At 26.8% G+C, this 117,842-nt stretch overlaps 5 protein-coding genes across 6 annotated transcripts; all 5 read left to right on the forward strand.

The window, feature by feature from the left end:
* The first annotated feature begins 7,985 nt into the window (after nucleotides 1–7,985).
* On the forward strand, nucleotides 7,986–9,926 carry LOC136075264 (uncharacterized). The gene is made up of 4 exons (XM_065787845.1): nucleotides 7,986–8,204; nucleotides 8,314–8,457; nucleotides 8,681–8,851; nucleotides 9,046–9,926. Exons 1-4 carry the CDS (start codon nucleotides 7,986–7,988, stop codon nucleotides 9,421–9,423), a joined length of 912 nt encoding a protein of 303 aa, XP_065643917.1. The 3' UTR covers nucleotides 9,424–9,926.
* A 6,020-nt stretch (nucleotides 9,927–15,946) lies between these two features.
* Nucleotides 15,947–16,961, forward strand: LOC136074311 (uncharacterized). The gene is made up of 2 exons (XM_065786617.1): nucleotides 15,947–16,084; nucleotides 16,140–16,961. Exons 1-2 carry the CDS (start codon nucleotides 15,947–15,949, stop codon nucleotides 16,959–16,961), a joined length of 960 nt encoding a protein of 319 aa, XP_065642689.1.
* Nucleotides 16,962–33,849: 16,888 nt separating this feature from the next.
* On the forward strand, nucleotides 33,850–35,692 carry LOC136075265 (uncharacterized). Its single transcript, XM_065787846.1, has 3 exons — nucleotides 33,850–33,924; nucleotides 34,538–34,653; nucleotides 34,933–35,692. Exons 2-3 carry the CDS (start codon nucleotides 34,645–34,647, stop codon nucleotides 35,626–35,628), a joined length of 705 nt encoding a protein of 234 aa, XP_065643918.1. The 5' UTR covers nucleotides 33,850–33,924; nucleotides 34,538–34,644; the 3' UTR covers nucleotides 35,629–35,692.
* Nucleotides 35,693–40,020: 4,328 nt separating this feature from the next.
* On the forward strand, nucleotides 40,021–86,352 carry LOC101238517 (UDP-glucuronic acid decarboxylase 1). The gene is made up of 19 exons (XM_065787847.1): nucleotides 40,021–40,229; nucleotides 49,628–49,720; nucleotides 50,137–50,191; nucleotides 50,438–50,495; nucleotides 51,220–51,263; nucleotides 56,074–56,134; nucleotides 56,317–56,435; nucleotides 58,556–58,617; nucleotides 58,736–58,800; nucleotides 64,516–64,555; nucleotides 64,948–65,007; nucleotides 65,089–65,210; nucleotides 70,240–70,306; nucleotides 73,883–73,935; nucleotides 76,718–76,761; nucleotides 76,851–76,911; nucleotides 78,735–78,792; nucleotides 85,889–85,992; nucleotides 86,153–86,352. Exons 2-19 carry the CDS (start codon nucleotides 49,633–49,635, stop codon nucleotides 86,234–86,236), a joined length of 1,245 nt encoding a protein of 414 aa, XP_065643919.1. The 5' UTR covers nucleotides 40,021–40,229; nucleotides 49,628–49,632; the 3' UTR covers nucleotides 86,237–86,352.
* A 9,276-nt stretch (nucleotides 86,353–95,628) lies between these two features.
* On the forward strand, nucleotides 95,629–109,246 carry LOC105843828 (formyl peptide receptor-related sequence 6). 2 transcript variants are annotated; one of them, XM_065787848.1, is made up of 2 exons: nucleotides 95,629–95,869; nucleotides 107,625–109,246. In XM_065787848.1, exon 2 carries the CDS (start codon nucleotides 107,663–107,665, stop codon nucleotides 108,818–108,820), a length of 1,158 nt encoding a protein of 385 aa, XP_065643920.1. In that variant the 5' UTR covers nucleotides 95,629–95,869; nucleotides 107,625–107,662; the 3' UTR covers nucleotides 108,821–109,246. The 2 variants fall into 2 exon arrangements, with proteins under 2 accessions (XP_065643920.1, XP_065643921.1); XM_065787849.1 differs by lacking the exon at nucleotides 95,629–95,869 and adding an exon at nucleotides 101,052–101,120.
* The last annotated feature ends 8,596 nt before the right edge of the window (nucleotides 109,247–117,842 follow it).

Genomic DNA, 117,842 nt, shown 5'->3' on the forward strand with positions numbered 1-117,842 from the left:
GCTACATATCGCAGTTTTTAAGAAAGCGATTTTATTACGAAAAGACGCTAGCTACATATCGTATTGGTGTAGCTGGTTACTAGATAGCGATAAATCAGTAGTTATTCGATTGTTACGTATCGCAGCTTTTAAGCTATCGATTTAATAACGGTTTATCGCTAGTTACATATCGTAGCTTTGTAGCTAGCTACATGATAGCCGCAAATCGATAGCTAGTTGATAGCTTCATATCGCAGTTTTTAAGAAAGCGATTGTATTAAGATATGACGCTAGCTACATATCGCATTTGTCTAGCTGGCTACTAGATAGCCAGAAATAGATTGCTAGTTGATAACTAAATATCGTAGCTTTTGTTCAGCGACTTTATTACGATATCGAGATATATCTCAAAAACTACATATCGCTCCTATATTAACCTATAGTTAATATAGACACGATATCTATATATTACCTATAGTTAATATAGACACGATATCTAGTATTTGAGATATCGTAATAAAGTCCCTGGAAATAAGCTGTGACACATACGCAACACCATGGTGTTCCGTAATGCAGAATACTAAAGTATGTTGATTAACAATTTTAGACTCGTTTTTTTACCCACGCACTTTTTTGATACGTAATTTAATCAAACATATGAATAAATTACGTATCATTAAAGTAAGTGGGTAAAAAAACGAGTATAAAAGTATCATTTCTATTATAATTATGATTCATTTTCTGATTCAGAACATTCTATCCTCAGACTGTGAATCTGACTATGCATAGTCAGATTCACAGTCTGAGGATAGAATGTTAAGAAAATCAGGATTGATTAGATTTTTTAAATGATAAACTTACCTTCAACTTTTTTGAAGTAATCCCAAACTGGAGAGGGCATTTTAAAAATAAATTTTCACGCACATTCACTGAGAATTGAAAAACAACTGAACTGAGTAATTAATGAACTTCAATTGAGCACAAAATAGTCCATTTTGAGGTTTTTAAATAGACATTAACTTTTTAATCAACAGCACACGCTGGACAAAAAATTAAAAAATGAACTTCTGTTAGAAAAATTGTATTTTTAATTTTGTGCTCGTTTTCAGTTTTTGAAACGATGCTGCAGTGAAAATTTAATTACTCGTTATAAGTCCAAATTATATATCAAATAGATCTTCTATACCTCATTAAAAAATCGAGATTGTTCATTTAGTGTCCGTTTTTAAAATGATTGTCTAGAAAGACAAACGTTTTTTATAGACTCATTTTTGATAGTTGTAATTAAAATTGTTGCAATTAGTGCTTTGTCGAAGTCTATTTTTGTACTTTTATAATAAGGCCATTAGAGATTGTCTGGTTGCTACTGTAAATAGGACTCTAATAATCGATTTGATTGCGACATATCGCAGCTTTTTAGCTACTGATTTTAGGCCGGGTGAATAAAGATGAGCAATTATAATACAATCTCTTTATTAAAAACTGCGATATGTAGCTATCAACTAGCTATTGATTTGTGGCTATCTTGTAGCCAGCTACACAAATTGCTTTTAATCAGTAAATGGTCAGTTTTACGTGAATAAAAACTTTAGGAGCTTTCGTTATATTTTTGTTTACGTAAAGGTAAGCAGTATACTTAGTAATTGGTTAATTTTACTTTAATAAAAGCTTGATAAAAATTGCTCATTTTTATTCACCCGGCCTTTAAGTCGAAATGTTTTAATACAGTTGTAGTTTCGGCGCACTGTTCCAGACTTGTGGAAAAAGATGTTGGTAAGATAGCACGGCCTACTTAATAACAGGCCTGAAAGACGCGCAAAAAAAAAAAAAAACTGTAGGCGGATGTTTGTCAAAACAAAAATGGAGAAAGTTTTGTGGTTTTTTTAGTTATATTTTTAGTGTTTATATATATATATATATATATATATATATATATATATATATATATATATATATATATATATATATATATATATATTCAGTCATGTATATAGATATAATGCAGTAATGTATTTACATAATATGATATACTACACAATATATATTTAAAATCAATTGCTTATAATTATTTGATAGTCAATATTATTTTATTTGTATTTTATGTATTTAGTAATCTTTCAAAACAAAAATTACTATATCATGCCTTTTAAATGTTGTGTGACTGGTTGTAGAGGAAACTATGATAAAGAACATAAAGTTAAACTTTTTCGATTACCAAACAAAAACCGTAATCCTCAAGAAAGAGAAAGATGGATTAGATCTATTCCAAGAGAAAACATTCCAAATAGTCCAAATACATTCATTTGTGAAAATCATTGGCCAGTTAATTATGAAACTTGTCAAATTCATGGTAAAATTCGTCCCTTAAATCCACCAACTATTTTCATCTGTGTATTTCAAAGTCAAATTCCTACACCTCCACCAACAAAAAGAACAACAACAAAATCACTACCATCTACGCGTAACATGAAACCTGATGAAATTTCAGCTCACTTGGATTTGTATGAAATTAGTTGTTTTGATGATCTTTGCCTAAAAGTAAGCAAAGAAGTTATTCCATTTCCAGTAACATCTTTTACAGTGGATGATGGTTTAATAATCCAAAGTAAGGATTATATTGATACCTCTGCTATTCCACAGTTTCTTTTAAAAGTTAAAATTGATATGCGATTTGAAGGTTTTCATTTTGGATCTAGATGCTCTATTATACCACTGTGCAGTAATCGAATACATAAAATTACATCTTTCTTACAAATTTTAGAAGCTATTAGATATTTACATTCCGTTGAAATGGATCATAAAAAAAACATTATCCTACAACAAGTTGTTAGCATGCATGCATTAACATTTGTTGGTAATAAAAAATATTCTCCAGAAATTCTAAGTAGGGCTTTTGAGTATTTTTCAATTTCAAGATCTCTTTACAGTCGTATTAGAGATGACTATGAAATGCCAAGTATTGTAACACTTGGTAAACTTATATCTAAGGTTAGTAAGCTAGAGGATTTTGATTTCCTCAACAAATATTTTATGCAACTAGAAGATCCTCGTCAAAAAAATGTAATTATTATAATCGATGAAGTTTATGTAAAACCACAACTAACGTATCAAGGAGGTAACTTATTTGGAAAAGCAGTAAATAATCCAGAACATTTTGCAACCACTGTTTTGAGTTTTATGATTTGCTCATTATTAGGAGGAAAGAGGTTTTTGTACAAAGCACTGCCAGTGTATCGTTTAAGTGCTGATTTTCAATATGAACAAGTTGTAAATATGTTAAATTTGATTCGTTCATGTAATGGCATTACTGTTGCAATTTTATGTGATAATAATAAAGTAAATCAATCATTCTTTAAAAAATTCAATTTGATTTCTCCATGGCGCACAACTGAAAACATTTTTTTGCTCTATGATTATGTACATCTAATCAAATCTATCAGAAACAATTGGTTAACTGAAAAAATGCAAGAGTTAAAGTATTCTGACTGCGGCCTTGAAAAAACTGCAAAGTGGGTTGACTTGAAGAAGCTGGTTGAGTTAGAAAATAATTCTATTGTGAAACTATCAAAGCTTAATGAAATTTCTATCTGTCCAAAACCTATAGAACGACAGAATGTTGCTTTATGTCTTAAGATTTTTTGTGTTGAAACGTTAACTGCATTAAAAATTCATCCAGAAATTCAGGATTCAGGTGGAACTGTTGATTTTATAGAAAAAATTGTAGACTTTTTCAAAATCCTAAATGTAAAAAGTCAGTTCGAAGACGTTATAACTAAAGACTTAAAAAGGGCTGTCTTTGATAACCCTAACGATCAACGATTAGATTTTTTACTTGATATAGCAAGTATGTTTGAAAAAATGGTTCCTAAAAAACAAGGACAAAGAGTAAAACAACTTACCAAAGATACTGCTCTTGCTCTTGCATACACGAGTAGAGGACTGGTTGAGTTAACTAAGCATCTCCTCAGCACTTCACACGAATATGTATGTCTAGGAAATTTTTCTAGTGATCCCATTGAAAAAATGTTCAGTAAGCTACGTCAAGGTTCTGGTGGAACATATTTTATTAATGTTCAACAAGTTTTACAAAAAGTAAACATTAAGAAAACAAAGCTTCTCCTTGATTTAAACACAGATTTTGATGGAATTCAAACATGTTGTGAACATGCTTGTTTGAAATGTGGATTTTTGCTAAATGATGACAATACCTTCAATGTGTTTCATAATCTTTCAAATATGGAGTTAGCCTTGTCTAAGTCTGTAAAAATGGCTTTAGTTTATATTGCAGGATACATCAGTAGAAATGATGTAGATGAATATGATACGCAGTTCTATTACAACGAATTTGGAGAATTTACTAAAGAAATCAACAGAGGAGGCTTGAAGATACCTGGAGACAATATGTGTCAATGGGTGATTTATTGCTATGTATTTTTTCATCACATCATGTCATCAGTTTGTAGGACAAGTTTTATAAATATAACAATGATGGTAGCAGAATTTTATGGATTTGAAAACATAGATAAGTTTCATGGAAAAATACTATCTAACATATTATTTAACAACTATAGCAAGCTTTACTCACCTCGATCGACAAAAGAACCAGCTTTAAAAGTACTTAAATTGTCACAAAAATGATCATTGCGGAGCAGAAATGTAAATGTATGTAAAATATGTTTTGTGAAGTTGTAGGGTTTGTGAAATTTGAAAAGATATTATTAAAGAAAAGTGTTGTTTTTTTTAGTAATCGATTAAAAAATGTTATCTTATTGTAAAAGGTTTTTAAAATAAACAGCTCTCAAAATTTGAAAACAAGCAATTTAGCAGCTAGTGTAGCGAATTTTAAATTTTAACTCAACTTATTTGTTTACAAAATTGTTTAAATCGACATATTTGTTTACAAAATATCCGCCTACAGTTTTTTTTTTTTTTTGCGCGTCTTTCAGGCCTGTTATTAAGTAGGCCGTGTAAGATAGATAAGCGCAGTCAGTTTACTATTGACAATTGATTTTTGTTTATTTTATGTCATTAGAAACAGCACAAAATTCTTTATAATAAAGAACTAAAATAATTTTTAAATATTTTTGTTTAAAACCTAATGTAATCAAAGTTAAAAGATTTTCATAAGTGTGGCGCTACTGCAGTTTTTCCCACCCCCCCCCCCCTTTTTTTTTATGATTGATTATGATAAAGAATTTTATGCTGATTCAGAAAAATATAAAAACGTAGACCTGAAAATCAACGGAGAGTGCTCTAATTCGAAGTCAAAGTTGTAAAAAATCCCATTAAAAACCCTCATATTCGCCATTTTTTTTCAAAACGCTTTCATTTTTAACGAAAATTAATTACCATTCCATAAGTGTTTCCCTTGCTATTCAGTTTTAACCCATTTTACTCTATATCTCATAGGATATTTATGATGTTGTGTATATATATATATATATATATATATATATATACAATTTATGAGATATATATATATATATAAATAAGATCTTTTTTATATATATAATATCATAAATATCATATCAGTACTAAATTTATATATATATATATATATATATATATATATATATATATATATATATATATATATATATATATATATATATATATATATATAAGTTTAGTTTATTTTTTTGATAATACTTTACCTATATTATATTGCTTTATATTACTTTTAACTAACTTTTATTATTTTTATATAACATATATTATAATATATGTAATAATAATATATATAATATATATATAAAATACATGTATTATATATATATATATATATATATATATATATATATATATATATATATATATATATATATATATATATATATATATATATATGTGTGTGTGTGTGTGTGGGTGTGTGTGTAGTCTATTCTTTTGATATTGCTTTACATATATGTAAAGCATTATCAAATATAAAAATTACATTTTTAGTTCATCAGGTCGTTAAGAACAGCTCGTCGAAAAAGTTTTAAAAATGCTAGAGCATCTTTAATTGAAGATGCTAACATTGAAGCAGTTGAAAATAAAATAATTGATGATTATGAATGTGATGCAAGTTGTAATAATGATATTTCATTTGAGTCTAGCGACGTAATTAGATCAGATGAGTCATCTGATAAGGACAATGACATTAGCATGACATCAAAAATCTACGACATAAATCAAAAGCTTTTGGACTTTTATTTAAGATATAATCTGACTAGAAATGCTATGGAAGCTCTTTTAAAGTTATTAAACATCAATTATGATAAAACTTTGCCATTATCTGTTACTACACTTAAAGCTAAGTCAATAACCTACAACCAGTCTAAAAATTGGGTAAAAAGAATTGAAAAAAAAAATTTGATGTCATATATTGGCGTCAAAGACAATTTATTGTATTGCATGGACCATTGTAATTTACAATTAAGTTTAAAAAATAAAGATGGCAACAGTGGCATAGTAAAATTACGACTGTTTTTTAATTTAGATGGTTTGCCTGTTTTTAAATCTTCTAAATTATCATTTTGGCCAATTCTAATGTCATTTAGGGATTATAATCATATTGGTGCACTTCCTGTAGCATTGCACTGTGGTGTAGAAAAACCAAATTTGAATTTTTATCTTAAACAACTGGTTGATGAATTGCAAATTTTAAGTGTTCCTTTTGATTTGAAAGGACAACAAATGGTTATTTCTGATGTTGATTTTATCTGTGATACCCCTGCACGTTCATTTGCTCAAAATATTTTTAATCACAATGCATACTACGGATGTGGGTACTGTAATATCAAAGGTGAGTATTGTTACAATCGTATTATTTTTACAGATCAGAATTGTACACCACGTTCTGATGAAAGTTACAAAAGTATATCAGAAAATAATCAGCATGGCCCTTCACCTCTTTTGAATATTCCTCAATTAAGTGGACTGCAATCGTCATGTCATCCAGAATATATGCATCTGGTACTCCAAGGTGTGGTGAAAAAGTTATGCACATATTATTTCACTAAAGTACCTTTTCTGCATTTATCTTGTAGACTTTCACAACATTTACTGAGTAAATTATCCGCTGAAATCGATGATATAAGGAAGTATTTACCATCAGAATTCCACAGAAAACTTAGTTCTTTGGTTAATTTTAAAAACTGGAAAGCCTCTGAATTTCGACAGTTTGTTTTATATCTTGGACCATTTCTCTTACATGATAAATTGCCAGATCGGTATTATGACCATTTTATTATGTTGCACTTCAGCATGTATGTTTTGGCTTCTGATGAATATGTTGCTTATCATGTTATTGCATCTGAGTGTGTTAAAAAATTTGTTGAATTTATGCCTATATTATTTAGCAAAAGATCTATGGTCTATAATGTGCATGTGTTAATTCATCTAGCTTTTTTTGTAGTAAAATATGGACCTTTGGACTCATTTTCTGCATTTCAATTCGAAAATATGTTGGGTTTATTAAAAAGACGAATTAAAACAGGTAGAAACATTTTTCAACACGCAATTGTTTGCTTAAATGATCTTCGATCAGTAACTAATAATCACTTGAACACTGTAAAGATTTCTACTGATCTGCCGGATTGTGCTTTTGTTATTGATGATGGTTCCATTGTTTTATGCACTAGTACAAGTCTTGACTGTTTACATATATCTGGAATTCTTTTATCTTATGTGAAGCCACTTTATACATTTCCGTACTCATCAAAAGTCCTTAGAATTGGATATTATCAGAAAAGTCGCACACATGCTTATAATGTTAGACCCATTCGAAAATGTATCATGATTATTTGTAGGGAAAACTACTTTCTAATTATCCCATTGGTCTGCAAATTAAACTAAAGTTTTAAAGTTGTTATGGGTTATAATTTTAATTTATTTACAGAACTTGATTAGTTTTTTTTTAATTTTTTAAAAAATTTTGTGTTGATTTAAAAATATATCAATTCATTTGAAGTCTTTATACTATTTTAACTGTGTATTTTCTAAATAATAAATGTATAATTTTTATGTTACATTTTGCAAATGTTTTATTTCAGATGAATTATATTGTATATTTGTATTGTGACAGTGAAGTTCTGGAATTAAAAAACTGTGACATAATAATGTCAGAGAAACTAAAAAATTGGTCTATGGATGATTGGAGATCTCGTGGTCAATTAACGGAAGATGACCTTCAAATAAAGGCAATGCATAAGGATGGTATAAATGCGGCATGCATATTACAGATAAGTATTTTATACCCTGTTGGAATTAAAAAATAAAAAGTGTTTCAGTAGTAACATTTTTTAAAAGTAAATTAATCTTACAAAATTGTATTTTTTATTTATTTTATACGTTTCAGTTGGAATTGATACGAAATTGCTTATTCAAAAAATTCAAAAACTTGTAGTAAACAAAAATTTTACTCCTAAAAACGGACTCCTTAGACTTATTGATCGTGTGGGTCAAACCAAAAGGCAGAGCATTCCACCATTGAATGTGAGTGTTTTTAAACCAATTTAATAAATTATTTATATTGTAATCAATATACTAAGTATTGCAGAAAATGTGTTGAATATTTAATTTAGGTACTTTAATTTTTATGATCTAAATTTATTTTGATTTCTGGTGGGCTTTCTTGATAATATAGATTTTTGTATACGTTTATTGTACATATAAAACTATGATTGTACAAATACTAAAAAAGTTATTTGTTTTGTAGCATATTCTCACTGCAGAATCAGAAGTAGAAATTGAATTTAATACATCAAAAAAACAAGAGAACTCCTATAAATCTACAAAACGGAAAGAGAAAAGAAAAAGCCTTTCTGAAGAACCGTCTTTACCATCATGGCCGTTGTGGGAGCCACCAAAGCTCCCCAATTCCAATTCAGTATACATTTTTAACAATTTTTTATCCCATTTGTGAAAATAAGAATTTTTATTTGGTTTCATTTGAATGGTTTGTTTGTTGTTTTTTTAGTTACCATTTTTAAATGAAAGAATCAGTATAAAATAATTAGAATATAGTGATAGAGTTTTTATATCATTTAGGAGTATTTATAATCATTGTTAATCTTGTTTTAGAACCTTCTGTCTGTCTCTGCCTCAATGGATCAAGTAGATGACTCGCCAGTTACACAGACAGTGTCTCCATCAGAGTTGCAGTCTGTTTCACAAATTCAACCACTATTGCATTCATCTTCTTCCTTTTCTTTGCCATCTCAAAAAAATGGGATAGACCAAATAAATAACTTTATTCTGAAAGCAAACGTTGAACCCAATACTGTTGAAGGCATTCAATTTATAGTGAATGCCATGTACAGAAAAGTTTGTGGGTTGGAAACCGAAATGCGTACCATACGTTCACTTTTAGACACTAACCATGGTAATAACGAAAATATAAATATAGATTATTTACCAGCAAATTCAGTTGAAGAGTTTGATTCACTAGAAAAAAAATAATTCACTCTAATGATAAAGATATCATTTGCAGAAAGATGAAGCAAATTGGTGGGAAAAATGTAAGTGACTTTTTAAAAAATGCTTTAAAAACTTGCATAACAGACAAGCTATGTTGCAGCATCAATCGAACTGGTGCAGATAAAAAGCGTAGGTTTATAGGACCAGTCGAAAGTTTGATTTTTGATGCAGCTTACTGTTTATTTCCAACTGCCACTGAATCCAGTATGACTACCTTAATTGCGAAACACTTGAAAAAATCTAAAGATCGATATTTTGCAACAAGAAAGAGAAATTCTTCTTTAACAAATGATTTAAACAGTCCTGTTAGAAAAATTCGAAAATTAAACACTGACTCGTGTAGTGATTCCAGTTAAATTATTTTTTAAATTTGTTTTATTATTTATTCATCTTTTTTTTTTTTTAGTTATTTTATTCTTCATATATATTTTTAAATAACTTTTAATATTATTAATTTAATTTAAGCAAAATCATTTAGTTGTTAATGGCTTTTTTTATTTTTTAAAAATAATTCATACATTTTCTTTTAACATTTTATAATGACTTTAACATTTATAATTTTTTATTGAAACCAGTTTTAACATTTTGTATTTAATTTGTTATAAATGCAATTTTATTTCAATGGTTATAATTCATTCCCCTGAAAAGTATAGCATGCGATTTTTTCAGGAATATCTTCTAGCCTAACCGATATTTTCTAGCCTAGAAGTGTAGTTATTGTTACGAGTTTTCACTAGCTATTCTCTACCTTAATTAGCTAGCGGGTCGCTAGCTTATTTAGCTAGCAATTCGCTAGCTTATCAAGCTAGCGATCCTCGTGGCCAAATCGCTGTCTTTATCGTAACGACTTGTCGCTAGCTAGTCGCAATTTTTTGTAGCAAGCGATCCTCGTGGCCAAATTGCTATCTTTATCGTAACGACTTGTAGCTAGCGATCCGCTAGCTTAAAAAGGTAGCGATCCTCGTGGCTAAATCGCTGTCTTTATCGTAACGACTTGTCGCTAGCTAGTCGCAATTTTTTGTAGCAAGCGATCCTCGTGGCCAAATCGCTATCTTTATCGTAACGACTTGTAGCTAGCGATCCGCTAGCTTAAAAAGGTAGCGATCCTCGTGGCTAAATCGCTGTCTTTATCGTAACGACTTGTCGCTAGCTAGTCGCAATTTTTTGTAGCAAGCGATCCTCGTGGCCAAATCGCTATCTTTATTGTAACGACTTGTAGCTAGCGATCCGCTAGCTTAAAAAGCTATCGATCCTCGTGGCCAAATCGCTGTCTTAATCGTTACGAATATCGCTAGCCATTCGCTAGCCGATTTCTTACCGGGACATTGCCGCAGAAAAAGTATCCCAACAAAAAACAAGTTTTTTAAAACGCTGTTATCTCTGCTTCAATGGAATCCAATTAAAGTATTTACAGACGCTAATCAAGTTTATGACACTTTCTTTAAAACCTTTTATGAAATATATGACATAAACTTTCCAAAATGTTCATGTAAATAAAAAAACCAAGAGTTTAATGTCACCATGGATAACAAAAGATCTTAGAAGATCCTCTAAAATTAAGCAAAATTATATATCAAATACTTAAAAACCAAAACAAACGAAAGTAATATTCTTCATAAAAATGCTAAAAAATATGAAAGACAAAGAAAAAATTAGAGAACTTACTGGCATGCAGAAAATAAAACCGTGCTCACTGCCTAAAATTATGAAAATTATTGATGAATTTTTCTCTGATCCAACTGTAATAAGTAGTGAATTAAATAAGTTTTATTTTTGTTGGCCCTAGTCTAGCTAATAAAATTTCTCTTGTTAGTAATAAAATAGCTGAGAAACATTTTGTTAAAAAAATTTTAACAAAATGTTTCTCAGCAATAATACAAAAAGTACTTATTTTTATTACAAACAAATACCATTTAAAAATGGTATTTGTTCAAAAATGGTATTTGTTTGTAATAAAAATAAGTACTTTTTGTATTATTGCTGAGAAACATTTTGTTAAAATTTTTTTAAAAGTCTTTAGCATTTTTTCACATAATTTTTTTTGTCAATAAATTTTATAATATTTATCTTTTCTAAAATCTCTATGAAAATACGTTTCTTTTGAGACCCAGTTTGACATACTTTTGAATAACTTTTTTTCGACAATATTAGAGACTTTACCTTAAATACTAAAGATTTGAACCCAAATATCTTTACAACTTGACGTGATGGTGAAAAATGGTTTGCATATTTGAAATCAGCATATTTAATTTGTTTTAAAAAACCTAGTTAACAAGATATGCACAATAAAATTTTATTTGTTTATCAGTGCTATTAAAGCAACCGTAAACAGTTTGTTTATAGTAATTACTGGCCAATCTATTAAATATAACCTGTGGTGTTCCCCAGGGTTCAATACTTGGGCCCCTTCCTTTTCTCATTTACATCAATGATTTACAAAAAGCTTCGAACTTGATCACTGTCATGTTTGCAGATAAAAATATTACTACATTGTTTTATATATAATAGTTATAGTTATATATAATATAATAGTTTTTTTCAAATTCGCAAAAATTTCTGAATGGTTTAAAATAAACACGCATTCACTTAATGTTGAAAAAACTAATTGGATACTTTTTCATCCAGCTTTTAAAAAAAAACTTCTGTCTTGCAATTTACCATAACTTTTTATTGACAAAATTTTAATAAAAAGAGTAATTAATACAAACTTTTTGGGTATCTATATCAATGAAAACCTTAATTGGAAATATCACATAGAATTCTTGTGTAATAAAGTTGCTAAAAGTATAGGAGCATTGTATAAAGCTAGAAGTGCTTAAATAAACGTAATTTAACTCAATTATATTACTCGTTTATCCATTGTCATTTAAACTATGCAAATATTGCTTGGTGTAGTGCTAATAAATATAAACTTAGGTCTCTTTATCGTCAACTAAAGCAAGTAACTCGTCTTATTAATTTTAAAGATAGATTTACTCATGCCAAGCCTCTCTTATATGACATGAAATTTCTTGATATATATCAGCTAAATATTTTTAATATTCTTTGTTTTATGTACAAATGTAAAACTCCAACCCAGTTTTTTTCCATAATTTATATACCTTAAAAGATAAAAATAAATACAGCTTAAAAAATGATAATTTAATTCGTCAACCATTTTTTCAAACTAATTTTGGAAAATCAAGCATTTCATTTCGTGGATCTTCTCTTCGGAAAAAAATAGTTTTAAAACATTTTGATTTTTCTTTGGAATGAAGTTGTCTCTCATTCAAAAAAAAGCTTAAGAAAATCATTTTGTTTATTGATGATATATTTTTGTATTTTTGAACATTAAATAATTTATTTTCTTTATTTTTATGCAGTGATATAACTAAACAAGTATATGAATGCACTTAAACTTTGTGCTTTATACACTTGACCATATATGTATGTATGTATGTATGTATGTATGTATGTATGTATGTATGTATGTATGTATGTATGTATGTATGTATGTATGTATGTATGTATGTATGTATGTATGTATGTATGTATGTATGTATGTATGTATGTATGTATGTATGTATGTATGTATGTATGTATGTATGTATGTATGTATGTATGTATGTATGTATGTATGTATGTATGTATGTATGTATGTATGTATGTATGTATGTATGTATGTATGTATGTATGTATGTATGTATGTATGTATGTATGTATGTATGTATGTATGTATGTATGTATGTATGTATGTATGTATGTATGTATGTATGTATGTATGTATGTATGTATGTATGTATGTATGTATGTATGTATGTATGTATGTATGCGTGGTACACGTTTTTCCGAACAAAAATATAAGTTTTTCTAATTACAATATATGTAAGTTTTTTCATCAGAAAGTATGGCATATTTGGTATGTATGGAAAGATTATTTTAACCACTATTATAATCTGGTAAAAGTAATGCGACTATAACTAATCGTCAAGCGTAGTTTTATTTAGAAAAGATGTAATTTTAAACATAAAGTACCTTGGGGCTTGGCTATAGATAAGTCTATAAATTTGATTTATAGACTTATCAATAAATGTAACTTGACAATTATATTCAAACATTATTTGGGAAGATTATCCATGAAAAACCATTTTTTTAATGAAAGTTGAAGCTATTATTTTCAATACCACATCTAAATGAGTATGTTTAAAAATAATGTCACGTTAGATTTAGATAAACTACGGTAGCGTTAATTTTTCTACCAAAGCCGTTTTTGCATAAGTAATCATAAATTTTAGCCCCATTCAAAATACTGTTTGCGGTATTTAGTATTATTTTTTGAAATACTCAGGACTTATTCGGCCATATTGAAAAAATAATTTATTTCATTCAGAATGCGTAAACAATTAAAAAACAGAGGCGGTAAACTTTATAAACAAATTACTCTCATTTTCAAACTCGTTTCGTTTTTATATCAGTAGTAAACTTTAATTGGCATTTGGTTTCTTTTATTTTTATTACAATAATTTAAAGGTAACATAAGTTGCATTTAACTTGTTGTTATAAAAACAATTATACGTTTGAACACTTAGTCGATGCGAATAGCTATTATGGCTTCAGTAATGTATTAAGATAAATACTTTTTGTTGTTAGCACAGCGTAAAATGAAATATATATTACATAATTCATTCCAACTGCTTTTAAAAGTAGCATATTTTTTTTAAAATATATTAACACAAATGTATTAAATTGTAATTAGGTTTATAAATTATTAGAGATGGCATGAATATTCGGCAACACTTAATTATATTGTGGGCTCCGACCTGCGTCGTTGTAGTGCATAAGTCAACTACTCTGTGGGCATTTATAAATAGGTTGTATCACAGCATGCATTATTTGTTGACTGTTACACCAAATATTTTAACTACAGTTAGGCATAAAAGTTTCATACTATTCAAACCATTCAGAAGAGTTCAAAAACAACCAGCTTAGATATATCTTGCACTTCTGAGGTAATTTCAGAAAATGCTATAGATTGAATTAGTATAAAAAAATCTAAACTTATTAAAAATGTTATTTTCACGACAACCTGAACTTAAAGCGTGGTTTAACTTTAATGGGAAAGACGATTAAACGATTGCCTTTTTTATTAAGTCGCTGAACATTCGTTACATCACTATAAATTATGTCAAATAAACACTTCAAGATATCTTTATAATTATATTGATATAATAATTATATCTCCTGCTAAACTTTTATGACAGACGCTTGTTCATAATACTTTGCCATTATTTACGAATTATTTATTTTTTTGTTTGCGTAAATTAAATACCAATAAATAAAAAGCTGTTCGGTTTGCCACTAACAACCAATCGGATTTGTTTAAGATTATGGCTTTTTTTTTACGAGTTTGTTCTATGCCTTAGTTGAATTGAATAATTTAATTACTATTAATTAGTACGTTGAAAGTTTAAAAGCGAAAAGGAATTTATTGGAATTTCTAAATTCTAAATTCTTTTCATTTAATAACTTACCATAATTTTTATTTTTACAAATAAAACATTACAATACATTTTCTTTAAATATTTTACTTTTTATTTAGTTTTTAATTTATGACGTAGTTTAACATTTTATTATTAATTGAATATTATTATTGCTTCAATTATATTCTAAGTGACATAATAAACTGAACGTTAGGGATGGCCGAAATGTAGAAACATTCATTATGGTTTTTGGTTTGGTAACAGACTATTTTTTTTTTAATGTTTTTCAGCTTGTTTCTGACTTGTTTTCTAAAATTTTTTTAAATAATTATCTCTACAATTATCTTAGTTATTCTTATTGTTTTTTATAATTTTTAAAAAATAATTTACCTTATACAAACCTGTTAAACTAATGTAATAGTTACTTTAATAAAAATCAGTTTTTTTTTCAAATTTTATTCAGCACTTAACAGCAATTAGTTTGAGTACCGTAAAATGGGGTGAATAGAAAGAGTGGGGTGAATAGAAACAAAACTTCATTTATATATATATAGTAATTTATTTCCTACATAACTATGGTCAAATAGTGGCAACTATTTTTTTTTTAAGTTGGTACACTTTAGGCTAAAAGGGAAATAATGGTTTGTTTGGGTGGCAGCACTGGTTCCTATTTGTTTGCCTTCTTGAATGTTGCACGTGATTCATGCTGTTTTTTCATCTACTTTGAACTTTCCAGGTAAGTCAGAATGTGTACTGTTCATAGAAGTAAATAGTTGTTCAAAACATAGATTAACTATCCATATAAAAGATTAAGGCTTACTTTAAGCTTTAACTTTCACAATATTATTTCAGAAATTATTCATATTGATTACGTTAGATTTTTAGAATTCGTGGGGTGAATAGAAACACATACTTTTTAGTGTTTCTATTCACCCCACAAAAAAAATTTAATACTAAATCACACTTATACAATATAAAATACATATTATGTGTTATATACTTATATACTTAACTGACACAGCTGTTTTATTTCAAAACCCTGTAAAATGCCAAGGAAGTACAAACACGTGGTTGGAGGTGGCTACAAAAAGCACGATCCAAAAACAATCGAAAAAGCAATTTCTGATATACAGAATGAATTAAGCCTTCGAAAGTCTGCTGAAAAACATGGTTTGCATTATAGTGTTCTTTATCGACACTTGAAAAGAGGTCCAAATTTGATCAAATCATGGTGGTCAGACAGCATTATCTCTTGAAGAAGAACAGCTGTTTGTTGATAGGCTTAAGATATGTGGCGAATGGGGTTATCCCATTGACACTACAACTCTACGACTCCTTGTAAAAGACTTTTTAGACCGGAGAGGGAAAGAAGTTAAGAGGTTTAAAGATAAGCTCCCCGGCCGTGACTTTGTGGAATCATTTATAAAACGTCATAAGGAACAACTTGCCGTGAGAATGTGTCAGAATATTAAACGCTCGAGGGCTGGTGTAACACCAGAAACAATTAACAATTATTTTGATGAACTGACAAATGAATTAAAGGATGTGCCTTTATCTAATATCGTAAACTACGATGAGACGAATCTAAGTGATGACCCTGGTAAGCGAAAGGTCATTGTACGTAGAGGGACAAAATATCCAGAAAGAGTCATAAACTCATCAAAGTCATCTACGTCTGTGATGTTTGCAGCCGCTGCTGATGGCACTATTTTACCACCTTACGTTGTGTATAAGGCTATGCACTTGTACCAAAGCTGGACAGAAGGTGGGCCAAAAAACGCCAGGTACAATCGAACAAAGTCTGACTGGTTCGATTCCTTTTGCTTTGAAGATTGGGTACTGACAATTGCTCTTCCGTACCTGAAAAACAAAACGGGTCGAAAAATTCTGATTGGGGACAATTTGTCTTCCCACTTTTCAATGGAATCTGTGAAGTTGTGTAAAGACAATGATATCAGTTTTATTTTTCTCCCAGCTAACTCCACCCATCTCACACAACCTCGAGACGTAGCCTTTTTTCGCCCATTGAAATCAACATGGCGGCAGATTCTCAAAGAGTAGAAAAAGGGCCCGGGAAGAGCAGAAGCAACTGTTCCTAAGGACAAATTTCCCGCGTTATTGAAAAAGTTGTGTGATTCATTGAAGGAAGAAAATGTGATCAGCGGTTTTAAGAAGTGCGGTATAGCGCCTCTAAACAGGAACAAAGTGCTGTCTATGCTTCCAAAAATGATTGATGATGAGGAAAATCAGAATCCAGAAAATATTCAAAAGAACACTGAAGCTGTTGACAGGAGTTTCCAAGAGCTCCTTCTGCGTCATGATCAGACTCCTAAGATAAGGCAAAAAAGGACATGAAAAACACATGAAATTGAAGTACTGTTTCTATTCACCCCCATCTGCGGGGTGAATAGAAACACCAAGTTTTTATTTGTTTTCATTAAAATGAAATAAGATAAAAAAATGGAAATACCATAAAAAAATAGGTCTAACAGAGACCTGTATTTGGGGAAAAAATGGTGTACCTAAAACAACTACAAATATGGAAAATTTTAAACCAAAGTTGAAAATTGTTTCTATTCACCCCGTTTTACGGTATATTGAATGATTAAGGACAGTTTTTGATAAATATTATTGACTTAAACGACACTTTAACTAAACTGAAAAAAAAATTACTTTTAAAATCAGAAGTTTTGAAAAATTTTGTAATATTAGTTTAATCTCAGTTTACAATAAAATAAAAAAAAGAATATATACATTGTTGTCATAGTTATCATTTTTTCGAGACGCAATCAAGAGAACTAATCCTTTTCGGTTGCATAGTAGTTTAGATTCATTTTTTATAGCATCGAAGAAAGAAAATTTTGGTGAAATACCTTCAACTAGTTTTACTGCTATAATTAAGGATACTATAATAACGAATGAACTCAAAACCGCGACCATTACAGGTGTTTGCTGAACTGTTTGGCAAGGGCGGAGATCAAACAAGTCAAGAAAGAGCAACATATCACAAGGAAACTGTTGAAGTAGGAAGGTGTTTTTTAAAAAACTATAATAAACCTTCAATGGATATCGTAAACAGAGTAAACACTTAACGACTTTAACAGGTTTTAGAAAATCGTCAACGATTGTCACCTATTGTTGAAACAATTATATTTTTAGGAAGGCAAAACATTCCCTTTAGAGGCCACAGAGATGATGGCGGCTTATTAGACACAGACATAGACGATTCTGATGTGATGACAAATGAAGGTAACTTTCGAGAGTTGTTAAAATTTAGAGCAAACTATGGCGGTTTAAATTAGGAAAATCATTTGAAAACAGCTAGAGCATCTGCAGTATACATATACAAAACTACAAAAATGTTTTAGTTGAATGCTGTGGAGAAGAAATATGTGAACCATTTGTAAGTCGTGTTAGAAAATCAAACTAATATGCTATTATGTTTGACGAAAGAACTGATGCATAACATCAGTCACAAATGACAATAATATTACACTATTTGATGCCTGATAGATCAGTTCGAGAAGATTTTGTTGGATTTGTTGAATTGTGTGATCAAAATCAATAAACTAAAAGTAATGCATTTATTTACAATGTACCTATTTTTGACGGCAAAGTGTTTGGTCAATTGGTTATAAACATGTTGGAAAAAAGTTACACCTTTTTTTAAAAAAATGTGTTGGTGTGGGCACAGATGGTTGTAGTGTTATGTTGTCATTGCAAAAAGATGCAGTAGTTGAAATTCAACAAGTTACTTTAAATTTAACTTTATCAAAAAGTTCGAACGTACAAGCAATAAGAAAACGAGTTCGAACGTACAAGCAATAAGAAACTGTTTGGAGTTATTAGCGAAGTTGTTGCTTTTTTTAATGCTTCTGCAAAACTAAATGTTTTTATTGAAAAAAATCCTGAATTCACAACTGCTTTTACTCTGCGAAACACGATGGGTTGAAAGACATAATGCTTTGCTGACGTTTAGTGTTGAACTTCCACAAATAATTGATGCACTGGACACCGGAGTTGTTTTAAAACATAAAAGAGAGATGGTGAAGAAATGTTTAAGGAAATTTTTAGACCTAATTTGCAATATAAACCACCTGCAGTGCATTATATATATATATATATATATATATATATATATATATATATATATATATATATATATATATATATATATATATATATATATATATATATATATATATATATATATATATATATATATATATATATATATATATATTTATATATATATATATATATATATATATATATATATATATATATATATATATATATATATATATGCAAATAATATATCATAACTAATACAGTTCATCATATAAATCTATATAGTCAACTTATGAAAATAATAACTCTCCTGATATAGCATCAGCGACAAGTTAAAACATTTTTATGAAATGTCAACAATTTCTGAATCGCTTTATTCAGTTTTCCAGTAAGAAATAGTAAAAGTTCTGTCTTCTTTTTTTTTATTTGCTTTTTCTAATTGCGCGTCATACATGACAGACTTGCTATTATCTGTATCAAACCATTCATGGCAGAGGTCTCTACCAAGAACTCTTTTTGATATTACGTCATTTAAGTCAGCAAGCGTTTATATAAGTCCTTCTTATCATAAATTTTGCTCCAACTTCCTTTTTTTTTTTTCATCCATTTTTGCCTTTTGCAAGTCTGTGCGGCAATGATTTGGTCGATTTTTTTATTCTTTTTTTACGAGCTGCATTGATAACTTGATAATCACTTAACTACATTTTCTCTGAGCATTAGGTTAAGACTTTCTAGATAATCTATGGTCCTATTCTTTTTTGATCTTAATTTATAAAATATATAACAAATTGTTACATAAAGGGATGTTGTAAAGCCTTGAACTAGCTGTCTCCTCCTTGAGTGTCGTTGTAAAAGAAAGAGAAAAGTACCTTTCATATTGTCGAATTAAGACATTCTGCACTGTCTTGAGACAAGCAGAAATCATCTTGGTTATCTGGTCATCAATGGCACATAAAGTTGCAATTGGTTCTAAAATATTTGGTAGAAGCGGTTCCCTCAAAAAATATCTTGTTCTACAAAACAGTACAGCTGGATTTGATTCACAATCGTTTATTACTGGTAAAATATCCTTTATTACTTGAATACCAGTGACATGATCAAAGCTTGCATCCTCAGCTGAGATATAAAACTTTATCATCTAAGGTTGAGTAAGAAGTTTTCTAAAAATCCTTTTTTTCGAACCCTTGAGAACCACCTTTGACATCATTGAACCTCATTTTGTTGCTATGCTAAAAGAATTCTAACTGCCATGATTTCCAAATAATTCACAAGTTTCAGCTTCTGGAGACTTTAATGCTGAACGACATTCATTGGCAATTCAAAGCTCATTCATATTTTTCCCCCGGTTTCACAAACTTTGGTTACGGTAAGATGATTTACTGTTACTCTGTCTGACATTGTGTTTGATATATTTGAAATGAAACACTACGACATTTTTTTTAAACAAATTTATCTTAAAACTTTTAATATATATAGCATGCTCATAATTTAGCACGCACTAAAGCTGTCTTATTCTGGTATTTCCTAGAAGAAGTAGCAAAATTGAAGGCAAATCTGATAACCTTTTTTTTAATACTCTTTTGTCCAGTGTAAGTTTTTCTCTTAATGTAGATTTACTTTGTAAGTCTGAAATATTGCTTATAGACGATAAAGTTGGATAATAGGTTGAAGTTCCTGTGCCAGTGTCAACACTGATAAACGGGAAGCAAATAGATCATTACAAAAGGCAATAAATTGTTTGCAATTTATTTCATTGTTGGATTCCATTTTTTAGCTATATTCATTAGGTTCTTGATATTATATGTTATTATGTTGAAGCCAAAATACTCATTGACAACGTCAACAGTTTTGGTATATAACTCTACATTTTTTAACAAATACAAAAGTATATGACCGTTTCTATACTCGATGCTTGTTTTAAAAGCCAACGTGAAGCTATCTATTAGATGTATTTTGAAAGCTCCATGTGTGATGTCTTTTTTGTATATATATATATATATATATATATATATATATATATATATATATATATATATATATATAATAATTAAAATTCAATAAATACGGCTGCGTAAAAACTTTTTTTTTAAAAATATATTTGTTTTTATTTCAATATATATCATTCAACATTTTATAATTATTTTTGTAAAGTATAAATATATTATAAATACTTTATTACTCTAGTTATTTTATTTTGGTTGATTATTTATGAATATTGGTTGTAAAGTATAAACAACGATAACAGGACAAGATGACAAGATGAATAATATATATTGAAATAAAAACAAAGCAAATATATTTTTTCCAAAAAAGTTTATACGCAGCAGTATTTATTGAATTTTAATTATATATATATATATATATATATATATATATATATATATATATATATATATATATATATATATATATATATATATATATACAAAAAAGACATCACACATGGAGCTTATATATATATATATATATATATATATATACATATATATATATATATATATATATATATATATATATATATATATATATATATATATATATATATATATATGTATATATATATATATATATATATATATATATATATATATATATATATATATATATGTATATATATATATATATATATATATATATATATATATATGTATATATATATATATATATATATATATATATATATATATATATATGTATATATATATATATATATATATATATATATATATATATATATATATATATATATATATATATATATATATATATATATATATATATATATATATATATATATATATATATATAGGGGGAGGTATACTTGATTTATGAGTGATTAAAACGATAATCCCGTGAATCAAGTAAACCTCCGTCTTTTATTTATGACAATTGGTACCTTTTACTAATCATAATATTTATAGTACAAATTCTTAAAACGCTTTCCACGTCACGATGTTGAGATTTTTTAATTTATTGTTTTCTTTTCTTTATTGTTTATTAAAACAATCTAAATAAACATAAATCTAAAATAAAATAATACATTGACAGTTTATTTATTTTTATTAGACATTACTATTATTAGACTGCGTTAAAAAATATTAAAGAAGAAAGGTTTTATATTCAAATGGTACTGATTAAAGAATAAATATTTTTTCAAATAGTAAAATACTAAAATAAATAACTGGAAACAAGAATAACAATTGTTTTCTCTTGTGCTCTCAACAGTTAAAAAAAAAAGTTACTAAATTCATTTTATTTTGCAAATATAAATAACTGACATAAACTGTATATGTTTGTAAACTAAAATAAACATTCTTTATATTTTTATCAAATGAAGCATTTATAATAAGTAAATTAAAACTAAATTATTGAAGAGTTAAAAACTAAATAACTGATGTTATTGACATTGTGAGACAATGATGATGGTGTCAACTTGAGAACATTCTTTAGTGGATGCTAATAGAATTGTTCCTAAATCTGATTATATCATTACATTTTTTTAAAAAAATTTATAAATGTTTTACTTATGTAAAATTCTTATCTTATAATTATAAATCTAACCTAAATGTTATATTAATACTTACAATTGACCGGCGAATATTTGTTTAAATTCGGATAACGAAATTTGCTTAAAGGCGTAGTTGACTTTGGCTTTAAGTAAATTCAATTAAATTCGGTAACTGTTTCAAAATTTCATTTAATTTTCAGTTAAATTTGAAAAGTATAAATATTTTTTTAATTTATAAAGAGGAATTATAAAATATATTATATATTTTATGTTTATTAACCTGTTTCTATTGGTTACAACCATCTTTCAGAGTTGAGAGAGTGTTGTAACCAATATAAATATTCATCACTTATTAAATCTCAAAAATTCTTTTTTTGGTTTTAATAAGTGATGAATAGACTTTGTGCCTAAAAAAGAATTTTTGAGTATTGACTCTGTATGACAAATTTATTTTCAACATGTTTTTTTTTTTTTTTACCGAACTCATCTTCCAAAGGCCGAGTGGGCCACTTTAGTTGAGGAAGCTACTTCTTATATTGGTTACAACACTCTCTCAACTCTCAAAGAGGGTTGTAACCAATAGAAACAAGTTAATAAACATAAAATATATGATATATTTTCTTATGATATTTTATTTTTTATCTTCTTTATAAATTAAAAAACAGTACAAAAATGTTTGTATTTTGTCAGTTCACCTCTAGCTTCAACTAATGCGGCAACTCTTCGTGACATTCTATTAATACAATTCATTGCCATTTCCTTCAGTTTTTTATTATAATTCCGATGGAATAATTTGCCGAAGGATTGAGGATTTAATTTACCAATATGCATAACTTTGCACTTATATAAGTATGTTATTTATGTTATTATATAAATATGTTATTTATGTTATTATATAAATATGTTATTTATGTTATTATATAAATATGTTATTTATGTTATTATATAAATATGTTATTTATGTTATTATATAAATATGTTATTTATGTTATTATATAAATATGTTATTTATGTCTCCATTAAAATTAATCAACTACTTATTTGACCAGTCTTTTTTTTTTTTTTCAGTCAGACAACTTTTTTATGTTATCTTGAAGAGCATTGTTATTACATTCATTGCTGACATAATTTAGTATCATCAGCAAATAATTCTAATTTATTTAGTATATTAATTTTATATTTTTAAATTTTTATAAATCATTTATATAAATTAAAAATAATAGTGGGCCAAGAACTGAACCCTGAGGTATTTCACTTGTAGTTTCCTCCAAACTTGAAACAAACTCACCCAGAACAACTCTTTATTTTATATTACTAAGGAATGTTTTACACCATTGTAGAATATAAAAGTGAAAACCATAATCATAAAACTTGAAACATAATTCAGATAAAGAAACGAAAACAAAAGTAAATTTTATAAATATTATTACCAACTTTAATTTCTCTTGTAATAATAATAATATAAATAACAACAATAACAATAGTAATGAAAATAATAAGAATAAGAATATCTATATAATATTATAAATAATAAAATCAAAATATAAGGAATAAATATAAATATTAGGAATAAATATAAATAATTGATTGAGGAAGGAGTCACTCATGCAGAATCCTGATCAAAGGAGTGACACCAGTTAATTTTATTAATAATATTAATTTAAAAAGTAATCATAATAACAATAATAACTTTATTCATTAATAGAGCAAAAGTAACGGCAAAAATAATAGTATTTATAATAGTTGTAATAATAGTAGTAATAATAAAAACAGCAGTAATGAAAGTAATAAATATTAATGACAAAAACAATAAAGTTTTTATAAAAATAGTAAGAAAAAAAAAGAGAAAAGTAAAGGAGTTAATAATGATGAAAAAGTTAAAATAAATTTTTTTTCAGATCTTGTTTAAAATTTATTTTGTTTCAAATAAAGAAATGAAGATAAACTATTTTGAAATTTTAACTTTTCAAACTCATTCACAATGCACACAAGACTTCAATTCCCTTCACTGATGCACTGATGTGTAATTGAATACTTACCATACCTCCAAGTTTTATAGTGAGGTACGATTAGTTTTCCATTGTTGGTGTTTCTAATTAAATGTGAATGTATTAATCGAGTTTCAGTGAAGAATGTTGTAATAGAGGAAGGTAAATTTTTATTACGGGAGTCAAAAACAAGAAGAAGATTAGCAACTTTAACAAGTGCTGGCTAGGTAGGAATTTTAAGTTTATTGAAGAATTTTGAAGTTTCTGTATTATGTAGTTGAAAATTAATTTTTCGGATTGATTGGCGCTGAACTGATAAAAATTTATTAATATTACAGTTGCCAATTTTTCCCCAAACTTGACAACAGTAGATGAGATTGAAAAATTGCAAAATACAGATTCTTAAGGGTAGTTTTATCAACATGATGGCGAATTATTGAAAGCATACCATTAGCTCGATTAAGTTTTTTACGGAGTGCGTCTTCCATGAAAATTCCATGAGAGGTTCGAATTTATGAAAATACGAAGATATTTGACAACGTGTGTTGGATATAAACGTCAATTATTAACTTTAATTATAGTTATATAATTGTTGTAAAAAAACTTTTTGTCTCGGAGATGAAAAAAATATTATTTCAGTTATTTCCGAGTTCTAAGAAATTAAGTTTGCATTTAGCCAATGAACTAAACATTTTAGGTCTAAGTTTATATTCTTACACAAGGAATGATGAGACTTATTAATATGCAAAATATTAGTATCATCAGCGAACAGATGGACTGATTAGAAGTGGACAGAGTTGTTTAGATCATTAATATAAATCAAAAACAATAAAGGACCAAGAACAGAACCCTGGGGAACACCACAAACTATATGCTTGTTATTTGATTTGTAACCATTAATGCTAACAAACTGCTTTCGATTTGAAAGTCAAAATTGAAACCAGTTGCAAGCAACTCCTCGGATTCCATAATGTTCAAGTTAAGAAATTAAATTGATATGAATAATGGAATCGAACGCTTTTTGTAAGTTGATAAAAACGCCACCTACGAAATGACCAGTTTTAACATATAACATATACATAACTTATAACACCTAACAGAATATATAAATTACAGACCCAGAATTTGCAGAGCTGCACAAAAAGACAAAAAAAAAAGATTTTTCATTCCAATTTTGTTATATATCCAAATGAGTTTTACTTAGAGAGTTTTTGTTAATGCAAATTTATGTTCAAAGTAATTATCTATTGAACGTATGCTTGAAGGATTGTTTTAATGGAATTTGAAGTTGTTTAATTCGTTTGATTTTTTATATTGACAAATGTCATTTTAAATGCTTTAAAATGTAAAATTGTATATCTTTTTTTAAAAAGCTTGGGACTGTATTGGCATAGATACATGGCAACATCTTTTTTGAAAAGTATATAAAAAAGATGTCATCACTTTTATATATTTGTCAAATATATATCCCCCTTTTTCCTGTTCAGGCAAAAAGTGGTTTGAAAGAATTCGTCCGCTATAACAAAAAATATTTAAACATTTTTACGACTTATTAGATAAAGATAAAACTATACTTTTTATAAAAAAATCATTTAAATAACACAACGCACTATTAGTGAAAAGTATCTCTTTGTACTGCAATCAATATGCATATCCACAAACACTTATATCAAGTAAACTGAAAGGAACAGGAAGACAATCTGTTAATATTTGATAAAAGGATTCACCAATGATCTACCAGCTTAAGCCTTCTGGAGAAAGAAGATTTTTTAAAAGTTTGTGATATTTTTAAACACTAAACATACAAAATAAATTTTAAATATTTTGTATTTTAAAGCGCTTATGAAAGATGGTAACTCCGCAGCATTTTGATGATACTTTGAGAAGAGAAACCATCTTAGCTTAGCAAAGGTTGATATGTTATTGAGTATATTTTTTAATATATATGTGTTGACTAAAAAACGCTCCACACATTGAATAGTAAGCTGATTTGGCAAAGACTCAGTAACGTCTAACATTGATAATGCATACAGAATTTTGTTATATGCCTCAAAACAATTCTTGATACTGATGTTGCATTCTTCTGATTCTTTTCCAGTTCGTAAGTATGTTGCAAAAAGATATTCACAGGAAAATATTAGCAACATGTCTGTATTTATGGAGAAAATCTAGCATTCTGCAAACGGATTCATCTAGCAAAATCAATGGCATGGAGCACGAGAAGAGCGTCTACCACTTTGTGATCATAGCTTAGCAACTTAATATCAAAACTGAAGATATTTGTAACTGTTTTTAGATCATACGTAAATAAAAAATATATTCTTTTAGTGCATCATAAGTATATTCTGATAGGTATATCGTTTTGTCGCACTTAGATTCTATATTAGATAACAAATGCTTTAATGACAAATTGCTAATACCTTCTTAATCGGAAACTATGTACCTTGTTTCCAGATGTTTGCTTCAATCTTGTTTCGGATTTAAGAGATTGACTGATATAGCAATCAAATATAAGTCTAACTTCGTTGTGACCATTTGCAATTTTTAAAAATGATATAATAAAATGTTTGACAAAGGCCTAAAGAAAAACTAGAATGAGCAGTTTTCCTTTAATGTTTAAATCTTAAATAGTTCTTTCATGTTTAAATATTTTAGTAAGTAACTTGTCTTTTTTTAATAATGTTACTTTTAGAATTAAAAAGGTCTACCTTTTTAATTCAGCATCTTTGTGAAATCTGTTTACCAACGCCACTCCGTCAATAATGATTACTCTCTGGGTATTGCTTGTTGTATTGTAGTTAGGTACTACTGAATGCTTTTCTTTTGATAATGAAAAATCTTATGTAGTATTTTGTATTTATCTGTGGAAGTCAGGGGCTGTCCCTCATCTCTAAACATTGGTTTTGGCGCAAAAGAAAAGTCGTAGTTTTTTTTTTTTTTTTTTTTTTTAGGTTATTTAGGTGCTCCCAGAAGTCCTTACGGTCTTATCACGGAGCACCGCGGAAGAGCATTTAATTAGAAGTTCACGCCTCCTTCCTTACCAATGTCGCTTATTGAGCTAGAGCTGGCGTCGAACCTCGGACCTCTGGGTTCTGAGCCAGAACTCTAACCACTGCGCCACGGCTGCTCTAATTGTAGTTGCCTTTGGTTGTTTCCGTGTCGAAACAAGAAATCGTGAAAGCAATGTTTTTCTTTTATTTGAACAAGTTTCTTCTCAACACTAAAAGTAACCTTTTTTCTTTGAGTTTTAAAAGTTGGCGGTGAACACTTTTTAAATGGTAACCAATTTGGTTTAGATCCAATAAACGCTCTCTAATGAAACACTGGTAGAGATTATTGCCAATCTTCCATGTTAAAAAACTCTTTTGAAATCTTTATAGATAATAATTTTTCAGAAATAATTTTAATCACTGGTTCATTTCCTTGAAAACTGACCAGTATTCTTCTTATTACAGAAATCTTTAGACAATGCATTTAGTATTGGTGCAGTAAGACAAAAGCGTTGCAAACCAGAGGATTTTGAGTCAAGCCTTTTAAACTGCCAGTTACTTTCATCACTTTGTTTTCTTGCTCAATGCGTAATCAGAACAAATGCTTTTGAATGGTATTTCACTTTTACTGATTGCTAAGTTCTCTTTTAAATTATTCCAAGATTGTAAATCATTATCAATCAAGTTCAATTATTGTTGCCAAACACAATTTTTTCACAAAATGAACTAACAAAGAGTAGCAAAGCTTCACACATGATCATGTAGTTACGCAGGAATAGTGATTATTATGAGAAATAGTGTTTTTACGCAGAATTACGCAGAAATAGTGTAATAAATAAAATTACGCAGAAATAGTGATTTTTGTAATAAACTTTTATCAAATTCATCAAAAATAGTAAAAACCCTGCAATCTTTGATACCTAAAACATAATTTTCAGTAATTACTTTTAAATTTCACTCGGCATCAGTTATAGTAATAACAAGTTTATCTTTTTCGATTTGAATTTCATTTATAAGTTGTGGGTGTTGTTGTAATGAGATTTCTAAATAAAGTTTGTTTAAAGAAAGATAAATATTCATGTGCGCGTCCATGCATCTTTTCATATGTTTTCCGTAAAACAATTTGACGTAACGTTGTATATACCTGCCTCTGTAAGGATTGCGTCAAGTCCACTACTTTCTACATACTTGCCCATTGCTTTTAAAAAGGCAACACGGAGTTCACCAAGTCTAAAGATGTAATAACAACTGATTAGTTGCAAATCTGACTAACGTTGTACCATTTATGTTAGTAACGATTTTCGAGGTAAACTTAAAATAATGTATAAATTTTACAAAATAAAAAAGTTGCAGCAAGTCCTTTTTTTATTAATACCATTTCTGACAAACAATGCATCTCAAATTCATTTTGAGATCTCCTTTGTTTACATTAATAACATCCTCCATATCAGTTTTTATCTTTTGTATTACTTATGTTATTCCAAAATATCAAGATGCTTAATAACCTTGCTTCATTAAAAAACAGAAAAATAATTCGTTTTCTGATAAAAGTAGCGTATAAATTATTTGAAATGAAAAAACATGCAAATGAAACAACTTGAATTCCCATAGAACGAACTTTTATTTGTTGTATACAATAGATAATTAATTGCTTTTATTATAAAATTCATATCAACAACTCTATTAACAAAAGGCATCATTGATATGTAGCAAACCGGAATGAAAGAACCATTTTTTAAGTCTTTCTATGCGTCTGTAAACTCTGGATCTGAGTTTTATACATTCTTGAAAGTGGCATATCTTGGGAAAGAAACATTTTCAGCATATGGTTTTTACATACCTTTTGTTCCACTTCACAAGCTCTTTTGTATAAGATATATAATTTTTAAATTTAAGATTACTTATTTTTTTGTTGACTGTTATAAGTTTGACGTTATGGGTCGCGGCCCAAAATGTTAAAATTTGCAATGCAACGTTTGTAAAAATATCCAAGGGTGGTGACACAATTTCTCAGCCATACTCGACATCGAACGCATTTAAGAACTTTTCATAAATCTGACATGGAAAATCACTTAGCAAACATTTTTGTATTGGATTTGCGGACTTATATAGATATTTTGAGCGGTTCATTGTATTTTCGTTAATTGGCGTTAATTAGTTGCATCTGCTATAAGGGGCCAGGTGGTAACTTTTTAACATGCGATATACTGGGTAGTCATTGGCTAGTCACTTATAGCTGCTGTCACTATGGTCCACTAAGTAACTGATGTGCAAAACTCTAGTGGGCCGCTCAAAATTCATGTATACCTAGCAAGTATTGTTTTAGTGGACCGCTCAAAATGTAGATCTACTAAAATTCAAAAAGTAGATCTACTAAAATTTCGCTATAGAATGTTTGCTGGGTTCACAGAAATTAATCTTTAGATTGTTAGTTGGGAAAAAAATAAGGTAAAGATAGCGTTGTCAGCATTAATGTATAAGGATAGTTCTACTGCAGGCTCTTCTTCTAGGTCCAGCCATAGTTCTACTTTTAAAAGTCTTATGAATTTACCTAAGGAACCTTAGTTTACTGCATTCTCAGCCGTATTTACAAGTCCCATGTCTTGGTCTGAGAATGCAAAAACCAACACAAATAGATCTTCCTTTGCATTCAGTTCCAGAAAAACTAGACCTTGATCTTTTTCCGACAATACTTAAAATATAATAAAATTACGATTTTATCAACCAACAATACACCAATTATTTACAAAGACCAGGTCTCTCACTTCTTATCGCTGAAATAATATGCACTCATAACTAAGCTGTTAGTATAGTAGAAACCCCTAGTTTCAAAAGGTTCCTTCAGTTTTTGGAGCCAAGGTATACGAAACCAGGTAGAAAATATTTTCTGGCTATTGAAATTCTCAATATTTTTCAGATGATAATAAATAAAATTTGTCTCTTTGCAAAAAAATGTCTTGTTAGTATAACTAACGACATGTGAAACTCCACAGCTAATTTTGAGCCAAACAACCAAACTTCCTCACAAAAAATATGAAACAAATCAACATTTGTGCATTGTGTATCTTATCTATACAAGTCCCAAAATGCAAGTAATCTTGTCGCTTGAGGGTTGGGGGCTACCAATCTTGGCAGTAATGTTACTGCTATGAGAGTAGATAATTTTCTAACATTCTTTGTCTTGCTCATACACTTCAGTTGATCATCAAAGACGGTTTTCTCAACAATGAACGCATTTCTCCACTTATCGCCACCTCTATAAAAATTAATTATGGGATATTATATGTCATTCATTATATATAGCATTCAATAAATTCATAAAAACCTTTAAGGAAATCTTAGAAGATTTTAGGACTGCTAAATTATTCAATAAGGACTGCCTATATTATTTAAGATAAGCCTACTGGATTGAAAAGCACATTTTAAATGCTGAACTGTTTAATTAAAAAAAAATTTGATTCTAATAGTAACGCCACGTTTCCCAATTACTGCCCGACAGAACGCAGAATTGTCGATCAAAGAATGGTAAAGTTTGGTTCCTCTCGTTTCTGCGCTATAAGCTTTTGAAGACATCACACCTACAGCAAGTTCATCAAAAGTGACCACATCAGAAATTATCGTAATAATAAATGCAGTTAACATGTCAATTTATTGCATCAAAGACAATGGAAATTTCATTGATGCAATGTTTGAATCTTTGCATCCACGTTATGGAGACATTTGCAAAAATATTAGATCCAATATTTAAAAAAAACGTCTTTAAAAGCAAGAGAAGGGCCAGGTATGCTGTTATTTTATCAACCGGCGAGTTGAAAACCTTGGAGTTAGACAAGGATCTTGAAATTACAGTTGCTGAAAATCAAGAGTGCAACACACCTGTTCCAGGTGCTTTCTGTTCATTATATAACTGATCAACATAAGTTCTGTAGCAAGTATTTTAATGGCTTCTGTATTTTTATTGTACTTTAAATATTGTGGGCCTATGAACTAAACATATTTTATAAATTTAAATTTACACTCCGCATTACACCATGAGAGATGAAGAACGGACTACTTGAAAGAACTTCTTCTTGTGAGTCACAAAAACGTGTTTCAGTATGTACACGTTTAAGAAAATGCCGTAGGTAATTCTTTTTGTTCTACTAATTGTTTCAGATTAGTAACACTAACAAATGATGTTACGTTCTAAGTTATAATAAATATTTTATAATTAATATTTTATAATAAATATTTTGAATAGCGTAATAAAAGCAAAAAGTAATTTATTTAAATTTAAAATTTAATTTTGTATCTCTTTAGGAAACGTTACCTATTATACATAAAAAGAAAAAGCAGCAGATTTCATTGAATTACCATAAAAAATGAATTTTTAGCAGCAAAATTCTAGTTTACATTTTTATACATAAAATATTTAAATTATCTAAATAATATACTTTGTAGCTAAAAGCTCCTTTTTTTAATTTTATTTAGTTTTTATTTATTTGTTTTTTCATTTCTACCAAACCATATAGGACGTTTAAACATTTAAACATCTAAAATATGCGCTTTCCAAGTGAAAAAATACTTTTACCACATGGGTTCCATATGAATTTCATGTGGGATACATGGGAACTCACATGAAACCCATGTGGGATAAAATTATTTTTTTCACTGGGCTAAAAAAATAAAAAATAAAAATACTACAAACAATCTTAAATGTTAAGTATTTAGAAATACCATAAAAAAATGTAAGTTTATATGTATTTTTATATTGTTTTTAATGCTAAGCATTTAATTTTAGGTTTGGGGTAACATTAACAGTAATGATTCATGGAGTAATCCAAGATACCACATGGGTCACTTTTCCGCATAAGTTGAGCTTATAAGAGATATATAAAATGGTTTGTTTTACTCCTATTAATTATAAAAACATCCAAATTTCTCCCGTAATTTTGATGTTTTTAGAATTTTTTATACATTTTTGAAAACTCTCTTCCTTTTTTTTTTTGTTATAATGTATAATATCTTTATATATGTTATGTATATAAAATCTATAAAACTTTAAAAGTTTTTTTTTTTTTTTATTTCAGGAAAATCAAAAATGATTTAACAAAAAAAAATAGACGGCGGTATTAGGATTCGAAACACGGCTTTTTGCATTAAAACTTTGCGAGGTAACCACTCGGACACGCTGTCTAACGAAAATTTTTAAATTAATCAACAACCAAAAGACTTTATTAAACGGAAATAAATGCTATAGATTTAAAATTATATAGATGTTGCAGCAATACAGCTTTCTAGTGAAAGTAAATTTGTAAAACTTGATATATGCTTTAATATGTTTTAACATTACTTAATTTGAAGTTTACATAAGTTAGATGTTTGCATACACTTTCGTTCACGTTTTCTTATAACAAAAAGTTCTGAAACTCTTTCTAGCTATTATCTCGGCTGTAATGGCTGCCAAAGGTTCCGTGTCAAACACGCTCGAAAGGGTACTACTACTCAAGTTTACTTAGGCGATGAGTCAGTTTTTATCTAAAAAAAAAAAAAAAAAGCCGAATGTTTCATTTAAATTTGATTGGTTGTTGTGCTTATAACTTATGCATACCGAAAACTTTTTAATTTAAGATTATGCAAAACTTGTTTAAAGCGTTTATTTGGCGTTAGTTAAAAGTCAATATACTATTATATATTTTGACAAACTTTATCACTTTTGTTTTTGTAATAACGAAACAAAGTTTTGTTATTGTAAAACAGTAAAAGTTGGGTTTTTTTAATTTGTAAGTTGCATGCTAAGACTTTGTCAAAATGTGATTATACGTCTCAAAGTTCAACGGATATTCTAAAATTAAAGTTACGCAAAAACGAGCCCTTGTCTTTGTGCGCAGTTAAGTAATAGGTATTGGCTTTATTCTAACGCCAATTCTTTCTTGCTTGTCTCTTTTCTTGATTCTTTCTTGCCGGTTGCTTATAAAATATATATTTTAATTTCATCAAGAAGGGCATCAAATAAACTTTCCAACAATACCAAAACAGGTTTTTTTTTTGGTTTTTTTTGACTTTTAACAAAATATCAACTAAGGCATAAATACAGTTTTCGCTATAAAAACCCTGGTTTCCCGTCTTAGTACACTTGAGTACAACTAAAAATATTAAGTTGGGCAATAATATAGAGAGATGATTTTACTTATTTCCTTATTAAAAATTTTCAGCAACAAAAAAACTTCTTTTTCTTTTTAAACATTCAATAATTTAAAAAATATTGTAAATTCTTGAGTGATTAGTTTATATTGTGTTGTTTCAAAATCACTACCCCTTTACTTAAATTATTTTAGATTAAAAGCAAAATTATATTAACTAGATTATGTAGATTAAAAACGAAACTACGTTTACTGAGAGAGAATCGGCATAATTGTTACGCTGTTTTAATTTGAAGTAGATTAAAAAATCAAAACAAAGGATAGGTTGAAATTTAAGAGAACTTAGTATGTAATTAATATATGCAAAATTTCAAGCTTTTTTCTTCGTAAATTACTTAATATTGCTTTAATATGTAATATTTACATTAGTGAAAATGTAAATGTTTGTTTATGTTAAACTTCTTAAGAGAGAAAAACTTTTTTTTGATCTGGCAACATTGAGATTGTGTATTGAAAATTTAATGTTTATTTATAATTTTCTATTTAAGTTTTAAGATGTTCTATTTGAGTTGTTCTATTTGAGATGTTCTATTTAAGATTTGTTTTATTTGAGATGTTCTATTTAAGAGTTGTTCTATTTAATATGTTCTATTTGAGTTGGGAGAGTTAAAAATAGTTTCAATTATAATGTTACACGAGTAGTTACGTTTGAGTTTAAGATCTTGAAAAGTTTTTCTCCATTTTGTTTTAAGATTTGCTTTTCATTTAATTTCATTTTTTAATTTTAATTCCTACTTTTTGTTTCATTTATATTTGATTGTTTTAAACACAATACTGCATATATTCTTAAACCCTTATCTAGTAATAAAAAAGATACTTTCAAATGAAACTTTGAGAGGCATTATGCTTAGTTGAGACTAACAATAAAAAATTTCGTTTTTTTGTGATTATTTTTTAGACTTGAAACAAAACCGCTTTATACAAAGTGATCTGGATCGGCATATTTGCTTAAATCAAATCTGAAAAAATAATAATAGAGTACATTTGGCCGTCTGGAAATTTAAAATGAATAAGGTACTTTTTAGTTTTTATACACAGTTTAGCGTATTTTACAATTTACATAATAAATTTTTTATGAATAGTCATAAAATTTAGAAATAAAGAAAGATATAAAGTTTATAGAAAAACAAGAATTAATTGCACACACACGCAAAAACTATAATTACAGAATTTTTTTTTATTTCACATAAAGTTGTGAACTTTATATGAAATAAAGAGTATCATTTAAAAGTATTATTCAAAAATTTTAAATTCAATTTTGAAATATGTTAAAAAATTCGTTAATATTTTCAGATTTCTGGTTCAATTGTCAGCGTCAGCGACATAATAACATCACAAAACAACAACAAATATTTTGAAATTATTGTTTCATCAAAAGAAAATGAAAATAATCTTATTCGAGTTATGGAGGAAGATTACAACAACGCGGTTACTAAAAAAAAGGATAGAAGCAACTTGATTTATAAAAGAATTGATTTACAAAACATGTCATTTCATAAGTTTCAGGAAGGTTTATTTCATTCAAGTTTTGTAGAGTTCACTGGTCTTTCCGATGTGAGAGGTGGAATCACTCCAGCTCGTTATTTCGGAAGTAATTCTACTTGCCACTATATTATTAATGTTGGTGGTGAATGTAAAATTACTCCAGATTATTTAGGTGTGAAAGATGTCCTTAAGATGAAATCACCACCAACGATGTTCTCAATCCACGGTCGTATTGAATGGATAGACAAATATTCTCAATTTGGTTCCGGCTTCACAGCAAATAAAAGAGTTCGCAAATGCAACCTTTATGACTTATTTGATGAAGAATTTAAAATTGTAGCTGAAGTATGGTCTGAAGAAGATAACGAACGCCCAATATCAGATCTAAAGGATGGCTTTAGTTACCGATTAGAATTTATGAAAGTCAGCACAACAAGTTATTTAGAAGGAAGAGTTTTAACCAGTACATCAAGAACCAAAGTCTACGAAATCGACTGTTTGTAAAAACTATTATTTTTTCTTGTTTTTTTGTAAAAAAAAACAGTGTAAAATATAGAAGTCTGTTTAACTGTTTTTACTTTGAAATTAAAAAGTTACAAAAAATGATGCATATTTTTTTAGTTTTAAAAAATCTACTATTTATAGGTTCTAAATATTTCCGTGCAAACTCTTACACAAGTTTCTAATTTGTTTAAAGCTAGTGTCAGAATTTTATCCCTTTCTCGAAACTCTTGACGACACTAACACCATCAAAAAAATGGTAGTCTAATTATACTGAAAAATAAAACTCATATTTGATAATCATACTTTGCAATGACATCGCAAATGAAGGTAGTATTTTTTTAACGGCTAATAGCTAAAAAATAGAAAAAAAAGAAAATTAAAAAAAAAAAAAAATTTTAAGAATAGAAAATTTACAAAAATCTAATGAAGTGAAAAAATGTTAAAAAATATATATTGAAGTAAAATATTAAATAAACAGAACAACTAAAAGCAAAGTTAAAGAAAAAATGTTCTTGATATATTCGAAAATAAAAAACTTTAATAAGTTATTAAAAAAAAAAAAAAAAACAATTCTTAAATTTTATTAATTTAGGTTTTTTGCATTGTTTATATTGTAGTGTATTCTTGTGTATGGTTGATAATGTCGTTTATTTTCGTGCATTCTATTTTTGTTTATACTGTCGTGTAATTTTGTGCATCGTTTATTGACGTGTACACGCGCAATGTTTATATTCTCCTGCACTTTTTTTTTCTTTTTTTTTTCTTCTTTTGTTTTTGTGGTGTTGTAGCTAATTATTTTTATTGTTGCGTTTTACTTTTGTTGCTATTACTCAAGTGATTTCATATTCTTTGGTCTCATAATATTTAAATAAATCTTTTTGTTTACTTTTTTAGTTTCTATCGCCCTTCTGATCGTTAAACGTTGTGTTATCTCATTCATTCATTATCTCTCATCTCAGCTCATTCACTTTTTCCTTTTTTGTTATTAATCTTTTTTTAATAGTTATTGTTCTTCTTTTTATTATAATTATTTTTTGACCACTATCTATACTATTACTTTTTGTTTTTTGTTTGTTTTTTGCTTTATTTGTTTGTTTTATTAAGGTGTCACTTCAATGACTAGTTTTTAACTATACGAGTGAGACCAAACCTAATTTTGTAAAATTATAAATAAGTCTGTATTTTTTTTCAATTTTATAGTTAAATGAATGGATAAGTTATAAATAAATTTAAAATAACCAGAACAGCACAATTTAATGAGCTAAAATTTAGACTAACCCACTAGGCCAAACTTTGGGCGAACCCGTTCGTTATTGTTGACCATTAAATCACTGCTGTTGGCTGCATGTTTGAAATGAAATTTTGGTTTACAACTAGTTGGTATAAATGATGGACAAAACAACGAATATAATGAATTTAAAAAAAAGTAGTTACTCTCTATAAAAAGAATCTGAAAATCGCAGCTTTAAAAAAACGCTTTCATAAGGTTGACAGGTTATTAGGTAAAACAATGACTATTGTTTGCAAAGAGGAATTTAGGACTTTAGTAAAGAAACAGCAAGAATTTGTAAAAAAATAACGGTAAATGATGAGAAAAGTATTTAATGACGGAAAGATCGGCGCAAAGAATTATTAGAACTTTTTTTTTTTTACATTTTAAAATTTTATCTTACCTATTAAATCTTTGTTTTACAATCTGTAATTTATTACCTGTGAAAAATACGTTTCTTAAAAATTAATTTGCATTACATTACAAGGCCGACGCCACCGAATTTCTCGGAAATTGATTTCGTTAGCGATATCTCTTTGAACATTTCTTTCTAGAATTGTGTATAAAGTTTAATTTTTTTTTTAAATGATAATATTTGCATGATCCGTATATGGCTTTCGGTTCTTCATTAACTTATTTTTATAAATAAAACTGAATGAATCTAAATAGTATTAAAATAGTTACGTAATTATAACGACGTAGTTATAACAATAACGATATTAACAACAATAAAAAAATTAAATTGACTACTACTGTAAATTAGCTAGATCTGCCCTGATCAATTCAAAATGTTTACTTTAAATTTTCCTTCAATTGTATTAATAATTTTCCTTGGATATTTTTTACTATTTGTGTTATAGATAGGTATGATTTTTATCTTATATATCTATAACCCAATAGTCAAAATTAAAGTCTTAGAAAAAAGCTAAAGTTGGTGCAAGTTTTTTTATTTGAAGCCACTTCTTTTTATTTAAGTTGAAGCAACTTTTCCAGTAAAAACTTTTAGTGAGAACCACGTCATTTACTTTGTTTGTTAAAAAACCGGTATCCAATTTTTGTAAAAAATCCAAAAATATATCAGTAATCTTAAACAAAGCTTGGCAAAATCTTTTTTGTTTTAAAATAAATCTACTTTTAGATTTTACATTGATGCCAGAGTCTGTTTAAAGTGGTTAAGTAAAAAAAAAGCAAACTCTTATTGAATAGCTGGATCATATTATTGTAAAATAAGAACCAAATTAAAATTTCTAGAGCATAGAGGTTTAGGTAAAAACTGGGTCCCGTATGGGAAGACCGACGGTATCCCACCGGATCTTGGCTACGGTTTCCATAAGGGACCCATATGGGTATGCCCGCCGGGTATCTTAACCGTAATAAAAGTAAAGTAATTGCATAAAAATAGATAATTTATAGAAACATAATTAAAAAAATAGGGCTGCAAGAATTATTATCATCTTTACTTCCAACAAGGCTGCAAGCAACCACTATTAGAGTTGGAAGTAACTGGAAGAGAAAAGATAAAGTATATACAGCAAGATAACTATTAACTGACGACTTAAAAGATTGCAAATTATTTGATTCAGAAAAACAAAATAAACAAATAAGAATTTTGGAAGCACTTAAGAAAAGTTACAGTAAATTGAAAAGACTTAATTGAATGACGAGTAACACGAGAAAGAATATTAAGAAGAAATGAGCAAGCTTTTCAAAACAGTATTTAAAGAAATTCAATGAAAAAATTGTGGTAGTAGTCTTAGCTTTTTAAAGTTTTACTTTCTTTTCATAACCAAAAGTAATTTTGTATTACAGAGCTGGTTAACAAGTTTTCCTTCTGTTTTGCTTTTCTTCATTTTTCAATAGTATATTCAATTCTTTAAAATTGACGACCAATTGTTGATTAATTTACTTTAAAATTAAGACCTAATTATCTTTCACTGATTTTTTTTGGATTGTTGACAAGTCTCTTTAGTTTCCCCTTTTTGAATTTTTTCTCTAATTAAACGGCAATAGTGACTAGAGTATAAAGAGGCGAGGTAAAAATATACTAAATTAGTATGCATGGAACAAGTTATCTTTTCACAATGCTAAAACCCATAATATATCAACAGTTTAAACACATACGTAGCATTTTTTGCATTAACAATGTTTCGATTTGTTTTAAATAAACAGCAAATTAACAAAATATGTAATTTATTAAGTAAGTATCAATGTAAATTTGTTATTAAGACCATAATGTAACAACATGTGCAAAGCTTAATTTGAAATAAAATAATCAAAATGCTTCGTGATTATCAACACAATTGATAAATACGACCATAGTAAATTAATGACTACAGTTTGTTAAAACAGGTGACTTAGAACACAACATATCAAAGTCTTCTGGAATTCCATTTTGTTGTGGTTTGTGGTTTGTGGGTTTGTTTTAAACAATACAGAGAAAAAAAATTTAGTTTAATAGAAGCCCTGTTGTACTTAGTTGATTGGGGTTTTCCGCAAAATAGAGAAGATATTAAACTCATGGTTAAATTTGATGCAGCATTAACTGGAAAAAATATTCCGTTCAAAGATGACAAACCAGGAAGAGACTGGTGTAAAAAAAAGTGGAATGTAATTCTTTGAGGAAAAAAAAGCATGAACTTTATACAAAAGCTAGAGCTACTTCTGAAAAGCTATTTCTGAAAATATTGACAGCTTTTTTTTAGTTAAATTTAAAAAGTTAAGTGAAAAAAATTTACTTAATAGACTTTATTATACTTTTTGTAAGGATAAAGAAAGTACAAGACAGTAAATGTCCGAGACCAAGCTTCAGGCCCAAATCCAAGGCCGAACAGTTAAATATAAGTTTCGAGACCAATTCTTAAATCTCAAAATATACATTTCTGACCTACGTTGACACCACTTGCAAATGTAAAAAAAACCGTAGAACACATGCCCGAAAAATGGGTTAATTTTAACAACAAATCATGTTGTGGCCAGCTTATAAATTTATGAGATAAATAAATTAGTTACATTTTAATATGATAAATGGGATACATTTATCCACACTCTACCCCCCATCGTATAAATACGTATTATTTCGGTACCGGCGTAACTATTTTATAAATAAAATAAAACGAAAGTACAAATTTGTCAACATTAAATGGAAATAGAAATTATATTGAAATTATATGAAATTTAATGATTTACTATTAAACTATATTTTAAATTAAAAGTCTTTTAAAATTTATAGTTAAATAAGAATTAACTAATTTTTTTTTGCGATTTTCATTACTATTCCACGTCAACTTGTTTAACAATAACAGCAAATATATATTACAAAGTGTATTAACAGGTACCACGTTTTGTTTTAATATAGATATGTGAAATAAAATTTTTAAACGAGTTAACACTCAAATTTTATATATTATTAGAAAGGTACAATATTTTAAAGAAAAAACAATAGATTTTACTGTAACTGCCGAATGTTTTCCAGGGATATGAGCGAGCCCAAAACTTCAATTTTTACCATCTTAAATATTTATTTCTTTCGTTATGGTTGTTTTTTTTAACTAAATTTGTAATTTTTATATTAAAAAACTTTTTAATATAAAAATTATTTTATACCAACCAATAATAGTGGTGTATCAGAGAATAGGGAGTAGGCATTGCTCCTTTAAAACTTTTTCATCAATGTTTCAGTCAGAAGAAAATTACAAATCCTTTTAGATATCTTTAAATCTATCTTTGATACTCATTTTAATCAAAAACTCATTTTAATCAAAAGAATTTTAATTGTGATACAATTATGTCTAAATAGTTCACAACTTTCTGATGGAGCAACATCATGTGGCAGTTGTATCATAAGGGTGAAAATGAAAGTATCAAAGAGCAGTATCAGCAGACAGTATCAATCAGAATTTTGCAACAAGTTGCTCAAATTTTGTTTATGTTTAGATGGTTAACTAAAACATGTTTTAAAAATAGTAAACATTCCCATCTATCTGGTGGCAGGAATGACTTCATAACTTTCCATTAAATATTTGTACAAAACAAAAACTTGTTTCTAATTTAAACTAAATATGCAATTTAATTACTTTCAAGTGAATTATTTTTTATATACTGACCAAGTATATTCTTAATAATATATATATATATATATATATATATATATATATATATATATATATATATATATATATATATATATATATATATATATATATATATATATATGTATATATGTATTATTTTTTATATACTGACCAAGTATATTCTTAATAATATATATATATATATATATATATATATATATATATACATATATATATATATATATATATATATATATATATATATATATATATATATATACATCTATATATATATATATATATATATATATATATATATATATATATATATATATATATATATATATATATATATATATATATATATATGTATATATATATATATATACATATATATATATATATATATATATATATATATATATATATATATATATATATATGTATATATGTATATATATATATATATATATATATATTATATATATATATATATATATATATATATATATATATGTCTTTTAAATGGAAAACAAATGTTTTATTTAAATTCTAAACATAAAAATAAAATTGACCCAAAGCAATTTAATAAATGCTTGTATTTTTTTAGGAAACTTTTTTTTAAAGCCTTTGCTGAAAAAGTATATATATATATATATATATATATATATATATATATATATATATATATATATATATATATACATATATATATATATATATATATATATATATATATATATATATATATATATATATATATATATACATACATATATATGGGCAATTCCATTTTTAACTTGTGTTACACACGCAACAACTTTGTCAAATATTTGCCTATTTAAACTCTAAATTAAACTTTTAACTATTTTGTATGAAAGTTGTTAGTCTAAAGAATAAAATAAGCTAAAAAGTTTTGAGTCTGGCCAAATGAGGGCAAACTGAAAATGCCACTTAATTTACGTTACACCAAAAACAAGGTAAAAAAATTGCTTCAACTTTTAGGTCAGATTTCTGCGAATCAGTAAAGCAGTTTGTTTAAGAAACTTTCACAAGATGTTGAGAATTCTATACCAATTAAAAAGAATATTTAAAAATTCACCAGAGGTGACTGGCTAAGGAAAATAAACTGGTTTTTTTGATACAATATATTTAACTTATGTTACATCACTTATGTTATCGAGCGATTATTATCATGAATTTTTTATATCTATTATTAAGAGTTAGAGTTATGTAACAAAAGAATTACAGAAGTATTGAACTCATTCATTAAAAATAATTAACAAAGGAAACTTTAAAAAACAGGTGGCACACTTCCTGAGTGATTTTTCATAACTTATGATAATAATAATTATTATAATAACTTATGATAATTAATAATTTATGAAAGTTATCAATTGAAAATTTCTGCAAGACCAAGAGCAACTTTAAAAAATTATACTTTACTTTTACAACTTTATTAATACTTATTTGAGTCATTTCAATAAGAAAATCTTTTGGGTTTTTCAAAGTTTTTACTTAGGGTTTTGGGGTTTGTCAAAGTTTGTCAAATTGGGGTTTGTCAAAGTTTTTACTTAGACTTTTTATGTGTTATGCCTTATTTTTATTAGGTTGACTTTTTAAAATGCTGCAAAATACATTTACATTTAAATCTTTTAAAATATTTTTGACGTAAAAACTGCTATCACAGTTTAGAAGGGAGAGGGGTTCAGATATATGTGATCATTTATGACAGGAGGGAAGGGGTTAAGAAATGACAAATATAGGGTGACGTGCTTTATGATTGACACCACTTAATTGCATTTGCAAACTATTTGTTTTACGAAAACAAAAATAAAAAATGTTTTAACTGATTTTTTTTATATTAGGAGAATAGCAAATAAATCTTTAATTGTCTAAATAAAAATATTTGTATAACTTTTATTTTTATTTATCTGTGTATATTTATATGTCAACCAAAATAAGAATACATAAACAAATAAAAAAACAATAAATAATGTTAATTCTCCTAATTTAAAAAGTTTCAGTTAGAACCGAGTTTCAGAATAAAAAAATGTGCTTTAATTAAGCATCGCTTTTAACTTTAAATGTAAAAATGCTTTTAAGTTTTTACATTTTATATTACATCAATTTTTATATATTTACATTTTACATTTTATATATTTACATTTTATATTTTATATATTTACATTTTACATTACATTAGTTTTTACAAAAAATGCTTTTAACTTTAAATGTAAAAACTTTAAATGTAAAAATGTAACATTAAATATTCTTTCGCATATGGTATTAAAAAACTTTTAACTAAATTTTTGAAAAAAAAAAACTTTATCATGAAAATTGCAAAAGTTCATTTGTTATTTTCTTGAATTATATATATTTTATAAAGTATAAAATCTGATCAATAACAATTTGAACATGTTAGCTCTAATTTCGCGCTAAATTAATTCCAGTTATACAAATAAGTTCAAGGTTAAAATAACATTTTACAATGATACTTTTTTTATTATGCGACAATGAGAAAAACTGTAACTTTTGGAAACCTAAAAATGACTTAAATAAATTCATTTTAGTACTAAAGGTATTTTTTAAGGTATATACACAGAGGTGTAAATTCGAAGGGCATCTAAAAATAATCTTTTGATGCAATAAAGCCTCCCAAATATAATTTATTGCATCAAAGTTATTTAAATGCATTTAAATGTATTTAAAAAAATACTTTATAAAAAAAAACTAAAAAGTTTAATCATTTGAACAAAAATTTAAATTTTTTTTTACAAATTTCATTTAAGGATTTAGATATAAAGTAAAAGAACTGAATTTGTCAAAAAAAAAAATTATGTTATACAATTTTCAATTGTTTTCGACCTCCTTTCCCTCCCCTCCCCCTCATTAAAAGATTGTAACACTTTAGTAACAAGTCTTGTATGAGTTGTCACGAAACCGCTAACCCCTCCTCCTCCCCTCCTCCCTAAAGCATGATGTAATTTATGGACGACTCCTTTAGATTATTTAAATTATCTTTTAATATTGCTTATGTGACGTTTATTCTGAAAATATTATTAAATTATATTTGTTGTAAAAAAGGGCTTTTTTATATAAAACGAGCGCTCAATTTAAGTGAAAAAACTAATGTTGTATTTATCACCATGTATTTTATCTGAATGTAGAAAAGTGAATGTTTTTGTTAGTTTACAATATTGCTTTTATTTACGCAAATTATTTCTAGTCTACACTCTAGTCTTATAAGGATAAATGACTATTATATTCGAAAACTTTGATGAATGCCAAAAAAAAAGGAACGGATGACTCAAAATGTCAATGGGCAATCATAAATAATGAACTGGTTACTTTTAGTCACCCTTTTGGCAACCAACCAAAATTTTGAGTGTACACCCCTGATATATATATATATATATATATATATATATATATATATATATATATATATATATATATATCTTTATATCGTAATCAAAAGAGACTTTTATGATAAAAAAATCTCTCTTTCAACAACATTTGAGCAACATCAACAATTGAGTGACATTTTTTTTAATGTTGTCTAAAAGATTAAACAATTTAAATAATGCAGAAGTACATTAAGTTTTATCGTTTTTTAAAAAACTGCAATAATAATGACTAGAAAGTTTTTTTTATTATTAGTGTTTTTTTTTTCAATTGTTTTATAATAACTTTAAAACATGCAGGGAGTGTTGCTTCATTGATGGACATTTAGGTAAAACATGTGAGGAGTGTTACTTTTTTACTATAAAACACACCCATAGTGTTGCAACATCAACTATCTTATAGCATGCTGCTACAAGGGAGTGCTGCTACATTGACTATCATATAGCCTGCTGCTACATCAACTATCTCATAGCCTGCTACTACAAGGGAGTGCTACTACATCGACTGAGGGTTTGGTTTGGCAATCTATCATTTAAAAAAAATTTAGCTTTTTTTGTTCTGGTTTATATATATGGTTACAAACATGTCTTAGAACTTTGTACCTTTCCATTATGGTGCAAGAGTTCAACTAGTGCATATTAGCTGTCGGGACCAGTAATATGTATCATGGTAGTTCTTTATTCATTTTCAATAAGTTACATAAATTGGTAGAAAGTAATGATCTTAGCTTCATTAGCTTTATTAGATCTTACCGATGCTGTTTGCTCTTGCATTGCTTGAGTATTATATGCACATAGCATAACAAAGGTAATATTATAAGTTTTTATTGAATATTTTGGCTACTATAAAATTGAAGCTTTAATTTTCATACCAATTTTTTGCTTTTCTAAAATAAGCTTTGAAACTTCGTTTTGTTCTACTAAGCCATCTTTATTTTACTTGATGTAAATGCTGAAAAATTTAATAACAAACAAAAGCAAACTAACAAAATACTATAAATGCAGTAATATTGATCTACTTTAGAGTTATGTTAACCTCTACCAACAATTTATTTATTTAACCATTTATCTGGGGAATTTTTTTAAAAAGCAGATAGGGATGATGATTAAAAATGTATTAAAATAGTTATGTAATGGGAAAATATTAAAAAAATAAATTAAAAACATCTAAAATAAAATAGAAAACAGATTTTTTTTAAGTTACTTTGTGATAAATTTTTATTAAAAAAAAAAGTGATCATTTTTTTAAATAAAAAGTCAACTATAAAATCTTATTCCAAGAGCAAAATTACTAACAACACTAGTTAATTTGAGGTTTAAGCAAATTGTAGTATGGTAATGTTGTCTTGGCAACAACAATGTCAACAGTGAATAATGAAAAAGAGTTAAATAGAGTTATGGAACTAACTATAATCGTTTTTAATGATAGTTATGGGAAGTTTGACAAGTTTTTTTTCAGTTTATTTTAGTTGAACTAAAACTAAACACAGTTAACAAACAAAAATTAAAAAAAAAACTTAAAATGTTCAACTCTATTAACTCCCATACTCTCGAGTCCTTAATACAAGGTAGGGGGCGGGAATAAAAAGAGAGAGGGTCGGATTTTTAGTATAGATCTAATAAACAGGGGATTTTCAATAAAAGGGGGGGTGGAAATTTTTTTATGTTAAAATATAAGTATTTTTTACTAAAAATTTCAGTTTATAAAATCCAAACTAATCCAATAGGAAGTTATCAACAAAATACATCACAAAAATAACACCAATACAATATCATACACAAATAGCACATAGTGTAAAATATTTGCAAGTAAACATTACATTACACTAAATATTAACAGACATTTTCTAAATAATTATTAAAAGCTAGGCAACAAAACCTAGATATACAACAGTAACACATCTTGGAACTAAATGCTGTAACACCTCTGCTAAAATCACTGTTTAATTGGCAATCTTACTCTATGCCATTTTACATTTTTTTTATTACTAGAATTTTATTTATAAAAAAATAGCCGGCTAGTATAATAGCCTAGCCCTACACACATTGCAAATCACAACATTTGCTTGGCTAGTTTTATGACCTTACTCTATATGATTGGCTATGGATTTTAACATTATTAGTTTTTTTAAATCAGTTTAATGGATTTTACAAATCCATTAAACTGATTTAAAAAAACTTTATATTACAAATGATAAATACAATGAGGAGGTATACCTGAAGGAGTTAAGCTATTCGAAAACTTAACAGGGAAGTTATTTCTTTTAAGGTCATCAGTCTCAATTTGATCAGCGCTTAAATAAGTTTTGACCTCTTCCAATTAATGTTCAAGCACTTTTTTATTGATTGACAGTGATTCAACAATAGTAGGTGTTAAAATAACTCGTTTAGCATAATCATCTTGTTCAGCATCTCTAAATATCTTTTCAAGTCGTTTTCTCTAATGCAAAAGAATCTTCTTCCACTTCCAATTTTTATAGCCATATTTTCAGTTAATGCAAACTTTTGCACTGATTGTCAATGTAAAAAATATTTTGAACATGCTTCTACAACTTCAAGTCGTTGCCTGTTTTTCACAACAGGAAGTATTTGCCTAAGGTCTCCACCAATGAATATTTTCAATCCAAACAGGAAATTGTTATTACAAACATCTTTTAACAACCTATCAATTGCATTTAACACATGTTTAAGGATTATATATATATCTCATCAAGCAAAAGCAAACTGACTTTCCTGGCATGTGGTGAAAATACATTACATGTGATGTTATCCAATATTGGGACAATAAGTTTGAATAAGCCATGCAAAGTATGGATATACTTTGCATGTTGGTTTCAGCAATCAAATAATTACATGTAACTGTTTTCCCACTACCAGCTGGTCCATCCATAGAAAACAATTAGGAATGTTGATTTTCAACACTTAGCTGTTCATTCCATACTGCAAGGTTAGCATTACATACATTTTATTGATTGACATTGAGCAGCAGTCTCAATCTATTAACTTTGTCAATTGATTGTTGAACATTTCCATAAAAATTTAAAAGTTAAAATCTATGAATTTATCATTACCTGATTATTATTTTTTTACCTGTAAAAGTAACAGTCTAAATAAATATAGTTCTCTGGTTGGATTAACTTTACTCATCCTTACTATCACCATGTGTGCATGTTGTTGAGCAACAAGAAAGCTTCTTCCCTTCTATAAAATGCACTATCTGATTATCAGGGCGATGGGCTTTAAGGTCGATAATAATATTTGACAAAGGATTAAGGGATTATCAAATGCGGTAGTGGTGTAGTGGTAAAGCGCTCGCTTCAGAAGCGAGAGGTTCCGAGTTCGATCCCCACCACGTCCCTGGTAGTACCGCGCTCAACTTGTTTCTCCGCGCAGCGGCCTTGTTCGTCGAGGTTCGTGTTTCGGAGTTATAGAGTTGAGAGAGGGTTATAACCACTATTGAGTAGCCTCCTCATCTGTAGTGGCCTTCATGGTCTTGAGGAGGTGAATAACAAAAAAAAAAAAAAAAAAAAAAAAATGTTTTCCACAGTGCTTCAGGCGCACTAACATAACCACAATCTAAATAAGTGTTTACTTTATCATGATTAACCTGTTCGTTTATCGAAATAAATGCACAGTCTTGACACTTGCATATATATTTGTATAAAAGTTAAACAGTCTTTAATTAATTATTAATTAATTCAAGCCCACATTAGTGTGGGCTTGAATGTTTCTTTGATAGTCGCAGATTGTAAGGTACCACACAACAGTTATCTATATTTTCCTCTTTAATTTTGGTAGCCTAGAAATCATTATGATTTACGGCTGTGTAGCGAATCATATTTCTGTATACTCTTTAGGGTAATTTTTGCTACACACCCCATTTTTCATTCAGTGAGAATTTGAACTAAGTATGCCACATGAACCATGAATCATGCAAGTTTTACATCATAAAGTTCACAATTAATGATCGGATCTGGAATTTCTGCGAAGTAAAGTGAAGTAAAATTAGAAAATGTGTCAAATACATTTCAAACTCAGTAACCTGAGTAGCAGTTACAATGTTACCTAATACACCATGTTTAATATACAAAAAATACAATAAAAAGATCTACTTCACCATATTTCTTAGAGACTCTTAGCTGCTTAATGAATTTCTTATTTTTCTACTTCAGCTATGTTTTTAAATCCAAGAAAAAGTTGTATTTGTTAGTGACGATGATGTTCCATCTGCTTTTCGGGAAGTTGTTCAATCATGTAAGCAAAGATTTTTGCCACGCTTTCTCATTCTAAAATTTACTGCTGCAAGAGGATCTTAGATATACAGCTGACAATATGTTGAGGAATCTTGATCTGGCCTAAGATTATTAACACAGTTAAAAACTTGACAACGTTTTCTGAAATATGGATGCCCATGGTTCATAGGTAGAACAACATTAGGTGTAAATGAAGCAAAAGAATGATAGGAATTTTAATTTCTCATGTATTTTAAAAAAGTCATATTGGCATTTTGATCTACATAACTTTCTGTAAATAACTTTTGTAAACCTTGCCGAAATGGTGAAAGTGGAGGCAGATCTATCTTCCCATTATGGCAACATAAAAAATGTGTTTTCCACACTGCTGACAAATTTCATTTCTCCTAATTAATTATTTGGAATAGTATGACTTCTTGTTATACAATGCAGTCTTCTTTGTCTCACAGCTTGTTGATTAGTTTCATCTTACTCTTTAAGCCATTCAATTCTTTCATTTTGACAAAGACTATTTTCAACTTGCCTAAACACAATATCTTCATTTGGGTTTAAAATAATAGTAATATAAAATAATAGAAATAACCAGAGGTAAAATAATAGAAAGAATAAAATAAAGACCAGAGGTAACTGCTGCTACTGAGGATACAAAACCTAAAAGACAAAAGTTATTAAAATGGTAAATAAAAAAGTTAATTGAGTAGAGTATTTAAAAAAAAGCTTACTTCTCTCAAATCTACAAAAACTAAGAACTTACTGAGTTCTATATGTTTATCTAAATAGATAAAAAAAATTGTGTCAATAAAAACATAACAAAAATAACCTTTGGTTTACACTTTTTAACACCTGGTTATTATTTTATCTTTTTTCTACTAATCTTTTCACTTTTTTACTTTTTTTTCAATTAAATTGGACATTTATAAGATAGTACTTTTTAAGATTATAAATAAAAAATTCTTTTTTAATTAAAATCATGTATTTCTTATTGCATTAATATTTTAGATGGAATGGCACCTCGTATAAGTGCATTCAATATATTACAAGGAAGACTTCTCCTAACTGTGTTTATTTTCATACTAACAGCATTTATTATTGGTAAGTTTACTTAAATAAAAATATCAGTTGTGCTGAATTTACACACATTAAGGATGGACTTTTTTTTTTTAATTTTATTATTTGTCACATTATTTCTCTATAAGCTCCTTTAGAAATCATTTCGGTCTTTGATTTTATGTAAAACTTTAATATATTAGTTTGAATCTTTAAGTAATTCTTCTTGTTATTATTATTTAGTTATTCTTTGTTTTTTCTTGTTTTGAAAAATTTTTTTGCTCGTTTTAAAAATTAAAATTAATTAATTAAAAATAGTTGAGCAAATATTTAATAATTCAATTATTTATTATTATTAATTATTTTTCATTAATTTAATTAGAAAAAGTAACATACAATTTATAAGATTAATTGATATTTATATTATAATAAATATTATACATTTAAAATATTTATTTTAGTTTATTGTATACCAACACTGAATGAATCATCCAATCTTACATTAAGTTTTTCCAGGTATCAATTTTTACATTAAAAATCAAAGTTTTTTTGAACTTACAGCTAATGATGTAGTTGACCAGTAGTGACATAGTGTAGACCAAAAATTTATGGCTTAAGAAAATATGTTCTTTACATAGCATTTTTGCAAAGTATCTGCTGGCACCCCTTTATTTTTGAAGAACTTTTGTTTTAATAATATTAGGAACCCATTAAAAACCCTTAGTTTTTCTTCTTTGTTTTATTCCAAATTTTGTTTTAAAGATTTACAGACAATCTGCAAACACTTTTACTGAAGCAAGTGAAAGATCTCAATGATAAGGTAATCAAAGATGATTTATATTTGTTTTTTAACGTCAAACCTTTATTGTATTTGTATGTTTTCATTTGTTTACCTTTGCATTTTTCAATGGTTTTTTCTTGTCTTTTTTTGTTAATTTTCTTGTTGGTTTTTTTTGCTTTTCTTGTCAATTTTCATTAGTTTGTTATTTTTATTTGTAATGCAAAATGATTTTATTCATTTTTCATCTGGAATTTTTTTTTTAATCTTTATGTTATGAGATGAGCTTTACTTGTTAAATTCAGTTTGGATTTCTTCACTCAGATTTCACTCAGTTTTTTATTTTAACTACTTTAAATCATCAACAAAATAAAAAATAAATTATTTGATTACAACTACATGCTTTGGTAACCATGGCTGCCATTTCTCTGTAGTTGTTGCTACCTCAGTGAAATTTGGTTTTTATGGAGATTGGTAGCCCTCCAAATATATATATATATATATATATATATATATATATATATATATATATATATATATATATATATATATATATATATATATATATATATATATATATATGTATATAATACTTTTATTACTCTTTGATTTCTTTAAGGTTTAATATTTATTATTTAATATTTCAATTCAAAAACTCTAGTAATTCAAACATAATTAGATTAGGTATAGTGAAATAAAACCAAAGCAAAAAAATAGTATTTTATAACTTGTTTTTTAATTTTTAAAAGAAAATATTTATTTTTAGGTTATCAAACCTTTGGAAGAGAGAATTAATGACTTAGAAATAAAGTAAATATTTATATATTATTTTTGTAATATAAATATTTTTATTGGTTGCATTTGTATTGTGAAAAAACTATTATTATTACAATTTATAACTTCACTTTTATTTAGCAATATACAAAAGTGTCACTATAATAAAGTAAAGTTAATAATTTTTTTCGACTTGAAATTAAAAAATTTTTTAATAAGTTAATTTGCATATTTTTAATTGTAATGCGTTTATTACAGTATACTTATATTGAATTTTTTGTGCTCTAATTTTTAAAGAACAATGAAATAAAAAAATAAAAAAATTTATAAAACAACATTTTTTTTCTGCAAATTTTTTTAGAATTTATGCAATTTTATAATTTCATAATCCAGAGGGGTGCAAAATGGTTCATAGGTGGTGTAAAATGATCCATAGGTGTGTAAAATGATTCACCGGGGTGAAAAACACAAAATCTTTCATATTTTTTTGAAATAATTGAAAACTTAACAAAGTTTGTTAAAATTTTCTCATTTATGCTTTTCTTTGTTGTTAGGATTTTTTTACATATTTAATTTACGAGGAGAACATTTAAGGTGACCTTTAAGTTTAACATGATTGCTTCAACCTACACTCAGCTTTGTGTTTAGTATTATCGCTTCAAAATTATCATATATTACTTGATTTTTGTTAATGATTTTAAGTTGCGCGAGTTGTTCATTTTCTTACACTTTAGATTGGTTAACAAAATTTGAATAAAAGTATCCATGACAGCATTAGAGTTTTTTAGAAGACTCTATTGTGTTTTATTTTAAAAGGGTTATTTATAGGGTTTATTGCCATTTGATTGTTTTTGGTTTATTTATGCTGGAAGTACCTATTTTTAAAAATAGTTTTAGTGGAAATTTATTAGTATTTTCTGTTTGCATACTTTAGTTGTTTTAGTTTTATTTCTGGCGTTTTTATTAGAATTTTAATTTATTATGCTTAGTTTTTTCTACCGGTGGTATGATAAGTGATTTATTTAATTTTTTTTTATATTGTTGCAGTATATCTACACTTTTTATATCATATCATGAAAAATATATTAGTGTTTTACAAATTTGGGTATGGTTGGGTTTTGGCTATTTGTAGTGAGTCCTTTTTTACTGCAGTATGGATTTGGCATAAGTATTAGTGCTGATCCTCATCGAAACGCCAGTAATAATAGACGCGACTCTGAGGAGATGTTTATTACTTAATCACTACACAAATTATGTGTACACATTAGCAATAATGTTTTTTTTTCCATTCTGAGGCCTTTCATTGTTGTATACATACTTTTTATTTTTGTAATCAATTTTTTGTTTTATTTATTTTTTGTTTGGTGATATATTTTTTGTATATCTTTGTTCATATTAGTATTTATATAAAAATTTATTGTTTATTGTTATTGCTAGTACTGTTTAGGTGCATTGTCTGTCTTATTTATTTTTAAATATTCCTCTATTAATCTTTATTTTTGTCTTGTTCGAAAAATAATTTTCGAATAAGACAAAAATAAGCTTTGTTTGAAAAATAATTTTCCTTTATTCTAATGTACTTCATTTCTTCCCTCAGGCGTTCACTGCTTTTGTGTGACCATTCGGCAAATTTTATATGCCAAAGTTTTTAAATAATATTGGGCCTAGCCCGTAAGGGTTAGTGTTATGATCATCAAGCATGACTATTTTCCAAATCACAATTACTGTCACTATGAAAGAAGTTGTATGTCTTTGGAAGACGCCTGGGCTAGTTTTTTAGTCATAAGTTAGTTTTAAATCCATGCATAGGTGTTTAATCCATCTTGGTTTTCTGGAGTATGACTGGGCTAGCTTGGTGTAGTTAAGAGATAAATCTTTTACGCTGGTTACTAACAACACAAGACTCTACTGAATGACATAAACAGCATAGACTTACACATTACACCTATACACCCTTCTGCACATACAGCCTGTTTACATCGTTTGCATGCTTTTTGTTCTTTTTATTTTTTTGTTTTTTTTAAACTATCTTGGTTTGAACTCAGTCTTATTTAGATAATATTTTATTTTAATTGATAGTATGTAATTGGAATGTAGATATAGATTTGTATGTTATGTATATGTGGTTATCATGTATGATTGAGTTTTGATTTTAGGGTTCATATACATATAATTTTGTATTGTAGTTTATATATATACAGGGTGCAGAAAAAGTTCCGTACAAAAATATAAACAGCAAAAACACAAAAGTTCCTGTACAAGACGAGAAACAAATTACACTTTAATTTAAAACAAAATAATACTAAAAATTACTAAAAGAATACAAAGGAATACAAAAGAATATTAAAAACACACTATATATTACTATATATTGAAAGAAAATAATCATACAGATAATTTTTGTAAATTATACTTTTGTACGGGAACTTTTTCCGCACCCTGTGTGTGTGTGTATATACATATATATATATATATATATATATATATATATATATATATATATATATATATATATATATATATATATATATATATATATATATATTTATTTATATATATATATATATATATATATATATATATATATATATTTATTTATATATATATATATATATATATATATATATATATATATATATATATATATATATATATATGTATGTATATATATATAATCCTTTTTAACTAGCGGCTTTGACATGTTTTGTTGATGGACGCAGTATAATAAAGAAATCATTCAGGCTAAGTCAAATTTCTCACATCAATTTAACAATAAATTAGTTACCAACATATCAAAACATGTCCTAACAGATGATGAAAAAGAGCTTTTAAGTTTAGGATTAAATTTTGTTCCTTCAATTACAAATACGTCCCTTAATATTTACATAAAGGCTTGTAAAAAATTTAAAACAACCGTTCTCCAACAACTCTTTTTTGGGACCGAATAGATAAGGAGGCATCCATTTCATAAAAAATCAAATTGGTCTCCCCCTATGATGAAAAACAAAACTGTTATAAGTTACCGAAAGATGAAAAAAATTTAACTCCTAAACTTATTCACGCACTAAACTCCCTTATGTTTAATCCCACAATTACCATAAAAAAGGCCAACAAGGAAAGGGGTATTCGTATTTTAGACAAAACTGACAATGAAGAGATCTCTCTACTTTTATCAGATAAAAACACATAAACTACTCACAGAAAATCCAATAAAAAGTATAGCAAGAGATTTAACAATCTTATTGATTATATTAACAATCTAATTGATTATATGTTTCTTCATCATATGATTGATAAAAAAACATCGGAGTTCCTATTTACAAAAACACCCCTTTGTACACCCCTGTTTTATGGCCTTCCCAAAATTCATAAGATAGGCATTCCCTTAAGACCAATTGTCTCTGGTTGTGACGGACCAATTGACAACTTATCGTTCTTTATCACAGAATTTATTCAGCAAGTTGCTGAGCACCTACCAGCATACTTAAAAGACACAACACACTTCCTTAAACTCCTTCAATCTCATTTACTAGAAACCAACAATTACATCCTTATCATGGCTGATGTTATATCTTTGTATACAAACATTCCTCACCGCAAAGGTATTGACACTGTAAAATTTTATTTAAAGAGAGCCTACCATATAACGGACCCATAAAATGCCCACTTATTGCTTTTGTTGACATTATATTAGAAACCATATTAACCCACAGCAGCTTTCAATTTTCGACTGATCACTTTTTACAATTAACAGGTACTACCATGAGAACACGTATGGCCCCGCCCTACGCTAATTTATTTATGGGAAGATTTGATGAGAAAATAATTGACCAATTTTCAATGTGGATTTCTTTTTATAAATGATTTATAGGTATATTTTTTATTTTTCATGGACCTCCAGAGAAACTAACACAAGTTTTCGAATTTATGGCTGCTATCCACCCCACGATCAAATTTACTTTTAATAATTCTACCAATTCTATTTATTTCATGGACCTAACAATAATCAAAAAACTAGATGGACAGTTAGAAACAACAATATACAAAAAGGCAACAGAAACAACAGTACTATTACATTATAATTCATTCCATCCCTCTCATCAAAAAAGCAACTTAGTATATAGCCAAGTATTAAGATTATACAAACAATTACAACCTAATAAAAGAGCTACAACAATTAGCACAAATTTTAGTTATACGAGGCTACCCTAGGTTTATAAGGTTTATAAACTTCTTTGACTAACAAGGCTGTTGAATAAAAAAGTTCGAAAATATATATATATATATATATATATATATATATATATATATATATATTGATTTTTGGATTGCTTGAGTTTCATATTATGTAACTAATTAATTTAGTCTATGGCTAACTAGGTGTCAGTGCAAATCTTAGTTTATGGCTAACTAGGTATCAAGTAGGTAGTACTTTTTTTTCAGTCAACTGTCAAGCTGTTTATTTTGTTCTCAAATTCAATTATCATGTTCCTTAAACATTTTTACCATTTAACATTTTAACCTTTTTTAACCTATTAACATTATTAAGTATATTTATTTTACAATCTGTACATAAAAGTAAATTGCTTTTTTGAGAAAACATTGTTTTTGAGTAGGTGATTAGTCATGGTGAGTCTATCTTAGAAAATAGGTCTAATATAAAACTCCCAATCGCTCTAGTTGTATTCACTGTTCATTTTCCATATGTTTATTATTTATTTTTTATGTTTTGTTCTTAAATTAGATTAATTTTTTTTTAAACTTTAACTTTGTTACTTATGTGGTGTTTTTAAAAACTTTGTTACTTATGTGATGTTCATAAAAAGAGTGTTGTTTTTTTCTTTAGAAACAAAAATAAATATGCAAGTGTGAAGTATCTTGCAGAAAAAGATCGCAAACGAATTCTTGTTAGTATAATTAAATAGATAGCATAATTTTTTTTTATTAATATCTGAAAATATCTGAAATAGAAATTTATATACTGATATAAATTTTTTTATTGTTTTAAAGTGTGTTTATATTATAAAATGAACATATATGTTAATATTTATACATTTGTGAACTTATATATTAATTATAATTTTTTTAGATAACTGGTGGGGCAGGATTTGTAGGCTCCCATCTTACAGATTCATTATTACTAGCAGGACATGAAGTAACTGTAGTTGATAACTTTTTTACTGGTAGAAAAAGCAACATAGAACACTGGTAATTTTTTTATAACTATTGTTTTGAGTGAGAGAAAAAGAGGATTGGTGTCACTTAGATGTAAGTTGTTCACGACTTACATCTAAGTGACACCAATCCTCTTTTTCTCTCACTCAAAATAATAGTTAAATATAGAGAATAAATAGAGAAAAAGAGGATGGGTGTCAAATGTAAGTCATGAGAGAAAAAGAGGATGTGTGTCAGTTAGATGTATGTCAGAGCAAAAGAGGTAGGGTACGTCTAGGACTGTGAATTTTAGATAAAGCTTCTAATATTTTATGGCATTTTTCATTATATAATATTAGCTGTCAGGACTTGTAAAACTAGTCATGATATGAATATTTATTATTCATCCAACCATTTACTCTTTATATCTCTATTTTAATTGCATATCATCAACCAAAACTCATTCTTGAGTATCATCAACCAAAACTCATTCTCGCTTGACTCGTCATTCAGCAAAGTCTCATTCTTTTACTGTATCTATCTCTCCATGCTCTAAAAACTTTTTTAGTTTTTTTTTCCTGCACTTCAACACATTGGAACTCTCTTCTATTTTCATGTTTTCCTGATTCATACAATAATCAAATTTTCAAATCTTCTGTCAACCATTTCCTTGCTCTATAAACTCTATTCTTTTTTCTAGTAACTCCCAACTTAATAGCGCTTGCTTGCAGCCTTGTTAGGATGTTAGGAGTAAGTAAGAATTTAAAAAAAAAAAAAAAATTACTGTAATTTTTAACATTATCAAATTATCTAATGGAAAAAAAAAGTTGCGCATTTAAATATTATAATTTTATAACAACTTGCATTTTGCTGATTGGGGGATAATTGGAGGGTCCAGAATGTTCACCAGAGTTTTTGAAAATTGGAACAACAGATGCCAATTTCCAACAGGCAGAAAAACAAGATTCAGTCAAGCACTTATTAAATAGTTTAGATAAAATTGAAGAGAGTTCTGCAGAATAATTTTGTAAGACTGTGACAGGAATGTTGTCTTGACCACACGCCATAGAAGAGTTTAATTGAAATATGACTTAAGCAACGGAACCCGGAATGATTTAAATGTCTAACAATGGGTTAACAATCAAGAGTTGAATTAGAAGAAAAGTTCTTTGCAAATAGTTCTGCCTTATCCTTGGGAGAGGTAATAAGATCAGTCCCTTATTAATTTTAGCAATAAATTTGTTTCAAATTTAATCATGAAATCGCTAATATGTCATATGAAATAAGGGGAGCCTTGAGGAAAAAGCTTTAGGCTTGACTTTAAAATTTTGAATCACCTTATTGATTGTTTTATTGGATCTGATGATTGACTTATGACTCAGCTGGTTGGCCAAAAGCTTGTACCTGTCTCTTCCTAGTGTACCATTGCAAACTGGTGAGCTTGATGTTTTAATTAGTTGGTATCTAGTGTGATGACATCATTGTATTTTCTGTCAAAGTCTCAATCAGATAATTTGATTAGCAAATCTACAAGAGTTAATTCAAAGTTAACCATAGCTGATTGTTTCACCTTTCTCATGAACATGCTTGTAATGAGTTACTACTAGTATGCTGTGTGATTAATCAGCTTTGTTGAAGCATTTTGAGTTTGCTACTTTGTACTTTAGACACTGCAAACACAACTTGCAATTCATATTTAAAAGCCCCATTTACTAAGTTAAAAGTTAATGGATTACATTCAACCTCAAAATTTACTGTATCCATTTTTAACTCGAAAGCTTTTACTAGAATAGTTAACTAGATTAGTTCTAAAAAATATTTATCAAAATTTATACCAAAATTCAATTTAAGTTCACTGATAGCAAATTTCATTTCTGAGAGTACAATGTCTATTTTTCATCGAAAGAAAAAAAAATTTATTCAAACAATTTATCAAAAAAAAATTTTTTTTGATAATTTAAGTTTTATATTCTGTTATTCAATAAAAAATTTTCTACAACATAGTCAAAAAATATTTGGGTTCATTCAATAATAAGTTTTAAAAAGATGAAAAAATAGCAAAAGAATAAATATTATCATAAATGTTTTAGCCTCTATTTCATTCTAACCCTGAACATTCTATTCATTTTAAATTATAATTTTGTTTGTATTAAATGTTTAACTTTTGCTATAAGGATTGGTCATGAAAATTTCGAACTAATCAACCATGACGTAGTGGAACCACTATATATTGAAGGTGTAAAAAATTATTTTTTATCATTTTTATTTGTTTGATATTGTAATTTTTCAAAAACTCTTTGAAGTGATGAAAAAATTATGCTTTTTCAAACAAGAATTTTCATAATTTTGTTTAGTTGATCAAATTTACCATCTTGCATCTCCAGCATCTCCTCCTCATTACATGTATAATCCAATAAAGGTTTGTTATTGTTTGTATGTTTGTTAGGTTTGTTATGTAGCATTATGTTAAAGTTTGTTATGTAGCATTAATTTTACTATGTAATTTATAAATCCGCAAGCAGAAAATTACACAATAAAAAGCAGGCTAAAGTAAGTCCTAAAAACATTAATTGTCAACCCTTATCTTGTTTTAGGACTGGTAACAAAGTTTAACAAGCATCTCAACACTACAACATGCACCTTAATTACTTATAGATACACTTTTGACTGATCTGTTTTTATACTTTTGAGAGTTAACCAAGACACATACGCATGCGCACACACACAAACACACATGCACACACATATATAACTACTGATAACTCTGATGGTAATTTAATCAAAAGATTATATAATATTATTTAATATTTTACTTATGCCAATAAAGTGAGTTTCACTTCTTAAAAAGTAAAACTCACTTTAAAATAAGATATGTTAAAATCTCCCTTTAAAGTTAAATATGCTTACAAATCCTTCAGTATTTAAAAATGTCAAAGCAACACTGAGCTGTCAAAAGAAATTTGAAAATTAAAAGATGCTTACAAAAATCCTGTGTTTAAGTAAAAAATAATCAGGTGTTGTCAAACATACAACCTCTTAACCAAGTTTCTTGATTTAAAAATATGGCTAATGATTTATGTTTATCTGACCTTAAAGTTTAACTTGTTTATTACTTGTGTTCATAATTCAGTTTTTATTTTCAGAATGTGACTTTATTATAATATGACTTACTTTATTTGTTATTGAGTTGTTTTTTGATTTGTTTATTTAATACACCCTAATCCTTGCTGAGACTGTAGTATCGATGATACTGTAAATTAAAACAGTAAGAAAACAGATTAAGGGTTAAATCAATGATGGTAGTCTAATTTAGTTTTAGTTCAAATAAATTCAGTTGATTAACTTTTTAGTTCAACTGAAATCAGTTATATAATAGTTTATATTTTAGTTTTTACTTGGATTTTTTATTTCTGAATTTTTAGAGTATTATTAAATTAGTTGACTAAAATGAGATTTAGTCAACTAGTTAGATTTATTTAGATTTAGTTAGATTTATTAAAATTAGATTTAAAAATAATATAATAACAGCTTAAAACTTTCACGCACAAAGGCAGTTTACAAAAATAGTCATTCCATGTGAAATCATCCACAAAAAAAAATGGTTTTGTCACCCATATAGCTAAGAATTGTTTTATTTTTACATCATTTGCAGTCCATTTTAAATAAATGATAACTGCTAACCCATGTATATTTTTAGCTAAAAATATATACGGGTTGGTGAGAGCATTTCAGCATTTTTTTAGTTATTTGATACAACAACTTTGTAACTTTGACATATCTTGGTAATGGTTTGAAGGATTTCCCTTTTGGGACCCAAATAGGTATTTTTTAGTATCCAAACTTATTTTTTCATAACTTATATTGTATTTGAACTAACAGGAATAAAATGATACATCCTTGTGCCAGAAACTGTTTTACCATCTAAATATATTTTTTCTAAATGTGCTTGAGTTTCGTGAATTTCCTCTATTGAAAATAACTTGAAACAAATAAACATCCAAAATCTGTCCCTTAGTTGTTTGTTTTAGACTTTTTTGACAAATTACTCTTAACATTCCCATCAAAATCACATCCATCCCATCACAGGAGAATTTATCATGGCTATTAGCAAAAAATACTCATTCAGTATTTAAATCAAAGCATTAAAATTTTTCAAAACAGTTAAAGATGCTTGTTAAGTATTACGACAAAAGCACAATATTTTTTTAATTCTTCATAAATATTTATTTAAATAATGTTTGTAGGCATTTTAATTAGCTTATTTGTAAAAACGTTAATTTTGATTTTTCTTACCTAATGGCATTTTGAAAAACGGCTGCAGAATAGTCCTCTAAAGTTAGCACACAGCGAATCAAACTTTTTTTTTTTTTTTTTTTTAGAAATTAAAAAATACAAAAAAATAGAAAATTTTAATTATTTCAAATACAAAATTTAGTTTTTAGAATATTTAGAATATTAAGTGAAATTAAAGCATTTTTCAATACTAATCTCCAATTAAAAAAAAAATATATATATATATATATATATATATATATATAAATATATAAATATATATATATATATATATATATATATATATATATATATATATATATATATATATATATATATATATATATATATATATATATATGTATATACATTAATTGAGATTTAATTTTGAAACTTACTAAACTTTTAAAGTTAGCTTCAAAAGTTTAGCTTGGTTTTGAAGTTGTTTTTGGGTTGAACCTTAATAAGGAATGTGACCATTATTTTTTATGCATAATGCACGTCTTATTCTTATAGAATTAAAAGGTCACAACAATAATACTGTTAAACAAGTTTTCACTTAAAATAATCTTAAATCTCTCTTAGATCTTGACCTAAAATTAATGGTTCTTTAGAAAGTTTTTAGTCAAACACAATCCAAGCATTTTTAATTGGATTCAGATTGGTTGATCTAGCGGCCACTCAAGTACCTTAATACTGTTTTGCACAAACCACTCTGTTACAGATTTTGCTTTATGGCGTGAAGCGTGTCTTATTAAAACATCTGCTTGTTGTCAAAAATAAACGTCCTTGGCAGGCATTAAATTGTTTTTAAAGGTGTCAATGTATCAATGCTGATCTATTCAATCATTGTTAAACATTCCGTAAATAGAATTATCATCAGTGATACTTGTCATTTTTAATCATCCAGAATGCTTTTTGTCAATAAAATGCTGTTTGATTTCTTGACTTATTGTTTTTTTTTTCTATTGCAAATTTTTAAACTTCTAATATTATTATTATCTAGAGTTAATCAAAAATAATGAATTATTGTAAAATGAACTTTTAAAAATGCTATATATAACTTTAAACATATTTTTGTAACATTTTTTTAAAAAATAAATTGTAAAAGTGACTTTTGCATTAATTTTGGTTTTGATTTTCTTTACAGTTTTTTAAGTATCTATTTTGTGTTTTTGCTATAACTGATTGTGTAGTAAGGTCGTCAATGCTGTCACATAACAAATCATTAAATTCTAGTGAAAAAATCTAATGATTATAGCAGTATTGTTGTATGGTCAGTAGTATGCCATTGGTTAAACACTGTATCTTCTCCTAGCTCATGGTCTATGAACTCATGCACTAAACAACTTTTTAAAGTTTAAATACCTGATGATGGCTTTATAGGCACTTTGAAAACAAAAAAAGGTGAAATTTTATTAAAGAAGTGTTCTCTTATAAGATCGTTATAAAAGGTACAGTTAGTGGGATTCAAAAAATTTGTATACACATGGAGCTGTCAAAAGCTCCACGCGGTGTGGGTTTGGTCACGTGGTGTGGGTTTGGGTGTGGGTTTGGTTGTGAGTTTGGTTGTGGGTTTGGTCAAAATAATTTGGTAATTGGTGAAAAAGGTCCAGGGCATAGCTTACGTTGTTAAGAACAAACAATTAAAGTCATAAAATCTTTATTATCTTTTATTCCACTTAACTGCATTGAAAAGAAAGTTTGCATTTAATGATGGTGTATACACATACATTGTGAGTACCTGATGCATTAGTTGTAATGCACCACTTAGATTTCAGAGTACAAAACTTTGACAAAATGATCTTTGGAATATGTTATTTTTAAATGCAACATTCATTAAGATTGAGTTTTAATAATATTTTTTGCACATGTTTTTCTTGATACTTACAAAATCTTTTTTTTCTAGCATCATTATTGAAAACATATCGCTTTGAACTTAAAATTTAATCATGAATTTTAATAAAATATTTTTATTTTAACTTATTAGTTTTGCTGTAACTATAATAAATGTTAGACTACCTTTTTTAGGTAATAGCACTTTGTTTACTTTCCTTGTGTGTTCCAAAAGGTTTGCAACACAATGTAATTTTTCTCTCAAAATATTTTTTATAAAACAAAAATCCTAAAATATTTTCCATAGCTCATAATTCTAATTGAACTAAATTTTTTTCTTTTAAATTTGTTTGCCATATTTTTTCTTTCTGTTTATAAGAAAGATATTTAAGTTGAATAAAACTTTGTTTTTTAAAATCCAGTTTGGTGGCGATGAATGTTGTGAGTTTTTCCTATGTCACATTTCTCCATATTCAATATATTTATTATTTATTAATTTATTGTTAGCTAAAAGAATAACTAAACAACAAATGACTTGCATGTGTTATATGATTTTAAAAGACAATTTTACTCAAATTTTGTAAACACCATTGTGTTTGCTTCAAAAATAATATAACTTGTTAGACATTTAACAATTTGAAACAAATAATGAAAATAAATTAAAGTTCAACAAAACAATATCTTTTGTTTGAAATACAAAAACAAAAAAATTTTAAAATTCAAAAACATTGCTTTTCATTATATATCTAAACTGCATATTAAAAATAATTTCTTTAAGGAATAAGTATGCCCATGACTATGAATATATCCTAAACTATTATTATTAAATATTAAATATTAAATAAAACTATGTTAAAGTTTTTATTAAAAAAATTGTTTTTAAAAACATTCTATTTCCTTGAGCACAAATCTCATTTTTTTAGTAGACCTAAGATAAAGTAATCATATACAATCAACATTTTTATTGCGGATTTGGAGTTGCAGTCTTTATGTTAGCTTCAAAAATTAATTACTTACAAAAATCAATTACTTATTAAGTCAATAAATTTGATTAAATTTGCATAAACAAGGCTTTTTTTGAGACTTTGAAGTCCTTAGTGTATTTTCGAATTCCTTGAGCAAAAATTTAATTGGGTTTAAAATTTTAGGAAAATTCTCAAACCATTGTCTCTTCAGAAAATGCTGAATCAGCATTATTTCAACTGATGATTTATATATATACACACACAACTTCCATGCGTGACCGTACACATACATTAACTGCACTTAAACCATTCCTGTGACTTTATGATACATATTGTTATCCTGTAGCTTTCTAGAAATTTTTACTTATAAATAAAACACTATTTAAAAAAAAAATATACTGTTAAAACTTATATTTTCAGAGGGATTAAATTCATTTATCTAGTAACTAAAATTTGCATATTTTTGTTCTGTGCATGATTCATTTTAAACTTAATTTATTCTTTGATAATATTACTTAAATATAACATTCTTTGTTTACAAAATATAGATTAGATTTAATATAGATTAGAATTAAATGTAAGTAAATTGGAGATTTTGGTAGTTTTTTTATTATGAAAATCATAGACAAAACATATATGAGTTTTTATGGGTGTTTTTGGAAACACCCCAGTTTTTCTTTAGTCTTTATTTAATAAATAATGACAAAACTAGTTTAATTTTTTAATTAAAGAAGTTCTTATTCAATAAATTGTGGCAGTATAAAAAAGTCAATGTTCATAAATCAAAAAAGCAAGTAAAAAGAATTTTACGGCATCACAAATCCTATTATGCATAAGTGTTATGCATTTTTTGTTTATAACTAAGCCTAAAACTGTAAAAAATTAAACTAATAGTGTTAAACTAAATGTAGAAGTTACGTGTCTGTATAGTGCGTTTGTGGTATTTAAGTTATTTCAGTGTTACATGCACTTTTAATTGGTTATCTTTTCCTAAAACAATGGTGCATATGTGTTATGATATATCCAGAGAATTTTAATATTTTTAATTTAATTTTTTTTAGACAATCAAAACAAATACAATTGGTACATTAAACATGTTAGGTGAGTTTCATCTAAACAGTTTTTATTTTTATTGGTAATATTGTTGTAGTTGATGATACTGATTAATAGCCCTAAGCAGTCCTAAAAATAAGCTCTATAACATTATTTGAAATTGTAATAATAAATAAAAAGTTTAAACAAAAAAAGCAAATTAGCTGTAAATCAAAGATATTTTATAACTTTTTTATAGAAATGCTTCTTTAATTATTTTTTTAAAAAACACAATAGACAATTGAATCTGTTGATCATGTGATTCAATACTCTGTAATACTTTAAAACTTTAAATTATTCATAGAATAATTTAACATAATTAAGTACACTACTGTTAGCATCATAATTGATTATTATTTTTATTATTGCTTTTATTTTTTTTCAATTTGCTTTTTATTTAGGACTGGCTAAAAGAGTTCGTGCTCGATTACTCTTAGCGTCAACTTCAGAAGTATATGGAGGTAAAGGTTTTTTTAAATTTTTTTTTTGTAAAAGCATAGTTTTTAGTTTTTTATTATAAACTTTTATTTTGTTTTAATTAGATCCTGAAATGCATCCTCAACCTGAATCTTATTGGGGTCATGTAAATCCTATTGGTCCAAGAGCCTGTTATGATGAAGGAAAGCGAGTTGCAGAAACTATGTGTTATGCATATGCTAGACAAGTGTGTTTTTGTTAAATAAACTTTTTTATCATCATCATCATCATCATCATCATCATCATCATGTTATTGAATAAATTAGAAACTGTTTAAAAAATTAGAAAATTTCATTAATAAAGTTAACGAGCTTTATTCACAAAAGTAAACTTTAAAAAATATATGAGCAAAATACTTAACAAAAAAACCTTTATTTTGCCTAATTTTTATAAATTATATCAAGTTCCTAAAATGTCTCAAGATAACAAATTTTCAGAAATGTATTTTGATTGATTTAATTTTTTTAATGTTAAGTTCATTAGATTTCTCAATTCAATAAACTTTTAGAAATTTCTTGCTGTATGTTATCCTTAACAGTTTTTGTAAAATTATTTTGAGAAATTAATGTATATTTTTAATGTATATTTAAATCTATTTTTTATTTCCAACAAAAGTTTTCTCAAAACAAATTTTATTTGTCCAACAAAAATATTTTCTGCATTTGGAAATGGCACTCCAATAACTGAGTTAAAAAAAAACTTGGTCAAAAGGTATTTGAGTATATGAGATGTATATGAGTAAAACTCTTTAAATGATGACGGAAGCAAAACCAGTTCAGATTTTTCATCTGATCAAAAGAAAATTAAAAGTGTTATACAGTTGATTGAAAAAAATAACAAAAACTTCATAAGATATTACTCAATTGAGAAAAAAATATTAAAATGTTCTTCAATGTTATAGTAACATTTAAAAAGTAAAATATCAAAGAGTACTCTCTAAAATATCAAAGAGAAGATTAAAGATTCTAGATTACCATCTTGAACATCATCTCAAAATAATGACATAAGAAAATAGTGAAAAGATTGTTATAATGTTCATTATTGTCATTGGTAAAAAGTTAATTTTTAAAGAATTTTCTTTGTGTTTAAATTGAAAGTACCAAGTGCTTGCCAAAAAAATGAGTTATATAGAAAAAAGCTGATGTTTTAAGATAAAGTTATTATCGATTAAGTTTTTATCTATTCACTTACTGTTGGATCCTGTCAAATTTATAGTTACATATCCAATTAATGATAAATCCTATCATAAACTGAAGTAACATATCCATTTATTGATGGATTCTCTGAAACTATAGTTACATACCTGCAACTGCACATTAAATCTCTGAAAGAAACAATTTTTTTAGTTTTTATCAGAAATTTTTTAGTTTTTAACCTTAATGGTCACCATGACACAGATAATTTAAAAGAAGCTTTGCTAAAAAGTTTTTGACAAACTACAAGTGGATGATAAAATAATTAGTGTAGTAACAGATAAATTACACAACTGGTTAAGTTATTTCAAAGTTTTTTTTAAATTTAACCAATTTGAATTCCCAAACTTGTTTTGCTTTATTTAAAAATGTCACAGATTTAGTCGAAAAAGTTTAAGAAAAAATAGATTGTCAAATTTTTTTCATAGCAAAAACATTAACAAAATGCAGAAATATTATTACCCTCTGAAAAATTCTTCTTCCAATCAATTTCTTCAAATGAAAAATTATTAATTCTTCTAATCACTCCTCATAAACTAATGATTTGTTAGAAAAAAGGTAAATACTACAAAGTGTTGAAAAAAAACTATTAATTCATGATGTGAAAACTTGTTTGCATATTTTCATTGCAGTACAAATGCTTAAACTTCCTTCTTTGTAAAAGATATCCTTATTTAAAAACATTGCAAAGATTTGAAAAAAAGTTTGCTTGAGGATGATAATTGTATAATGTTCATTATAAATTCCAACACAAAATTGACTGATTGAGGCACAAAAAAGCATTTATTTGAGTTGCGAGGGGTGAAAGTCAAAAATTCATAATGTTTTAATTATGAATGTAAAGTCTTCACAAACTTTAACTTAATGAACTTTGTGTAAAAAATGATAATTAATGATAATTAATTAAAAAATGGCCAGATAATTATTGTCTATGAAAGTATTTCCATATATGGCTTTATGCATTAACATTACTATGCCCTAAATCATAATAAGGACAGTGCATTTAAAATAAAAAAATAATTTTTAATTGCCTAAGTAAACCTACTTAAGAAAAAACTTCCCCTGTGTGTAAAATATTAATGCTATAATTTATTCTGTTCTGTTTTTTATCACTAAATCTTTTTTTGGCCACTATTTTTACTAGCACTAAAATTATTAAATTTATGTTTAAATTATTAAATTTAAGTTATAACTTTAGTCATTAACTATAAAGTCGGCAAATTTAAAGAAATAAAAAGATTTTAATGAGTTTTGGTAAATCATTTTTAAACTAAATAAAATCAATTGATTTTTGGAAAATCAACTGATTTTATTCAGACTAAAAATAACCTTAACTTGCATCCCTATTAATAAGGTGTTTAATCTTTATATTTACAAGTTAAGATTTATTATTTAATAATTTTCAAGTTAGTTTTGAGTGCAATAAAGTTTAGTTGATATCATCTTGTATTACTAAACAATCTTGTTGATAAAGTCATTTAGTAATTTAAGATGGTATTAATTATTACTAAAGGACTTTATTATCTTGTATTACTAAATGACTTTATCAACTTGTATTACTAAATGATTTTACTGTTCATTTGCAAGTTTGTGATCCAAAACAAAACCTTTTAAGTAATGCTTTAAAGAGTTAGTGGATCTGTTATACAGTTTTGAGCAATTTTTTACCTTTCATTGTAAGTTTGTTTATGAATATTGTTTTGGTTTTTTTCCAAATTAGAAGTAATTCTACTGAACAAGAAAAAAAATAAACTTTTTTAATTTAAATGAATAAAGTAGATGTTATTGAGTAATTTTTTTAAATGAATAAAGTAAATGTTATTAAGTAATTTTTTTTCTATTGTTACTAATTCTTGTATCATTTTCTTCATATTCTTGTATCAAATTTTTTTTCAAATTTGATACAAGAATATGAAGAAAATGATACAAGAATTTAATTTCAATTCACCTCCCCAAGGCCATGAAGGCCACTACAGTTGAGGAGGCTACTTTAGTTGTGGTTACAAACCCTCTCTGAACCCTCAACTCTGAAACACGAACCTTGACAAACAAGGCCACTGCATGGAGAAATAAGTTGAACATGGTATTACCAGGGGCGTGGTGGGGATCAAAATGGGAACTTCTGCTTATAAGGCAAGCGCTCAACAACTACACCACTACCGCATATAAATTGATAGCCAAAAATTATATTTTAACTTTAAAAATTAAAGAAAAATAGAGATTATTTCATTTTTGAAAAAAAAGTACGGGATGACGAAAGTTGGGGTAATTTTGCCACCTTAATTATTTACAACATTAATTTTTTCAAAATTTTTAAAGCACATTTATAATCAGTTAAATAAAAAATAGTCTAACAATATTAAATGAATAGAAAAAGAAATTTTAGTTAACTAAAAATAGAATTTTAAAATCATCATGCAAATTAAAAAAAAATCTTTTTAGTTTACAAACTATAATATTTGTTTGATAATTAATATTTATAAATTTTTGGGTTTTGATTTCTTATTGTTATGAGTTGGTGGTGGTATTGGTGCTTGTGGATTGTATAGCTCTGAAAGCTTGAGTTTCTCTCTATCGACTGCATTTTCATTTAATGAATACAGACCTGTATTTTCAAAACTACTGACTGCATGTGATCTTTTAAAAGTCTGCTCTGAAGAATGTCATTTCAAAAGCAAGAGAGGAAACATCAGCTTATCAATGTTTCTAAAACCAGTTTCTATATAGTGTTGTTGAAGAAGTACTTGCCAAACATTTTTAACATGAGAGTAAACTCCTGAATCGAGTGGTTGGAAAAATGTTGAAAAATGAGATGGTTAAATTATTAGTTCCATATTATTCCCATGACATTGTTGAATCACTGCAATAGAAACATGATTTAAATGGCTGCTAAAACTGAATTCTTCATCCTAGTGTCCTTCAAGGTATACCATACAGTTCTGAAGCTTGCTTGCAACTCAGTTTGCCAGCTTTAACTTATGCAATGGGTTTTTTAAATTTGCTATTTGCTATAATTGGTGACAGATTTTTTTTCTTGTAGTTTCGAGGCATTGTTGTTGATTTGAGTGTTTGATCAATTTATTTAGTTTTAATTGATTATGTAACCAACATGACCTGAGAAATTATTTAAAAACTAAATCAGGGTAAGTTATAATTGTTATCCAATTAAGCGCATCTTCATATAAATAGGTGGTAAAATTCCCCCATTTGGTATTTCCAAAATAATTTTGGAACCAATCAAAATTGAAAGGAAAAAAAAAAGACAGATTCTTTGAAAAATCTCCTACATTTTGGTCTTTTAAATTTTTGACAAAAATAAATAATTAGATTTTTAAGAGTATTTTAAATTTTTTTAAATTTCCTGTTTTTTTGAAGCTTTTGTCAATTTTCATATCAAGTCTTCAAAAAAAGAAGTATTTTTTAATATAGATTAATAAGAAATTTGTTTTCTTCTAATAAAAATTTAAATCATAAAAAAATCTCATTTCTGAGTAAAGCTATAAAAGTACATCAATTGGTAGCGAAATTTCTAAAGTAGCAAAATTACTTTATTTTATTCTGTTTTTTTTTTTTAATTCGTACAAATTTTTATTATTATTGCTATACTAATTACATCTTGCAAAATTTTTTCTTCTTGTTTTATTGATAAACTAAGTTTTATTGATAAACCAAGTTTTATTGATAAACTAAGTTTTATTGATAAACTAAGTTTTATTGATAAACTAAGTTTTAATAATTAAAAAATAATAGTTTTGTTAAAAAAAAAAATTTAAATTATACAAGATTTTTTTTGTTAAAAAATCAAAAAATTTTAACTGGTTGAAAAGAAAATTATTATGGATATTTTAAATTTTAAATTTCCATAATAAGTGACACAACCTATGCACTTTTCAAATTAATTTAAATAAATAATGGTTACAATTAGATAAGACAAAAATAAGTCATGGTTAAAATAAACTAATTTAAAATAAATAATGGTTAGTTAAAGCTGGTATAAAATAAAACATGATTAAAATTGTTTAGGAGCGGGTTGAAGTGAGGGTTGCAAGAATATTTAATACATACGGTCCTAGAATGCAAATGGCTGATGGTGAGTTTTAATCATTTTTGTTTTCTGTTTTTAATTATATAAAATAAATAGAAAGAATATAGGAAAAAAGCACAATTTATATTATTTTTTTATTTTATTGAAATTATTGCATTATTTATTTATATGGTTATGGTTGTTAGGAAAACCAGTATAAAATTATTGTTGATTTATAGACAAAAAAAACAATATTTTGAAGAAAAAAAAAAGAAAAAGGATTCTGGAAATGGAGTGAATACTTCTAAAAAATGTTTTTTTTGTGTGTGTTTTTAATTGTAGATGTCTTTTAAATCTTAAAAATACTAAAGTCACTTTTACATTTGTTAGAATTTTTTTAAAGGCCTACTTTGTATTAAAGTATTTAAGAAAACTTTTGTAATTAAGTAGACTGGGTTCATACAAAAAGTTCAATGCAAAAAGATAAAGCAGTTAGATATAGCAGTTTTTGCACAAATATTAGGGACATAAAAAATTAATATTAGAGACATAAAAGAAATAAGACTTCCTGTATTTTCAATCTTTGGAATGACATTGCAAAAGGAGGAAGTATTTACCAACTGCAAAAGGGAGATAAATGAAGAAAGGGAAAATAAAGAAAATTGCTTAAAATAGAAAATTAAAGAAAAAACTAGTAATTAATGAAAATAATAAAGGTTATAAGCAAAAAAGTGAAAAAAAAATTTGAAAAAACAACTAAAGTTGAAAAAACAAAATGTTCATCATAAATTTGTAATAAAATAGAAAATTACAATATGTTATTTAATAAAAAACAAAAAAAAAAATTTTTTAAGTTTTAATAATTTATGTTGTTTGCATTGTTCACATTGTTTTGCATTATTGTATTTAAAGAGAAAAAAAAACTAAAGTTACAATAAAATCAATAAAATATAAATTGAGTTACTGCTTCCATTATTATCCCAACAATTGTTCAAATAAGTAATTTCACTGAGGGTAAGCATTAAGCATTTCCACTTAGTAAGCATTAAGTCCACTTAATAAGAAGTAACTCCACTTAATAAGCAGTAACTCCATTTAGTAAAAAGTAACTCCACCTAGTTACCAGTTCGCTTAGTAAGTAGTAACTTTACTTAGTAAGTAGTAACTTTATATAGTAAGCAAGAATATAAGGTTGTCATACATTCTTTATTTTGTACAGTTTGGTACGCCCATCATCGGATATAAACTTACTTTTTTAGTAAAAGTTTCTGTAAATGAGGCTCATCGCCTTGCTCAAAAACAAAAAAAAGGTTAAACAAAATGACAAAAAAGTAAAACATTTTACACCCTTTTTTTTAAAGGCTTATGTTTAATTTATGGCGTGATTAAAATTGTTCTATGATCTCTGGTATGAATATTTATTATATAAATATAAACATTTTAATCTTTTGTTAATGGTTGTTAATTATTATACATTGTTTATGTAATTTATAATAATTATGTTCATTATTGTACATAAATTATATATATGTTTTTAAAAAAATAATTATTTATCTTCTTTATAGTACTTACATTGTATTGTAAAATGAAAATAAAAAAATTAATTAATGCAAGCTTTCTCAAGAGACACATGCAATCACACACCTTGTATGACCATGCATACAATATTTTTATTTTACAACTTGACCACGTTTTTTGCATATTTTGATAGAGCATTTAAAGGATGCTCTGAAAAAGCTATTTTAAAGAGAAAATTAAAATTAACAAATCATAAAGTGAAAAGAGAAACCAGCTTAACACTTGATAAAATAAATAAAGTATAAACCAGAGAAAATAAAGCATAAAAATAATATATTTTTTAATTTAGTCTCAATTAATAGTTCAAACCTAATAATCAGTTTAATTTAAATTTAATTTAGTAATTTTAAGTTGATAATTTCTCCTGACTGATTTCGTTGTCATGACTACATTAGTGTAGCGCTTAGGTTGATTAATTGTTAATGAGGTGCGACTGTTAGTTTGGCGTTTCATGAGGGTTCAAATCCTTTTAACAGATTTTTTATCCTATATATATTTTATCATTTGTTAAGATTTTTATTTTTTTAGCTTAGTTTTGTATTTTTTTTTAATTTTCTCTTTTCAGTTTATGGTTTGTTTATTTTTAATTTAATTTAAGTTTGTATTTGTTTATTCAGCGTATTTTTTAAATGCTCAGATTTTAAATGCTCAGACTTGCAAAGAGTTGCGGCCAAGTTGTCAACAAAAAATGTTGTATGCATGGTCAAAAAAAATCTACAACTGCACGCGTCTCCTATAAAGACTTGTAATGAATAAAAACAAATAGAAACTCTATAAATTGTTCAACTATATGACGCTATACGAACAAAAGCTATAAATTGTCCAACTATATAACACTATATGAATTAAAATTGAATAAATTATGCAACTATATAACACTATATGAATTCAAACTGGATAAATTATGCAACTATATAACACTATATGAATTTGAACTGGATAAATTATGCAACTATGAAAATATACAAACTGTAAAACTATATGATTTGTACAGCTGTATTAAAAACTATGATTTGTACAGCTGTATTAAAAACTTGTATGAGTTGTATAACTATAAAGATCAATAAGTTTAACTTGCAATAAAACTTGCAAAAAGAACATTTGTTTCACTTTTTATATAAGTGCTGCTATGGAAACAATTTTTATTGTAATGGACGAGTTGTTTTAAAGTACAGTTAGTTCAAAGTTTTCATAGATTCATGGTTTCTAGAGAGCATTTAAAACTAGGTGAAATATTTATCTATAATGTAACTTTATAGATTTTTTTTTTTTTTCACAAAATACTGTACCAACAAAATTCAGTAAATCTGGGTGTTCTACCCCTTCCCTACCACCACCACACCCTACCTGCCTCATTACCACTACATACACACACATTAACACTTAAAATTTAATGCTCATAAAAATTTGAAAGATCTTTTTGACTTAGTAAAGCTCTGCCATCTTTTTTGTATGTACAACATAACATATTAAATTACACTTTTTATTCTCAACTTTCACGTTTCAACTGTTTATATACTTTCACATACTTTATAGGTTTTATTTTTCAGTATACACTTTTTCCAAGGTTGTCAGGGTCACTACAGTTGATGATGTTGTCCTTTTCTTTTTTTCTTTTTATTTGTGTATGTATATAATTTTACTACAGCTTTCTCTCTCTCAACCCTAAGATACGAATCTTGAGGAGCAAGGCTGTTGTGTTGAGAAGCATATTGAGTTGGGTTACTTAAAAGATGTGGTGGGGTTTAAACTTTAAACTTTGTGCTTATGTGTATTTTTTTTTTTATTTATAATAAATTTTTAGCTAAGTACTTTATAAAAATAAATTGAATTAAAGTCTCTGCTTTTAAGATATAATGTATAATGTGATGTGTACATAATGTGATGTAAATGTGTGTATAATTTGATGTGATGTGTGTATAGTTTAATGTGATGTGTGTATAATTTAATGTGATGTGTGCATAATGTAATGGGATGTGTATATAATTTGATGCAATATGTGTATAAAGGTAATGTTGTTAAATAAATATTGAGTTAAAGTGATAAAAAGTTTTAATGTTTTAGGACGTGTAGTGAGTAACTTTATATTACAAGCTCTTCAGAATGAATCATTAACAGTAAGTTGGTTTATTATCATTTTTCTTTGTCACAGTTTCATAAAATAAATGCATAAATATAGGCGCTGGTAAAATGTAATATGCAGAAATATTTAATGTGTGTAGTGTGAAAAAATAAAAAATGTGGTTAGAATTTGTAGATTAAAATTTTAACTACAAAATCAAATTCATTAAAAAAATATTACAGGTTAAACTTGTGAGACTGTTTAGAGTAAGATTTGAATCAAGGTACCCCACCCAAAAATTAAATGTTATATAATGTAAAAAGGAGAAGAGAACAATCTACAATTTAAACTTATCTACATTCCTTAATTGTCATTTAAACTTATATAGGCTTATATTTAGCCAGAGTGTTGTTATTTTGCTATTAATAAAAATATTGATGTTTTAATTTTTTTGATTTAGGGGAGAGTGACCATGATACACTTTTGTTTTTGCTTTGTTTTGTTTTTTTACACTTTTTTTTAGGTGAGCGGTGATATTTTTAGATCAAAGTTATACCTACAAAATTAAATCAATAATTACCAAAGTATAACACATTAAACCTGTAAGACTATTTAAAGTCAAATTAGAAATTTGCATCAAGGAAACCCACCCACCCATGGGGTCACCAACTTAGTACCACCTTTAAGTATCATTAAAAAAGTTAATAAAAAGTATGAAACTTATTGAAAAGATAGGTTTTTACAAATTTATAATTATAACCCAAATAATGCATCCAACAGTCCAAATCACATTTCAGAAATGCAGAAAATATTTTTAAATGTCATTCTTTAGCATCAATAAATAATGGTTTTGCATTAAAATTGGATCTTGTAATATTACATTTACATAAAACTCTTTTCAACTTCTTATATATTATTTTTTAAATGATGCAGTGTTCAAAAATTACAAATAACATTTCCAAGACAAAATGCAAAAATCATAGAATGCATATCCATCAAAATTAATTATCAATAAAAAATTTATAATCAGTTTTTTAATATTTAGCCAAATATTAAAAGATTTTTTAGATGTTTATGACACAACAGTATATAATTTTTTTGTTAAAACATGACTCTAGTAGCAACTGTTTCATATGTAAAAGTGGTTGTTGCAACTCTTAAGGTGTCTCTACCTTTTTGAAATATTTCAAGGTGCCCTATCTATCATTGTTTCCCATTCTTTCCTACTCAAAAATATTATCAGTCAAAGCGTTGCAAAGTGTTTGGAAGATTAGGTTGCAATCCAGTAGAAAAATTTGCTCGCAAGTTACTTGTATGGCAGGTTATTTGCAGTTGTGGCTTTAAAAGCTCTCCATTCATAGCAAATCAAACTTCAACATCAGATCTATACTTGACTGAATGAAAGAAACAACTTCTCTCTAATTAAAAAACATAATCCACCAACTTTATTTTGAGCAGATTTGGCATTAATCTACTATTCCAAAAAAGATTGATATAAGTAAAATAGAGTCAATGTCATTATAAAGTTTTGATATAAGTAGAATAGAGTCAATGTCATTATATCCACTTAACTGTCATTATAAAGGATCCACTAAACTGTCATTATAAAGGATCCACTAAACTGTCATTATAAAGGATCCACTAAACTGAGCAGTGAGTTGAGCTTTTTTTGTTGAAGCAAAAACATCAATATTCTTAAAAATTTATCTTTAATAAATTTCTTTTTTAAACAATTGATTTAAGATTTTAACTATAAAGTTGTCTAATATTAAAATTTAAAATTATCCAAATTCCAAACAATTTTAATGATATATCTTTGCATCTAAAAAAGTCCTAATCTTTTTTTGATTGTGCTTTGCTTTGTATAATTGACTTGAAATTTTTGATTTTTGTTGTAAAACAGAGTGTGGTCTAAAAAATATTTCTAAAATAATGTGTGGCAATACAATATCATGACATGATGACAAAAACTACTACAATTTCTGCAGTGCTCATAGACTTTTTAAATTTTATAGAAGTTTTGCTAGTTTTTCACGAATGGCTTGATCAGATACATATGGGATGTTCAATGTTTGCTCCATAGGGCTTTAAGCTTCACAGACTTTAGACAACCCTCTCAATTCCTTCTTCAGCAGTAGATTCAAGAAATTTAAAGCGCCCAATGACAGATTTTTCTGTCATTAGGCGCTTTAAATTTCTTGAATCTACTATAAATCTACTTTATAATAATCTCTAGAAAATGTGCATTTATTGTGCAATAATTATATTTAGTTAATAATAATGTTTACACCAACTCCTTTCACTCAAGGGTGCTTCATAAATTGTCATGTTGCCTCTTCATGATGGCGCTTGAAACTAGACTAAGTTTTTTGTCCAGGTTTTCCTGTTATTCTCTGTGTTAAAAAAGAATGACATGCTTGAATACTCTTGAATGACATGCTGTCTTAAACTCAGAAACAGAAAGGCCTAAATGTAAATATTAAGTGTGTAACAAATTAAAGAAAATATTATTGAGTTTTCATATACTTATTTAAAAACAAGCAATTCAAAATTATAGAAGAAAAAAAGAAGAAGACACTAATAAAATATTATATATTCATTTATATGTATAAATTTATATAGCACAAATGTAATTATCAAGTAAGTTCAATGTTGTTTATTAAATAATACATGATCTCTTTATAATAATCTCTAGAAAATGTGCATTTATTGTGCAATAATTTTATTTAGTTAATAATAATGTTTACACCAAATTGAGCTTATTTAAACTCAACTATCTGCTTCGAACACCTCATTTATATACCAGTAAAAAAATAAACATTTTTTATCATAATTAGGTATATGGTGATGGAGAGCAAACTCGATCTTTTCAATATATAAGGTAATTTTTTTTTTCTATATTTTTCATTGTTCTGTTTTTAATAAATTGTTCAAATTGATTAAAATTACTATGCTTTAATTAAAAAACAGTGATCTTGTAAATGGGTTAATAAAACTTATGAATGGAAACGTTTCTCAGCCAGTTAATATTGTAAGTATATTATAGCATATTTTTTTGTTGTATTATGAACTATTGATGTATTATCTTTTAATAAAGTGACCATTTAATGGTAAAAGATAATGTAGACCAGATCTACATTATCTTTTCATCATCTACTTTTCGAAAAAGGTAGCATGTTGTGTGACCTTTTTTGAAAGGTAGATAAAACTAATGATTTTTAGTTACTTCCAAACCAAAGTTTATTTATTATATTCAGTACAATCTCTCTAATTTGAATCTCCTTAATTCGAAAACCTTCATAATTCGATTGAATGCTAAATCACCGTGAAATGCCACCGCAAAAAATTAACTTGCTATAAATTGAAAATCTCCCTAATTCAAACTTTTATTTTTTCTGAAAAAGTTCAAATTAGAGAGATTGTATATATATATATATATATATATATATATATATATATATATATATATACATACATACATATATATATATATATACATACATGTATATATATATATATATATATATGTATATATATATATATATATATATATATATATATATATATATATATATATATATATATATATTATTTATATAAAATAAATAAAAACAACTTTTAATGGAACTCTGAGTTTCATGCCTTTTGGCAATCATCAGCTATTGTGTATTTTGTCACTTAAAAACCGTTTAAAAATTACAAATTAAAATTATGGTGGAACGAGTTCTGACGTTACAAAAACAAAACAAAACAAAAACAAAAAGATGTCAAAGGTTTTAGTCCCCAGTGTTGAAAAAGGATAGTAAAATTTCTTTGAATGCTGGCACTTTGATATTATTTCATATCTTTTATTAAGTAAGTTTTCTCCCTTATATGATAGTATATGAAATTTCTCGTGGAGACAAAGATTACAAACTTCTGATGTTTGGTTGTAGGGCTAACATCGTGCTATTATTTTCCATTTAACAACAGGTTTTATATTTTTTGATTTAAGCTTCCATATTTCTTTGGAAAGTTCAGTGTCATTTTTATATTTAGGTGAATTGAAGGACTTAAGATGGTTTATATATCTTAATTTAAATGTGGTTTCGCTTATACCGAAATAAACTTTATCTTTGAATTGAGGATCTCCTATCTTTGAATTTGAGAACTTACAGTAGCTTGGTATACGACATTGCTAGAAAGGCATTGTTTATTTAATGGACAAATTTTTTTGTCTATGCAGTTGCATTTTTTTGATGTTTTATATTTATCGCTTTGTAAAATTTTGTTGTTATGTGCATTTATTAAAGACTTGACATTAGGCATACAACTATAGCTAGCTTTAATATAGTTTCGATTAAAAATTTTATGAAGCCTGTGTCCTACTGGAAAGTGTTGGTCAATTAAAGATAAGAAACAATTTCCAATTTTAGTTTCAACATTTTTGCTAAACGGGGGTTTGTACCAAAATTATTTTAATTTGTAATTTTTAAACAGTTTTTAAGTGATGAAATACACAATGGCTGATGATTGCCGAAAGACATGAAACTCAGTGTTCCATCAAAAGTTGTTTTTATTCATTTCATATAAATAAATAAATATTGCTCTATTATTCATATATATATATATATATATATATATATATATATATATATATATATATATATATATATATATATATATATATATATATAGATATTTATATATATATATATTTTTTTATATATATATATAGACACACACACACACACACACACACACACACACACACACACACACACACACACACACACACATATATATATATATATATATTATTCATAGTTTTTAAATAAACTTTGCTTTAAGTTTTTAAATTTTTGTGTTCTCTAGGGAAATCCAGAGGAGCATTCAATAAACCACTTTGCTAAGATTATAATAGAACAAACAAGTAAGTTCAAATGTTTTATCTCACTAGGGATTTTTTCATATATACATATAAATATGTATATATATATATATATATATATATATATATATATATATATATATATATATATATATATATATATATTATATATATATATATATATATATATGTATGTATCTATGTATGTACAGTGTTTCACAGAAAAACGTGTGATCGCACGCAATTATATGACCACAGCACTAATATTCACTAATATTCGTGGTCTTCGAAGTAACTTTTCTTCTGTTGAGTCTTATCTCTTGCAAAGTTCACCAGACCTACTTGCTCTTTGTGAGACTAATTTGGGTTCGGCTGTCTCATCTTGTGATCTTAGTGTTGATGGTTATCTGCCTCTAATTCGTAAATACTCCAATAGTCACATGCTTGGCCTGGGCATTTACATTCGTAAGAATTCACCCATTTGTCGTGAAACTAGGTTTGAATCCACAGACTATTCTTTCATGTGCTTTTGTTTAGCACCACTTCACTCTATTGCCTTTCTCTTTGTTCTATATTGCTCTCCTTCATCTCAAGACTGCACTCTATTTGACATTATTTCTGATAATTTTGACCAAGCCCTCTCTCTTTATCCATCAGCTAATATAGTTGTTGTCGGTGACTTTAATGCTCACCATTCTGAATGGCTTGGCTCTAGTGTCAGTGACTCTGCAGGCATTAAAGCCCACAACTTTTGCCTTTCTCAATCCCTAACTCAAATAGTCAACTTTCCAACTCGCTTTCCTGATAACCTGAATCATCTACCTTCTCTACTCGACTTATGTCTTGTTTCTGATCCTAGTCAGTGTTCAGTTTCTCCACATTCACCTTTAGGTTCTTCTGATCACAGTTTGATCTCTCTAAAACTAATATCTCATTCTTCTTCATCACCTGAATCCCCCTATTATCGAACCTCTTACAACTACAGTAAAGCTGACTGGGATTCTTTCCGTGATTTTCTTCGTGATGGCCCTTGGGTAGAAATCTTTCGTCTTCCTGTCGACAAATGTGCTTCTTACATAACTTTGTGGATTCAGGCTGGCATGAAATCTTTTATTCCCTCTCGATGATTCCAGGTCAAGCCTCACTCTCCTCCATGGTTTTCCTCACACTGTGCTGCTGCGATTGCCAATCGAAACCGTTACTTCCATATTTATCAGCAAAACAATTCTCCAGAAAATAGACGTCTGTTTATTACTGCTAGAAACAATTGTAAAAAGGTTTTGTCTAACGCCAAAACCCGCTATTCTCAAGTCATGAAATCTCGTATCTCATCTCAAAAATTAGGCTCTCGTGACTTCTGGAGAATCTTTAAAAATATCAATAATAAGGGCAAATCTATAATTCCACCTCTCTTGTATGGTTCAGACTTTGTCACCTCACCTAAAGACAAAGCCGAACTGTTTGCTAAAAACTTTTCATTAATATCATCTCTTGATTCCACTAATTGCGTTCTACCTGATATTGCCAACAAACAGGTTGATCCATTGCTTGACATTCATATCACTCCAGCATCTGTATCTAAAGTGATCTCCTGCCTAGACTCTTCAACAGCTTGTGGCCCAGACAACATACCTGTTTTTGTCTTGCAGAAGTGTTCTCCGGAGCTGTCGACTATACTCTCAAAACTATTCAACAAGTGCTTATCAGAGTCTTGTTTTGCAGCCTGCTGGAAAGCCGCATCTGTTATACCTATCTTCAAAAATTCTGGGGAGCGATCTGATTCGTCTAACTACCGACCCATAAGTCTTCTTCCTATCATAAGCAAGGTTTTTGATACTTTAATTAACAAACACTTAATTTCTCATCTTGAATCTAATAACTTACTTTCTGACCATCAATATGGATTTCGATCTTCTCATTCTACAGCTGATTTGCTAACAGTAATAACTGACAGGTTTTATTGTGCATTAGATGAAGGTGGAGAGGTTAAGGCCATTGCTCTTGACATTTCAAAAGCTTTTGATAAAGTTTGGCATGCTGGTCTTCTCCATAAGTTTTCTTCTTATGGTGTATCCGGCAACATCTTTAAGATCATTGAATCCTTCCTTTCCAATCATAGCATAAAAGTTGTCCTCGATGGACAACACTCTTCTTCTTATTCTGTAACTTCAGGGGTTCCTCAAGGTTCTATACTTGGCCCTATACTCTTTTTAATTTACATTAACGATCTTCCAGATATTCTCACACCTAAGGTGGCATTGTTTGCTGATGATACTACCATTTATTCTTGTCGTGATAAGAAACCAACACCTTCTGATTGCTTGGAGGGGGCATTTGAGCTTGAAAAGGATCTCACTTCTGCTACAGCATGGGGCTCATAGTGGCTGGTGAACTTTAATTCAGATAAAACTCAATTTTTTTCAGCCAATCATTATCGCAATAATTTAGATCTTCCTATATTTATGAACGGTGATGTACTCGATGTGTCACCTATTCTTCATCTTCTAGGATTAACTCTTACTTCCAATCTTTCTTGGAAACCATATATCAAATCAGTTGCAAAATTAGCATCTGCTAAGGTTGCATCTCTTTATCGAGCTCGTCACTTTCTTACTTCGGATTCTATTCTCTATCTCTATAAATCCCAAATCCGGCCTTGTATGGAATACTGTTGCCATATCTGGGGCGGATCTTCTAATGATGCCCTTTCTCTTTTAGACAAGGTGCAAAAATGCATTGCAAACATAGTTGGACCTGCTCTTGCAGCCAACCTCCAACCATTATCACATCATCGTAATGTTGCTTCTCTTTCTCTTTTCTACAAATACTATAACGGGCACTGCTCTAAAGAGCTAGCGTCTCTTGTGCCATCTACTAAAATTCATTCTCGTGTTACTCGTCATTCAATTAAGTGTCATCCTTTTTCTGTGACTGTTCCTAAGTGCTCCAAAAACGCTTACTCGTCTAGTTTTTTTCCTCGAACATCAGTTCTTTGGAATTTGCTTCCTTCATCTTGCTTTCCTGATTCATATAATTTGCAATCTTTTAAGTCGTCCGTCAATCGTTATCTTGCTCTACAATCTTCATCTTTTCTCTCTAAGTAACTTCCAACTTTAATTAGTGGCTGCTTGCAGCCTTGTTGGAAACGAAGATGTTAAAAAAAAATAATAATAATAATTACGCACTAAAAAAACCATTTCATTCTTTGTTTTAACATTTGAACTTTGTTTTGTTTTGTTTTTTTGTTTGTTTTTTTTAATTTTTCTAAAAGATTACATTTATCATAAAAAATACAAAATTATATAAATTAAAAAAACAACAGTTTATTAATACTTAAAAAAATTCATTAGAAGTGTTTTGTTACTTCATTAAAAAGTGTTTCGATAATATAAAAGATCCAACTTATTTTACTAACAGCGTTTGAAAGCATTTGTCTTTAAGAAGTTTTTTTCAACGAAGTTTTGTTTATCTTTTTAAATGTATTAACTTTAATTATTCTTATATGAAAATTCGTTAAAGAGACTTTGTAGAAAATTGTCATTTATAAAAACAAAATAACTATTTTGTTTTTTAATAACGTTTATTATGAAAATTGCATACTTAAATAATTTATATAATATATAATTTAAAAAATTATATACAACTGTCAATTATACTTTTAAAAAAAAAATCATCATCAATTACATTACTTTATTTAAAAACGTTTTGCTATTATAAAAATGTTTGTTAAGAAGTTCAAAATGTTTTTTGAAATAGCGGTCAAATCGTCAAAGCAAAATGTGATTTGCCTGGTCATATAATGACATGCAACTGCATGTCTTCCTGTGAAAGACTGATTTATATATATATATACTTATATATATATATATATATATATATATATATATATATATATATATATATATATATATATATATCATACATATATATATATATATATATATATATATATATATATATATATATATATATATATATATATATATATATATATATATATATATATATATATATATATATATATATATATGTATATATATATAATATATATATATATATATAGTAACTTTAAAAAAAAAAACTATATTTAGCTTGCTTCGATATATATTTAATACTTTGGTTTTTATTTTTTTAGTTTAAAATATACTTAATATTCATTGCAAAGTAATTTGGGTTGTCTATACAGTGGCGGATCCAGGTCATTGTCCTAGGGGGGGGGGGGGGGAATTTGACCAACAAAAAATAATCCGCTTTTTTTTCTTCAGATAAACCACTTTTTTATTTGATTATTTAGATTATTTTTAGAAAAGTTTGCTAATAAATGTATTGAATGTATCTGTGTATAAATATCTTGAAAAAATCAAACGTCTGAAATAAATATTTAGTCTGTAATAGGGGACAGATTTATATCCTTGAGGGCCCTAGGCAGAAAAAATTTTGGGGGCCCTAAGCACTTCTAAATACCACAATTTTTTTTCCACGATACCCCATTCAAAAATTGAGCCCGCTAAAATCATGGTACACAGGCTGCAGTCTTGTCTGCCTTTAGGTAAATCTGGCCCTGTCTGTAATGTGCAATAAAAGACAAAATAATATCTTTAGTATATTCTTTTTTTTAATAAAGACTTTTATAAATTTAACAAACTACAATATAAAATTGAGCTTTCTAGTTTTCGAATTTGCAAAACTATCAATAATCTTTTCGACATTTATGATGCAATCTCTATGGATATGCGTCATAGCTAAGCCATAGAGATTTTAGCTCCCAAAATTCAAATTCTGAAGAAGCTTTCATTAATTGGACATTCTCATCAACAATATTTATGTTGGGCAGCCCTTTTATAAAGCTCAGTATATTAGTTATGGATGCTGTTAACTCTATTTTTGTTTTATTTAATAAATTTCTAGGTATTGCTACATTTAATTCAAAAGAGTTTAAGGTTTCATCAGAAAATCTGAACTGTAAATCTAGAAGTATGCTATCAAGTAATGGTAAATAAATATTGACCCTATAGTAAGTTAGAGGATCATTGTTATTGAGGTTTGCGCGATAAGTTTGTTTTCCTGTAATTTTTGGAATCTTGATTTTTAAATTTAAGTCTTCTAGTAACTTTGATGTAGTCATAAATATAGCATTAAAGTTTTCTTCATTCTGTCGTTTTTTATTTGATATCTTTATGGTATGTTTAAGAATAGTTTTTGCATATTCCTTATCCAATAATTTTTTTGAAGAGCCCTACTTAAAGAGACTGTGGTATTTAACACATTGGCTAATGAACAAAGTGTTATTACAAATAAGGGCTCAGATATTGCATTTTTTAGTAATGCAAAATTTAAATTTAAATTTAAATTGAAGCCAAACTTTGTCAATGTGTTTGCAAGTGAGTTTGCTAGCAATTCTCCAGTTAATACAGGTTCATAAGTAAATTCAGAATAATTTTCATTATGACAGTTTACAAAACCAATAAAATCTTCACAGATTTCGCAGGTGTTAACATCAATATAACGTAATACGACTGTCATTTGAGAACTATGACTGGTATCCGTTGTTTCATCAAATATAACGCTATAAAATTTTCCTTTAAAAATTCTTGTTTTAATTAAGTCCTGAATTTGTTGAGCGCATAGTTCAATTATTTCATTTGAATACTTTTACTTATGTATGTTGCTTTAGGATTACAGTTATTCAAATGGTTTTTTAAAATATTGTCTCCAGCGCTCACTCAAAAGCGAAACAATTCCTGAAGATTGCCATCATTAATTACTGAAGAGTTTTGATTTATTTCAAAGATCTTCCCATCATCGCGATGACCTCGCAGAGCAATATTCTGTTAACCAAGAAATATTATAGATTCAATTATAGGCTTTAATCATTCTTGATTTTCATTTGCCTGTTTAAGTTTTCCTTCGTTAACTAAATTACTTACATCTGTAGACGGACATTCATATGTTCTGATGTTATCTGATGCTGCCAATATAGCAACTTTGTGATAAACATTGCAATCATGTAATTGTAAGTCTCCATCCTTACCCAAAAGCTTTGAATAATTTTTAAGAAGTAACTAGCTTGAGTAATTGCACTTGACCGTGTATTCCCCCAACTTTTGCAAAAATAAAGCCATACTTACAAAAAGTTCCATAAAGGCCTTCTGAAATCATTATCCACGGAAATTTATGTATATGATTCTTGGACAAAAAACAATTAACAATCATACCCTTCTTTAAATGCACAGAATATGGGTATTTAAATGCACAGAATATGGGATTTTGTAATGCTATGAAATAGTTTTAGTTTTGCTTTAGTTTTAGTTTTTGTTTTAGTTTAAAAAAAGTAAATAGTTAGCTGCAGAATAATTTTTTGTATTTTGTTTTTTCTTTTACAAGTTTTTCAGTAATATTTTGACATTTCTTAGGGGGGTAGTTACCCCCTTACCCCCCCCCCCCCCCTCTATCCTTCTCCTTTGTATCCGCCACTGTGTCTATAAAGTCCACATTTACTTTTGTAGCATCAGTGAAGGACTGTTTAATATTTAATTGTTAATAATAAAACTAAATTGTTAATGATAAAACTAAATTTTTTCCATGTTTATTTTGTTTTTAAACTTTTATAAGCTTTTTTTTGGTCAGTAAATAAATGTTTAAATGAAAAAAACGTCATAATGTTTTTTTGTGATGACTAATTTAAAATGTAGGTATAAATATCAGTGTTCTAAATATCAGTATTCTAGTTGTCAGTGTTCTAAATATCAGTGTTCTAATTGTTAGTGTTCTAATTATCAGTGTTCTAAATATCAGTGTGTAAAATATCAGTCCATCTGTATCTGTCTTGTATCAACGATGATGCAAGATTGACACGGATGCACGAAAAGATGATACAAAATATTTAGCGGTAATATACGAGATAAGCTTACCTAATTCAAATACACTAAAATAAATTCAAATGCACTAAAACATTTTAGAACTGTTACTTAAATAATGATACTATGATTTATAATTTAAAAAAGTTATTATTCAAAAGTACATAATTTTTAAAACCTGTAAAATAAATTTTTTTTTTTTACAAAAAGTTACAAATTTAATAATAATTAGTTAATTTTTTTTTATTGATTTTTTGAATGTTTTATTTATTATGCCTTAGACAGTAGCTCAAAGATAGTGTATATGGATGGTCAAGAAGATGACCCTCAACGTCGACGCCCTGATATTGAACGTGCAGAAAAAGAGCTAGGTTGGAAGCCAGAGGTCAGTTAGATATTTGACATTAAAAAAATATATTATTTAAATAAAATATATAATTATAAAATATAAATTATATATTATTATAGATTCTTTTTTTAAAGAGAAAACTATATAGGGCATTTATAAATAACTATACGTTTTAATGTTATAATTTTATGTTCAGGTCCCACTAATAGTAGGCTTACGGAATACTATTGACTATTTTCGAAAAGAACTTTTAAGAAGTGATTCCACTAAAGATTTGTAATTTTAAAAACTCTAAAGTTCTCCAACAGGATGATTGTGGCAAGTGTGAAAAGAAATTTCAACTGAAAATTTACAGCAATAAAAACGAAATTTTTTGAATCTAATATTAATTGTTTATTAAAATTTTTTCTTTATGTTTGCATATATATACACACGCATACACACATTTTATATATATATATATATATATATATATATATATATATATATATATATATATATATATATATATATATATATATATATATATATTTATGTGTATATATATATACTAACAGATACATATAATTTATTTAAGGATATATATATATATATATTATAGAAATATGCTAACTTAACTTTACAACTTTACTTTACTTATTACCTTTTTCTATATTTTCTAAATAAATATGAAATTAGAAAAAATTACTTTACAACGCATTTATTTATTTTATATTATTTTATTTATTTTTTCTTTACAAAGTATTATATTAAGTTATTAAATTATTATATACATTAAATGTATAAAATTGTTGTTATTATTTTTAAGTTTATTTGCGTAGGTTTCGACTATATTACTTATATTTTTATTAAGTTTTTTGAAAAGCTATAGCAGTTGTAATAAATAATTAATTGAATTTGATTGGTTTAATGGAAATGTGCTAAGTTATTTGTATTTGTATTTTTTTGATAAAAACGTCAACTCTCCCGTGAAAACTTGTTCGATATTTTTTTAATTTTTTAGTTAAACCGAATTTTTTATTTAACCCTTTAGTTGGCATTAACACTATATGGCCTAAATTTTTTTATTTTTAACTTTATTTTTACATTCAAATCAGTTTATAAACTGAATAAAAGAAGTTTTCCTTAAGGAAATTTAATAATTTACAAGAAAAGGGTTAAATCTTTAACTCTCAAAGTTTTGAATTGTATTGAAGACATTTGCTGGTTCAAAGTAAGTTTTTGTTATACCGAGCACGTGTTCTTTCATTATTAGATCAAATTCAGATAGCAGCTTAACTATTTATATAAAGGTATCGTTATTATGCTCAAACATCTTGTCTCCTGTACTACATCCTGTACTTTGTCTCCTGTACTTTGAAAAGCTAGACGACTTACCTAACGATTTAGTAATTGCAACGCTTCTAAAAAATATTTTTGACGCAACTTTAAGGTGGTAGTACCCTTTAAGTGCAAAAAAATTTTAAACTTGATATTATATGGAAACATTTACGTTTTTCTAAAGTGTTAAACTAAATCATTTCCAAAAATTACAAAAATAATTTTTTTACCCCTCCCCGCCTGCTCATTAATTATGCGCATATTTTAGCAAAATTTAGGCAAAAATATGAATCTTTTTTTAACAAGAATATCTTGAGAACCATACATGTTCTACAAACCAAATTTTATGAGTAGTTTTATATATGTTAAAAAAATGTGCTGAATTAAAAATTACACAATAAACAACATTTAACAACCTTAAAATCATCAAATTCTGTCAATAAAAGAAAAAAGTATAAGTACAGCTTGCTAAAATTCAAATTTTAGTACTTGAAAAAAAAAATTTAGTTTTCTTCGGTTCAGCACATCACAAATACACTCATGAATAATTGCTGAAAATTTGAAAAAATTCTAATAAGCGATTAAAAAGTTATATTTGTGATGACAGTTAGCAGAATTGAAGGTAAACTTGATTTAAAAAAAAAACCTGTACAAAGTGCCAGAATTGGAAAATGTGTGAGGCCACGCATCACCACCCTGAGAGATGAACGGGCAATTCATTACATTTGTGTTAAAAACCAAAGAAAAAATACAAAAACAGTTACTAAAATCATACAAGAAACCAGTATCAAGATTTCTTGGTACTAGTTTTGAAGGCATTGAACAGCAGAACTAGGGTTTAAACGCTACAGACCTTAAAGGAAACCTAAACTTACGTCGGCGATAAAATTAAAATGCTTCACTTAGGCTAAACAACATTAACATATCTCTGGTGAAGATTGGGAAAATGTAAGTAAATACTTATTTAACTGTTTATTAGAACAGCATCACTGATTAAAACGGTGATGGTGTGGTCAGTTATAAGTGGTAAGAGCAGCAGCCTTCTTTATATAGTTGAAGGGATGAAAAACCAGGATAAATATAAAAAAGTATTAGCTACCAACTTATTTCCTCAGTTATTATTATCAGAATTGGGTTCCTGATGCATAAAAATGCATTTTTATGCATGATTCTTCCCAATGCCATAAAGCTAAACCAGTGACAAGATATTTAGAGTAAAAAAATGTTACTGTTTTACCATGGCCTGCCATTTCTCCCAACTTAAACCTAATAGAAAACGCCTGGGAACTTTTAAAGCGAATAATTAGGCTTGATACTAAAACCAATAAAAAATTCTCATAGATTTACAAAATAATCCCTGGCATAATGATCAGGAATTAAAAACAAATGTAAAGAATTGTGTCTAAAGTACGCCAAGAAGGATACAAGCAGTAATTGATGCAAAAGGCACCCCAACGATATAAAAAATATTTTGTATTATGAGTTTTTATAAATAAATGCTTAAAAATAGTAACAGTGTTTATATAAGTGTTTTACTTTTAAAAAAAATATATTTATTTAAGCTAGTAGCACTAATATTTATATAAAAATTTAACATAAGAATACGTAAAAAATATGATATTTTTTGCAAGTGTAACTAATAATTTGGCTGTACACAAAAAATTAATTGCTAGAAAAACGCAATTTAAAAAAAAATCAAAAGTGCATTAAGTTTTTTACCTACTAAAAATCGCCACTGTTGTATGCAATACATTCTGCTTCATTATGTTGGTTAATAAAGTCTTTTTTATTAACTCTTAGCTTTTTTTCACCTGTTTTTTGTGGCACCTGTACTCTTTATCTCATTCTGTTTAACGCGTACATAATCTGCATTTAGAGAACTTTTTGTTGTAAAATATCCAGGCACAACATTACTTTTTTCAAACACTGGTAGTAAACCCTAAGGAAGTCCAATAATGAAGCTAATTATTGTAGAGGCCAAAGCAATCTCAACAACTGTTCTTTCCACACGAACTCTTTTGGGTGCGCGAGTCCAACCCATCCCATTTAGCAATTCATTTACATTTTGAGTTTGACCATGTAAACATTTCTTGAGCAATTCATCACTGCCAAGATCTTTTTCTCAATAATTTCTCTTGTATATAGATTTGCAATACAAACTTCCATATAGAACTTGGTATCTCCATCTCCAATGTATGTCATGTACTTGAGTTTAAGCTCATTGACAGATCGCTTGAATATTTGTAGAGCGCCAACAGATCCCATACTTCCTGAGCTACCCTTACGATTAATTTTGCAGTTATGTGAGATCTTCCAGTTCTCGTAAGCTGGAGTACCTTTTCTTTTTGACCATATCTTGCAGCGGTAACAACTTTTTAGTCTGCACAATAACACTAATACAATTTCCATGAGATACTGCTGTGACTATACAATTCATTAAGGAGTAACTTCTGTGCTGCCATAAACCATCTAAACTAAAAGCAAAATTGACAATTGATGGATCATCATAATTTTTAACAAATTTTTTCCTTATGTATGTCCTTTGAGGCTTTTTTTGTACTCTCTTCAGAGGTTTCAATGTAAGCAACATGAAGTTTGTTAGCAATGTTCTGGTAACCACAGTTAGTCAGATCAGGAGGCATATCCATTAAACAACAAAAAGTATTAATTGCTATAAATCCTTGCCCCATTTCTCAAAATGCTAACACAGTAGGTAGGTTGATCTCTTTCTTTTTTTTTATCTCTGATTACTTTATTTATATTCTCTATTGATTTCGAAGTTAAATTTCATTGTCCATGTACAATATTGACAAGAAATTAGAACAGAGTAAGGAAGACCCTCTTTTTTATTGATGTCATGTACAATATTGATTGATAATTAACATGCTGGGCATCTTCCAATTGTTTTTAAAAAAATTGAAAATAAATTTGAGTTCATAATTATATTACACTCTTTTTCTATTTTATCAAAGCTTTGAACATCTAAAAGAGAGAAGTTTTTTTGTTTTTTTTTTCAGATACCGAATCACTTACATTGCTTGGTTAATGTGCAGACAAACAGTTTTTTGTAAACCTTTTTCTAATTTATGAAACTTTCTTTTCTTTGCACTTGCTTAAGCATATCTTTTTTTGAACCCATTTATCAGAAAACTAATTAAAAACATCCATCAATCAAAGTATTTTTATTAAAGGGTAATTATCTATATCTTACAGAAACGAATATGAGGTTTCAATTTATGGATATTACATCAAAAACCAACAAGAGTTCTTAAGGAACAATTTAGTCATAAGAACACAAAAATCTATATAAAATGGACTTGTATTTTTCAAGATATTGCAAGAAATATATCTCTATGGGCCGTTGCTAAAGCGCTTTATTTTCCAGTGCCAAATCTATTAAGGATAATTTAGGCCTTTCGATTTTTTTTTTATTTTTTTTTTTATAATTATAAGAGTAGACATAAAAAATAAATGAAATTTGTTAAAATTGAAATTTTAAAAAAAAAAATTTTTTAAGCCTGTTTTTTGGGGTACTACCACCTTAAGTTTTATGAATTTTAAACTAAGACCTTTTTTGAAATTTAATTACGCATGTCGCTCCTTTATTTTTCCTTTTATTGTTTTCCTTCGAAGGATAATAAATAATTTTTTGAAAATATAAAATTATGAATATAAAATAAAAATTACATGTTGATTTTAGCTATAAAAAAAAAATCAACATAGCAAGTATACATTTTGGTTAACTACGTACAAATTTTTCACCACAGCAACGGTCAAAATCCCGCTTTTTAGATTTGCTGCCTAAGGCGAATGTCAGGACTTTTATGGTCGAATTTTCTTAGTGCAGGATATTTCGATAGAAAGTGCCTTTCTCAAACAACTGTGTCTTGACTATAGGGTCTTTCAACTGTGTCTTGACTATCGGCAACATTTAACTATTGTAAGCCTTCAGACCCAGGCCCCGATATATGCGCTTACGAGGCCTGTAAGTGCAGACATCTATGAGTAAAACCCATTAAAAACTCAAAGCGAAGAAAAAAAAATTCAACTAAAGCTTTCAGTAAAATAGAATGTGTTAAGTAAACAGAAAACATTCTATTGTAATTTTCAAATGTAAAAAACTCAATGTTCAAGTGTTACATGCTATTTTATTAGTAAAATAATACGTAACACTAAATTTTATAAAAATTCTTATTAAGTATATCTCAGTAAAAGTGTTTCAGGAAATATATCATGGTTTAAATGTGACAAGCTGAAACGTTTTTTAATAATAAAAATCTATCAAAAATTAGCTACGTCGATGACGTCGAACTCACTTGATAATAACTTGTAAGATTTGATTTTTGAGGTGAGTTTCCGCTGATTCGTTTTTCTACGCACGTTCGCCTTATTATTTGTTCCTTTCCGAAAAAAAATTGAAAGGTGAAAAGTTACCTTGACACCGTTGATCGTAGTTACTGTAATTATAATTTTATTGAAAAAACTGAAATGATTAGAATAAGTTATTTAAAAATTACTCTTAAAAATAATTGCTATTATTATTATTATCTTTATTTTTTTTTTTCAATTTTTAATTTCCGGTTTATTAGGTGATAATAACTTGATAATTGAGCTATGTATCTACTACTTATATCATTTTATAAAACTTTTTAAAATGATACAAGTAGTAGATACTTAAATTAGATAAATTAATATTGTAAATAATATTAATAACAATAGCAATTTAAAAAGGCATTATAAAAATCAATTCAACCCAACTTTTACGTTTAACTTAATACTGCTTTTACGTTCCACTCTAACTTACTGCTGTTTCGCTCAACTCAATACTGCTTTTATGTTCAATTCAGTACTGCTTTTACGTTCAATTCAGTACTGCTTTGACGTTCAATTCAGTATTGCTTTTACGTTCAATTCAATACTGCTTTTACGTTCAATTCAATACTGCTTTTACGTTCAATTTAATACTGCTTTTACATTCAATTCAATACGGCTTTTACTTTCAAAATAATATTTTACTGAGATCAAATGTCAAGGAATTTTAAAATTTTCATTTTCCATTATTCGGAAATAGATTCTTTCTCATGCCTCCGAATGTGAATGTTGGTGCCCACACTGTTCAAAGATGCCTTTCCAAGGACTTTTATCTTCATTGTACAGTGCTTTGTAAAGTCACGTCTTTTTCAAAAAAGTGATTGCCTGAAATTTTGCAAAGAACACAGGGATTAGACTGTTAAAAAGTAGCAACTTGTCATATTCTTAGACAAAACGCAAACTAGCGTAGTTGGCAGCACACGTTGCACATTCTGTAATGCCATGTCTATTTGGGGTGTATGTTACTGATGTGTAACTTGGTCATTATTTTAATATAAGTAAACTTTTTTATTTGTTTTATTTTTCAGGTTTGGAATTTTTTAGTTTTAGGTTTTTTTAAAGCTCTTTATTATGTATTATCTTTTTAATGCAATTAAATATGTAATTTAATTGCATTAAAAAACAGTAATATGATCATTTTGTATTACTTATTTTATAAACTAAATTTTATGACATCACAGTGTTTGAGAGAGCTACCATAGAGTTTGACTTTTTTGGTCTTTTAATACATAGATGACATATTTTTTTAATGCTTGATAAAGCGTCATAAATTGGGACAGTTGTTGACTATGATATTAGTATTTTCGAAGCGTTCATCATTATGCTTGTTTTTACCCAATTGTTGGATCAAATTAAAATGGTCTTTTCACCGGTTAAAAATTAGTCTAAAGTGGAGTTTTTACAGTTTAGAACAAAGTTATAAATATTAATACACTTACTGGTGGATAGAAAGTTTTAGTTTAAAAACAAGAGATTGAAAAGTCTTGTCTATAAGCTTATTGAAAACAAATTTATTGTCCCATGAGAAAGACACTTGATATATTTACTGATAAAATGATATAGTTATAATAAAATGACATAATATTAATAAATTTTTTACATAATGTTAAATCTTTCTCAATGATATAACATACAAAAACTTAATTAATGATGTCGTTAACGCGTAGATGTTGAAGTAACCCGTAGGTTAAAGATCTCGTTAATGCGTATGAAAAACACGTATTACTAATTCATTAATTCAATATGTTATCATATAAGGATATGGATATTTATACATATTGTATGTATACGCAATTGGATATTTATACATATTTTATGCTTTTTATGTTTTTTGTTCATACATTAACTGACTTAAATAGGGAGAACATGCAGGGATAGAACATACATCGACTTTCATAAATAGTTTGAATTACAACTGGCAATCTTAATGCTAACTCTAACTCTAACTTTCTCTCCAGTGTATGTACTCCCTATTTAAGTCAGTCCACATATGTAAAAAATAAAAATGAGTACTTTTAACTTACTCATGCATCGTATAAATTCAAACGGCTATATTTCGTATAAATTTATCAAACATAAACATGATTATTTGGCTTTTGTGTTTCCAAACAGTTTTTTAAATTGAGGATCTCATTTTTAGATATTTGAGTTTCCAAACAGTTTTTTAGATTGCAACTCGCATTTTTTTGGTATTAGTTTTAAATATTCTTATTGTTTCGTGTGCTATACTTTTTTTACTTTTTTTTTTTATTTCTCTTTTTTTTTTTCTTATTTTTCTTACTTTTTCTTTTTTTAATTTTTATTTATTTTCTTTATTTAATTGAATTATATATATATATATATATATATATATATATATATATATATATATATATATATATATATATATATATATATATATATATATATTATGCTCTTATATCCGAAGATATTGTTGGCTTAGCATAAAAACAGCCACAAATAGTCATAAAGGCTAACCCAAAGTTGCGTCCGTTATTGACAACATTCTTGCGTACTTATATTTTTGCGAGGTTTTACTCATCTGCTGAGTTAGCGGTAACTGGATTTGAACTTATATTGCAAAACAGTCTGGGTTTCAATAATTTTTCTGACTCTCTAACCAATTGAGCTATCTACGATAATATATAAATAATAAATAAATAAATATATGTTCATAATCTAATGTTATATATAACTTACAGTAGGATTACCTACTGTCCTAATGTACATAATTTTGCACGTCCTATACATAATTTTGTCGCTCAAAATCAGAATAAACCTAGGGTGGTTTTGTAGTTACGTTTTTAGTTACGTTTATATTTTTTCAAACTATTTTGACATTAACACACACACACACAAAAAATGTATATTAATAAAAAAATATATATATAAGCATGATAAAAATATTTTTGTTATAAATATTCTTTAAGAAAATCATGATAGTACGCATATAGCTTTAAGTCCCTGCTTCTAATTGTTTAAATAGATAAATAAAAAATCAGGAAAAGAAATGAAAATGCCTTACATAATATCGTATAGCTAATTGATAAAGCAATTTTTCAAAACCTTTTCGATAGACTTCAAATGAATCATCAGACCCGTAGCAACCCGGAGGAGGGGGGGGGGGGGGCCCGCGGGGGCATTTCCTTCCCCCCCCCCCCCCCAACAATTTTTCAAATAAATAATTTTGAAGAAATTGACTGAAAAAATGACTTTAAAAAAAAAAAAAGGTCCTTAAAACTATTTCGGGGTAGTACTGCCTCCCCAATATAATTTTTGTTCCTACGGGCCTGATCATGTCAAATATAATCACGACTTGCTTGATAATGTAATCGCAACTTGTTTGATAATATATTCACAATTTGCTCGATGAAAATTTTAATGAAAAAATTTAATATGATTATTATGATAAGCTTTATCTTTTTTGATTTACAGAAAAACTTTAAGCTGATCATCGTGATAAGTCTCATGAAGAATTTTATGACAAGCTTCTTGAGGGTTTTTTTTCGCCTTTTCCTGCAAAAATCAATTTTATTATTATATATAAAACGTAATAAAGGCTTATAAATAAGTTAACAAAGAAATTTTTGTATAAAAACTGTTTAGAAAAAATACAAATGTATGACGCTTTTACACTTAAGTTAAATTTCCACAATGTCGAATGTTATTTGCTTTAAAGTATTAACACATTAGAATGAGAAAATATTTATAATAAAGTGGCCAGTTGTTGAATTTTAAATTAATTGATAATTGATTGCAAGATAATCGAGGATTCTATAAGACAAATGAAAAATGGTAAATGACATTGAAACATAGAAATATTAAATGATTAATTGAGAATTTTTATTTTTAATTTTTAACTTTTGATTTTACCTTTTTAACTTTTTAATTATTTATATAACTTTTATTTATATAACTTTTATTGTCTTTTGAAATTTATAAATATTATAACAAATTATAAATATTACGTCAAATATGTTAAAGGTTACCGAAATAAAAAAATTGCTTATAAAGAAGTGACATAAATTTTTTAAAACACCCTTGACTTCACTAATGTTATTGTCATTCACAAATCAACGTCTCCCAAGCATTATAAGTTCTAAAGTAATGAAATAAAAAATGGCCTACTATAAAAGAGTATTTACTGATGTTGAACATTAGATATTTCAGAGCATGGACATAGAAATAACTCAATTAGACATTGGTACATAATATGTCAAAGGTATTCTTAAATATTTTATATTTCTGAAAATTACGCAAGGAAATTTTATGTTTCATAAATTTTACACTAAATGTCTCATAAATGAAAAAAAAATTTAATTTATCAAGAAAACAGCTTCAATTTTAGAGCTTTTTATGTCTTATATATTATATTTTTATGTCTTCATAGAACTTTATTTTAGGCTGTTAAAATTTTTTTTTTAAATAAAAATTAAATATAAAACAATAACGCTCAATATCCGGTTCAGACGAGTGGCACAATTAACACTTAAAACCAATGTTCCCTTATAAACTAACGCTTAATAATATTACATATTTTATAAATATTATTTAAGAGATAAGTTTAAATATGTAAAATATATAATATTATTTGAATGTTATTAAAAGCAAAGATATCTTCTTTTTTAATGACGCACTTAAAACATTTGGCCTAAGACATACGCTGAATTCCTACCTCCTACCGATATTCACCAAATTCCTTTGAATGTAATATTGGTTCTTTAACAGTTTTAGGGGAGGGGTTGCAGTTACCGTTTTATTCCATTTATGATATAAATATTACATATGAGATATAATTAGTGCATAAAAGGCATGATTATTATATATGTGATGCAGTGATAACATGCATGATTTACTTATTACTCATTCTTATTATACGTTTATATTTTTATATTTATATTACATTTACATTTTACAAACATTAAAAGCTTTTATTATGCATTTTATAATTATTATATATATTTATAGTTTTAAAAATTGATGTTTCATTATTAAAATAAAAACGTCAAAGAAGTTTTTTTAAATATTTTTTTGTTTGGCGTCGACGGGGTTACAATGGAAACAGTCATCAGAAATACTTTTCTTAGTGGGGTGTTACTATTATACGTCATAGATTAAATAAACTTGGAGTAAAAGTAATAAAAACGTTGAAATAGAGTTTATATGCAAATCTAAAAATTCTTATTAACTAAACCCTTTCAAAGTGCTATTTATAAGTTTTATTGCGAGGAAGTTAACGCTTTCCTTTTTTTTTTCTTTTTTTTTTTACCGATATAGTTTATACAGTATAAGTAGGCAACGAAACTCCAACTATTCTGAGCTCATTACTCTAACCAAAAGAACTGCTCAATTTAAAAGTTCTCAAGAAGTGTTAAACTTATTGTTTTTAAAAGTAAAATAAGTTATTAAGTGAAAAGTTAGATGTTAGGTGTCATGTAAAAATTAGGAGGACTAGTGTTAAAAATTAGGTTAGGTTTATAAATCTCAGAATATATATATACTTTTTTTTTTAAAAAGGAGTTTGTCCCTAAAAGTTTTTCAATTTTTAAACATTTTTCAAATCTTTATTATATGTATTAAAGTAATAGTATATCTTTGTTTATTTAAATATAATTTTATTATGTAGAAATGATATATTAAATGCATGAATTACGTTAATACAGTTAGTTTAAGATACACGTTTCTAATTTTTATTTCTTTTTTTTTTCTTCCAATTTACAAGTTTAGTCTAAATGTTTTAAGAAGTCAAAATTTAAAAAACTGTTGGGGGTAGATGGCAAGTCAGGTGAGATGACGTTTTCTATAACAACCTGACAAAAAAAAAAAAAAAAAAAATACCGAGCGGGCACGGGAACTAAAAAAGACGTCTTATGAACGTTCAAAAGACGTCCAAAACGTTCAAAAGACGTTTTAAAGACTTTTTTTACGTCCTGTGCCCACTGGGTAGGTGTAAAGGAAACCGCATGAACAGCTGCCAATTTGTTTTCCTAAATATCGTTATCTTGATTTTATTCGTAAAAGTTTACGTAAAATATTACGATTAAAGTTATTGCAAACAGGTGGTACTCTACGGGATAACTTTTGTAGAGTTGAATTTTTGCAAAGCATTACTATTTTTCAAAACTTTAGGAAGAACAATTGGTTTTTTTAAAATCAAAGAAAGTTGGGAACAAAAGGTGCAAAGCCAGTTGTCTTGCTCTGATACGATAGCGTATAGTTCGCTGTTGTACCCCGATCACGTCACGTACCCCAGATGACAAACATAAACTTTACATTTTAGTTATTATTTCAACTTTTTCTTCATGCAAACTAAGATCTTATGCATAGAAAGATTTATTACAATAAATAAAATCTACTGACTACTACTGACTACTGAAATAATACAATTGTTTTATGACTAATAGTTTGACTAAAGGAATTTAAAACGTTTGTGATCTTGACTTCATCAACGCATTTCTATTTTATTTAAAAAAAATTTTATTAAAAAAATAAACAATATTTAAAAGAAAATCTATAAATGCAGTAAAATCTTAAAATTAACTTGATTTATAGTGAAGTAGTCTTCTGAAAAAATAGTTGAACAGTAAGACTTTTACAAAATGCTCACCTAACGTAACGACTAATGTCTGGAAGTAAAATATAAAGTCTACAGTTTATACTTTAACAATCGTTAGCTAATGTTTACCTGTCTGGTTTCAAAAGCATTTACTGTTTTCGTGGATATTTGGTTAATTTTCACTTTTAAGTAATAAAAATAAATTAATGACTGCTCCTCGTTTATTTAATTTAGGGTTCTGTACAAAGAAACACAAAGAAATTCCATTACAACTAATTCAGTTCTAAAATTATAAAACATTCTGAAGAGGTTTTGGTAAGCCATTAATGTTGGGCTTATGATGTTTATAATAAATATATGTAATCCTCTTTGAAATTTTCATCAATACTTTGAGTAAGTTATCGGATAGCTTGCTCTATATAACCACCATTACAACTTGGCTTTATAATGACTTATTACGAGTAACGCAATAGTGACCTGTTGTCACCCAGTTGTCTTTTAAATTAATTGGTTCATTTTTCTTTTTTAACTCGTTTTGTAAGTGTCTATCTTATCTTTTCTGTGCTTCTGTCAAATCTGGATTAACATAGATGCCTTCAAATTTTTGCCATGCTGTTTTTATTTCTGGTGACAGTTTTTTTTGTTTGGGCTATAATAGGAGGAGGTTTATTTGGATCTTTTGACCATAAACGAAAACATTTTTCAATTTTTTCAAAGTTATTAATTTTAACCTTGGTTTGAAGCTTCATTTTGTTCTCAACATCTACTTGCTTCCGTTTTCTGTTTGGTTCTATTTTATTTGATGCTAAAATGCCAAAAGGATAAGGTTTTTGTCACTTTTTTTTTTATCTTTGTTCTCATTATCTCATTATTATAACACTTATAATGAGTTCAGTTGTTATTTTATGAGTTTATTTTATTTCCTTTTATGAGTTTCGTATTAATTATTATTATTTTTATTATTAGTAATTATTATTATTATTTAAAATTTCAGGCTTACATGTAGATTCTAAAATAAAAATTTGAATTCGTTTCAAAAACTTTATCTAATGTGTTTTACATTTGTATTTTGTTTTTTAAATATAGTATGTGTTTTGTCATTCATTAACTAAACATATTTGTGTTATATATAGTAATTAAAGTATACTAAAGTGCTCTTATAACAAAACGCGGTTAAAAAATTTAAGGCCTGGAAATTTTCCGCGGAACGGAAAAAATAAGGATATAGTTTAAAAATGCGTATGTAACATTTTTATGTTATAGGATTGGTTAGCTATTTTTTCCGTTCTGTTCCGTAGAAAGGGCGGATTTCCTTTGAGTGGAAATCCGCCCTTTACAAATGTTTTTTAGAAAAGAATAAGAGCGGGCTAACAACGTTATATCGTAGTTATCGTAGTTAAATCTTATATCATGTTATATATCGTAGTTAAAAATGAAGCAATCTCCGCCTCACTCGTATAGCTCGCTATATATAACAAACATTACAGTTTCGTTTTATAGTAGATACTTATAATGAGTTCAGCTATTATTTTATGAGTTTTAGATAATATTGCGTTTATCTTTTTTTCTTTAATTATAATTAACTATAATTTAATTAGCCGCAAATGAGTGAGGCAGTTTGTTAAAATACTTACAAAAAATTAAAATGCAAGCTGCAATAATAAAATATTAATAATTAAATATTATTATAGACATGATATAGTTACATGATAAAATAATTTAAGTTTTAATAATTTTAATATTAAAATAAAAATATGAAAAAATGAAGGTTTTAAACAATATTTTTACGTTTGGCGTCGAATGGTTTCAATGGAAACAATCATCAGAAATATTGTTATTAATAGTGAGATGTTTACTAATTACGTCAGAGATTAAACAATTTTTGCATAAAAGTAACATGAAAGTTCAAATAGAATTTGTTTGCAACTGTTAATTTTTTTATCGCCTAAATCTAATAATTGAATTGATATGGTTAGATTTTTAAATTATGTAATTTAACTTGTTTGGGATTTAATTCAAATAACTATTTACAGCATTTTAATTTAAAACAAAAACAATAACTTAAAGATACCTAATATGAAGAAATAAAATGTAATCATTATTATTTTTTTACATTTAACATTATAATATTTATAAACAAATTTATAAACATGTCATAAAGTTATACTCTATATATAATAAGAAATATTTTGATGTATTTTTTTTTATTTTATTTTTTATTTTTTTTTTACACCATAAAAACATTATTTTAAAAAAATTAAAAGAAGTTTAGCTTGATTTAAAAGTTTTAAAATAACTTTTTGTAAACTATATTTTTTTATTGGTTTCCTATTTACCCTAAAAACGAAAAAGACATCAAAAACATGAGAAATTTGTACCACCCTAAAAAAATTTTGATATTTAAAACATTTAAATTTCAAAGCTAATATAATGAATTTTCGTTATTTATTAATAATTAGTTACAAAAAAGTATTTGGTAACAAAATTAGGATTTTGATTGAAGCTGTAGCAGCTTATCCACGGTCACCACTACTAAAACGCCGTTTTATTTTCATTTAGATATATATTATGTAAAAATATCGGTTTTAAAAATATACAAAATTATAAAAACAAATTAAAAACATATTCTTCAATAAAAACGCTTTAAAAATAACCAATAGCTTTCTTGAATAGTTTGGAAATTAATAAAAACTTTTCAAAGAATCACAGAAATAAGATTTAAAAAAGGTTCGCTTGCATATTAAACAAATATTATGAAAATATTTGCTTCCAATAACATTGACATGAACTCTCCGATTTTTGTGATGTATTTCTGAAAAATTTATTTATTTCCTTTTTTTATTGCTATTGGTAGTATAAAGTTTAACGAAGTTTTTTTAATAAACCCGGTAAAGAAAAAAAGTGCATTTAGCTCTATGTAAGTCTAAAAATAAGTTATTTTAAAATTTTGGTTTTTGAGATAAAGTAGAGATGATAAATGGTTTGAAAATTGTAAGTTTTTCCGAAACAGCCAGTCATCGATCGATAATAATTTTTCTGTTTTGTTTTTTTTGAATAACGATTTATTATCCGCATTAGTTTTACAACTATATGGAAAAATTGGAAATAAAAATAAAACTTTGAAATTCAAAAAATTTGTCACTGGATGGCTTAGTTTTGAAAACTAATAACTTTTTCAGCTAATATATCTCAAAATCAACGCGTACTGCAAAAACTATTCTTAAAATAGTACCACCCATGACGTCCTACCCATTAACACTACTTATGTTTTTAATATTTTTCAACCTAATAATTTGTATATCAAATGCGGAGTATTTAAATATTCGTAGTTTTATTGGATATAATTTACTTATTAGAATTCTTTTAAATCTTTTTAAAAAAAACTTACATTACGTTTTATTTTCAATTAAACCTTATGGTTATATAATATTAATAGATATAAAGTATAATAAATTTTTACAAGATATACGAGCTATAATATGTAGAAATAACTTTTAATGATAAAATAAAGATAATAATTAAGAAAAAATTCAGAAAAACTGTTAAACAAAATTAACAAATTTGAAAACTAAGATTTACATAAATTGTATTAAACAAATATTTAACATGGTCGGAAAGTGGAAAAAAAAACAAAAGTAAAAAATATTTAATTTTTTAATCATGACGTGTTGACTATATGTTCTGGCTAGCTGAGTAATACGATTTGTTTTAGTTTGAAAAAACTATTTTACTTTTACACGCTATATCGACGATTTTCGGGTCTTTAATTTAACTTTAGTCTTTAGATTTATCTTCATCAAAATCCAGTATATCAAGTTGACATTTGATTGATTTTCTCTCATATCATAAAAAACACAAAAGCTTTAAAGAAATTAAAGCTTTTGTGTTTTTTCATGGTATCAGTGAAATGGTATCATAAATGATATTTTTATGATATTAGTCTTATTAATTTTGAATAATTCGATGTTGTAAATTAATTTACATCATTAATTTAAATGGAAAGCTTTAAACTAAGTTATTTAAATATAAGCTTATTAAAAAAGCAATCATTTCTTATGAAAAATTTCAAAAATATTACTTTGAACAAAAATAAATTTTGCAAGCCACTACCCAATTTTGTGTCTAATGTTCTCTAATAGATTTATTAGTTTTTATAATTTGTTATAATTATTTATAATTATATTAATAAGGTAATTGGGTGTTGCATTATTACGAAAATAGATATAAAGAATCAAATCAAATACACAAAGTTATCTTGTTGTAATATACATGTCATTAAATTGCTAATGAAAAACCTTGCAATTTAGTGAAAATTTAGAAACTGAAACTTTTATATCTGACTTTTGAATTCAAAAATATTCTAGCTAAGGCAGAGTGTACATTTATCTACCGACTATTTAGGGATAGACGCAGTTTAATATGTATATAGACTGTCTAGAATTTTCTAATACTATATTGTATAGAATATACAATCTAGTATTAGAAAGTGTCAAAACATCGACAAGATTTTTGGATTCTTTTAATTAAAAAGGGAACCTTTTCATTAAAAAATAGAGTACTTCTCCAAGTATATTTTATCTATTAGATTGTTTTTTTTTTTTGCGATGAAACTTAGTTATATTTAATCAATTTTAATTTTTTTTATTTTTACCTTAAATTAAATTGCTTTCAAATTACACAGCTTAAATTATAAAATATTTTTTTTGGTTAATTTTCATTATAAAAAAATTTAAATTTAATATTTTTTCTGACGCGCGAATAGACTATAATAAAATATTGTCTATTTGCGCGTAGGTGCGACTAGACTCACCTAAACAATTTTTCTTGAAAAAAAACGCATTATGATAATACCATATCAATTTTAACTTCTTTTTATATATACAACAAAGTTGTTTTAATATAAATATTCAAAATCTGATATACTTATACAACCAATCTAAAACTGATTTTATATTAATTTTATTTATTTTTGATTATATATATTTTTGTTATTTTGACTAAAAAACTTTTTTCACAAAAATCTTCACAATGTATAATTAAAGTTAATTTTAAAAAACACTTTGAAATAAAAAAGCTCATAACTTTATTAAAACATTACATAAATAATTATTAGTGCTTTTAATTTTGTCTTAACACCTAACTGAGGGTTGTAACCTCACACCTAACTGAAGGTTGTTAGTTTATATGGTCACTACTTTAAGAAACCAAAACGTAGTTTAATAAAATTTGTGTTAACTTAAAATGGCCCTGAACTTCTTTTTTAAGTTTTGCCTCTTAAAAATTAGATCTAGGGGTAGAATGAAATTACGGTGAATTTTTGTTCCTGTTTTTTTTTAATCTTATATTTACCATTACTTTTTTTTTCAATATCTTTACTTGACACAATGATGACTATACAATGTTTAATGTTTTATTTTTGTCTTGAAATTGTTTTGAATGAATAGTATGACTAAAAACTGAAAAATTCAATAACGTTAAAATATTCATAAATTAATGTTCAAAACAATGTAGCCAAACATGTACAGATTTTAAAGATCGTTATTAAAGCTATTTAGGTCAAAAAAAGGCGTTTTATCATATAAGTGTTGTGACGTGCTGAAAAAATTAAATCTTAAAGTAAATCAAAATTAATCAATGAAATTTAAATTATTTTAAAAACGTTGCGGCGCTTTGAAGTTTTTTTGTACAATAGTTATTTTTTTATTTTATTGTTATTATCATTATATGTGATGAATATGAATACATACATTGTTACTATAACTACTATTTGTGATATCATTTATTATTATTTTCATCATTTTTTATATATTGATATATTGCATCTTCAGGTATTTACTTTATATTAGTACTTGTATTATTCTAAACTTTTTTAAATGCTACATTTACTTTGAAATATGTTTGATTTGATTTAATTAGGTTTGACTTGTTGACTATGTAAAACTTACGGTCTCTCAAATTGTAAGGAGGGTTGTTTAAATAACAAACGTTAATACTATACAAAATACATTACAATTTAATACTAAAAGTGCATATAAAATATTTTAATAAAAAAAACTACGAAAAGTATTATGTGGAATAATAAGAGTTGCTAGTTTAAAAATTTAATCAAAATAAAATTAGTTTGATGATTTGTACAACAGTAGCTCATTATTATTGTTCCAAGTTAAAAGAATTTTTTTTTTAATGAATTAGAACAAACATAAAATAAAATAAAAATTGAATTTTCTATGATATATTTTAAACAAAATGGTTTGACATGCGTCTTGGTTGCAGACATTCAGTTTTTTTTAATACTACTTTTCCTCAAGAGTGATAAAAAAGTTAAACGTGTCTTTCATTGTCTTTATTGGTTTTGGTATTATTTTTATTTTATTCTTTTTTTTTTATCAAAAAAGCAAGTTGCCCCCTCCCCTCTCCTCCCCATTAACATATTGATGGTTTATGCAACGGTTTGTATCAAAACTAAAATATTTTGTACTTTTTAAAATTAAAAGTTAACAAAATAACGTTTTGCAGTTTTTTTGTTTGTTTGTTTATTTAGAAAACAAGAAAACATAAAAGAAGGTAATAAAAAAATAACAAACTAGGTGTGTGATTTTAGAAAAAGATATCATTGATAAAATACACTTCAAGTAAACAACAATCGTGTTAAAAAAAAGTAAATCCAATTATTTGTAATTTCCCTTATTCTTTCTGTGAACTATCAAATTAAACTCAGCTTATTATGTGTGACCATTTAAAATAAACTCATTAGACATGATACTTCTTACTTTTTCTTTGTCAATTCAATGCAGATTATTTTTGGTTTTTTTTTAAAGCTGAGATTAAAAGAACACTAAACCCGCTGCAGTGGGTGGCTAGCTTTAGGAGCAACTAGTGCGTAGAATGAGTTTCAATAATATATAATCTTTATTCCTTCCGAATGTATTTTATTTATGCAAACCCCTGAACCCAGTTTGCAAATAATGCAGCTAAAATATTTTAAACTATTTATTATTTCAACTATTTATTAATCAATCTTTAAAGAATTGACTAATAAAGTAAAATAATAAACAGATTAATATAATTTTAGTTGCACTATTTGCAAACTGGGTTCTTTGGGGCTTGTAAAAGTTAAAAAATTTAGTTAAAAAAAGGCTGGATTATTTAAGATTAATGCAGTCTTTTTTTTAACTGAATTTCCTTTTAACAGTCTTTTGTATACATCAACCTGAATCATCTAATAAATTTCTTTTTTTTAAAAAAAAAACAGTAATTACAGAAACCCCAACCACTATATTTAAAAGGTTTCTATTATTACTGACTGAAATTCGCACTAAATGATAATTGTGATATATATACTATATATATATATATATATATATATATATATATATATATATATATATATATATATATATATATATATATATATATATATATATATATATATATATATATATATATATATATATACATATATGTAGTATATATATATAGTATATATGTTACTGTTACCCGCAGTACCAGGAACTAGCTAAATGCTAATGTTTATAATATAATTTAATATTGCAAATCTGAGTTACATGTATTACCACAATCATCAGACAAGTAGTAAAAGTTTAATTTTGCTACCTAAAAGTTTTAACTTTGCTATATATATATATATATATATATATATATATATATATATATATATATATATATATATATATATATATATATATATATATATATATATATATATATATATATATATATATATACATATACTGCCGTACTTATAAAATAGACAGTAACTCCAAAGTTTCCATTCTTAGACATTCTTAAAAAACAAAAATGGTATTTAGCCAACCAGTCAGCTAAGTACATGTCAGAAACTTTTAATATCATTAATTGACTTCAAAAAAGAGCTTTCCTGATGTTTTAATGATTTTTAAAATTTTTATTTAATTATCATAATTAAGCACATACATTCTTTTTGCTATGTACTAAAATTTTCAGCTGCACTGTCAGCATGCTTTAGGTAAGAAAGAAAACAAACTTTTTGCTTTGTATCATGAGAGAATATATGTTAATGATGTTAATGAAGTAAATTCCAGTCTAAGTCATTATTCATTTTTTTCACTTACTGTCTATTTTGTAAGTAGAGCAGTATAACGTATACATGACGTGTTTAAACTTCATGTATTTGCTGGGTAATAAGTCATCAAACTGCAATATTTATAAACTGCTATATATAACTAACAATAATACTACTTGCTATATATAACTAACAATAATAAAAAAGATCTGATGATTAATAAAGACTGATCTAAGTGACTGAAGTGCGTCTGGTTCATTGTTTTAGCGTCTACGACAAAATTAATTTTGTCTTATTTTATTAACACTATTTTTCACACTGTAATGGTTTTTCACACTCGTATTATATAACCAGATCATTATACTTTGCACAACAATGTAAAAAAAAAACGTTTTAACAATCAATAAAGAAATGTCCAGCCATAATTACTTAAAAATTAGCACTAGGTTGTCAACAGTTTTCATTATGAGATTCCACGCTATGAAACAATCAAGGCCATCTTTGTAACTTAAATATAAAAAAACAAGAGTGAAAAGTGTCCCGTATACATAGATTTGTTTAGACTTCTTCTGAATGAACCTAATAGAATTTCAAAGCTTAGCGAATTCTTTTTGTTATGTTGACACTCGTGTGCAGAAATAAACATGGTTCTAATGATACATACAAAGAAAATAAATTAGCATAATTAACATAAGATTTTATGTTGATATTCACAATTGATTTAAAAGCTTTTAGCTTATAAAAAGTTTTTTTCATTTTAATTATTCTACTTGAAATATTTATGTTTTTATACAAGGGTATATTTTTCATTAATAATTATTTTTTGATTTTTTTACGTAAAGCTTTAATTTAATTTACTTTTAATTAATATTCATAACTATTCTATTACTAAAAAAATTTATGCACAACTTATTATATCTAATGTAAGTAGACCTCAATATGTTGTATTTGATGTCAATAGTTGCATTTCATTAAAACTTTACCTTTTCAACTTGTTTGTCAAATTTTTATTTCATTGACAAAAGGCAAGACGTCATTTAATTTTCTGCAATTTTCTTTACAACAACATAATTTTATTATTAAATCTTAATTCTACAAATTATATCTTGCAATAGATATGCAATATATATTGCAAACGTGACATGAATGTTAGAAATAAATTTTGTAATTGTACAAAATTTACAAGATAGATAAAATTAAATAATTACTAATTGGTTTTTTATTTTAATTTTATGTATTACTAATAAGCTTATTATATTATTTATAATATAAATAATACGTGAATCATTATTCTTATGTTTTCCTATTTCCATTTATCAAAACAGTATTGGTTTTTTTTAATAAATATGATATGTTTAGATATTAAAAATACGTAAAAGGTTCATGCAACAACCGAAATGATATCTAATTTGACTGCAAAGCGAAATATATCCAGCTTAAATTTGTTTGAAGAAATAACTCTTTCAGAGTGGTGCCTTATTGCTGCATTTGCATTAATATTAATCACTGGAGTCTTTGGAAACGCTTTTGTTATATATGTTTTTGGTTTTAAACGAAAATCAAATCACCGGTCAACGACAGATTGCCTAATCCTATATTTAGGAATAATTGATTTTTTAACCTCATTTTTTAACCCGCTTTTATATATATACTGGACAATAACAAAATACCAACGATGGGATTTTGGAAATTTAGGATGTCAAATTATTCCTTCAATCGGTCCAATAATGACGTCAGTTTCCTCAGGTTTGTTACTTATACTTGCAATCGATAGATATATCGCAATTGTAACTCCATTCTATGGACAGTTGACTCAGAAAACAGTAACAATGGCTTTTATTGTAGACATTTTTTTATCGATTTTGAGTTTTCTTCATTATATATTTGCACTAAGGATTCATCCAGCATATGGCTTTTGTTATATTCCAAATATGGCTGATTATAAATACGGTTTACCAAACTGTTCGTTTATCATTTTACGTCTAAGTTTATTTTCAATTGTCTTTGGTTTTACTAACATAAAAATATTTAGAACGTTAAAAAAATGTAGCGGAAATATTAAAAGTAAAGAAGTTCGAGTGGAACGTCTTAAACAAACAAAAAAAATAACGGTTGTGTTGCTAACAATGGGATTAGTATTCATATTGCTTGTTTTCCCTAGGGAGTTATTTTACTTGGTTATTCACATAACGCTTATAGACGGCAAAAAAAACGCCGCCAAATTTACTAACACGCTTATGGTAATAAACTCATGGTTAAAGGTTGCTCATACGGCAAATAGTTGCGCTAATGTATTTATATACTCACATATGCAGACTAAATACAGAAAACAAATTATACAGATTTTAGCATCATTTGGATGTTGTAAAAAAACATTATCTCGTCAAAGTATTTCTGTCTCCATTATTTCGTATATTAGAGATAGAGGAAGATTTTCATCCCGCAATTATCGACAAGAATTCAAAAAAATACTTTTGATACAAGAGGAAGACTCAATAAGTTCAGCTGACGCTGTTTTTTTTCAGAGAGCGCAACAATGGAAAGTTAAAGTTTAATTTTATGCAAAATTATTTGCAAAAAACTGAATAAATAGCAACGATTGAAAGTATGAAAAAACCCATTGCCAACAGCGCAACAAAATCTCAGTTTCTTGCTTCAAAGTGAAAGTAGAAATAATTGAGTAGCTTATCTTAACTTTATAAAAATTATAAGTTTATCTCTATTTAAAGATTTAACATCAACTACTTTAAGAACACAAAAGATTTTCTTTAAAAATAAACATAGCAAGGTTACAAAATATAGTTTCAAATAAAGTGGTTTAAACAGCGATGTCGTTACCACAAAATTCAGTGGCAACAGTCATCGATGACCTATAAATTATGAATGTTTTTCTTTGTTTAATAAATTTTTTTTTATAAAGCGTAAACTATATTTAATTGTGAACTTTATCAAATAGTTTGAATAATAAACATTAAAAACAACTTTTTGATTTCTTTATTGTTTCTTTTTGAACAAAAATCGTAAAAATTGGCTTTAGTGGTATCTTTAGTTACTTAGTTACGGTTTTAGTTTGAAACCCTTTCTTTTCTTACGTTGATTTTGTAGTTGCTGTGATTATTTTTGTTGTAGTTGCTAGGTTGTAAATGGGTAAAGAGCGTTTTAGTTTAAAGAAAAACAAATTTAATCATCCTAAAGCTACCGTTCTTTCTTTAGTAAGCTTTTAGCGTTTTCTTGGTTAAATCTCCAACTTTTAGCTTCATTATCTAGGATTATTCTTTCTTTAGATTTTAGCTTTTTAACAATTGTTTAAAATTATTCAACTTGAGATTAAACTTCAAAATTTCAGCATGGTGTGTTGAGGGCCAGCGCGAGTAAGAGTCAAGTGCCTTAGGGTTTTTTCCGCAATAATTTAAAAAAAAAGTCCTAAAAAACCGACTCCGACGGAATGTACAAAAAGGCCCAAATTTGCCGACTAATTTATTGAGCGTGTGGTGTTGGGAGAGGGGGTGGGGAAGGTGGGGGGTGAGGAGTTGGTTTTGGACGGTGGGGGAGAAAGCTGACACTCCAACACTTCTTTTCGCGCCGGATTTGAATGTGTTTATCCTTGTCATAAACTAACTTGATGTAAGTTTTTGTTGTATTTATAAATAGTTCAATTATGGTGTTTGTTGCATTTATCCAGACCTTTCAATAAATATTGTTAACAATTATTCAAAAAAATTTAGCTGTTTTAGTTCTTGATATTTATAGAAGGTAATAAATGATCGATACGATAATTTTACTTTTAGAAGATCGTTAATAGAAATAAGAAATAGAAATAGGAAATAGAAATAGGAAATAGAAATAAGAAATAAGAAAAAGAAATAAGAAATAGAAATAAGAAATAGAAATAAGAAATAGAAATAGAAAATAGATATAAGAAATAGAAATAAGAAATAAAAATAAGAAATAGAAATAAGAAATAGAAATAAGAAATAGAAATAGAAAATAGATATAAGAAATAGAAATAAGAAATAGAAATAAGAAATAGAAATAAGAAATAGAAATAATAAATAGAAATAAGAAATAGAAATAAGAAATAGAAATAAGAAATAGAAATAAGAAATAGAAATAAGAAATAGAAATAAGAAATAGAAATAAGAAATAGAAATAAGAAATAGAAATAAGAAATAGAAATAAGAAATAGAAATAAGAAATAGAAATAAGAAATAGAAATAAGAAATAGAAATAAGAAATAGAAATAAGAAATAGAAATAATAAATATAAATAATAAATAGAAAAATAATAAATAGAAATAAGAAATAGAAATAAGAAATAGAAATAAGAAATAGAAATAAGAAATAGAAATAAGAAATAGAAATAAGAAATAGAAATAAGAAATAGAAATAAGAAATAGAAATAAGAAATAGAAATAAGAAATAGAAATAAGAAATAGAAATAAGAAATAGAAATAAGAAATAGAAATAAGAAATAGAAATAATAAATATAAATAATAAATAGAAAAATAATAAATAGAAATAAGAAATAGAAATAAGAAATAGAAATAAGAAATAGAAATAAGAAATAGAAATAAGAAATAGAAATAAGAAATAGAAATAAGAAATAGAAATAAGAAATAGAAATAAGAAATAGAAATAAGAAATAGAAATAAGAAATAGAAATAAGAAATAGAAATAAGAAATAGAAATAAGAAATAGAAATAAGAAATAGAAATAAGAAATAGAAATAAGAAATAGAAATAAGAAATAGAAATAAGGAATAGAAGGAACCAAAGAGATTATGTATTTTCTTTGTAACAGTTTAGAATACTTATCATCTTAATAAAATATTATTATCTCTAACCCTGGTATCTTTTGAACCCTGGTAACTTTTGAACTCCTGGTAACTTTTAAACCCAACTATTGGGTACATTTTTTTATTTTATAACTTTTATATTTTTTTTGAAAAATTTCATTTTTAACTGTGTCAAATGCTTTAGATAAGTTTATAAAACTTCTAGTACAAACTCTTTTTATCAAAAAAATCATACCGTTTGCTAAATCTAAAATATCATTTTAGATTAATTTTTGTTTTTGTATAACAAATATCTTAATAAGTTAATAACCGATTAACGAGTGTTTTATTAAGCTTATTAATTCTTTTATGCCTATCATTTAACCCTAGCTTTAAAGGTAGGGGGTATAAAGAATGAATTGAAAATTAAAATGTTGAACTTTTTTTATTGTAAAATCTTACCGTCAAATATATTTTCTTTTCTGCAACAAATGTTGGAAGTAATAATAAATGTTTTTGGCTTCATATTTATATCCTAAAATACTCTTAGAAAGTAATAGTGTCTATAGCATCTCCAAGTTACAATATACTAAAGTTTATTTCTTATTTTTCTTTACACAATCTTTATTTTGACTAAAATATTCAAGGCGTGTATCTGCTACGTCTTTACTGGTCTAAAATATCCTAAACTGAAGCCACAAACATAACTCAGTCAGATAAATTTAATGATAAATTGTTATGGAGTTGTTGTATATTATATACTTTATATTTGCAAAACTTTATTCTGTAGAGAACTGTATGTCTTTAAGTTTAGGTTGTAATAATTAATGCAATGGAAGCTTATGAAGATAATAATTTATGCAATTAAATAATTTATGCAATGGAAGATAATAGTTAAGATAGGAATGTAAAGAAAACGAAAAAGTAACAGTAAAATTTTAGTATGTATTTTTTTTTTCTTGGATTAAAAAAAGAAAATAACATAGTGTCGTTTCAAATCGATCAAAATTTAATGCGGTATCTGGTTCTATTGGTGCATCTCCCTAATCCTCTTCAGCAAGAAAGCTTTCTGATACTGCTAGTGAGTATACTGAATGATACTGAGTGAAACCTCCCAAGATTTTTGATAGTATTAACTTTTATTTGTGTTTTTTAATAACTTAATAACAGAAGAAGTTAATCGCACCTCTGAAGTCACAAGATTCATGTCCCCACTCTTCACATAACTTGCAGTGGTACCATTCATCGTTGGTCTTACCATATTGTTCATTACATATAATACAACGATTTTTACTATCCTCTTCAAACATATTTTGTTTTTTTAATTCTGAAAAATGTACTTCATCACCTGAGCTTGCATCATCATGCAATGATGTTACTAATCAATGGAATCATACTGTTTTTTGTACACTTTTTTGTTTTAATCTTTATAATAACACTTCTTTTAGGTTGTTTTTTTGTTTCTTTCTCTTCGATGTTATTTTTTTCTGTAATTATAGCTGAGGTCATTTTACGGTCCATAAATTTAAAATTCTTTCTAGGTCTTGACTTTAAGTAAGGCCTTACAATTTCAGGGCTAACCATTTGTTGCTGTGATGTTGATGGCTGCATTAAAGATTCTAACAATGTGATGTTTTTAGCCAAACCATCTGTTTTTGTGGGGTTTAACATTTGAGTTTCCAGGAGCATATGAAGTATCAATATGGGTTGTGCTGAGTCCTTATGTTGAGGATCTCAAGTTTTGTGTAGTAGCATCATCAAAAAAAACTGGCTCAGGTCTATCAGTTATGTAAGATATACGAAAATTATTTTCAGAATTTTCGTATATCTTACATAACTGATAGAATCTTTCGGCAGGATTTTCTTCACTTGGTTTTACATGACTTACAAAATGTTCTATTTCACTTTTCATAAAAGTCCTCCATCCTGAAACATGAGCTAAACCCAATGCTCCAGAAGGTCCATTATTCAACATGTGATCCTTATAAGAAAAATTGGAAGGTATATTATCACTTCCAGCATTAATAGAAAAAAGATTATTCACAAGCATACCTCGTTCTGCTGATGTAACCTGTCCTATTTGTTTTGAGCCCTTTGAAGCTATAATCTTTAGAGGGGCTAAAACGGTACTGCATCCTATTTCATCGTATTGAAAATTATGTGAGATGGAAATCTATAATTTTTGTAAATGCTGGTTAGCTTTTCAAAGAATGTGTTAACATTTATTTTGTTGAAACTTGTTGCTCTTGACAGAGATATCCTCTCAGGTTTTCTGACTGACAAATCTTTGTGCCTCGTCATAAAGCCACAAAGCCATTCCACAGATGCCATTTTATCATCCTTCCATGTTTCAGGACAACTATTATTTGCCTCTGCGTACTGAAAAGCTAGTTTCCTTGCTTGTTTTTTCGTCAAACCGTAAAACATTTTAGATGCAGTTTTAAGATATAAAACTAATTTATCTTCTTTATGTTTAGTTGCCAGCATTCACTTCCCTTACAGCCTCTTTGATTGCTAAAGTTGGGGGCCTAGTAGTTGTAGTTGTCTAGCTTAAAAATTTTATTACTTTCAAAAAATTTAATTACATGATATAATGGACAAATAAGAGGACTGATATACCAAAAGAACAAATTGTTTACATCCTGACGATAAATGTTCTCTATGAATCATGGTGATTATAAGGCATTTCACATATATTAATTATGCTAGTGATATATAAGTGAATACAATACAAAATAAGTTTTGCAAAATATTATGAAGTTAGAAACAAAAATAAATTCCAATTATAATAAACAAATTATTTTAACTTTATTTAAAACTTTTTTAATATTTGAATATATTTTTTAAAATTCAAACGCAGAAAAGTTTTACAACTTCAGGAAAAGTCATTAAAACAGTTCATTTCAATAGAATATCAATGAAGCATTACGAAAAAAAAAATGAAGTCGTTAAAGCACAAATAAGTTATTTTAAAAAAAAGCTAAATAGAAAAGGTTGGCCTATTCATAGCATAAACAGTTGGCTCTAGGCTCAAAAATTGTGTGGTTAAAAAAATAACCTTAAGTTAAACATTTTTTCCCGAAACTTTAATCTAATACTATTTGTGGAAAAGAAGGACAAATTTATAACGACGTACAGGCGCGGATCCAGCTTTTTCTGATGTTTGAGATAGCTAACTTCCTAAAATGGAACAAACTCCAAAAATTCATATGTTTATACTTATATCAAATATAGATGTATAACAAAAAATTGCAATGATTGGAGTCTGGGAACAAAAAAGCCCTAAAATTTTGGCCACAACTGCCCCAAACAAGAGAGCAACAAGTTCGTAAAATATTTTTTGAACTATTCTTAAATAAATTTATATTCATGAATAAGTTCCAAACTTCATACAATAATCTCTTATTGTTCTATAATTATGGCTACACAAAGTTTGAACCCCCTCAATTTGAGGGGGTTACAAATTTTATAAGGTCATAATTTTTGAACGTTAAGAGATTATTGTATGAAATTTAGAATTTATCGATGAATATAAATTTATTTAAGAATAGTACAAAAAATATTTTACGAACTTGTCGCCCTTTTGTTTGGGGCAGTTGCGGCCAAAATTTTAGGGCTTTTTCGTTCCCAGACTCCAATCATCGCAATTTTTGTCAAACCATTCTTATTTGACAAAAATATAAATTTTTGGAGTTTGTTCCATGTTAGAAAGTTAGCTATCTTAAACATCAAAAAAAGCTAAATCCGCGCCTGGACGTAGAATAAATCTTTTGTCAAATAATATAATACACTTTACCTAATATTCAAAATTATTAGTGCACCCTTACGACGCTATTCATTTTAGTAGAACCGTAAACTTTTTGTGGGTAACAGGTATTCAGTGTTGCCACACAAAGAATAAAATACAATTATGGTCGGATGCCAGTTAGTTAGAAATAATGGCGTCGGCTCTTTCAAAGCCTGGCTTTTTCATACACACTTCCCTACACGAAACATATTTAAATTTACATATTATAAAAAACGGCATTGTCACATTTAAAAAGTTTGAAGAAAGTATATATTGTTTATTTATAAAAGTTTTCATGTAGTGCAAAGAAGTCTAAAAATTAGAAGAAGATAAAACATTTCTTGATTAATTTATCTAAAATTTACATTTTTAATAAAATTTTGGTTGTTTATTTTAAAAATTTTATTACCCGAACTTTATATAAAAGCATTTATAAAAGATCAACCAACTTTCTCAAAACTTTTTGATGAAAAACAAAAAAGTTTTGAGAATGTGACAATGCCGTTTTTTCCCCTGTGCTCTTCATTTTTAAAGAACCTAACTTTTTATTACTAATATTAATATTAATTATCTACAATAAGAACACTTAATTAACTTAAATGATATAGACACGCTAATAAACAAATGAAACGGTCACTTGTTTAAACAAGCAACGGCTTGGTTTACCCATGATTATGGGTGAAGATTATGAACCAAAGAAATTTTACCGCAACCTAAGGGTATTATTATTCTAACCTAATGAGTATTTCAACTATTACCAACAATGCATGCAATAAAATTAACAAAAAACTATAGAATGTTTATGAAACTGCAGGTTAAAGAATTACAATCAAACCAGAAAGCTTTAGAAACCAGGAATCATACTAAAAGTAATATTACATGCCACAATTCATTTTGTAACTCAAGGATAAACTAATCATTTGCAATTGGGCTGTAAAGAAACGAGATGCTGTCTCCACCGACATTATTAGTATTAATTACATGATTAACAACATTAGTAGTAGAACAAGTATATTTTCATTTACTTATATATTATAATTGTTATTTGTTATATTAAATATTTATTTCATTATTTCTAAATTTTTATTTTAAAATAGAGGGCAAATAAGTAATTAAATCTTTTGCACAAAGTTTAATTACTCCATTTTAAAATATAAAATCAAAATTAAGATACATAAGATGGTATTGACATTTTCATCATATGTGATGAAAATGTCCAACCAACTTATATGGTAATGACACAATCACTAACTATTTTAACCCAAATACGTAAACAAACACTATTTAATTTCTTATTTCAAGCTTTAACTTCATCAAAATAAAATCCGGTTTTCAGTTTTAATTTCTAAGTTCTGGCTCAAAACCTAGAAGTCCGTGGTTCGACGCAGGCTAATACTAATTTTCTAAAAAATCGTATTTGAAGTATAAACAAAAATTTTGAAAATATTAAACTTTTAATGCATTAAATCACGACTTCTAAATAATTTGTATTGCAGAGACCAGGTGTCAATATGACGAACATAATTTGAATTAACAAATTAAATATCAATTTAACAACGACAAAGCTTCCTTACTGGTGAAGGTGTTTGTGTCTATAATTCTATTAATTTTATACGAAATGACCTCAGTGTAAATGAGAAAAACTGTGAGTCATTGTCGATAGAAAAATTAACCAACATATATAATATTGATAAAACTAATAATATAGTTAATACATAATGTTATTATTTATAAAGTTAATCCATAATATTTATAGAAAGTCAGCGGGTTACTTAAAAAGTTTAAAAACTTGCTTACGTACATTTTTAACTAAAGTTAATAAAATAAAAACGCAAAATAACTTTGTCGGTGACCTGAATTATAATCTTTTGAGCCTCAAGTAATAGTGTTAAGTGTGTTGTAAATACTCTTTTATAAAACAATCTCGCTCTAACAATAAACAAACCAACAAGGATCATAAAAAAGTTCTTCTAACTACTACGTAACAAAATTACAATTTTTTTTTTAAACTGGTTTAGTACATTGTAATTAATATTGATTTGAAAGATCATTTTCCAACATTTCTTATTAAGTCATAGCGTAAAACTTAGAAATATTCTCTCCAAATGTATATACAAGCAAAAAGTCAATGAAATTCCTTACAAAAACCTTCACAGCCTTTTAAACAACTGGTATGATTAGACATTTATCTTCAGCCACGTGATGCTAACAATGGTTATTAAACTTTTCAAGAGTAATTTTGTAAGCACTACAATATAGCTTTTAAATCAATAATCACTGGATAAAAAAGCAAACAGAAAGTTAATGAAAAATTTCTAAAAAATTAATCACATTCAAATGAAACTAATTATTAAAAATAAAAATATTTATACTTAAAAAATCAAACAGTAGAGGAGACTGGGGAAAGGTGAGACATTAAAAAATATTTCTAGAACAAATTTTTTTTTTTTTTTTATATAATGTATGCAATCCACTGCACCAAACAAGTCTTAAAAAATAAAGCATCATTTGGTCACTGATTCCATTCCCAAAAATTGACAGCAGGTTTTAATAAAGTATATATGTTTTTAATTTTAGAGGAGCTGTGTCATTGAGGTAAAATGGGAAAGGTTTGGGGTGAAGTGATATGGAAGAAATGGTAGATCAATTAATTTTTTTTATCCCACTTCTCCCCTCAAAATATCGTTTTATTGAGAGTGCTTTTTAAAAATGCAGTTATTACCACACGCAAGGAGACAAAGTGATGTCTGATAAATAATGGGAAAGAAACCTCATTGCTTACATTAGATAAAATTGATTAGGGTTCACTCCCAATTAAAATTTTTGCTATCAATATCAAAGAAATAACTGAAAAATTAAACTTTTTTTTTTAATAATGTAAGCTCTAATTAATTAGTTAATTAATTTTAATTAATGTACCACGAAACGTTCTCAAATTCTTAAAAATCAAAACCAAGTCTAATTTAGTTGCCAACTATTTTAATTAGCCTAAAAAGAAATAAAAGGGAAGGATCAAT

The sequence above is a fragment of the Hydra vulgaris genome, chromosome 01 (genome assembly GCF_038396675.1).
Source record: "Hydra vulgaris chromosome 01, alternate assembly HydraT2T_AEP".
NCBI lineage: Eukaryota > Metazoa > Cnidaria > Hydrozoa > Anthoathecata > Hydridae > Hydra > Hydra vulgaris.

Bases quoted from the DNA above. Each gene is read 5' to 3' on its own strand.
- LOC136075264 (XM_065787845.1), top strand. From the start codon at position 7,986: ATGTTACATTTTGCAAATGTTTTATTTCAGATGAATTATATTGTATAT. The intron at 8,205-8,313 runs ATAAGTATTTTA...TTTATTTTATAC, and splicing joins ATGCGGCATGCATATTACAG to GTTTCAGTTGGAATTGATAC. The intron at 8,458-8,680 runs GTGAGTGTTTTT...TTTGTTTTGTAG, and splicing joins AGAGCATTCCACCATTGAAT to CATATTCTCACTGCAGAATC.
- LOC136074311 (XM_065786617.1), top strand. From the start codon at position 15,947: ATGCCAAGGAAGTACAAACACGTGGTTGGAGGTGGCTACAAAAAGCAC. The intron at 16,085-16,139 runs GTTCTTTATCGA...CATGGTGGTCAG, and splicing joins AACATGGTTTGCATTATAGT to ACAGCATTATCTCTTGAAGA.
- LOC101238517 (XM_065787847.1), top strand. From the start codon at position 49,633: ATGGCACCTCGTATAAGTGCATTCAATATATTACAAGGAAGACTTCTC. The intron at 50,496-51,219 runs GTAATCAAAGAT...ATTTATTTTTAG, and splicing joins TGAAAGATCTCAATGATAAG to GTTATCAAACCTTTGGAAGA. The intron at 58,618-58,735 runs GTGTAAAAAATT...AATTTTGTTTAG, and splicing joins GGAACCACTATATATTGAAG to TTGATCAAATTTACCATCTT.
- LOC105843828 (XM_065787848.1), top strand. From the start codon at position 107,663: ATGATATCTAATTTGACTGCAAAGCGAAATATATCCAGCTTAAATTTG.